Consider the following 133,836-nt stretch of genomic DNA (forward strand, 5'->3'; position numbering starts at 1 on the left):
AATTTGGAAATATCGCTGAATAAAATTAAGGTATTTATTTATACAGCCAATCACAGGTGTAGTTTTCAATTTGGACGAGGCTGACAATGGATTTTTTTGAGATTGATAGAATAAAATTATGAAATTTCAAAGTAATGGAACAAGTCCATCTTCAAAATGAAAATTATGATATAAAAATCATTTCGCCAAACTCGTTTACATGTCTTTAAGAGATAAATGAACACTTCCTGAAAAAACAAGCCACTATAAATTCATATTCTTAAAATCACTGATTTCGGTCATCATTTGTACCCTTAAGACTGAGGGATTCCCCCAAAGTAAAAACAGAATTAACTGATCATTCAGTAAATGTGTTTCATTTTTGTTGCTTTGTCATAATTATTTTGCAATAATCTTCAACTAAAGCATTGATCATGATGATTTGATGTGCAGTACATAAAGTGTATCACTAATTTGTATTTTATGAGGTTTATAGAAGCATTTGTGCTTGGTTGCCTTTAATATGGGAAATAAAGAAAATCAAGAACACCCCAGGTGGTTGCAAATGTTCAACTTGCAAATGTTCAACTTAGTTGGTCAAGTTGAGTAACTTAACCATTATTATAACTTCATTGCTTTAACAAGCCAATTGCATCAAAATATCTTTTTTGAATATTGGATTATTTGACTGAGTCACTTTATTTATTCAGCAATCAATACAAATAATGATCTACCGTAAATGTACTATTAAACGCAGCAGGCGCCTATCTTTTTGAGAATGCTGTGTAACAAATGTTGAAAAGTTCTAGACAAAAGCATTAACTTGATTCAATAATAATGCAGAAAATTGTGAAGAACATTTGAGTTCGAACATATTATCTGTTTTAATTTTAAAACTGACTCAAATTTATTCCTTAGGCCACACCAAATGGATGTTTCATCCGCGGATTTACCGCTCCTATTTTTTTGAAAATATAAAAAAAATATTTTAGTTTTTTTTGTGCGCCCGCTCCTATATTTTAACCGCCAACCATATTTTTTATTGTAATATTTTTTGTAAAGACTGAAGAATTAATCATTTATATTTATATTATTACCAATACCTGGTGTTTTATACTGTGAATCGATCATTTTAGTATTGTTTTCAATTAATTCAATAAAAATGGCGGCTTCGGGTATAAAAACTGTGGATCAAATTTTGGAAATTTAATGTTATTTTTTACAATAAATGTGTTATGACCATGCTGGAAGTCATTGTTCATCGTCTCATGCACTATAAAAGGATCATGAATTGAATCAATAATTATGCAATAAAACATGTGTATCTGATACTGGTAGCTATAATATTGCGTCATTAATGGTTCTTTTTGGATGGAATTAGGAATGATGATGTCGATGCTGAAGAAGACAGCTTCACTAAACAGGAACATGGTTCACAGTTGTGGATCCAGGAATCTCTAAATGGCGGGGCACAACTAATTATAAACATATCAAACTTTTTTTAATGCATTATTTTAATAATATAATGACATGGAATTAATTTTTGTCTCCTATGACTGTCAATGATGTTTGGAAGATCAACTGAATTAAAAAGATAGCATTTATTGATCTAAGATAAACCTTTCAAAAACAACAAGTATATCTTGCCGGTTTGGGGAATGGAACCAAGGTTGACAGATTAACAGGCTAAGTCGTTAACCACTTGTCCACTTGAGACACAAATATATATGCTGTAGAATAAATGCTATATAAACCCACAGTATATTGATTGCACTCAACGATACTGAAGGTACTTCGGATGTCAATGTCATTTAAGTTAACTGAAGTTAAAACAACTTTGCAACAAATTCCAAAAATGGTTTCAAATAAATAACTATGCATTAACACGGACCTATAAACCGGTCCATGGCATTAATTTACAAAGGCTCTAGCATAATTCCGAGCACTAGACGATAATAAAGGCCGAAATGGAAAATTTCAAGGCGGCAACGTTTTGAATTTAAACTTGTTAAATGCACGTCATGCACACACACATATCTTATTGACACACGATGACATTATTAAAAGCAATGATGAACATATAATGTGCACATGTTAACAGTTTAAAACAACTTATATTTCTGGTATATGATATATTCTGAAAACAGTAAACTTAAGCATATATAACTGCAGCCATATTTGTCTACTTTTGATCAGCTGTCTGTGTAAAATGCGGCGCCAATTTTTCATTATCAAATGTTCAGGCCCCGAGGTCATTTTCAAGAGTCTTCTTTGTGTCGTATACTATATTATACTCGATAATCAGGTTCAACTGTTTATTTGCTCAAATGCTTATATAAAACTTAAATTGTAACAAAACAACTTATTAGTACAGTTAAATGAATGAAGATGTTCCCAAAAACATTACTTGCCGGCCTTCTAGGGGGGGGGGGGGGGGGGCATGGGCCCTCTGTGCCCCCCCCCCCCTCCCCCGGTACATCCGCCACTGGTTCATTGTTTGGTCCAATTTGATGTATCAAAGTCACTTTTGAGCAAATTCTGACAAAACAACAGTTTCGAACAAATATCTTCACAAATTTCCATAATAACACTGGTCAGGATAGACCAAAAAATAGGTAAGCCTCGCCTAAGTTTATCAACTTAATTTCTATTTTCTTTTACAACATAATCCAGGATTTTAAAAACATCTCACTGACCTTAAAAGTACTCTGAACATACCCTTGTACTTTTCATTTCGATAAGCACATGCTATTGCATTTACTGTGAAAATCGAAACAAAATTAAGTCAAGAAATTTAAATAAATGATGCCAGTGTAAAACACCTTTTTTTAAACATCCGAAATCAATCCTAATGAATATTTAAAGACAGTTGCAAATGATATTAAAGTGATTCAGGTGGATTTATATAGGTTGTTTCAAACTTTTTCCTGAAAGCAGCATTTTTTTATAATGAATGATCATGATACTTAAAATATGTTTTAATCATATTAAAAATTTGGTTTATCCATATTATGTGTGTATACGGATGAATAAATACTCGGTTTTATGTGCCATCCATAAGTCCACACCAAATTAATGTTTTGTTCCTCAGATTTTTGCCAAAATTGGAGCGAGCGAACGTAAAATGTCCGAATACATACTATTTATTTATGGATGGCACATAAAACCGATACAACTATGAATATTTGTCACCTTTTATTATGCCTGACAACAATCACAGGACCTATTCATATATCAAGTGACTTTTATCGCACCTTGCATTATATACAATAGGTATGGTTTTACCGGTTTTACCGTATAATACTATATGCATGACGGCAGCATCCTTAGCAGGGGCTCGTAAATTGGCTGCTGATGGAAAGCTTTTTATCGGAACAAATTGAATTTTTTTGGAGTTCAAAGTTAAGGTTATCAGTGTTCATGTTGCTTTATCAAAAATAGACCTACGAAAAGACTCCTGGTGTGTTGATTAGGGCATTCATATTTAATATGACATTTACAAGACTCACCTGAGTTCCAATGATCAACTATAAATCAGCTGTAGTTCATGACTGTATAACAATTAAACATTTTCCTACAGTTGCTGACCCTCCCTTGAGCAATATTTCTGTTTAATTTTTAATACATGAACTACAACCTATATACAATCAAGACTTATGAACCCTGCTACTTTTAATTAATCCCCGCCATGGAGCCTGAAGGGGATTATAGGAATGCACAATGTCCGTCTGTCAGTCCGCCCATCTGTCTTTCTTTCTGTCTGTCTGTCCGTAACATTTTGGTAACATTTTGTATCCGGGCTATAACTTAATTATGCATTATTGGATTACCATGTAATTTAGTACAGATGTTGTCCTCATTGAGACGATGTGCTGTGACCTTGATCCAGGTCTATACCTCAAAGGTCAAGGTCACACAAAACATTTAAAGGTCAGAATAAACATGCTCGTGTCCTTGCTATAACTACTTATGCATTGATGGATTACCATATAACTTTGTATAAATGTTGTCCTCATTGAGACATTTGCAGTGACCTTGACCCAGGTCCATACCTCAAAGGTCAAGGTCACACAAGAAATTTAAATGTCAGAGTACACATGCTCGTGTCCACACTATTACTTACTTATGCATTGATATATTACCATATAAAGATGTACAAATGTTGTCCTCATTGAGACAATGTGCAGTGACCTTGACATGGGTCCATACCTCAAAGGTCAAGGTCACACAAGACATTTAAAGGTTAGAGTACACATGCTTGTGTCGGCACTATTACTTACTTATGCATTGATGGATTACCATATAACTTGGTACAAATGTTGTCTTCAATGCGACGATGTGCAGTGACCTTGACCTTGGTCCATATCTCAAAGGTCAAGGTCACACAAGACATTTAAAGGTCAGAGTACACATGCTCATTTAGGTGATGGGCAGTGACCTTGACCCGGGTCAATACCTCAAAGTTCAAGATAACATGAGGCATTTAAAGGTCAAGTAAACATGCTCGTGTCGGCGCTATAACTAACTTATGCATGGATTGATTAACTTATAACTAGGTACAAATGCTGTCCTCATTGAGTGACCTACTTATTTGTTGGGGGTTATAGCCATCCTTTGGTCTTCCTTGTTATGCATAATGTCAGAACTGGAGTGTTCCCAAGTGTTCTACACAGAAGGTTACACAACACCATAATTCGTTTTTTTACATTACGAATCAGAAAAAGTTATGATTTATATGAGATGTAGTTCATTATCTTTAATATTTTAGGATCTTTAAATGACATGCAATTATTGCATCAATTTGGACATTGTTATATTCAGGACACTTTGTATGTACTGAAAAATAGGGAAAAATAAGACAGAAATCTGCATAACTATCCTTATGTCACATAATGAAAAGCTGTTGCTGCCTTAAAGTAAACTTTTTGTAAATTACAATTACATGTTTATAGCTGTGAATTATCATATTGATAAATAGAAATAATACCATAATATAATGATATGATAACTGCCAAGAGATCTTGGACAAACTGTGAAACAGTTCATTTTAATAAGGTGATCATTATTCCAATTTGGACAAGAGACTATTAAACTGATTTATTTCAGCAAGAGTTGTAGAACTTGTTCTACTTGTTTATAGTTGATCAAAATATGTGTGACATGGCTCATTCGATTATCTGTAATCATGATTAAAATTGTGTAAGTATTTTTGTTCAGTATACCTATTTTAACCATAACTGTCTCCCACAAATTCATAAGGAATGACTGATACTGAACACCTATAAAACTATACAAGATCACACAGAATACCAATGGTGACGTATTTCTACAGCACTTAAGCATTACTTGTCCACATTCTATTCAACTTTAAAGTACTTAAAATTGGGCGTTATTTTTCATTTTACAGTGTTTACAATTGTTGATCATTTACTCAACCAAGTTACAACTGATAGTAGCAGATAACCCCAACTTGACATAAAGCATTTTAGTTTTAACAAAACGCTTTTTAGCATGCATTGATCATGAATGGATTTTACACACACACTCACGCAACTTGGTAAAGAAGGTATGCAATACCTTTTGAATTGATTTCTTCACTACAATAGAAAATACAAGATCAGTTAGGCCCAAAGACCAGCTTCATATATCTTTTAATAGTTCATTTTTCAATGGCTTGCTCCATTGATGTACATTTTCTTTAGGTCACACAAATCTAAAAACTAAAGTTATCACTGTAAATAATAAATATCTCCATGACTTTCACACAAACAATATTTTGTTTCACAAATGAAAAATGACTCTTTCCGCTATATTTAAAGAGTTGATCAATAATATGCTCTGCATGCAGCAGGGCTTTCATACTTCAAATGTGACATACCCAAACACTCTAAAATCTGTACCTCCCTTACCTGAAATTTGGCATTAAAACATATTCTTCAGAATATGGTTTATTCAGTTTTGGTAAATTGTAAGAACTAAGAGGTCTTTTCACTTTTGGCACACACCTGTAATCCCCCCTCTACCATCCTAGAAATGTCGGTAAAGTTATGTCACACATTTTTTATGTGTATTCTGACATTTTTTTTCGAGATTTGGCAATTCATAACGGTGCTTTAGAGCCATCATTGTCAATTTGGATAGTACAACGGGGATGAACAAAAAAATGTCACGTGACCACAAATGCAAACGCAAGTAGTATTTTGGCTTGATTGATCGTGAATCCAGGTAAGTTTCTTATCGATATTTTTGTTATACGCGAGAGTTTGTTAAAGTGACATAGCGCAAAAAAGAATGCATTAGTTTGTCTTTCGATCTGTGTATACTGGTCACCATTCATGTTTGCATAGTTTCAATGAAAACTTCGATACAAATAGTGTCCAGGAATGCAAACGCACGTAGCTAGTGTTTAAATGTCATAGCTTTAGACAAAAAGCCACATTGTTTTCAAATGTATTCCTTTTAATTGCTTACTTTGGTTTTTATTTGTTTTTATGAATAATTTGTGTGATGCAATTTGTACCAAAATGCATTTTCTGAAGTATTTCATATTTGGCAAACGCACGTTGGCATTTTATGAGGCAAACATACGTGGTCTACCTAAAATGGCAAACGCACGTTGGCATCTTATAATGACATTTTAACACTCGCTATAATAAGTATGTTACTTTTCTTAAAGGAAGAGGGAATTTTTCACACCTGTACACATTGAGAACAGCACTGACAGTGCATAATGATGCTACTTCACAGTATGCATGTTTATTTTATTATCTTAATACAGAATAATTTTACATCAATACTAATGGTACAATATAGAAAAAATAAATTGATATAACTAATGTTTTCTTTACTCATCATACACTGCCAAATTCGGCCAGAAATTGTCAAAAGCCTAATTCTATATAGATAAGATGCATGGATTTTTTTCTTAGGAATTCAAGGGGAAAAAAGTGTGTCCTATAATACACAGTTATTTATGCCCCCCCCCCCCCCACCCTCGGGGGTATACTGGGGATAGCCGAAGAATGGGCCGTGTTTTTACCGTCCAGGTGGCCCCACAGTGCCGAGTGAATGTGGTGGTTTTGTCTTCACGCCAAATACAGCAGGAAATTGGCCTTATCTAGGGTCCCTGGGGTGCGGGGGTAATTTGGCAGAGGTTTTACCAGCAGTTTGTCCTCGGAGGGCGGAGATTTTGCCCGGGCTTGGATGGACCGAAAGTCAAAGTCTCTGCTATTCCCCGGACCTGGGGGGGGGGGGGGGGGTGGGGGGGGCTGTGGTTACAATTTACTGGTGTATAAACACTACATAGACCACGTGTAAAAAGGACAGACACAACACAAATGTGTAATAAAAATTTGGGACAGTCAACAAATCAGATGTTTTGAGGGTTTTTACCTTGTTTATGGATATCCAACTCTCAATATTTGTCAATAATTGCAAACTGAATCAAAGTACTGTAGGTTTTGCAGGGGACTGTTTGCAAGATGACACGGACCTTTGTCACTGTTTCCTTGTGCGGCAGGTTGAAATATTGTCATATTATGGAAAATGTTTTCAGAGCAAATAATATGTTCCATTATATATACTGATGCATGAATCCCAGCATACATTACTGACACACATACTCAAAATAAAACTCCAGACACTTATGAATGTTATATAGGGTGTGTTCAATTTGGGTACAAACTGACATCTGAACCTTTGTATAGCAGCAATCATTGGAGCCATAACATTCTGTTATAGGTTGAAAATGTGTCTTCAGTTCTGCTAGTGCCAATAAGTGGAAAAGGACTTAAAAAGTGAATATGATTTTTATTGACAAAAGGTTGCATCTTTTCCAAATTTATACCTTTATTGCTTTACTTCAGATACACTAGACTCGAGTTGGTGAACATTGTGTTGCAAATGAATAAGTTGTGGTGCTCATGATCTGGAAATAAATAGAGAAAAAAAATGAAATAATTCCATAAAACAAAAGTTAATAATTAACTTAATTAATCATATTGTCAATATCTTTTTAAAGTATGTCAAACTACCACACTGCCTGGCAAACTTTAAGGCTCACTTGGTGCTTAATAAATTAATACTTAAATAAATTACAAATGATCGTTTTCATTTTAAATTTGTATTTCAAAGCACACATTTTAAGTATGATTTGACTAATGTTCTTAGGCCATCATTTATATTTTTGAATGATTTACGTATTGTTGACCTTTGTGCAAAATGTAAGAAAACTGTTAATATAATTTTTGAACATCCTAATATCTACGTTTTAGCATAAAAACTCACGATTGTGTTTATAAATTATCAGATGTGTGTCTTTAAAGGAAACCTATTCAATAAATACAATAACACTGTGTCACAAATTTGCCAGAAAAAATATTCTAAAAAGTCAACCACATAGATTATTAAGCACTCATTTTAATTCTCATACCAAAAAAATCCTTCTTTGCAGTGTTGGCGAAAATATTTTACTATTCCCCTTTTTCAAAAGAGGAAGGTTTCTGTCGCCTATGATAAATGCTGATATATCCTCTAGAGGTTCCATGCGCCCCCCCCCCCTCCCGCTTAAAGCTGCACTCTCACTGATTGAACATTTTGACAACTTCTTTATTTTTTTGTCTTGGAACAAGCCAATTTTTGCGAAAATGCATGGAAACCAGTTACATGTATATCAGACTGTTGACAAAAAAATAGATCGCAGATTTTTATATTTAAGTTCAAAAATTGATGTTTTATGCATTCTTCTTAAACCGTGAGTAACGGTTTAAGCCATAAAACATTAATTTCGAACGAAATATAAAATCTGATCTGATCTTTTGTCAGCAATCTTTTATCATTGGTTTGCAGATATTTACGCAAAAATTTCCTCTTTCCAAAACAAAAAATAAAAAAGTAACATCGGTATTTCTGTAAGATTTCATTTCTGTACAATTCGTTTCTCAAAAAAAAACAATTCACAAGCACCACAACCTATTCAATGGCACCACATTGTTCACAAACTCAAGCCTCAAGTGCACCTAGTATAGCAAATAAAGTTCTAAAATTTGTAAAAAGGCATCCTTTGTCAATAAATAGCTAGAACTTTGTGAAGCAATTGCTATAACCTAAGGTAGGAGAACACTTTTCATGAAAATCCAGATATTTATGTTGTCAACATGCAAGTGCTAGAAAGTTATGCAAGTTCTAGATGAAGAGATTTTGTTTTTAGCTCGACTATTTGAAGAATAAGGAGGCTTTAATACTCGACCCAGCTTCAATGTCGGCATCTGGTTAAAGTTTTAGGGCAAGTTAGTATTTTGAGTACTATGGAAGTTTTAGGGCAGGTTGGGATATTTATCACTTAATGAGGTTAGATAAATCCATATTATCCTTTATACAAGTTATGGCCCCTGACTGACTTAGAAACTTAGGTTAAAGTTTTAGGGCAGGTTAAAGTTTTGGGACAAGTTTGGGTTTTTTACTTATAACTCCAATACCCTTCATTCAATTCACTTAATACTTCACACAGTTGTTCAGGGCCATCACATAATGAGGTTAGATAACTCAATATTATCCTTTATACAAATTATGGCCCCTTATTGACTATTGAACTTAGGTTAAAGTTTAAGGGCAGATTGGGATATTTATTAATAACTTCTTTATCCTTCATTCAATTGACATAATACTTAACACACACAGTTGTTCAGGACTTAAACAACGAGGTTACATTACTCCATATTAGCCTTGATAAAAGTTACAGCCCCTGATTGACTAAGGAACTAAGGTTAAAGTTTAAGGGCAGGTTAAAGTATTAGGGCAAGTTGGGATTTTAATAAAAAAAACTTCTATACCCTTCATTCAATTGACTTAATACTTTGCAGAATTATTGACGACCATCTTACAACAAGGTTACATAACTCCATTTTAACCCTAAAACAAATTATGGCCCTTGATTGACTTTTTTTTTCATTGATTTTTTAGCTCTACTGGCCAAAGGCCAGAAGAGCTTATGCGATGGTAATGTGTACGTAGTATGTGCATCCGTGCGGTCGTGCGTCTGTAAACATTTGCTTGTGAACACGATACAGTCTTCAGTTTTGATTGTATCGCGATGAAACTTGTACAGTATCTAGATATCCATTAGAGCTCGGTTCCTTTCGAAAACCAGCCAGATCCACCCATAAATGCCTAGATTATGGGCCATGAAAGTTTTAAAGAAATGCTTTCTATTTTTAGCCAGGTCTGCATGAGCGAATTCTATTTTTAGCCAAGTTTACATGTACATGTAAATTCAAGTCTAGAGTTAAGGGAGACAATTTGCAAGTCTAGGATTTTGAGAGACAATTTGCTTTTTGCTTCTGCAGTTGATTTTGTGAATTACTCTGCCTTGTTCTTGTTGAAAGCCCAAAGGCCATTTTTTAGCTTTAAGTTCTGTAGTTTGCGCATTCAGCTTAACAAAATTGGTTGTGAATGTTTAAGTTATGCACCTGGTGTCATTACTGGCCACACCCAGGGTTCACAGGTTTGGTAAACATTAATCTGGAAAGGTTTGAAAATCTTTTTGTGTGTTCGTGCATCCATCTCAGCACAATTGATTGTGAATGTTTGTTCAAATTGATCAATGTTGTCCTAGGATGCCCTTGACTTTGACCTTTTGACCAACTTTTTTTAACTTTTAAAACTACAGAAATTTTTACTATGAGTACAGTTTTGAAAGCATTTTTTTTTGTCAGATGACTTTTACTTGGCACATATTTAAATAGTTCATGCAACTAATCTGCTTACAATACTTTCTGGGCTCAGATGTTGAACATGCTACGTTTTCAGGTAACCCAAACACAAAACATAAAGTCTATGTCTGTTGCCTTTTACCCATACATACATGCTCTGGATTGATATGACCACAAAAGCCATGCCAGTAGAGCATAGGCCCTTTTGGGCCTCTTGTTTTTATTCATTTTGACAGCCACATTTTTTTATATTCTTAACCCGGTTTTCACAAAGGGAAAACTATTTATTAGAATAACTTGTGTCATTGTTCGGGCGGGCTGGTGGGAGAGCAGCAGCAAAGTCACCTTATGTATCAAATAATTTTAGCTAGGTTTAACATCAAGTGACCAGACTTTATATATATAGGAAGAGTTTATGGAGACCTTTCATGGGATTGCGTTTGAGGCCCCTAGGATCAAGGTCAAAGTTACTATTTATAGAAAAATGGTTAGTATTAAATAAATTGATAAAGGGTCAGCATATTGCGACCAAACTTAGTAATATTATATGAAGATTTTTCCAGACACCTTTCATGAGATTATGTTTTGGGCCCCAAGAGTTATGGTCAAGGTCACTGTTGCTAAAAATGGAAATATGGTTTGTACTGAATAACTTATGTAATGGTTGACATAGTGTGACCAAACTTGGTAAATAGGACAAGTTTATGGTGACCTTTCATTGGATTGCCTTTTGGCCACCTAGGGTCAAGGTCACTGTTACTAAAAATAGTAAATACCTTTAGTTATGGTTGACATACTGTGATCAAACTTGATATGTAGGAAGAGTTTATGGAGGACTTCCAAGGATCAAGGTCTCTGTTACAAAAAATAGAAGAAAGCAGTTGAAACTAAATCTCTTCTGCCAATCATTAAAAAACCCGTTTTTGTCACATCAGGGTTCTTGTTTACTTTTTAATTTGATTTTTTTATTGCTTTTGACAGGCACATATTACATCATTGTTTTCACTTCTAAGGCAAAGCGGCTTAGTGAGCGCACTGTCTTATGACAGCTCTTGTTTGTTTAAGATAATTTACATTTCACGCAATCCATAGCGATGTGAGGTCATCCCTTATCCGCCATCAAAGTAACTTCCTTATCAGATTCTGGTCCTTTGTTTTGATCTGAAAATCAGCCAAATCTCTCAGTCCTCGAAAATGGGACCACTACCTTCCTTAGATACTCACGAAGGGGAACAACTATTGAACACTTCCCTGTGGCCCATCTTTCCATAACTTCCTGCACCCATTCTGCTTTTCTCACGAAATTCAATATAGGGTTAATACATCTTATTGAGGGGGTTACCATCTGCAAAAGCCAGCAAAATGGTGTACAGCCCGAGTGCATAGCACAAGGGTTGTAAACTATTTTAAGGTAGATGGTAACAACCGAAAAAAGGTGTATTTTTGCTATTAGTGCATAAAATACACACCATGAGTAAATGTTATGAAAATGCAAAAACAGTTAGTTCAATATAACCTCCATAATAGGTACTTGTGTGACGTCATGAGCGATGTCATGGATTACTTGGATTATTTACATACAATACCTATCAGGTAATCGATTAATTACCGATACATTCCTACTTTAACATTTATATGTTTTGGCAACTAACTTTAACCGGAAAAAAATGTTAAAATGTTCTGGACAAAATGTACAGCATCTTAGCATGACAGAGAAAAGAATATTTGAAAACTCTTTTTTCATTGCATATGACATAATGGAATCATGTCCATATTAGTTGCTTGTTCTGAATAAAATTGACAGATATAACTCAAGTTGGAAGGAGTTGAAGGTTTTAGACTTAAATTAGTGCTTTTAAAGCAAACAAATAATCAAAACAACTGCCGAAAGTACTATCTAGTAAACACATCTCAGCTTGCCAGGGAAAGACAACTCAGAAGAAAATATGTAAGTTAAATGTGGTGTATTTAATTTCGCTAATAGTTGTTAACGGCTACATATGCTGAAATATGTTTTTGTGCAAAAGTTTGCATCGTTGACCCACTTTCAGCTAGAAACCAGGTCGCTCAGCGTCCATTGTTATGATACGGGCCCTAATACCGCTTATGTAAAAGAAAAAGCCTGTTATTAACAGCACGTTAATTTACTGAACAACGCACATTTTCTACCGATAACGCTCAGGGTTTTATGTTTTAACACACCATGATAACAGACCGAAAACACCCATTTTATGCAATAATTTAAGTCAATCTTAACTGTTGCTTTCTAAGATTAATAAATTAGAAAATAATGTTCACAATTCCTTAAAGTACAATAACCTGAAAATTGCTTAACAAATGTTTTATATTGCATCCCACAAACAGGTTTAGTTATGATTCCAATCACCTCTTTATACAATCAGCTTTCTTCTTTTCCAAAATAAAAGGTAACAAATAATATTATGAGCAAACCCTGCTCTTGAAAACAAATTGATCTATTTTTTTCAAACTTCAACTGTCAGGGCATGACAAACAAAGATCAAATAAATTTTAGTGCAGAAATTTTTACTACAAATCTGCTACCAGATAAAACAACCCATCAGAATTTATACAATATTATTATCTACTAGAATTTATCAAATGTTATCTTTGAGGTGAATAATAAGATATTTTAGATTAAAAATAAAACTATTCATAAAAAAAAAAAAATACTCATAAGAAAAATAAAAGATTTTTTAATGTGTCATTTTTTTGCGTTGTCTCATCATTTTTTTTCTGAAACAAAAGACAGCTAAGCCTTTATCAGAAATACCTGTACTGATGAAAATCATTTAGTGTAAGGCCTAAAAAAAAAATACATTTGGTTCGGGTTACCCGACCCTGCCTACGGAATAGGCGCCGACCCTACCGTTTTTATAGTCAGTTTGAAAAAAAAATGAAAAACTAAAAAAAAAAAAAAAAAAAAAAAAAAAAAATCTCGTTTTTTTTTTAATTGCTTTTTAATATTAAGTTTAAACCTTAAATGCTTATACAGAAGATAGCTTTAACACCATTCTCCAATGATGAAAATTATTTTCTTATATAAAACCTAATAAAAAAAATAAATAAAAAAAAATAAAAAGCCTACCTACCCTACCTATTTTTTTTAAGGATGTAACCCTAACCAAACAAATTTTTTTTTTAGGCCTAAGAGGCAAATCTTATTTAGGTACAGTTGGGACAGGGTATGAATGTCACATTGGTAGATATAAGGGAAAATACTGATAGTCAGGGGCGTACCTGAAGCATTTTGAAATGTACGCCCGTACACTTGAGAACGGTGAAAAAAGTAAAGGTATTTCTATATTCTGGTCCCAATATGATTAATGGGGTTGGAGCGGGACCGATATCTCTGATGTGGGACTTTTTACTGGCCATTTCATGGGAACGTTAAGTCATTGTACGCCAGGGCGTACTGGAGTATGCCTAGGTACGCACGCCCCTGATAGTAAATGTTTACAGAGTAAAACAAATGGTTTTGTGGTTTCACAACATTTTTATCATTCAAAATTCACATATTAACAAACATTTGTCAATTGTCAAAATGTGATGTATTTGTTTACTGTGCTTCATGGCAATCATCATGATTTGTGAATACACACTATTGGTCGAAAGGTTTATAGGCTAAAAATATTTTCATACTTTTTCTGTCACCTGGCAATGATTACTTATGAAAACTAAATTCAATATTGTTTTATTCATTTTGACACTTAAAAAAGTTTACAATAATCTCTGCTCTTCCAACAAGGATGCATGAAAAACGAACGCAGCTACTTGTGCAAACTCTTCCTTAAGGTGTGAGAGCCCGCTCGCAGCTATATTTTAGTACAAATTAACTAATTTCCCCAAAATGCTTTAACAAACACTAAAAAAATTAATATCCAAATTAAGCCTTTCTGCAAGCAGGGTACAATTTACAATCTTCTATTTTTACCAACTGTACCTGTTAAAATACTGCATATTGCAGTAAGCACTATCAGGTAAGCCTCAATAAACTGCAGTCGTTTGAACAAGCGGTTGTTCGAGAACCGGCGGTCCCTCGAGGTCGGAGCTTGGTCCCGAACATTTCCCTTCTATTTTCATATAAAATATACCTACGCTGCATCGAAACCTAAATATGTCGAGAAGTCAAGCGATATAGTCGGTCCAAACTACACAAGGCATATTTAAGTTGAAGCTTGTTTTAGTTGTGGCATGTATCGGTTGAGGCATATTTAAGTTGAAGCTTGTTTCAGTTGTGGCATGTATCGGTTGAGGCATATTTCAGTTGAAGCTTGTTTCAGTTGTGGCATGTATCTGTTGAGGCATATATAAGTTGAAGCTTGTTTCAGTTGTGGCATGTATATGTTGAGGCATATTTAAGTTGAAGCTTGTTTCAGTTGTGGCATGTATCTGTTGAGGCATATTTCAGTTGAAGCTTGTTTCAGTTGTGGCATGTATTGGTTGAGGCATATATAAGTTGAAGCTTGTTTCAGTTGTGGCATGTATCGGTTGAGGCATATTTCAGTTGAAGCTTGTTTCAGTTGTGGCATGTATCTGTTGAGGCATATATAAGTTGAAGCTTGTTTCAGTTGTGGCATGTATCTGTTGAGGCATATATAAGTTGAAGCTTGTTTCAGTTGTGGCATGTATCTGTTGAGGCATATTTCAGTTGAAGCTTATTTCGGTTGTGGCATGTATCTGTTAAGGCATATTTAAGTTGAAGCTTGTTTCGGTTGTGGCATGTATCTGTTGAGGCATATTTAAGTTGAAGCTTGTTTCAGTTGTGGCATGTATCGGTTGAGGCATATATAAGTTGAAGCTTATTTCAGTTGTGGCATGTATTGGTCGAGTTGTGTATCAGTTCAAGAAGAGTTGGGGTTTAAAGGCATGTAATGGATAAGGAAGAGTATCAGTTCAGGCATTATCGTTTTTAGCGGGAATTGGTTGAGGCTTGTTTGAGTTGAGCAGGCATGTATTGGTTTAAGTGTGTAGTGGATGAGGCTTGTTTTGGTTGAGGCATTTATCAGTTTAGGCGGATATCAGTTCAGGAAGAGTATCGGTTGATGGGCGTATCAGTTGAGGCATGTATTGGTTGAAGCATCTATCATTTTGGGGCATGTATTAGTTGGGGCATGTAACCAGTTGAGGTGTGTATTGGTTGAGATGAGTGTGTATCTATTGAGGTGTGTATATAATGATTTGGGTGTGAATTGGTCGAGGTGTGTATTGGTTGAGGTGTGTATGGACAGATTTTAAAATAACTTGCCACATGTGTTTGGCATATAAAGGCGATGTGTCGCATACAAGATCTGTGCTCCTACCTTTAAGGTCAAGGTCACACTTAGTGTTTGAATACTGTGGAATGCTGCATATGAGACATAGAGTATAGGTGGCTGTGTCCGGGCTTTAACTTTTTCACGCATGGAGGGATTTAAAAATAACTTGCCACATGTGTTAGACATACCAAGACAACGTGCCGTGTGCAAGACCCGTGTCCCAACCTCTAAAGTCAAGGTCACACTTAATGTTTGAATACTATTGAAAGCAGCATATAGAGGATATAGAGTATAGGTGGTTGTGTCCAGGATGTAACTTTCTCATGTATGGACAGATTTTAAGATAACTTTCCTCATGTTTTCAACATATCAAGATGACATGTCACATGCAAGACCCGTATCCCTACCTCTAAGGTCAAGGTCACACAAAGTGTTTGTTTACTAAGGAATGCTGCATATAAGGACATAAGAGTGTAGGTTGTCAAATATGGGTGGTATTTTTTATGTTCAGAAGCAATTTAAAATAACTTGCCATATGTATTTGACACATAAAAGCAATGTTGCATTTGAAAGACCCACGCTGTATTGTTGTCAGGCATTAAGGAATTTCAATCCTATGGAACAAAAATAATGCCTTGTGGTCATGCAAATGCACCAGCCATGTTGGTTAGAAATAATGCAATGGGGTCTTACAAATACACCAGCTTTATTGGTTAGACATAATGTCATGTGGTCTTGCAACCATATTGGTTAGACATAAGGCCACATGGTATAGCAAATGCACCAGCCATGTTGGTTAGATATCATGCCATAACTGTGGTCTTACAAATGCACCAGCTATATTGGTTAGACATAATGCCATGTAGTCTTGCAAATGCACCAGCCATGTTGGTTAGACATAATGGTATGTGGTCTTGCAAATGCACCAGCCATATTGTTACACATAATGCCATGTAGTCTTGTAAATGCACCAGCCATGTTGGTTAGACATAATGCCATGTGGTCTTGCAAATGCACCAGCCATATTGGTTACATATAATGCCATGTAGTCTTGTAAATGCACCAGCCATGTTGATTACACATAATGACATGTGGTCTTGCAAATGCACCAGCCATGTTGGTTAGACATAATGCCATGTAGTCTTGCAAATGTACCAGCCATGTTGGTTAGACATAATGCCATGTAGTCTTGCAAATGCACCAGCCATGTTGGTTAGACATAATGCCATTTGGTCTTGCAAATGCACCAGCTATATTGGTTAGACATAATGTCATGGGATCTTGCAAATGTACCAGCTATGTTGATTAGACATAATGCAATGGGGTCATGCAAATGCGCCAGCCATATTCGTTAGACATAATGCCATGTGGTCTTGCAAATGTAGCAGCCATGTTGATTAGAAATAATGCCATGTGGTTTTGTAAATGCGCCAGCCATATTGGTTTGACATAATGCAATGGGGTCTTACAAATACACCAGCTTTATTGGTTAGACATAAAGCCATGATTGTGGTCTTGCAAATGCACCAGCCATATTGGTTAGACATAATGGATGTTTCATTGCTATTTTCTTCCCTTTTTTATATACTGACATTGTTGAAAGGTCAATGTCACATTCAGGGGCATTCATCACATACTGTGACAGCTCTTGTTATTTCAACGAGTCGCCTCCACTCTCCTATGATATTCATTTAACCAGCAAAACAAAATGTTTGTTTTTGTTTTTTTGTTATATCATTCTGTGTTCATTGTTACATATTACATAGTGTAAATAATAGTAACATAAATGATATTCTAGTGGAATAAAGTAACTTTATAAAGTAAAGCAGCAGCCATGAAAGATGATATAATTATGACAATTGCCACATGATATGAGGAAGCACTCCTCTGCATCATATTTGCAATGATGTGCTTTAAATGGCATGAACTAACCAAATTTCTTTAGATTTTGGACAAATATTTAAAATATATAAAGGCCACCTGAGCTCTATTATGTAACCACTGTGTTATTTATGTATTTATATGAGATTTAACATTATACATTACATACAGAGCTTGAAAAGACCCAATGGAACAAATATGGCAAGCTCAACTTTTTTCTCATCGACTGCCACCCACTCATACAGACAAATAACCTTTCTCACTGCTAGCTGTATTGATTGCAAGGAGGATTTATTTGCAATATTTTCTTTCTCTGTTTGGTATTGATTGATACTTTTATTGAAGATACTTGGTTGTCAAGGTCTTGATCAGCAGATTTAAAAGTACTCTTTCCCTCCCACGATGTCATGGTGTGGTAAAACTACATTTATAGAAAAAGTGAAACACTCTCTGTTGTTAGCTTGTGACAAACCAAAAACTAAATAGTCACATTTGAATGTATCTGAGGAAATCGTCTAATTAGTTGGCTGGATTTTCAATAAATGGAATTGTCTATTTTGAGAATAACATAAATGAATGAATAAAAACACCTACTTGAGGTGTAATACCCCTCCTCCCTTGCCAACCAAATACTCATTCATTTTCTTCCAAAATCTTGCATAACAAATAATTATTCAATATTAAACTAGATTGCCAGTCTGCTACCAAATAATGCCACATTTGAACATTTGTTTAATGTGTACCAGCTTCTTGAGTCCCAAGTGATTCATAACCCCTGAATACAGTTGACTGAAAGAGAAGGGTTTCAACCTCCTACATCTAACAAAGGTATTTCATAGTTGTTCTTCCTATGTTTACAAAATCTAAATGGAGTAGAACACCATAATGGAGATAAATCTCCATGTATATATAGAAAGAGAAGGGTTTCAACCTCCTACATCTAACAAAGGTATTTCATATATATATATATATACATATATATAATCAGAGCTACAGATAACCTTTTTTACTTAAAGTGTATTGTATGCCCATATGTAAATTTGAAGTGTACGTAATGTACACCTTGGTTTCAATCAATAAAGTGTAATGGAGATTGTTAAAGTCTACTGGCACATTGAAGTGCAAATGTGCATGTATAGGCTTGATCCTAAAAGCGGAACAGCATTGATTAAAAACACCGTAAAGCGCTTACTTCCCTTTGCATAATAAAAAGAAAAATGCCCTTCAATTTAAATCACTGCGTAGGAGTTAAGTGATTCTACACAAGTTTAGTGGCTATCTTCAATTTGGTCAAAACAGTTGTTCCAGAAAAGGTCGTAAATTGATCTTAGTAACAGTACGCCCTTATAACAATTAGTGTTTGTTCCGAATCGAACAGATGTTTGACTTTATATCGAAATTGGCGCATTTTAAAGGTTTTTATGCCATTAACGGACCCTTATCAGTAGCACTGTATAATTATAAAATATTTTTAAAATCAATATTTTGATGTCATTTATAAATTATCATATCTGTTTGGGGGTTTTTACTGGAAATTATGTACCATATTTATTTTTTCCCTTGGTCTCCTGGCTAACATTAATTTTCCAACACAATATAACAAATTCATTAATAATTAATAATTGGCATGTCAACACGTTTGAAACAATTACCATGCATTGTGAATTATCTTCATTTAAAATATAACCTACATTTCCAGCCAATGAAATCCAACTATCAGCCTTTAATTAGTGCAATGCCAAAAAGAAATGCAAGAAGAGGTAAGAATTGAAGTTTAACAAATTAACAGACTAACTAATTCACTGAATTTGACTGTCCTGGTGTTAATGAAATTCCATCTCTACTTCAAGTACTGTAGTGTACAATATTGGTTATTGCGTTGACTCGGTTGACTTCGGTGGGAGAAATGCCAATTAGCGTCTATGGAGTATATAGGCTGTAGTAAACCACATGGCTTATAAATAGGACTGGTATTGAGTAATTGACAGTTGTAAGCCACGGTTTTGTGAGCAGGAATGCAGTTTTCTCTCACAGCCCGACCTGAGGTTTACATTGGTTTGCATATATACACGCAAGATATCATCCATAGCGGATGGGCTGTAGGCACATACAATATAGGCAGTACAGCTTGGATCATGAATGTTTTGGATTAAAAAACACAAAAATAAGGCTTTTGAAAACGTTGTGGTATAGTGTTGGACTACCAAACTTACAATCAGGTTAGTTTGTTCAATCAGGAGGTTAAAACTAATTTCTAAACAGTTGAAAAATAGTGATCATTGTTTTTGTATATTGTCAGATTAACCTCATTTCATTATAAAAGTACACATATGTCTTCGCTGATATATGGGTGCCTATATATGATGAATACTTGCTCAAGAATTAAATAATATCGCACACAACTTGAGAAACCTATCAACCCATAACACAACATTTTTTTTAAAAAGATGAACAAATGGGAAAACTACAAACAGATCCGAAGCAAGTAAATATCGAAGGCCATGTCATTGATAATACTTCATATGTACATAGTTTATGACCAACTTGATTACAAGCACTGAAGTCACTTGGGAGTTGTGGCCCTCAAATTGTCCAAATTTTACCAAACTCACTTAACGTCCTCTCTCAATCTTGAGCAATAAGCCGTTGCTATCATCAAGCATAATGGCACTGCTTAAGGACATAATATATATAAAGTTTATTATTAGCGAGATCGCTTAAGCCAATTGATTAGTTGATATAAGAATTATGGCCCTTGATTTGTCATTGAACAAATTTACCTGAAATATCCACTCTTTTCTACCTTGAGCAATGAAAAGCGCAATCTTGTGGATCTTTTGTTATAAACATGCAACATGTATGTCAACAGAGCACATGTCTTGAGAGGTGTGTAACATATTTCATCTCCTGCTGTTATTATGTCTGCAGTGACAGTTGTCTGCATTGAGTCCTAAGTGAATATAGAAAGAGAAGACCTTTTAAATATTTTTGCTTTTATGCCTAGATTTATTTTAAGTGGTGCTAAATGATATCAAACTCCATGATTATTACTCATATTTTGGCTTGTGCCTTGGGATTGTTAGATTACACAGTTATTGTTTTGTGACATTCCTACCTAGAAACCCTGTACATTTTATAGAAAACAGTTAATTGTGATAATAACCTCCCCTAGCAAGTGAGAAAGATTAGTCACTATATCAAGTGACTGTGAATCAGCCTTCATAGTGACCACTTGTTGTATAATCTAAGATCATTAACTTAATGTATAATCTAAGATCATTAACTTAATGTAACATTTTCTTTAAAGGGACTTGCTCATGTTTTTGTAAAATGCACTTCTTCTGTATCACAATATAAAGTGTGGACCATCATTAAGAGTGTTAAAACTAAGATACTGACGTCTGGAACCCTTCAACAAATGTTTATATATGCTGAAATATTGTCTTTGAAGTCAATGAATTTGAATAGTGTAAGTAACTTGTTTCAACAAAAGACTTGCGTTTGTGTAAGAGTCCTTGGTGGCGTGTAGTTTTGTTGTCATTTTTCTACTTTTTCCTTGACTGTACCGGCGTGGGTTTGGTTCCCACTAAAACCAGAATATCTTTTTATTAGGGATAGCAACGAGTACTCAATCGATCATCCGAGTACCCGTGTACAAATTCACTATTTTGAAAAAAAATCACAAAATACAGGATACACAGACAATTTAACACTACTGGCATGTTGCAAACAAGACAATGAACATGTATGGTTCCTCTAATCCCTGCTATGTACACAATTGACCCTTACTAGTTAAATGACAATGATTTATAAAGTCTCAACTAATTTGCAATTAGCACTGATGTCAATGAGTGAAGTTTTGATAGCGGTACATTTCCTGCACAATTATATTGTTTATCAATGAAAGAGTTTTCACCAAAAAAATTATGTTGAAGAGCGAATGAGGAAGGACTGTTTCGAATGAGGAAGGACTGTTTCGAGCATTGATTCGTTAATTGGCGTATTTTTGCAATGCTCATCACAATTGATTGGTGGATATATTTAATTAGGAATTAGGAATATAAATGAGGTAAACAACAATATTACAGTATAAAGAACTGTCATTCTGAAGTAAAATTTTGAAGAGTAAACAACTAAACATATATCACAATTAATTAGGCTGCCCGCAAAGTCCACAGCGTGGAATTATTTCAAATGAGTAGCCGACAGCAAGTCGCGCAAATGTATACTGTGTCAGGTGTCGAGTTAGCATATAATGGTGGCACTACAAGCAGAAAATAGTGCAATTTTAGTAATGCTAATTAATATTCATATGTGCTTTTTTTTTTTTTTTGATACGTGTACTTTGTAATTTGAAGTTTAATGTATGCTATTAAATTTCGTTCAGTGTAATTTTGATTTTTGTTTATTAACATTTCAAGATTTTATTTAGATCATGGGTTATTATAACCATTTGATCAAAACAAAAACACCTTAACAATCATGTAATTAGACATATATATAAATATATATGAACTCATTGAGCCTAGCTCATTTGCTACTTTTATGACGTGATAATATGTTTTGACCAGGGCTTCTAAAAACCGGCAATTTGCCGGTCTGGACCGATTTTGACCAAGCCAGACCGATTTAAGTTTTAAAAAGTGTCGAAATAATCAGTCTCAAATTTTCTCATTTTTTTTATAATTTCGGTCCAAAACAACTAAGTCAGTTAAAATTGTAGAAATTGTAACACACAAACATTCTTGGGTCATTCACACATTAAAAATTACCCCTAATAAAAGTGTCCTAGTTACCATCAGACCACTCGATATATGTTAAATAGCATATTATGCTTTCAATCGGTCTAATCACGTGTAGTGGTAGGTCGCAGAAGACCCAATTTAACAAATTATGTGTTTATTATGTGCTTGCAGCCACCTATCCTGATCAGGTGTTAAAATTGGTCCATTTTTTCACATAGCAATCTGCTAGCTATGTCGTCGACCATAAGGTTTATGACATGATTCTTGTAAGGAACGCCACAGAACTCGATGAAAATCTCATTTGAAATTAAGTTTGTATCAATTAATATCTAATTCGACTATGATGGTTCTAGAGCCCTATTATGAATTGCCACATCGCGAAAAAAATATTGACATAACACACAATATGTGAATATGAAAATATGTGGCATTATTTAGCAACTAAAAGGAATACTTTCGAAAATAATGTGGCTTTTTGTCTAAAGCTATGACATTTTAACACTAGCTACGTGCGTTTGCATTCCTGGACACTATTTGTATCGAAGTGTTCTTGGAAACTATGCAATTATGAATGGTGACCAATACACAGATCAAAAGACAAAACAATGCATTCTTTTTTTCACTATGTCACTTTAACGGACCCTCCTGTAAAACAAATATATTAATAAGAAACTTACCTGGATTGACGATCAATCGAGCCAAAATACTACTGGCGTTTGCATTTGTGGTCACATGACTTTTTTTGTTCATCCCCCATGCATAATAAACATATCAGTTTGTTGTCTTCATAAGAATAACAGGAAAGGCTTCCTTGCAATGAAAATCTGTTTCTATTGATCTTGGCCTGAAATTCACTTGGAGTTCTGACCTAGATCAGTAACAACAAAAATACAAATAAACCAATGATGGATTTGCATATGGCAAGCACTCTAACTGCAATGCAAAGCAGCTTTATGTGTATAATACATGGAAATAGATCACTAAATGACAGTAACAAAAGTATGTTTTTCATATATTTTATTAAAATGAATGAATTTTGCCTATAGTGATTATATCCTGACATTAGTGTTGGGAATCGGATTGAAAAACTACTATCGATAATCGGTTTATGAAACTGATCAATTATTAATCAATTTAATCTTAATTATATTATCTTTGGTCAAGATATTTAACGCTTACAGATAGAGAACATGCACCAGTTTTAAAGATGCACTCTTACTCCCACATAAGATTTATCATAATTAATACTTTTGTTTTAATATTTCAAAAAGATGGATAAATAACGAAAACATGGTTCTTATGAAGGATACCAAGTCTAATTTGAAAGAAATGATAAAAACACAGTATTTCTACCTTATGAGACTATAGTAGGCCACAATAAATCTTTTAGCATTCGCCAATCATTTAATGTTTTTGCGTTTTCATCTATTAAATACACGATTACAATATTGTTATCTGTTATTAATCTTTTCCATAACCTGAGTCCTCATTATTTAGTAAGTAGTTCAAGGTTTATCCGTCAAAACATACATGTTTTTATACATGTGTATGTATTGATTTTGAAGAAGAGTGTCACTTTAAACACCAATGTTCCCTTACAATATTGTTTGTACATTTCTTTGTATAAATTACATTATTTATTCAGAACGCAACTATCCTTTAGTGTTTACAAGTTACTATTACCGATCATGAGACCACATGCTCTAAGATTTGTCTTACATTAGTATTGTATACAGTTGTAAAATAAACACAAAGAAATACTTAAATTTCGTTTTAATAAGCAGTCAGTAACAAGTACTACAAGCAATTGAATATTTTATGTTTTTCAAGAACATTTTCTCTCAGAAAACTGAGAAAAATAAATTCATACATGGTAAGAATAAACGGTAACCTGTTTTAAAACTAAATCACTTTTAAACCACAAACATGAGAAGTTGAGAACCCTTCCTCTAGCAGTTAAATTACAAAGAAAATGTATAATAAGGTACTATAGTGACTTACTGACTTGATAAGAATATTACTAGATAACTTAACATAGTAGTAACACCTTAGCATTTGAACTAGTATTAACCAGAAACAAAACATATTTTAATGACAAAATTTTTACTGGTAGTCGGTAGCGGTGGTGTCCATTGTTTCTGTAATTGATTGTTCAAATTTCACTATCGATTGTCGCCGACGTAGGCCTTTCCGATCAATTGTCGATTATAATCGATCATCAGCACAACACTATCTGATATTGTTTCTTATAAACTCTTATGTGATGCAGATCAGTTTGTTGTTGTTGGTCAACTGATAATGATTGGGTATGGGCAAAATAATTTGTTCACTATTGCACTAGCAACTTGGTATGTAAAAAAATTGGGGGTTAGTGGAGTTTTAATTTTTTTGGGGGTAAACCTAAGTTTAGATATCCTAGGAGGCCATGCTAATTATTTTTTTTAACCTTACTCCTCTAACTAGGTCACGGGACCCGTCAACATTGGAGAGCAAAAATAACCACTTAGGGTTAAGTACAGTACACTCAACGAGTTAGACCCACTTTCCTCGCTCACTCCGAGGGATAAAGTCGATGATCGCGGATTTCGTCCGAGGGTAAAACTGTTGCCCTCGCTAAAATCCTACCCGAGTTCCTCCAAGTGGCTGGCTTACCGCCGAGTTTAATATGAACGATAGCGTTGGAAGTTGTCTGATTTTATGACTCTGTGTCTAATCAGATAAGCAAGAAATCATTCTTGTTCAGAAGTTATTTGTATTAATGCTTAAATGCACATTGTTAATTGTAAAAGATTCTTACCAACGTTTAATTTGTATTTGTGTCCATAAACGCCAATTGAATATTGTCTTGAATAATAAACATTGAATCATTAAAGTAGTGCCACTAATTGTATTGCATCATAAAACAGCCGACATTTTACACGATTCTGAACCATGACCTGTGACGTCAAGCGCGTGATCAATACAATGTAGAATATGCTATGATGCTTTAGGGAAATTTCCACAGAAAACAAGGCAAGAAGGCCTTCAACCATGTGTTGTGAACTTGTGAACACGTGTTTGACCTCCTGGTTTTCCGAAAATGTGTAACCTAGCCTTTCTCGGGTGAAATGTTTATCAATGTATTCAGTCATTAGCAAAAGCATGTTTATAAGATGCATGTGCAACTTGTGAAATATGACTGCTTTCTTGTGGTAAGCTAACTTCATGCAAAATGGGCAGAGGAAAAAGAATAATGGCAATTTACTGGAGCCGTCATAATCGCTTGAAAATTTTAATAAAAAAATTACTTTAGCATAGATTCTTATAAAGTGTCCGCAGAGTTTCACGGAGTTAAGCCCTCTGAGGAATGCCGCGTTCGTTATTCTTCGGTCGACTGATAACCCTCCGAGGGCCTTAAATTCAAACTCAGAGGATTGTTGGCTGTGATAGCCAAAATCCGCGGAGAGAAACGAATAGTAGGTCTAACTCGTTGAGTGTACTGTAGGTCTCTTCTGGGCTTAGAAAAATATGCCATTTGTTTGGTCTCAATCCAACTAAACCTTTTTTACAGGTTCCAGCTGAAAAATGTTGGTACTGGGGGTATACCTCGCCAACAAAGCGATGTCGATTCTATCTAGGTGGTGGGTTTCTATCTTAACCCCCTCTAACCTCGGTTTTTGGACTAGGGCACTTGTGGCCTAGTTCATAGCCATAACTGCGATGTCTGCATTTTCAAGCCGCATCTGGGGGTTCACTGACGTAATGTATTCATACGCTGTATTTTGATTGGATTGCTGTTAGCGAATTTGAATAATCAAAGTAGTACCAGAACTGATAACAATGAAAACATCCAATAAAAATAGTGCTCCTAACAAGACAAGCTAATTGTATGTTCTTTTAATGAAGCACAAGAAATGGGTACGTAGCGAGTGAGTTAATCGGGTTAACTACATGAATGTTCTTGCATACTGTCAGATTAAATGCAATAAGAATATGAACATATTGGAAAAGTACGCATCGACATTTTCCGTTCAAAGCTCTTTATTGATAGACTGGTAGCCGCTTTCTCTTTTATCCGAAAAGAGACCAATATCAGCTAACCACGGTGCCCGTCGCGCATTCGAAATGTTTTGTGGGTACGTAAACCGAATCAAGCGTGCGGTCTAAGTAGTAAACAACCAGGATATTTGTTGGGTTTTTTAAAAGTATTGTTATCCTTTGTATAGAATGTTGGTATTAATTTATTAACAGGGCTGTTCTTTTTTTCGACATAATTTGCATGTTTCCGTGACATTTTCTCTTTAAATACAAAGTTTATTTTTTAACTAATCATTGCATGGCACTCAGCACTTTTTTAAATACAGCATGATTTTTGGTATTGATTGTTTAAATACTATTAATGTAGAATAAAAACCATATGCCGCGTACCTGTATAACGTTATAAATTGTGTTTTTGAGGAAAAGTAAATTCGGGTACCAGTCTACTGTATTGACTCATTCACTCTGATCAAAGCGGCCGAATGATTCACACATGTACATGTTATCACTACTTCCGGATGCTGATGGTGTGAATTTTATACGTGTTATATTGAAGAAATTTATCAATAAAGTCGCCATTGAATGATTACCACCATCAAACGGATTTATTGTCATCTTGGATAGCATGTTTAATTTGTCACGTAGAATTTCAAGCAATACAAGTTCGTTTGATAAAATCATGTGATTTCAATTTTGCAAAATGGAGATAAAGAAATATCAAATATGCGCATACTTATTTATGAAGTTTCATTCTAAATGAAGGTTTCATTCTAAATGAAGCCAAATGTATGAATATGTGCACAGCATCTGGCTTATGAATATGATGAGTGTTTACCTATGTGCATAGAAAAGTCTTGGAGCCATTGTCAGTGTAAGTACATTTTGTTCAATGACATTGTGTGATAAACCATCGCCATTTGCCTACTCACTTTTGATTTCTACTCTTATTATGCACCAGTCAATTGTTACCACCCCCTCGGGGTATACTAGGGAAAAGGGCAGTGTTTTCACCTTTCATGTGTCCTTGCAGTGCCTGATGATTGCGATGGTTTTATCTTCCGGCAAAATATATCGGGGAATTACCCTTACCTAAGAACCTTGGGGTGTGAGGTTATTTAGCAGGGATTTTACCACCAGTTCGTTCCCGCAGGGTAGGGCATGGATTTTATAGGGGATTGGTTGGACTGAAAGTCAAAGTATTCCCCAGACCTGGAAGGGGGGGGGGGGCGTGGTTACATTTGACTGGTGCATGAAGTTCTTTTTCTGAAGACGCTTTGAGCTCACTTTTTGTTTCCTAGCCAAGAATGAAAATCAGTAATCAATGTTGTGGCATAGTGAAGTAATAAAGATATAACCTCACAATAGCCTTTCTAAAATGCTGTCCAGGTTTTTTTTATGCTTAAGAATAACTTACCGTATTTTCTCGACTATAAGGCGATTCGCTTATAAGACGGCCCCCTAACTTTGCCTATGAAATCTGGTGCTTTTTGTTTCGACTCGCTTATAAGACGGGGTCAATTTTTAAGCAAATCTAAAATGCTAAAATTCTTCCTAATGTGTAAAAATGTTCAAGCTCAACGGACAATTATCGACTTTCGCGGTAACTGTTTTTGTTTTACTCAAAGAAAATGGCGGGCAACTGTGAGCTCTCTATTTGGAGGTAGGTTAAAAATGAGTACATAAGTTTGCAGGACAGGTCGTTACTTATCGAAATTGTAATAATTAATTAATAACAACATATGTTTGTTTTAGTTTATTTTTTTATTGAAGACACCAATGAAGTTCTTCGGCAAAATAAATGGCTTCAATAACATAACTGCGAAAAGCCGAGGCATGAATAGGTGTTTGTTTAGCAATAATGCTTTAGGCAATATTGTCCCTTGATTGGCGACGAACATAAAGGATTCATATTCGCATTGTCATTTTTTTGCTTAATCAAATTGACAGTTAGGTACCTACATCATATTAACATTCCAATTTATTGATTTGATATATCTGTCATACTAATTATACTGACACGCGCCATGAGAAAAAATGCAGATATAACGGTACACTGTGTGACGTCAGAGCACGCGCGGTGAAGAGATTTCGTGTTGTTGTTTACTTAATTGCCCCATACTTATATCAGCAGACGATAGACTGGATAGACGAATACCCTATGTAAAATTTAACTGATTTTGACTTGAATCTTTTTTTAATATTTTATCGACTCGCTTTTAAGACGGGTCCCCTACTTTGGGGGTAAAAATCGGGACCCAATTTCCCCGTCTTATAGTCGAGAAAATACGGTACCTGGCAATGTCAGACCAGAAATCGTCTTGGCATGAGATTGGATTACTATGGATCAGTATGCACCAGTCAATTGTAACCAGGACCCCCACATCCGGGGGTATACCGGGGAAATGGGTCGTGTTTTTACCTTTCAGGTGGCCCCGCAGTACCAGGTCTTCGTGGAAAATACAGTGCGGATGTGGATTAACCTAATGTCCCTTGGGTGCTGGGGGGGATTTGGTGGGAACTTTGCCATCAGATCATCCCTGCAGGGCGGGGATTTTAGCTTGGGTTGGCTGGACCGAAAGTAAAAGTCCCCGCTATTCCCTGGACGGGGGGGGGGGGGGGTGCATGGTTACAATTGACTGATGCATAAGCTTGCGTATACATTCAGATTCAATGTTTTGGTGCGCAGTTGACAAATTAACTAATTACTTATTCGAAGTTAAGAATATATATTTATTTATATAAGTTATACTTTGCAATCTAAATCATAGATTTGAAAAAGGTAACCTGTATCAATAAATGCAATTATACATAAATAACTGTGCAAATCTTTATGAATCATCCCTTACCTTGCAGGGTCTATGTTATTTTTAAAAAAATTATACTAAGGGAGCTTTCAAGATTAGCTTTCCAATCACATACACAATGCAGTTTGAAACCTTGATAATTCAAACAAATCTTGGTTGCAGACCATTACTATTACATATTTGATAAGTCACAGACATTATAAGGTACATTTTAAATGGGCTGTACTCAATTAATTAATAATGAAAAAGAAAAAAAACTTTCTTTTTTATAGAAACCTGACATTAACTTGGTATCGATGTGTACAATTAATGCATTGAAACTTACTAACTGATGATGCACATAGCAGTTATTTCGTGTTTTTCCATTAAAAAAAAAAATCGGTACATTGTATGTCTTCCGAGTATAATTCATTCCTTATGCGTAATCTGCTGTTGATGTTATTACATGATTTAAACGAGTTAGGTATATATCTGGAAATTCCACCCAGTAAGAATAAGTCTGAATAGCATAGTGGATTCGACACTGCACTGCATTTTTTTTACATTTTGGTATTTTATTTACAATAACGATATCAAAGAGTAAAATAGTTTATTAAAAAATGTCCTATGATTCGTTAAAGAAAAAAAAACTTTTTTGGTGCCAATCTGGTGTACAGTCCCTTTAATAAACAACAAGTGAAGCCAATGCTGTATTAAATTTGAGACAAACAAAAAGAAGACAGTACAACGTTCAACAAGTGTGACCAATTTGAGAATACCCGGTACCTTACGTAATTGATAAATTTTCATGCGATTCAGACAATTTTAATGCTAGAAATCACAAAAAAAACATTCCCTTGAATTATTCCCGTCATAGTTTAAACTCATAATCAAATTTCAATGCACAGCATTTGAAATAATTTTAAACAGATGAAAAACTGTTATTTTTAAAAAGCACAATACATTGTTTATCTTTTATGTGACCTAACATTGATATAAAAATTTATTCAGATCATAATTTAGAGACTTGTCTTGCACTTAAATGTGAACAAGTATGCTTGGGATTGAACACTAAGAAAAACAAATTTCAAAGAATGAAAACAAATTTCAAAGAATGAAATTAAATGAAGCACAAAATATACAAAAATTGAAACTTTTTAGACTTTCAAAACTTTAACATTTATACTAAATACGGTTACATAAAATGATGAATACATTTGTAGGATTTGATATCCCACTAAATGTAACCGTCGGCTTCGTTCATTCTAAACTTTTTCTCAGTGATAAGGAATAAATTTTATTCACTGCACTTGTTTTCTAACTTTATGAAAATAAGAACAATGAAAACAATGCATTTACTACTGTTTATCAGTGCAGATTGTGGGAGGTCATGGTTGATTTCACTGAACCACCAATAAGCCCTACCGAAATTTGATTCTAATTGGTCAGTCAGCTGTTTTTGGTAGGCATGATTAGTATGAATCTTAATTTTAACCATCATTTATGAATGTTTACAAAATCATTGAATATTGAAATAACAAGCGAAATGTTAGTTTGAATGATGAAAGCCATGAACTATGTGAAGTATTCAAAAAAAGACCATTTTCCAGCTTGTGTAAGTATCGAGAAAATTATTAAGTAAAATTATTTATTGTTTATCTGTAAAATGTTGAAATCTCATGTTTAGGCTTATAGTGATCATACTTGATTGCTATGTTATTGCAATATGTTTTATTCATTGCAATATTAATGTAAAACATTTTTATGTTGACTTAAGTTTGTAGATAAAAACTAATGGTATAGGTGATATGAGAATGATCTCATAAGTCTTTAAAATCCCTTTTGGTATTGTGAGTTCTTTGCTCCAGTCTTGATCAGTTTAGCTTTTGAAGATTTTCAAAGTAACTGCAAAACAAGTCCAGCTGTCTAGAAAGACTATGTCAAACCCTTACGAGATAAAATTTATAGTGTTTTCAAATTATCAACTTGGCATTGGTTTTATCATAACATAGGATATTAATGCTAGTGATTTTAAAGAAAATTCTAGTGTTTTTGCATGTGGAATGATATATCATAAGTGGCACTAAATTGAACATAATTTATAGTTCTCATTGATAAAACACATAGCCCCAAGTACATGTTGATCTTAGATTTAAGGCTTGGATGGAGTCATGTCAAAAAATTGCATGTAACATTGTTAATACATTGTGCTTTCCAACAAGAACTGTTGGTTTATTCAAGTTAATAAAGCAATCCCCACACCAAGGAAATGCAGTATTGCTTAACCAGCTCAATTGACATCATGAGTTGGACATTAAATTGCTGCAATTAAAAGGCACATCTAGATATCAGAATTATTCAAACTCTGGTTTAGCAACCTTATTATAGTTTAATATATGAACTACTTTTGCGAAATGAAAGCTTTTTTAGATTTACAAGGGCGGGTAAAAGTATTTGTAGTAAAGTAAATGTACTGCAACACCTGAAACATGTTGCCTAGGAATCCTATAAATTCTAGGCACTCCAAATGGTACAGTTCTATTCAATTCGGAGTGCCTGAAATGAAAGCTTCTTGATTCTACATTCAACAACTTTCTGTATGACCAGGAGAATCATGAACCTACAACCATTTGCAACTATTGAGATAGGGAGCTATCAGGACAGAGACAGAGGACAATACAAGAATGGCCAACTGTTGCATTTATTGATGTCTTTTACCAATAGTATCCAAAGTATGGCCCTGTGGTTTAAAGCTCCCCTGAAAAAGAGTTGACAGGTTTTCTATATAGGATATAATTACATCATTGAAAATCTTCTCTGAAACTGCAAATAACAGACCTTTGATATACAATGATTTAATCAAATTAAAGAAGTATGTGTACTTTGGTTAACATACGCCAACCACGTAAATTAATTTGTTTAGGTCTGATTTAACGACATTGAGATTTTCAAAAGAACTACTTTATCTGACTAAACATTTTAGCCCCCCCCCCCTCCCTCTACCCACACTTTTAAAATTTCCTTTGCAGCTTGCAAGCAGTTTTAGTCTAAAGTTTAAGCTAGCCCATTAAACAGTGACCCCTTGTGATGTGAGCCGATTTGTTTAATGCTTAGAACATGGTTATCAACTTTCCCCTAAATGAAGCCATAGTCCATCAGTGCTTTCAGCACTTTGATTATTGTTCAGGACACCTTAAGCAAAAATCCTACAGGAAAGTTCTTATGAATTATCGCCCTTTTCTATCCCCTAGCGCAAAACTAACCAATTAAGGTTGGCGTCCATCAAATACACAGGAGCACAATGTCACACCGGGGACCTGCCTTAACCTTTGCAGAACACCCCTCGGCCCAGGTAATGGCGGCTAAAAAGCTTGCTTACGGAATCCTGCGGTCAACTAGTCCAAAAAGGTGTTTTGTTTTATTCAAATCTCAAATTCATTTCTCTTGGTTACATTGAAACACTAGGAGGGCTGGAAGTACACTAAAACCCTGGTAAACTAAAAATTTAGTAAGTAGAAAACCAGAATTCTTCTGGTCACCGGTGGCCAGAAATACACTAGGCATACCCTATCGAGGGTGGGTTATGGGGTGCGGCATGCGGGTTGTTTCTAACTTTTTCTTTTTATGCCCCCCTTCGAAGAAGAGGGGTATATTGCTTTGCACAGGCATGTCGGTATGTCCGTCGGTAGACCAAAGCTTGTCCGAGTGATAACTCAACAATTCCTAGACGTATGGTCATCAAACTTCACATGAAGGTTGGGCCTGACCAGTAGATGACCCCTATTGATTTTGGGGGTCATCGGGTCAAAGGTCAAGGTCACAGTGACCTTTAATGGTAAAATAATTTTAAAGCTTGTCCGAGTGATAACTCAACAATGCCTGCACCCATGGCCCTCAAACTTGACATGGAGGTTGGGCCTGACCAGGAGATGACCCCTATTGTTTTTGGGGGTCATCAGACCAAAGGTCAAGGTCACAGTGACCTTGAATGGTAAAAGGTTGTCCGAGTGATAACGTGACAATGCCTGCACCCATGGCCCTCAAACTTGACTTGGAGGTTGGGCCTGACCAGTAGATGACCCCTATTGTTTTTGGGGGTCATTGGGCCAAAGGTCAAGGTCACAGTGACCTTGAATGGTAAAAGTTTGTCCGATTGATTACTCAACAATGCCTGCACCCATGGCCCTCAAACTTGACTTGGAGAATTGGCCTGACCAGGAGATGACCCCTATGGTTTTTGGGGGTCATCTGGCCAAAGGTCAAGGTCACAGTGACCTGGAATGGTAAAAGGTTGTCTGAGTGATAACTCGACAATGCCTGCACCCATGGCCCTCAAACTTGACTTGGAGATTGGGCCTGGCCAGAAGATGGTCCCTATTGATTTAAGGGGTCATTGGGCCAAAGGTCAAGGTCACAGTGACCTGGAATGGTAAAAGGTTATCCGAGTGATAACTTGACAATGGCTGCACCCATGGCCCTCTAACTTGATTTGGAGGTTGAGCCCGGCCAGAAGATTGTCCATATTAATTTTAGGGGTCATTGGGCCAAAAGTCAAGGTCACAGTGACCTTGAATGATAAAAGGTTGTCCAAGTGATAACTCAACAATGCCTGCACCCATGGCCCTCAAACTTGACATGGATGTTGGGCCTGACCAGTAGATGGCCCCTATTGATTTTAGGGGTCAAAGGTCAAGGTCACAGTGACCTTGAAAGCAAACTCGACAATTCTTGGACGTATGGTCATCAAACTTGACATGAAGGTTGGGCCTGCCCAGTAGATGACCCCAATCGACTTTGGGGGTCATCAGGCCAAGGTCAATGTCACAGTAACCTTTAACGCAAAAGATTTAACAAATCTTCCCCCACTGATTATATCAACAATGCCTGAACCTATGATCATTAAACTTGACATGGATGTTAAGCCTGACCAGTAGATCACCCTTATTGATTTAGGATTCATAGAGCCAAAGGTCAAGGTCACAGTGATCTTGAATGGTAAAAGGTTGTCCGAGTGATAACTCAATAATGCCTGAACCCATGGCCTTCAAACTTAATTTGGAGTTGCATCTGACTTGTAGATGACCCCTTATGATTTAAGTGGTCATCGGGTCAAAGGTCAAAGTCACAGTGACCTTGAACGAAAAAAACTTGTCTTGTGATAACTTGACAATGCCTGCACCCATGGCCCTCAAACTTGACATTTAGGTTTCTGGTGACCAGCTGATGACTCTGGATTTTGAGTTCATAGAGTCAAAGGTCATGACGGTCATAACACACTTTATCCTCACACTTTAATGGTCATAATCTTAAAACAGCAACAAATCAGCTGTCATTTCGGTCCATGCATATTTCATTCAATTGTCCATATAATCCTGACTACATGGCGCTCAGGGGGGGCATAATGTTTGACAAACATCTCTTGTTTAAATCTTAATTTTGCATTAATAAGTATTTCAATGCACTTCCAACAAGTTATGTTGCCGTATGGGTCACCAGAAGTAAAAAAAAATGGTTGAACGCAAAAATGACCAAAGCCAAGGCCCACCCCCAAAAACACAGAATGGGTTTAGAAATCGCGAAACAGATTCCGGATTTGTGTTCAGCGTCAAAAACAACTAAAAACAACTTTTCAACCAATGTCATTTTTTTTGGCTAACCCAAGAAATTTCACTGTATACCTGGCTGATATATTGGGGTTAAATTTTTGGACTTTAATATCAAATAATACTTTGATATAATGGACAAATAGGTGCCCTGAACACGAATCTGAAGTCTGTTTTGTCATATCTCCAATACTTAAAAAGTGATAAAGGTTGAGAGCAAAAATTACCAATATTTCTAACAGCCCGAACCCCACAAGTTCAGGTGGAACAGATAGAGATATCAAAAAACGATTAAACTAGGGTTGTTTTACCTGTGCATATTATATATTATTGTACAAAAATTACCGGAGTATATTCATTTATGTTAGGTATATCTATTCCCTAGACGTACATGTCAAAATGCATGCAATAAAAGAATGTTTATTCGGCGTCTGAGCGCAAAAGTGTTAGCAGTGCTATTTTATATGTAATTATAGAAGTGTCCATGTTTTTTGAATTTGTCGTCAATACAAATATGGCAGCAGCTGATTTTGACAAATAATTGGCTGCTGCCTATTTTGACATTTTTTCAATGGGTCCTATATATACTATTAGTGGTATTAAGTTGTTTTTTTTTTCTTGATTTTTCTCGTTTTTTGGGGTGTGGGGGTGCGTCCTTTATACGTCCTTTACACTATGATTTATAGAATGTGATCTAAATTATTTATATATGATATTTATTAACAAACGAAAAAAGCTGTGAACATTGGATGGAATTTCAATTTTATTACACTATAATTGATCAAACTTAACAAAAATCTTAAAATAAACAACATGCTATACCATATATTTTAATAAAATGTAAATAGAAACAGAAATGGAAAAAAAAAAAAATGTTAAAAATTTTCCCAGTCGACCAACCAAAAAAAGTAAGAATAAAACTTTTTTTACAAACGTATAAAATTATTGTCTTTTTTGCACCTTGATAATACTTTTGAACTGAAATGACACTGTAACATGCGAGCCAAACAAACACCAGATAGCCGAGCTTTCTGGTGTAATGAAACAAACACCAACAGATCCCTTCAGGGAAAAGCATGCACGACCCTGAAGGGGTCCACTGTCTGGTCTTTATATACACTTTAACTTCTCTATTCTCACAAGCCCGGGCTTTGCTAATTTGCATATTACCATTTTTATTTTATACGGAATATTATTATGAACGCACCTTCGGCCGCTTACAGTGGATCGTTACAACACTATTCTGAACTGAAAATAAGTTGATTAAAGTAATTTTATGCTCTTTTTAAATACTCAAATATGTAATTAAATGTGTCTACATTTTATTTTTTTCATTAATGAAAAGAAGTTGTTGTATAAGTCTGTTGTTTTTATATCATGTGTTCTGTTTTACATGTCTCTTTGTAGTACACTATAACTATAGTGAAAATCGCAAACAGTTTGCGCTTGAAAGATCTATGTTCTAAATGTTGAATGTATCTATTCTAATTGTTTCCAACTATAACATTCTAGTTCAAACTCACCCACACCAAAAAAAAATAAGTACAGTATGTCTGTTTCACTTGTGCTTGTGTCGCATGCTCAGAGCTTCAAGCAAAAATACTACTACAAGAACCAAACAAATACACCTTTAAACACATCAGTTTTCATTGTCTCTATTAAGTCTTCAAAATATCTCTTTGTGGTGGAAGAACTGCCATTTTTTGCACTCTTTTTTTAGCACACCAGTGCACGAAGTGCTCAAGGTGAGCTATTGCGATCGGTCTTTGTTCGTCGTCCGTTAAAAAAGATCTCCTCTGAAACAACTAGTCCAAGTTCAATGACACTTTACAGGAAGCTTCCTTGGGTGACCCTCTACAAAAATACAACAAGGGGTCACAATTGATCAACAACAACAACAAAAGCAACAACAACAAAATGGCTGACTTCCTGTTTTGCTTTAAAAACATCTCTGAAACTACCACTCCAAATTTAATGAAACTTTACAGGAAGCTGCCTTGGGTGACCGTCTACAAAAATACAACAAGGGGTCACGATCGATCAACAACAACAGCAACAACAACAAAATGGCTGACTTCCTGGTTTGCTTTAAAAAAACACCTCATCTGAAACTACCACCGCAAATTCAATGAAACTTTACAGGAAGCTTCCTTGGGTGACCCTCTACAATAATACAACAAGGGGTCATGATTGATCAGCAACAACAACAACAAAATGGCTAACTTCTTGTTTTGATTTAAAAAACATCTCCTCTTAAACTACCAGTCCCAATTCAATGAAACTTTACAAGAAGCTTCCTTGGGTAATCTTCTACAAAAATACAAAAAGGGGTCGCGATTGATGAACAACAACAACAATCTGGCCAACTTCCTGTTTTGCTTTAAAAAACATCCACTGTCCACTGAAACTGTACAGGAAGATTCATTGCATGACCCTCTACATGAATACAACAAGGCATTGAGATTGATCAACAACAACAACAACAAAATGGCTGACTTACTGTTTTGCTTTAAAAAAAATCTCTGTAACTACCAAGTCAAATTCAATGAAACTTTACAGGTAGCTTCATTGCATGACCCTTTACAAATATAAAACATTTTTTTTAATGCCTTATCACCGAGTTGAGGCCCTTTGCTTAGGTTAGCGTTTTAGGGCCATCATGGCCCTCTTGTTTGTTTCCTTAACACCTCTGGTCTTGATAGGTTTTGTTTCCCTGCATGTTGGGCATGTTGGCCAAATGATGCCAAAGCGTTCCTTTGAATCTCACACTTCATCAGTGTCAAGAAATTCATTACCAGCATAATGTTCAATGAATGATAAACATAGCAACTGTTGTATTCATTCCAAAAGCGTTAACTTTTTATATTACTTCAAGCGCAAAACATACTCGATAGCGCCACCACTAGGGCAACAGTGCCACCACTTTTATAAATATGTGCATTTTTCCTTTTTAAGAAGTGCTTATCAGTTTTGTTGTGTTCTGGCATAGGTACTATACATAACAGTTATGTTTGCATGCGTGAGAATGTTCTTACGGGGTGTGTAAGCCCCGAAACGTACTTGCTATGGTAATCAGATCTCAAAATATGCACAAGTCCGATTCGGGAGAAAAGCTCCTGGCACCACAGTTTGCGCAATATTGAAACGAAATAGTAACCAGCCTACAGTAGAAGTGTTCTTACATAGTACCACATTCTCCGATTTTCGAAATATGTCCGTTAAATGAAATTATCAAATAAAATATAAATCATACTCACGTTTGTTCATGTAAACATAGGGCACAGCTCCACCACGGAAGTGTCGACAGCTCTTTTTCTTTGCACCACCGTAAAGTGGTGGAGCTGGCGTTTAGAGGCCGTGTAGTAGAAAAGGAGATAAAAGTTCGGGAAAACCGCATAAAACACTTAAGTTTTGTTTAAATATAACAGGTACGGGTATTTGTGAACAAATATATTAATTATTTTAAAAGATATGAAAACGAAAAGAAAATGATAGGTTGCAGCTCCGATTTTTACAAAGATAGGTTGCAGTTGCATATATAGGCTTCCGTCTTGACTGTGAATTCTTTGACTTATTTTTAGTGTCCAAACCAAAAATATAACCTTTAACTTTTTTACTTACGTTTGAACAAGATCAACGAATTACACTCGACTGGTTTTTAATGTCAACATGCCATAACCTTATTTTCCGCTAAATCTGAGCCAAAATGATAAATGGCACTGTAACCTACCAGTCGGATTGTGTATTGAGCCGTGGGTTCAGTGAAAGTGCGCCGTTACAATGGGTTTTCACACTTTTATGATTGCCAATTAAAGGTTGTCAGTATAATGTTTGTTTCTTTTGTTATATACCGCCGATAATTACGGGTACAATTATAACTAATAAACACTAATTAAGGCAACAGAAATTGCCAGTTTTAAACATCAGTTTGCAAGAATTGCAACAAACACACATCGTTTATTTAATATATGCTCGATTTAGTTTGGTAAATAAACTGTTTTGGAAAATATTTCTGCTCGATTTATTTTGGGAAATAAACTGTTTTGGAAAATGTTTCTTCTGTTGCTTTTAACTGATTTAACTGACGATCTTTCAAATTTCGTTCATTATTGTTCACATAATTGTTATAAATGCATAGGTCTTTAACACCTTTTGGAATTTCACAAGATTTTATATTGAGATCTATTCGAACTTCACGGAATTTTTCACAGTTTTATGGAAGATATAACGTCATACTGAGCACTAATATTCAAGCATTTATTAACAAATTATAAACTAATGAAAGATTAATTTAAAAAAAAAATGTTTAAATCATGGTCCTTAAGATTCCGAAGATAGTCCGTAATGTCCCTAAATCTGGTCCGTAGTGTCCCTAAATCTGGTCCGGAATGTCTGGTCCGTAATGTCCATGGTCCGTAGTGTCCGTAATTCATTCAGTGATGTTCCTTTAAAGCACAGGTATATTGTTTTGAAAACTTTTTTTGTTATTTTTTGTCTTGGAATGAGCCATTTTTGGCATAAATATCTGCATACAAGTGATATAAGACTGCTGACAACAGATCAGATTGCAGATTTTCATATTTCCATTCGAAAACCAATGTTTTATGGCTAAGTTTGTTACTAACAGTTTAAGAAAAATGCATAACACATCATTATTTGAGCCTAAATAGGAAAATCTGTGATCTGATTTTATATCAGTCTTATATCACTGGTTTCCATGCATTTTCGCATAGATTCACAGCAGATGAACGCAGTGATACGTGAACCACCGCATGGCTACAGTGGAATATATCGCCACAATTAACCGCGATGACGCAATCTCTCCCGCGATGGCAACATGTTTTTTTTCATGGTCTGAATGGTTTTAAAATAAATTGGCATATTTGTTCAGTACTTAAAGGCAAAGCGTTGCGTGCAGGAACCAATATTGGCATATTTGTTCAGTACTTAAAGGCAAAGCGTTGCGTGCAGGAACCAATACCCTACTGCTAAGTTCAAGGTCAAACTTGAATTCAGTCATTATGGGATGCTGCATCTATGCACATAGAGTATTGATGTAAGAGCTTTAACTTTTTCATGCATGGAGGGATTTCAAAATGAGTTTAATCATTAAGGAATGCTTCATAGATGCATATAGATAGAATATATAGTTGGTCATGTGACAGGTAGTGACTTTGTCATGCAAGAAAATATTTTTTACACAAGTTCAGTACATACAAATGACATTGTCAGGTGCAAACCCTCCACAAGCGATGTCAGTCATCATTGGAGCTGGCATAAATAAAGTTAATGATATAGCCTTTACTGAATGAAGGCATATTAGTTATTGCACAAGGCCACAACAAATTGATCATTTGTTCTACGGATTTTGCCAAAAAAAGTAGGAGCGAGTGAGCGAAAAAAAAAAAAAAAAAAAATAATTTAAGGCAAATCAGAGGTGAGTCAGCAAAGCGAAAATTAAAAAAAAAAATGTATATTTCTTACCAAATTTATCAAACAATTGTGTCAAGAAATGCGTTTTTTAATTGCAAACGAAGGTTCTCAGTTATAAATGAAAAGGTTTCAATTGTATCACATAAAATTCTGTCTCAATATTTAACAAATGGCAATAATATCCAGCGCTTTACTATTAACTTTCATTGCATCAGCAATTTAAACGTGGATATATTGTAAAGTCAGCATTTCTCACAGTAACATGCAATTATTCGAAGACCAAAAACAAAACTATTGTATTAATTCCTTACTTATCTAACTTACTATCGCAAAAAACATTTTAGAATAGTAAGAGTAATATATCATTTGAGCATTTCCAAATATTGGGTCAGGTCTAACCTTTTGAAGCACATGATAAAATTGTAGTGACTTTGGCATGGCAGCAGATCGAAAATGTAAATAACAGAACATTTCTAAAATAAGAAACTGTGGATTGAATTGCGGGACAATATAATTGAAGCAGTATCAAACAAATCTGCAAATGTGGCACTGGTTATTAGCTCTACTGGCCAAAGGCCAGAAGGGCTTATGCGATGGTAATGTGTACGTAGTATGTGCATCCGTGCGTCTGTGCATTCGTGCATCCGTGCGTCTGTAAACAATTGGTTGTGAACACGGTACAGTCTTCATTTTTGATTGTATCTCGATGAAACTTGTACAGTGTTTAGATATCCATTGGAGCTCGGTTCCTTTCGAAAACCAGCCAGATCCGCCCATGCATGCCTAGATTATGGCCCTTGATAGTATTAAAAAAATGCTATTGTGTAAACACTAGCTTGTGAACATGATACAGTCTTCAGTTTTGATTGTATCTCGATGAAACTTGTCCAGTATTTAGATATCTATTAGAGCTCGATTCCTTTCGAATACCAGCCAGATCCGACCATGCATGCCTAGATTATAGACCTTGAAAGTATTAAAAAATCAGTTCGTCTGTAAACAATTGCTTGTGAACATGATACAGTCTTCAGTTTTGATTGTATCTCGATGAAACTTGTACAGTATTTAATATCCATTAGAGCTCGGTTCCTTTTGAAAACCAGCCAGATCTGCCCATGCATGCCTAGATTATGGGCCTTGAAAGTATTAAAAAATCAGTTTGTCTGTAAACAATTGCTTGTGAACATGATACAGTCTTCAGTTTTGATTGTATCTCGATGAAACTTGTACAGTATTTAATATCCATTAGAGCTCGGTTCCTTTTGAAAACCAGCCAGATCTGCCCATGCATGCCTGGATTATTGGTCTTTAAAGTATAAAAAATGCTATTTTAAGCCAAGTCTATTTTTAGCCAAGTCTTCATGAGCGAAGTCTATTTTTAGCCAAGTTTACATGTAAAGTCACAATTGCTTGTGAAGTTTTGTTCAAATTATGCCCCTGGGGTCATTACTGCCCCCCCACCCCCCCACGGAGATTGTCCCGCAAGGGACCAGTGCGGCAAATGCAAACGACCTCGGATGTTGGCGGAGGCCCAGGAAAGAGTTCTCTTTTCCTTGTAAGGGACGGACTCCCCCCCCCACCTTAAATTCGGAAATGTTAAAAACCTTTTTGTCTGAAACCACTATGCAAATCCTTGCTATTTTGAACAAGGCTTTATTTATTGGTCCACTACCATGGTTGTTCAAATTATGCCCCTTGGGTCAAAACTGACACTGCCCTGGGTGTCACTATTTTCCTAGAGACTTATTTAAGAAATATTTTCAAACTCTTCTTGTTTCAAACCACAAGGCCCATACCTTTGATATTTGTTGTGGAGCATCATATGATGCAATTGAAACATTTGAAATAATGCCCCTTGGGCAAAAGCTGGCCCCATCCCTTTTGACTTACTCATTAATTTTTAAAGCTACAGTAATGAAATTTTGACCATGTGAACAGTTTTGCAAACAACCATTAATGTTGTCCTTGACTTTGACCTTTGACCGACTTGTTATTTTTAAAACTACAGAAATGAAATTTTGACGATGAGTACAGTTTTGAAAGCAAATATTTTTTACCCTCAGATTACCTTTACTTGGCACATATTAAAATAGTTCATGCAACTAATCTGCTTACAACACTTCCTGTCCTCAGATGTTGAACGTGCAGCGTTTTCAGCTAACCCAAAAACTAAAAGTGAACTATATATTTGTTGCCTATTACTCAAACGTACAATGCTCTGCATTGAAAATGACCACAAGAGCCATGCCAGTAGAGCATAGGCCCTTTTGGGCCTCTTGTTAAATTAAGTGCAGGTGGTGGATTATAGATGTTTTGGTTTCAAGACCTCACCTTGACCACAGACCTATGGTTTATAGGTCCGTGCCTTGAAAAAGAATAATATGACTGCCTCAATAGCTTCAATGCCCGTAAGAAACAGGCCACTTTAATAACAGGCCACTTTATTACTAATCTATCAAAGAAAATAAGTGGATAAGAACAAAGAATTGAGAAAATTAAAACAGTCATTTTACTTATAAAAGGTTTTATTTTTTTATTTTACTGATGTTATTTTTATACTGTATGTGTAAATACAGACTGTTTCTAAAACATTTTAATACAAGTCCTACTTTTTTAACTGTTTCAAACAATTGAGTATATGAATACTGAGAAATGCATTTTAGAATTTAAAAAAAAAAATCGCGAAAACATGTTCAGTGGTTGTAAGTCGTGTGTCCCGTGTATTTTGATATACGTTTTGAGCTCAAAATCTGATTTAGTTATTATATAGCACTAAATTTTGAGTAAAAAACAATGAATGACTTAAAACACACATAAATATATATAATTATTGCCTTCGATGCTGTGAAACTGTTGTTGTTTACTGAAGACTATAATCCATTGACTATGACACTGATTTTTACTTAAAACGTGTATTTTACATTATGAAAACTGAAAGTAACCTGAAAATTAATACCGTAAATGAATAACAACGGTGCGTCCTGCAAAATATTCGCGACAAAAAAGAAGGTCAACAAATATCAGTTGTTTTGTGGTTACCCATTTTGTGGTTACCCAGACCTGATTTGTCCTGACAGGAGGAAAGTTTGCTCGCAAATAATGTAAAGCATGGAAATACCTTCAAAAAAAGGAGAGGTCGACGTTACAGGTTTAATTTCTAAGTAATAGAAAATAGAGGAAACTGAGAAGTAAACAAAAAAATAATATTGGTGGCCAAATAGTATGTGCAGGTGAAAAAATAAAATTTATATTTTTTTTTGCCTTTTTTCGAATTTTAGGTGAGGCAAATCCGATGAACTAATGATCAATTTGGTGTGGCCTAGTGTATTGAACTGGATTGCATTTTAGGGGCATTTATCACTTAATGTGACAGCTCTTGATTTGTTATGTTACTACTTATGACAACTAGCAGATCAAAATAAAGATTCACTTGAACTTGTTGAAAAGAAAGGTTTGTTTTATAGGCATTTTTATGGTAGTGTCAGTAGCCTGCTCTGCCAGGTTCCTCATTATTGATTTGTGAATGGAATCCATTCATGTCCATTCTTGTAACCAATTTTTGTAACCAAAACCTATGTCCATATATGTCTATGATCTGTTTCCTGAATAGTTTTAGAATTGTTTTTTCCATTTCGTTTATCTGTAAAAACATTTTAGATGAACTTCCAAGTATCCAATTAATACAATGCATGTGTTATTTAATTCGCCTGATAATTCCGTAATTAACAGCCTTTAGATTTCTTACTAGAAACTACATATTTTTACCTTTGGTGTGAGAACAAGGTATCTTTCATTTGTATGTCCATTCCAGGTAATTTGTTCCTGTGTGCATTGAAACTGATGTAAGCAGGTTTACTGGGTAATCTACCCAGCTTGCTTTAATTTGGTTTTTCAGATACCAAAGAGATAAATCATTGATAAAAACTATCTTTGAAAAGGGGAAAAAGGCCTGTTGGCAACCTTTGACACCATAGTAAATATTATCTTTAGAAAAACCTGATAATTGTGCAATAATGATGTCATCAATAATGAATAATTTTAAAATTGTGAGTGGTTTAAATAGCACTTTGTTTGGCACAAGATTTCATGAAAGAACGTGAAGATATCAATGATAGAACACCTAAAATTACCTGGCTTTTTACACACCTGTGAACTATCCAGTAATTGTGATTATTAAAATGGAAAGTGCCAAAAAAGACTTGCAATAACCTGACAAAAAATATTGCATTAAGGCATGCACATAAAACATTGTAATGCTAGAAATTTTCATTTAAATTAATTGACATATTTTTCATAAATCTTTCTTGTTATGTCTGGCATCCATTTTAGTTCTACTGGCCAAAGGCCACAGAAATGCTTATGCAAGGTGCAGTGTCCATCATCTGTGCACCCTTAAACAATTGCTTGTGAATGCGATAAATTCTTCAGTTTTGATTGTATCTCAAACAAACTTATACAGTAGTTTGATAGCCATAAGGTTTTGGTTCCTTTCGTAAACCAGCCAGATCTGCTAATGCATGAATTGATTATAGCCCTTGAATCATTCCAATTTGCTTATACAGTAGTTAGATATTGACTTAATCACTGTTCCTCAGCAAGAGCCGTTCATTCATGACTGAGTTATTGCACATTGAAAATAACATTATTGCAGTATTTGAGCTTGGAGCCTCCAGTTTTTATTTTAACTTCACCGAACATGGACAGTTGTTAGATATATATGTATTTCTTTAGACCTTGCGATCAAGGATAACCCGTGAAAGTGCAAGCACTTATTTCCAACGGGGTCCTTTGTTTTTGCTGAAGGGACAGCACGCTGAAGAGACAGTGGTGGGATACAAGGAAGTCCGGGTGCGAGACCCTAGCTCTTTTTCGAAGAGACCCCTTGGTTCTTTTTCGTGCTCGGTGTAAAGCACCGATACACGGGGTACAACTTTCCTGGGTTAAACCAGTACTGAGTACACCACTTTTCCAAGCACTACCCTTTAAATGCCAAGCGCCAGACAAGGGAGCTACTTGTACCAACTTTTAACGTCTTTTGGTATGACGCGGCCAGGGATCGAACCCACAACCTCCAGCTCCGTAGGCGGACGCTTATCCACTAGGCCACGGAGACGGTCAAATCCTTGAGTACAAGGTTCCTTATGAACAGGGATCAAATTTAACGGTCGCTAACTTGCAAAACGCGAGTAAAAATTGAAAAGCGTAGCACATATAAAATTCATGAATTTGCTCAAACTGTCCTTTGGGCTTTAAAATCTCCTTTCCGGAAGTTTATAATAGATAATCACGTGACCATTTATGGATCCTTGTCGCTGTATACAAAATTAATGATTTTATCAGATATATCTAAGAAAGCGCCTCGAAAACAAAAATGTTTCTAATGATAATCATGTGACCATGGATGGACGCTTGTCGCTGTTCTCAAATGATGTTATCGGATATGTAAGTAAGTGCGTAGAAGATAACTTTATCTGTCTGGTTTGTGAATCGCAACTGCCAAAAATGGAGAGGAAAAATCCCAGTTTCTTCAAGTGAAGAAGGCCTGCAAAAGGTGAAAAGGCTTATGGCAATGAGGGGATTGACCCAAAGGCCCCCAAGACGCCCAAATCTAGCAGAAAAGCATCCATCATGGGTACTTCGTCACAAACCAAAAGGTCCCAGTCCGTTTCTACAGCATCTGTAGGAACCGTTAAAAAATAGGAAATGGAGCTGAACATCAAGAATGATGGCGATATCGTTTTAAAAAATGCGGTGTGATGTTTAAATGCGGTGTGATGTTTGTAAAGATTTTGCCAGCATTTTTTAAAAAGTTAGAAACTAAAATACTATAGTGCCTACAGTTGATATTTTAGTTTTTATTTAGTAATCACCAGCGCGCACCCTGCCCATAATACTTGCTAGAACCTCTATATTTTGGCCAGTTTTGCAAATTACATTACCATCGAGAAATGTCAATGTACATTTAATTTTCAAGAGAAAAACATCTACTCTGTGTAGGATTTGAACCTAAATAATGAGCCCCTGCTTGCAAGTCTGGTCCTCTACCCAACTGGACTAACTAAGCACCTGTTTACTCAGAAGCCTAGGGAAAAAAAGGCTAATAGTGATGTAAAACTCCTCTCCAATTTATTTTTGAAAGTACTTTTTGAAAGTATAATCTTAGGTGGGGAGGAGTGTAGTCACTTATTACTAGTGTTTCAAGCCTTTTGAGTAACTAGAAGCTTAGTTAGGCCAGCTGGATATGTGACTGTCTATGTACTAATTAAACACAAATGGTAAAGGTTTATAGTTTATTCTTATCTCAGTGCATTTGGTAAACAGTTGTACATAATGCAACAACAAAACAACTTATTAATTTGGCAACTTACAGCAAGCAAAACAGCCTTTAAATAACTGCTAGTGGAACCCACCAATTTGCTAATTGAAAAAAATGGCAGTAGCAAAATGCATGACTGGATTATGACATTTGAAACTGGCACAGTTTCTGTTATGAATAGAGCCATGGAGTCCATAGTCACATTGCAAATTATATGTTACAAGATTGTAATGGAGGCATCCATGAACTAACCCGAAATGTTCCAAGTGAACTATCAGTATGTTAAATAAAATCCAATTTTGAGCATTCTCTGAAGCATTTTACCAGCTTGATTAATGCTTAATTGGCTCAAAGATAGAAGAAAGCTGCTTATTACTCCAACATTGTAATTGGTTGCCAATTTGTTTTCATTGCACCTGCGGAAATCAGTTATAAAACCCACTACCCTAGAAAACAGCAAATGGTTATTTAACACCTTAATTGTTAAAAAAACACACAATTAAATGTGTATAATGCATGGCATGTCCTGCACCTGGTAAAAGAACAAATATGGTAAATCATATTCACTTATATTATCTCAAATAGTAAATGTGCAGATTTCCATGATCCAGTGAGCTGAATGTATTTTATTTTGTCACATTTTGGTGTAAAAATGTAAGTCCCTTTTTATTCCATTCTTTTGTGAATTAAAGCCAGATTTTCCTCTCTATATAGTTTCAACATGTTCTGCACTATAGTTTGGACATACCAGATGTGTGCCATTTGGATATAGTTGTATTTGGCAGCATGCCTTGAGGGGATTTAATTCCTATTATGTAGTAATTACTTTGTAAATGTACACTTCAAATTTCTGAATTTGACTGAAATTAAAACCTATTCTTACAAATTTGTAATTGAACAACAAGATTTATTTGTATGAAATGCATCTGGGCTAACATTGAAAAGACAAATGTGTGGTCCTGCGCCATGAAAAGCTAAGTAAGTTACCAATTACCGTACTACTGTGTGGCATTCTTTTCATGGGCATTTAAGTATAGTCCATAGTTACGTTTTTTTAATTTAAGTAAAAAGACAGAAACTTAATGTACTGTAGCTATAAGTCAATTAAGATTTCAGCTATTGTATGACAATGAGCTTTTTATGTTGTGATTATCTTTATTGTAAAGCAAAATATTAACATATTCAGCTTTTTGGGCCAATATTTTTCATTAATTTATATGGTAAATATTAAGTTATGAATTTTATGTACTTTTCACATAATTTTTGTGCAAAAAAATGATTTAATATATTTATTAAATTTTCTCTGTCATAATATTTTATGCTTGACGAAACTCAATGAATTTTATTACACAAAAATAGTTGAATGCGTAGGTAGACAATTGATTGAACCACATAATGGATGATTTAAGCAAGTTTAACAAGTTGAATTCATACTTGAATGTTTATTGACAGATCGCCAACTCGTATATGAAAGGTTATCAGTAAATTTATATGTAATAACAATTCAACCAGTAGTAATTTAGTGCATATTGATAAATCGTCTTGCTTATTGTAAGAACTGTTAGCTACTCGTTTTATTTGGTGAGAAACTATGGTCTAGTTTGTTATGAAAAAGGAATTCATGATATTAACTTAGTAAAACCAGTGTAAATGATAATATAAGGGTAATCAAATTGTGAAAAGTTACATCTTTTATGTTGGATAGAAACCGGATAGTAAAAATATTACATCTTTTATGTTGGATAGAAACCGGATAGTAAAAATATTACATCTTTTATGTTGGATAGAAACCGGATAGTAAAAATATTACATCTTTTATGTTGGATAGAAACCGGATAGTAAAAATATTACATCTTTTATGTTGGATAGAAACCGGATAGTAAAAATATTACATCTTTTATGTTGGATAGAAACCGGATAGTAAAAATATTACATCTTTTATGTTGGATAGAAACCGGATAGTAAAAATATTACATCTTTTATGTTGGATAGAAACCGGATAGTAAAAATATTACATCTTTTATGTTGGATAGAAACCGGATAGTAAAAATATTACATCTTTTATGTTGGATAGAAACCGGATAGTAAAAATATTACATCTTTTATGTTGGATAGAAACCGGATAGTAAAAATATTACATCTTTTATGTTGGATAGAAACCGGATAGTAAAAATAAACATACTTAGGCTTAGATTTCCAGTGGACAGCAGTTCATCTCAGATATGTACATAATTTACTATCAAAAATAGGCTTTGATGGAGACATAATTAAGCTGTTTACTCTCATTGATAAACTGTTTCTATATAAAACCAACAGATCCTATTTCTGTTGAGAAATTAACAAATAATTAAGTAACAAAAAGTAGTTATTGGTTCTGTATTCAGGTATAGGCACTTTAAGATATTCAGAGAATTAATAGTTATTTTTTATGTGAAGATTCAGTTGTTGGTAAAATTTATGGTAATTTTTTAATATTTTTTTAATGAAAAATTTTGCGTACAGGTAGTCATGTTCACCGCATCTGATGTCCCTGTTCATCATCTGCATCCACATTAAAAAGGAAACCATACTCCATGTTAGTTTTTTAACAATTATTATGTGTTACAGTTTGTGTCTTAATTATACTTATATTAACCACGCTTATTCTAATTCTGCAGCGAACAAAAACTGCGTAAAAGTTCCACGGCAGACATAAAACATGTTTAAATATAACATTAATAGTTACCATGTTTAGTGCACAAAACATCGTAAAGAAATAGAAGCAAAAACTCGATAAAATTTAACTAATATTGGTCCTTGAACAGTATATTTTGACTAAGAACACAGTTTATAGTATATATTCTCTTTTATTCCACTTTTCAGTTATTTAACATATGGGCTGTTACAAAAAAAATGGTACCATTAAGTTTTTCTATTGTATAATTATTTCTTGATAAGCAATATGCACAATTCACTGTATTTCAGTTATGTACCAACTTTTTGCACTACTTTGCAAAGTTTGATTAGAATATGTCAGACCAAAAAAAAGTTATTTGAAAAAAACATAACAAAAATGTCAGGAGTGCAACAGATATTTGGGACATTTACAATTACATGGATAATTTGAATGGCTCTCGTTAAGAAAATACTTCATTTATCAGTTAAAATCCAACTTTGTTCATTAGTTCAATACCTTAACTTAAGCTGGTTTTCCTCAGAATGCTTGTAATTGTAGTTATCTTTTAAAACCATGGCAATGAACAAACATACTATGAAAAAATAATTGGACAAATAATTAGGGAAACTTTTCAAAAGAAAGTCTTAAACTTCTAGTGCAAGTATTTTTCTTTAGATTTAAAATGTTAATTGTGAAGCAATACATGTAATCTTTGAGTTCAGGCCAAAAAATGTACATTGTGGACCAGGGCTTCTAAAAACCGGCAATTTGCCGGTCTGGACCGATTTTGACCCGGCCAGACCAATTTCAGTTTCAAAAAGTGAAGAAAAAAATTGGTTCGAATTTTGTTTTATAATTTCGGTCCAAAACGACTAGGCCAGTAAAAGTTGCAGAAATTGTAATACACAAATATTCATGGGTCATTCACACATTCAAAACTACCCCCAATAGGCCATAAAAGTGTCTTAGTTACCATGTTACTAATGCGACCAGCTGCTTTTTCCGCAACACTGATCACTCTATAGCCTATTTGTTATTTAGCAGACGCTTGCAATCGGTCCAATCACGTGTATTGGTAGGTCGAGGAAGACACAATCAAACAAACTATGTGTAAATTGTGTGCTTGCAGCTATCCTGATTAAGTGTTAAAATCGGTCCATATTTTCACATGGCAATATGAATATGCTATGTCGTCGTCAATCATTACATGATATATCCGTTTGTTGATTACCAAACTGTTAAATTTAAATTGTTCTTTTAAATGTGCATATATATGTCATTGTTAATCCGAACCTAGTCATAGATATCAACAGCGACACGCTTGATTAACTACATAGTCTGGCAGCTGAGTGTGCCGCTTACGTCATTTTAATTCGGAGTAATGAAAAAATCGTTGTCGATATCACACTTATCAGCTTGAAGCCACGATTATAAATCTAGATATATATTATTATTCAAGAGTATCAGGTGAATGTTGACCCACTGTAGATGCATTAAGTAAATAAATCTTAGTACTGTTTCACTTTTTGTCGTCTGACCACTTTTCGACAGCCACAGTCATTTATGATCACAGTCGTTCTTACTAGAAACGCCGCAGAACTCGATGAGAATCTCATTTGAATTAAGCTTGTATCAATGACTATCTGAATCGGCTATGCGGCTCTAGAACCCTCTTAGGAATTGCGACATCGCGAAAAAATATTTACAGAAAAGACGTCGTGAAAATGTGTGACATTTCTAAGTAATCAGACTTTTGAACAGGTCTTTCTTTTTTTCGAGGGGGGGGGGGGGGGGTGTCGCTGGGTCAAGACCGATTGTCGCTAGTTCTGGACCGATTGAGGTTCCAAAGTTTTAGAAGCCCTGTTGTGGACTACTATTCCTCCAATATCTGACACTATGTGATGACAACCAGAGTTTGTCAGGAGTGCAACATTTCTACTTAGTGGTGTGTAAATTTTAATGGTTCAGTTAAAAACAGGTGAAGTTGCATTTCCAGGAAGTATTTGACCAATACTTTCAGATTTCAGCACTAATAACTGTACTTGATGCACTCACTATCAGCATTAGGCTTATAACTGCATGTCAGGAGTGCAACGCTTTTCGAAGCATTTATGTGACATGCTGTTTTGACCGATAGGAAAATGTAAATTTATTACTAGGATTACCTGTTGTTGTTTTTTTCAAAGTAGACATATAAAAGATGTATTAGAAATGAAAAACTGGTATTGAAATGAGTTTTAAATGATAAAATTGGTTTACGTATTAAATCCATATTTCAAATTTTATTGAAACTGAAACATGAAAAATATAACTATTGACATTTAAAAATAAGACCTTACTAATGAATGACATTAACCCTTTACTTCATAGATACGCAATTTTACTTATCTATCCATAGCTTCATAGATACGGATCTTAACGTTTTATCCATAGCTTCATAGATACGTAATCCTACGTATTCGTAATGTAGGGGCATTTATATTCATACCTGATGCTTGTTTATGCGCTATAAATTCATATTCATGAAGTATAAACATCGATAAATACAATGCACTAAAAAAAACACTATGTTACTATTTAAAGAATTTCGGAAAATCGCAAAATAAGGTCACTGGTATCAAAGATGCGTAAAACGTTGACTGCGCAGGTTTGTGGGCATTCCTGTCTCGTTTTCCTCGTGGAAATTTACACAATACTGCAAGTTATAATTAACTACCAATAATACAACTATATTTTATTGATCACGCGCCTGACGTCACAGGTCATGGTTCGAAAACGTGTCAAAATGTCGGCCATGTTGGATAAACAAAAAATCATCTGGCTTGTATAAACAAAGGCCATAAATCATTATATGGGACATATGTGTCACTTCTGTTTCGCTAATCCGGTCATAAAAATGCGCATCTGCTTCTACAAATTGAAAGTAAGTACAAATGTGTTATAAAATAATGACTATCCCTATTGTTAAACTTTGACATGACCCAATTTAACATCGATCAGCTGTTGAAACACGTGTTTTCGAATACACAAGAATGCAATGTAGAGCTAATTTCTGCCCTTGTTAACTTCAGTTTAAAACAACATTCCTGAATAATGTCATTTATATTTCAGTGTTTGTCTGACGAATCGGAACATTCTGGCTTCAATTAAAATGAGTTTGAGACATTGAGTACGACGTCGAGAATTCAGACCTCGGCGTCACGCACACAAGGATACGAGCAATGAGGATTTTTAAAATCAAACCCAAATGACAATACATGGACATGCAATAAACGATATAAATTTAGTAAACAATAGCATGCAAGCCTCATTTAGTAGTTGAATAATAACTTTATTTGTTCATTGTAGTGTTAAATAACCGAAAGTTATACGTACTGTGACTGTTGATCAACTTTTTTTTCTTCTCTATCATATATATAAATATACCGTGCTTCTTTGTTGTGAACTATTTTTTAATTCTGTCCATCTTTGTTTCAATTCAGGTTGCATTAAATGAATTATAAAGATATGTTGTTTATATAATATTTCGTGTTATGTTTGATAAATAAAAGTGTAATAAAAATTAATTTTCATCAAATTTGACATATTTTTCTGTTTGTTTATGAATATCATGCGGAAATAATTTAGATAACAAAATAAAATTTATATGACTGGATTGGAAATTTAATTCTCTATAAACTTTACATTGATGACTTATTGATTAAACCAAAAGAAATACTAAGAAAATAGGTTTGTAATACATTAGGGTTAAAATTCCAATAATATCAATAATCTCCTATGAAGTAGGGGTACTGATATGAACTGATAAGCCATGAACTGGCAGCCTGAAATGGCTTAGGTTTACATGAAGTAAAGGGTTAAAGTAAATGTAATAAGTTTAGAACAAACATTTAAGTTGAATTTTAAAGAAAGATTCATTCCCATTTTTTTGAAAATTAACACAGCTTAACTTGTTGCACTCCTGACAAAATTTTATAGAATGAAACCAAAAGTTTGATTAAAAAAGACACAGTAATTATATTTTGCAGTGACTCTAGTGTTATTTGAAGAACTATTTTGACTGTAAATAATGGAGAGACTTATTGTTGATTTACCTGTCATAAGAAGATCACAAATAAAACTCAAATACACATTCCACAATACAAATAAATGCCTCGACAGAGAGATCCAAGAGATCCGAGATAAACTACGAGGCAACAGTGAAAACCTTAAGAAAATGAGACAGAAAGGAAGAGGAAAACCAAAGTATAAAGAAGAAATAAAACAAAAAAGACTATTGAATCCTACTTATGATGCAAAAGCATTGTCAGATATCAGATGATGGCAGTAAGTAAGCCGCAAAAGGAAAGCTAAAACAGAAGAGAAGACTAAAAAGCTCACACCAATACACACCTGTAAGACTTCCAATGAAAACCAAAAGTCTAGTCTTTAAAGCAGCAGATAGATTTAGTATAAGAAAGAGAGCTGAGCATGTAGGCAAATACCCAAGTCAAAGAGCTTGGGCAAAACTATTGGACACCTGCCTGATAAAAGCCACCTGAAGAAGAAGGTCCAAGCTGCTAGGAGAAAGTAGTGATTTATAAAGGAAAGGAGAACTGCCCCTGCGAGGAATTCTAGAATTATTCTAGAACAGATTCTAGAAGATAGTTCTAGAATAGTACCTGAACTCTAAATGGCAGTTCTAGAACTAAATGTTCAAGAACTTTCTCTAGAACTTCTTGAACCAAATTCTAGAACTTATGAAAATTTGTTCTAGAACCCAGTTCTAGAATAGTAATTGAACTCTTAATAGATGAGTTCAAGAACTTGTTCTAGAAGTTCTGAAGAAAGTTCTTTAATATCTAAGAGGCCATTTGTTGTTCAAGAACTAGTTCTAGAACTAGTTCTTGAACATTTGTCCTCAAGCACTCCAAGTTCTAGAACTGTTCTGGAACTGTTCTATTAGTTCTTGAAGAACTCCCAAGTTCTAGAACAGTTCCAGAACAACAAATTGCCTGAAATAGTCCCAGTAAAAATGTCAGTGGAATACCAGCTGTATGCTGGTGGTATACCAATGGTATTTCAGTGGTATACCAGCGGTAAACTTTTAGTGGAATACCACTAGAATCTGTGACATTAATTAGAAACAATATCCATCAGGGTTCTCAATAAGTTTCAGTTGAACCGTCTCAAAGAGTAAAGTAACCGACCTGCTTCTACTTATTCTATTTAAAATTAATTTATTTTTCAAAATTTTAACCGGCCCAGTTCCCATTTGAACCATCCATTTTGGCCGGCAGCCGGTTCTTATTGAGAACACTGTCCATATTACATGTTACAACATATTTACTTCCAGGCTTAATCAACAGCATTACAGAACAAAATCTTAAAGAACAAAAACATTTGAAATTAAAAAAACTAAGTAATGCAATTGAACACATATTAATTTATAAAACTAATTCATTAAATTTTAATAATGGTTTAAGAAGTTATAATGAAACAAGACTAATCATTAGAAAATATGACAGTTCTATGGTTTTGTCAGGGAGTCGTCCATTTATAACACTTCCACTTTTTATAACACATAACACTGTTGTGAGTATATACACATTGCAAAATGATTACATCATTGTAGATGATGATGTTTCTTCTTTAGGGTTGATGTGTAAGTTTGTAATTTATTTAATCACAGCAACTTGCAAGAAAATTTTTAGCATCTAGTTAGTGTAAACAAGTCCTTCACTATACAGAAACGGTTTTTACTTCTGCATTAGTTAAGATAGAGTAACTCTTATTTTTGAACAGTTTCCAAAATTGCATCTGTATCAATGTTGATGCCCACAGCAACTAACATGGAGTTGGTAGATGATTTGATTCTATACTGTGCACAGTGCAGTAATATGTATCGCCCATGTACTCCTTTTCTTTCTCAAATGGCAGTTGTCTTCCTCTATTTTAAGTCCGTTTTTCCTGAAAAATATATGACATTGAATTTAGATTTTAACAAGAAGCAAGTTTAAAATAAAGTCTTCTTTCTTTAAATAAGGCCAATTGTAAATTATTTGAACTCAAGATTATAGAATTGATGAGATTTTAAGTTGTTCACATTGAAGTTTTACTTTGCAGTTGAAACAAAATTCACTAGTATTAATTGTAGGTACAGGGCGATTTACATAAGCCTCAAAGTAAAAGTAAACTATTTGCAATCTACTGTCAAGTCATATGACAGTTAACAGGCATTGTTCTCGTAGTAGAATGGCTATGTTTGAGAGAAATGGGTCCTCCCAGAAAAAACCCATAAATGTACGACTTTGTATTTACAGCTACACTCACTTTGTCAAATATATATTTGGTTCCATTAAAATCCACTATGACGCTTTCATGACAAGAAAAAACTTCATAAATTTTAAAATTATCTTAACTCAAATCCTTACCAATAACTCTGGTGTCATAAACAAGTGAACACCTGCAGAAATTGTACAGGACATGTTGGTGGGTTGGGGGTCTGTACGGTGTCCAAGTGATCAGGCGTACCGGAAACAGGGAAAATTAACATCCTCACTTGAACGGTCTGGTTGTGTATTACTCGTCTCCATTGAGTCTAAAATGGACAAATATTTCAGTGAATATCATAAACAATTATGAGTAACACATGGTTTCCTTACCCAATCACCCAAGAACATTAAATGAATGCAGTCACAAATCATGAAGTCTAAACTGTCACATATTTTCGCGACTTCTTTAAATTGTCTCTTTTCCGATCAAATGAAAGTATTACACAAGTAAAACCATTTCAAAGCGATGAAACGAAATTGCATTAAGTGCTTATGATTTTTTTTGTAAAAAAAATTAAATATTTAATTATAAGAATTTAAATTAATTAAAAGAAAATTCAAACTGACGATTGACATTCTCTTTCCAGAAATTACAGTCACTTTATATTGTCATGGAATAATTTTATACATTAAGTAAGGAGTCAAAACCAATTTAGTTCGAAATAGTCTACAAGTGATAGGTAAAAACTCACCAGTTTGCCATCGTGGTCAAATAAACGACACAAAAATTGAAAGCTTCATCCATTATCGTCTGCAAAAGTGTACTTCCGGTTCAATTCAAAATGGCGGCTTATTGTTGTTATTCAGTTGTTTGTACACATTTTGTCAGTGATTAAGACAACTAATGGACTTTGAATTGCTCTAGAGGATAGAAATCACATAGATTAATGATCTTACCAGCTATCAGCCAATGTGTTACATTTTCACGCTGTCTAATAGTGGAGATGAAAAACTACTGTTTGATATATTGACGTCATGGCAAACCAAAGACTCCAGACATTTGCTTAAACAAAACGTAAGTCCATTGTGAAGTTTAAAAGTCACATCAACGACTATAAATGCCTATCAGTTATATATGTACAGCATGGTCACTAAAACAGAAGTTGTATGAGAAAACTATTTCTTAACCGATTCAAAAAATATTTTAGAACCAGTTGTTTGCGTTCATGAAAAAATCTTCTGTAAACGAAGTTGATAAACAAGAAAGGTAAAAACATCCCCTCTCAATCCCTGGTGTACCGGGTGGGGGAGGGGGGGGCGTGGTTACAATTGTCTGACTGGTACATTAACAACTAGAAAAGCTATGTTTAAATGTAATCTTGGAACCTTAAAATGCATATTTCCCACAAGCTTCAAATGGGCCAGCCGCCCTTTGCCTACTAACAGAGTACAAAAGGGCCTGTCCCCCATCGACCCACAGAATAGCATGTATGAATAATGTAACCAGCATCCAAACTAACCCTTATATCTTATCTTACATTTAGCACAACCTGATTTAATTTCATTTATTATTTTAATATTAATCCAGTCCACTGGGTGACTGGCTCTGCTTGGGTTTCAGGACTCCTTCTAGCTTAGACATTCTCTCTTCTAGATTGCAGTATTAATGTGCCTCAGAGATCTATAGTCATCTTCTAACCTGTTAAGTCTCTCGCTTAAAAAAGGAAATACAAAATCACTTAACTGTTACGTTACAAAATAAATAATTTGTTTTTTCTTTGAGTTACAGTTCTTGAAGAAGATTGAATAACTTTTTAGTTCTAGAACTGATGTTCTAGAACATGAAAGGCTCTTGAACAAGATTGAAGAACTTTGAGTTCTTGAACCCGAGTTCTAGAACCATTTGTGTACTAGAACGCCAGTTCAAGAACTAAAAACAGTAGTTCTAGAACAGTTCTTAAGGTTCTAGAACAGTTCTTGAACGTTCAAGAACTTGATGCTAGTTCTAGAACTTTTCTCGCAGGGGCGGGAGTCAGTATTGAACTTGGAAGTTGGAAGACCAAGAAAAGAAGTGTCAGATGTTAAGTAGAAGCTGGCATTTTCCACCATGGATTTACAACTTGATAGAAAAGAGCTTAACAGTTACATGAAAAGAAAAAAGAACGGTAAAACAAGTTAAGGACAAAGGCTAAAGCTTACAAGAAATATAGACTGATATTCTCCAAGTTTCAAGAAGCAATAGTTGTTGAGTGTAATGTTTCTGGATTTTTTTTTATTATGCATACCATCATTACAGAATGATATGATGGCACTTTTGTTTGTTTAATTCAAAACTTAAATTAACGATGAATAAATACTTTTTCACGTAATTCCAATAAAATTTATTCGCTTTCAGAATACAAAGCGAAGACAATAATATGTATTGTTTTTACACTATTTAAACAAATATGATTGATTTTTAAGGAAGATCATCATAACTGATGCACATACTTTTAATGAAGAAAATGTTATAGTGCAGTTTCTTACATATGATTTTTTTGTCAGGAGTGCAACGTTTCTCGCAATTTAGATATGTAAATAAATTGTGGCATCAAAAATTTAAACAGTGATTAACTCTTTTGAAACTTTCAGAAAGTTCAAGATTGTCTTTCAAATAAACATTTTGGATATTAATGTTTTAATCTGGCTATAAACTTTTGTGTGCACACATTGCGAAAAAACACAATATTGTAATAAAAAACATATTTCTAGTTCAAAATTGGACATATAGTTGTTTTGAAGGTGTTAAATTGTGTAAAACTTCTTTGCCATTGAAACTCAAAACCGTCTATGTTTACTTTGTTGAGTAGTTTTCAAAATTTTGATATGTTAGCTGATCTAGTAATTCATATGTTTCTCCTTTATCAAGTTCATTAAAAGTTCCACTTACAATTTATATTGGTTGTTTTCACTGAACCATTTGCATTTTTGTAAACTTTGATAATTGTACATCATATGGTATGTTAAATGAAGTGATGTAAACACTTTACAAAATGAGTATATTTTTTGCCTCTGGTACCATTTTTTTTGAAACAGCCCATATGATATAAGTGACATGGCATACAATGTAGTTAATAATATAAATAATACATGTTCAAAAAGTACATTACTTAATATACAGATTATATAGTTTTATGATTATATACAAATGATTGGTTATAATGATTGAACCAATCTTTCAAATTTTGCTTTCAATATGTACACGCATGCATACTACATATTATATAGTTGTATGATTATTTACAATGATTGGTTATAATGATTGAACCAATCTTTCAAATTTTGCTTTCAATATGTACACGCATGCATACTGTATATTTACCCGTCATATAACTAAGAGCTTATCGAAAACGAAAACTAAGCATTTAGTGGCAGGTTTAAGATGTGTATGTTAGGGTACTTATGCAACAAAATGCAAGCAATATTTTATCACACTTACACACTATTATTTTTATTGTACAGACTGATTTTATATTTTCACTTTGTAAATAAACCGTTTAGCATATACATTCGATAAAGTTTTTTTGTTAAGGCCTCTAGAAATTCTAATTAAAGCGCTTAAAGCGTTGAAAGGCTTTCGGCCTGCTATGTTTTGTGAGTATAGTCATGTAATTGTAAAACAAATTATCATAAACGTATAAAGATAGTATATACATGCTCATGAATTCCTTTGAAAATACTTATAGATTTGTTTAACGATACTCAATTAAATCAAAACCATGGAGTAACAGTCACTTGACATACTCATTTAGATGTGGAATACCCAAATAATTACTGAAGAATGGAGTAATACTCAATTGCATATCAAACCTTATCTTGAACTTGGTTTCATAGACAATGCAATGCTTCGAGTACAACATTTAGGCTTTTCTCAATGTGAGCTATTGTGATCGCCCTGTGTCCGTCGTCTGTCATAGTCGTCGGTCTTCGTCGTCGTCCGTCGTCAACAATTTGACTGTTAACACTCTAGAGGTCACAATTGGGGTATAATCTTAATGAAACATGGTCAGAATTTTACCCTCAATAAAATCTTGGAAGAGTTCGATATTGGGTCAGCTGGGATTAAAAACTAAGTCACCAGGTCAAATTAAAGAAAAAGCTTGTTAACACTATAGAGGTCACATTTATGACTGTATCTTCAGGAAACTTGGCCAGAATGTTAATATTAATAATCTCTAGGTCAAGTTCGAACCTGGGTCAAGTGCGTTCAAAAACTAGGTCACCAGGTCAAATTTAAAGGAAATTCTTGTTAACACTCTAGAGGTGAGAGAGGCTCAAGTGAATGAAATCTACCATCGGCAGATTGACAAAACATTTTTAACATTTGAAAATTAATGCATGCACAGGCGTAAAAGTCTGCAAGCCTAGTGGCCTCACAGCCTAAAAATCAAGAGGAGCCTACGCATCATGCCTCCTGGTAGGCGTATTTATATTGTGATTAAAGTGATATAAACTTACCATGTCAAAATATCTTTTGAACACACCAATTTACTCAAGGAATCCGCCATTTTAAGCTCTACTGGCTAAAGGCCAGAAGTGCTTATGCGATGGTAATGTGTACGTCGTATGTGCGTCCCTGCGTCAGTGCATGTGTCAGTGTGTCTGTAAACAATTGCTTGTGAACACAATACAGTCTTCAGTTTTGATTGTATCTCGATGAAACTTGTACAGTATTTAGATATCCATCAGAGCTCGGTTCCTTTTGAAAACCAGCCAGATCCGCCCATGCATGCCTAGATAATGGGCCTTGAAAGTATACAAAAAGTGCTATTTTTAGCTAAATCTATTTTTAGCCAAGTCTACATGAGCGAAGTCTATTTTTAGCCAAGTTTACATGTAAAGTCAAGTCTAGGATTATTCGGAGACAACTTACTATTTGGTTGTGCAGTTGGTTTTGTGTACTACTCTCCCTTGTTCTTGTTGAAAGGCCAAAGGCCATTTTTAGCTCTATTGGCCCAAGTGTCTGTAGTTCTCGCATTCATCTAAATACAATTGCTTGTGAATGTTTGTTGAAATTATGCCCCTGGGGTCATTACTGGCTATCCCCCGGGGTTCACAGGTTTGGTATACTTATTTGAAAATCTTTTCAACTGTAAAAGGATAAAATCAGACCATCGTTCAGCACTTGCAGGCGGTGCTCTTGTTCCATAGTATGATTATTTTACTGTTCAACACCAATAACTATAAAAACATTCTGTAGGTAAAATATTAGCTATTATGAAAATAACCTTAGGTTAAGTACCACTAATGTTATTTTGTACTGGAGTAAGACGGAAGGGAAAAAAAATACTAAAAATACTTACAAATTTGAAATTCATTTTTAGCTCGACTATTCGAAGGAGAGCTATAATTACTACTCATCCTAGCATCAGCACACATAGGTTAATATCTCAGCAACTACTTGATGTATTGCATTGAGACTTTATACAAGGGTACTCAACTATCCAACCTACTTAATTAACCAAGTTATATAACTCTAGTTTGAATATAATGCAAAATAATTGCCCTTTATTATTCGACTTAAAAATTCTGGTTTTTGCCTGTTACCACATTTAAGTCAATATCTCAGCAAAAACATCATGTATTGCATTGAAACTTTAGATAAGTATTCCCAACTATCTAACCTACTAAACTAATGATGTTAGATAACTCTTTTTTGAATATAATGAAAATTATGGGCCTTTATTAATTGACTTAGAAATTCTGGTTAAGGTTTTGCATTTAAGCACATATAGGTTAATATCTCACCAACTACTTGATTTTTTGAATTGAGACTTAATACAATGGTACTCAACGATCAAGCGTACCATCAAGTCTGTATTTCATTAAAGGCTGAATGTTTTTTAATTTTACACAAATCTTGGCAGGCATCATTATAATCTCATTTTACAGTGATCCATGCATGTTTCGCCGAATTTTTTTCAATCTTTACATTAAAAAGCGGCGAAATAGTCAAGTGCGCTGTCTCTGTGGTTTTACAATATAAAGGTTTGCGCTCCTTTATAACAAAAAATAATAAAATCTAGCCTAATTATTGAATATGCGCTTTTTCAACTGAAAAAGAAACAACAATAATGAGCATTGGCATCCACTTGCGTTGGCTTTGTTTTAGTCATTGAGTTAACAGCAAATATTTATTTCACTTAAATAGATATCATTATGAATACTTTTATAGGAAGTAAAATATAAACAATAATAATTTTGGAACCCATCATTAACCAACATCAGGCCACTTGTACACATTTCATTTCTGAAGTACAAGGAAATTAGTTGTTAATTTGTTCTTACTCATATTTGTCGGTTTGACTAATATGGTAGTTGTACATTTCGCTGAAGCAATGCATAGTTTTGATTCGCTATACAACTATCTATAAAAATTTTACTTTCACTTAAACCTAAATACATACCAATTACAAATACAAATGGCAAAAAATATTTTATATATTCTAAATATGGTGTTGAAATGTTTTTTTGATGTTTCTGTGAAAAGCAATTTATTTCTCAGAAACACTTTACAAGAACAAGCTCTGCACAGTTCAGGCTCAGTTCTATTCCAATCCATCTCTCAAACAGTAAAGGGAGAATATAATATTTTGTTATTTTTTGCTCATCTATTTTCAGAAGAAGAGTCCCAGTCGCTGCTGTGTTCCGAAATCTTTATTTCCCCGACCCTGACGAGCGATGATTGTGGCCCTACCCCCGCGGCAGCATCCATCACATGGCAACCTAGCAACCTTGCTCATAAACCCTCCTCTGCTATAGCCCTCACACAGGAAAACCTTCACCAGCATAACATTAACTGTAATGGTACTGTGACTGAGGCGACATCACAATCTGGGGTTAAGCCTGAATCTGGATATCTACTAAAAGCAGCATCACTGGGAGATAACAATCACAAATCTGAGCATGAGGAAAGGGATATTAATTCAAATTTTAATTCTAAATGCTTTATCAACAACCGTTTGAAATTTCGCGGAAATGATGTTGACAGTGGTTGGCGGATGTCGGGTTCTAATGGGTATGACAGGAATAGAATGACTGGAAGCTCTACTGGGAGTGGCAATTCAAATTTAAGTCATATAACAGATGGTTCAGGTGCCCAGGGGCACACACAGCCCCTTATAGCAAGCAGTGAGGGCATGTTATTAGGGCGTGTGGGAGGGGCTGGTGGTGCAGGTTTGAACGATCATCTCAACACTCGCAGTATTGTGGCAGGAACCGCTGGGGCAGGTCCCCCGACACAGATCACTAACGTGTTTCGCTCTCCACATTCCGTCACAGACCCACAGCGCTACGGACAGGCGTATACAACTGCTGCAGCTGGTTCCTCAGCAGTTGGATCATTTTCTCCACTGTATTCAGCCACCCATGGCTCAAATCTGGGCCCATTCAGTGCTTTCTATGGTCAATATCCAGCTAGCTATAGCTCAAGCTCAGTGCACGGAAATCTGGACCCACAACTCGGTACATATTCAGCAGTTTTACAAAGTATAGGGAATGCTGCACAGTCCCAGGTGCCGCGTTCACCATATTCCCAAGGTGCAGGCATAATTGGTCAGTTTTCATTGCCGTCGACAGCACCAGTCGCAAAGGGCTACTCGAGTGGTATTTCATTGTCCACACATGAAGGGGAGGAGATGCGCTACAAAAGGGAACAAGTGACGGACATACATAGACGTTATAGCACAAGTGTTATAACAGATGACAAATCCCATCAGTTCTCTGTGCCACCTATTTTTGCTGAGCCCTCACGGGCATCTGTGTCCTCACTAAGAGAATCACCCATCAATAAGCGGGAGCTTTCTTCTTCAGGTGACTTTTATAAGACTCCCATTGGGAGAGGTAGCCTCAAACACAGAATATTACGCCCATCAGAATCTTCTAGTTCCTATCCATCTGAAAACTCACATTGTGCTTTCAAAACAGACGAACCCTTACCAAAAAGGACTAAAACTATCGACCAATCAGAAATAGAAAAAGAACCTGATCAGCAAATGTCTGAATCAGGACTTAAATACCCGAACCATTTTATGAAAGGTTCGATAATTCAGCTAGGGAATGGTGAGCTGAAGAGAGTTGAAGATCTGGAGACAGATGATTTCATACATAGTGCGGACATAAGCAGTGATCTCAGGATAGACTCGAGCACCGTCGTGCAGATTAGTGAGAATGAGGCTCAGGGTACATGTATACTTGGCTTCGTGGTTGGAGAACACAAAGTGCAGGTTATTATTATGCTTTCTTACAATTCCCTTTTACAGTGATGGAAATTTGCACTAGTGGCAAGCCCAAAATCAAGCTAAGGCTTGTAAATGAATCTGGTGTTTTTTAGCTCTACTGGCCAAAGGCCAGAAGAGCTTATGCGATGGTAATGTGTACGTAGTATGTGCATCCGTGCGTTCGTGCGTTTGTAAACAATTGCTTGTGAACACGATACAGTCTTCAGTTTTGATTGTATCTCGATGAAACTTGTACAGTATCTAGATATCCATTAGAGCTCGGTTCCTTTCGAAAACCAGCCAGATCCGCCCATAAATGCCTAGATTATGGGCCATGAAAGTTTTAAAGAAATGCTTTCTATTTTTAGCCAGGTTTGCATGAGCGAATTCTATTTTTAGCCAAGTTTACATGTACATGTAAATTCAAGTCTAGAGTTAAGGGAGACAATTTGCAAGTCTAGGATTTTGGGAGACAATTTGCTTTTTGCTTCTGCAGTTGATTTTGTGAATTACTTTGCCTTGTTCTTGTTGAAAGCCCAAAGGCCATTTTTTAGCTTTAAGTTCTGTAGTTTGCGCATTCATCTTACTAAAATTGGTTGTGAATGTTTAAGTTATGCACCTGGTGTCATTTCTGGCCACACCCAGGATTCACAGGTTTGGTAAACATAAATCTGGAAAGGTTCGAAAATCTTTTTGTGTGTTCGTGCATCCATCTCAGCACAATTGATTGTGAATGTTTGTTCAAATTGATCAATGTTGTCCTAGGATGCCCTTGACTTTGACCTTTTGACCAACTTTTTTTAACTTTTAAAACTACAGAATATTTTTACTATGAGTACAGTTTTGAAAGCATTTTTTTTTGTCAGATGACTTTTACTTGGCACATATTAAAATAGTTCAGCAACTAATCTGCTTACAATACTTTCTGGGCTCAGATGTTGAACCTGCTACGTTTTCAGGTAACCCAAACACAAAACATAAAGTATATGTCTGTTGCCTTTTACCCATACATACATGCTCTGGATTGATATGACCACAAAAGCCATGCCAGTAGAGCATAGGCCCTTTTGGGCCTCTTGTTTAATATACTTATAATTATGTTCAGGCTTGTAGTCTATAATCTTATTATCATATGTATGTATAGTATTCAAGTGTTTTCTTGAAACTCTTAAATTTAATGAATTTCCTTTGAATGACGTGCAATTACTTCAAGCTTTCCTGTAAGTACCTCCTTTCCTTTTCTGTAAATGATGATATCACCACGTGGGTTCAATTAATAATTTAAGTTTATGAAGTCCTGTGTTTCAGGGAAGTTTGTTATTATTTGAAAAAGTTTCCCTTGGCTTCATTTATGTTGTGTGTTTTTTCTATAGAGTTATATAGATATACAAGTTCTAAGTCTCATTAATTCATTTCTAATTTTAGCATTTTGATATTGAAGCTTTTTTTCAATAAACCTTCAAGTCAGCATTAATAGGTGTGAAAGGCATTTGTTCAATATCAACAAAATTATGATGACAAGGCAAAATATTGTTATGTGACTTCTTTGAAATTTATAAATACTTCAACAAGCGTTTTTATGGGACTTTTAATGACAAAACTGAATATTTGTTAACTCAGTCATACAGGTTAAAGAATGTTTTACAAATGTAGAGTCCATATTGGGTTTACACTCTTGTAAATATCAGTAAACTTAATGAAATATATTCATTCACAATTATACCACACCTTGTATAGGAATAGTAATCAAAGCGCTGATAGCGCTGCATGAACAGGGTTTTATCGTGTTTTCACCATTATGATTCACGATCCTGTGTGTATTAATAAGGTGCTGATATGTTGCACAGTGAATCTAAGAGTCCCCGTGTAAAACAACCACATGGGCCGCCCAAGGTTTATTCAAGCATGATGGTAAATGAAAAATTAATATTTTAATGACAATAAAATTAATGTGTAAGAAGGCAAACAAGGATGGAGAATGTAACCAATCCAAGCAGAACTCCATCATATGGTGTTACATATGAGTATATTTATATATATATATATATATACCAATCAAACTTTACTCATTAGAAAGAGTTTGCATATGTTTGCCTTGTTATTCACAAAACAACTTTGAAAATACAACAGATTAAAGAGAAATAGGTTCTTAATTAAAATGATGAAAATTTAAATAATTGATTTCAAACAATTATAGATGAAACACCTAAAAAAGTTATTAAATCCTCGATATTTTCTCATATTTACACCAAACCAGCAAAAATAGAAATCGATTCATTTCAATAAAATTCCATTTTCAAAAATAAATGCACAAACATCCGTCTATACGTACACTATAAGAGGTATATAAATATAAAATAAAGTTAGCATAAAATCTTTAATTTCACATTTTTTTTTTCCTTCATAGTCTATATGGTCAGAAACTCTCTTCTATTTCTATATATTCAGGTAACTTGTCAGCACTTTAGTACGTGCCTGTCATGCGTGCGTTTGTTATTCCCACGTGGGCTATTGCGTGATGTTTTTAGCAGGGAAACTTTGCGATCATTGAGATCAATGAAAGCATTGTTGCTTTCTAGGTCATTCCAGGTTTTAAGATGAGAATACATTTGCAATTTCTAAGCGAGGGTGGGTATATATGTCCAGGTTACCATATGTAGCAGTTTGATTGTTCAAACAACAAACACAGTGTTTTTCAATATCTCAATATTCAACATTATCGAATGTAGATATAATATCGAAGCGACCTGAAAATATAGATATAACAATCATAAGATAATGAATAATAACATGTTTATAAGTTAACATCGTAAACAGTCTAATATCTTATATGATTTAATCGTGTGCAGTGGCAGATTAAATTAAATGGCTCAAGCATATAAAACACACATATAATACAAGCGATTACAACAACAACAACACAGTACATCATAAAACAAAACATTGACATGGAACTTACTGATTTATGGAATCAAACACTTCTACTCTCTCATACTCCCATGTTGACTTCTGTTATCCATGCATGTTATCATTTGTATATATATTAGTATATGGAAAGAGGCTAAAAGAATATCACGGAACTGCCATTCTCGTTTTAAATACAAAATCTGCTGATGTCGTGAAAATACATGACCAGGGTTTCCGCCAGCCCTTCATGGCTTGTCGGGCCCGACGTGCCTTCCGCTGGCAATTAAGGCTAATTACCGACACGCGTTAATTATGCCGACATGCTTTAATCCACGTAGCGACAATCCTTATCAAAACAATCATCAGTTTTGACAGTTTAGTTGCGGTTGCAACGGTTGACTTGACAGCCAGAAGGCGTGTCAGGACTATTAGGGCATTTGTATCAGCCATTCAGGATCGACGACAGCATGAAGGCGTGTCGGTGAGGTTCAACAGTGCAATTAACCAAACTCCTCCTATTTTATTAAAATGGGAATGTGTGAAAAACATCACTGTCGTAATTGCGACCTCCATCCCTATAATCATCTATGAACGCAAAGTAAACAATAAGTGTTAATTGATTTCGGAAACATAAATCATGTGTTGTTATATTTTGTTTCTTAATCCCGAGTCCGTTTGTTAACCAAATATTAAATTGTAATTGAGAACCGTGTTAAGATATCTGTGTTATTATAAACAAGGGTTATGCTATGTCGTCGTATTTAATTGAGTCTGTTTCCCGTCTTTAGTTTAGTGTAAAGTTATATTTTGTGTTGCTTATTATTAAACTTCGATAATTTTATCATTCTTTTAATTTATTTAGAAAAAGATAAATAAATCTGAAAATACTGAAATTACATTCCCTTTAAGTTATTATTTAGCCGTCCCGGCTTTAAAAATATAAGCTGTTGCAACTTTAAATACGAATACACCCACTGCAGTCGCTTTGCTCCGGGGCTCTTTTGTGTTCCAGCATGCAGCGTGCTTTACACGTTTTGCTGTGACGTCAACGGTGTCAATATAAATAATACCCTCACTAAACGAAACAAGAGTCGATCAATATCATCGATATTGTATAGTCAGAAAACTTGAGAAATACCAATAATTAATGAGGAGAAACCAAAATATTTTTAATGTTAATCAGACTTGAGTTGGTAATTGTAAGTCATAGGAACATAACTGTAAACTTGTTTAAAATGCAGGAAATTGCACCATTTTGGATACAAAAATAAAAAAAAAATTGACTGTATGTTCGTGAAACACCCCTCCCAAACCCTCCCCTTCCGACATGCCTTATGAAATTCCTGGCGGAAACCCTGATGACAAAACTAAATAAATGCAGCTGAATGAAATAATGATCATTCCTATCCATTGCTAGCCCAAGACAAACACAAAAGACTACAAACGCAAATCAATACTAACTATCAGATTCCAAGTAAAACAATCAAGTTTTCTAAAACGACATCTCTCAAGCTTGAGATTTCCCGCTTCTTCTTTACAAAGGCAAGGGAGACAAATCTGATTAACTTACTGCATTATCTCATTACAGGATTATCTCTCTTCGACTGTAAATTCACTTGGCTTCATCATTGTGTCACGTGATTGAATGATGCGCTTTGACTGGATAGTAATTCTTTGTTTACGTTTCGATGTTCATTCATATTTTGGCGCAGGGATACTACTTTAATGTTATCTTTATCTAGTTCAACAGATTAAATAATTTAAATAGATATTGCGTTATGATTGCTTCTTGCTTTGTCAAATCTACCTTGGTTATTGGAAACATAGCTTGCAATTTAAATAGTCCGCACTTTCTCAAACTATATTTTTGGTGGTAAATCGGCAGGCGACATTTGTTACTATTAATAGGAATTTTATGTTGTGAGTGTCGAATTTGTGGCTACACTTAACAGGGTTGAAAACAACCCTGTTCAAAAACTGCTCTGTGAACAAGTCTGGGACTTCAATGTCTTAATTTTTTGAAAAAAAGAAACCTTGATCTTTTTTGCCTTTGAAAGTTTTAACCGGTAAAAGCCAAACCTTGACACATTCTTTAAAATGAATGAGCCAAACACTCTCACTCTTAAAATTATACTTAAAGATGAACAAGCCAGAATTCTTACACTAATTCTTAACAAGCCCTGCTTTAGAAATTTCAGAGTTTGCACTAGTGGATTTGGAGAGAAAAAAACAATACAAATGAGCCATTTCAGGACCCCCCCCACACACACACACACACACTTACAACCACTCTGTTTTTAAGTTGGATATAGTCCATTCAACCTTGACTCTAACCTCCAACACTCTCTCCACACAAACTGAACCTCACTTCCTCCCTCCCTTCCTCTCTCCCTTCCACTCTCTCTGTACAAACTGAACCTCACTTCCTCCCTCCCTTCCTCTCTCCCTTCCACTCTCTCCACACAAACTGAACCTCACTTCCTCCCTCCCTTCCTCTCTCCCTTCCACTCTCTCTATACAAACTGAACCTCACTCCCTCCCTCCCTTCCTCTCTCCCTTCCCACTCTCTCTGTACAAACTGAACCTCACTCCCTCCCTCCCTTCCTCTCTCCCTTCCCACTCTCTCTATACAAACTGAACCTCACTCCCTCCCTCCCTTCCTCTCTCCCTTCCACTCTCTCTATACAAACTGAACCTCACTTCCTCCCTCCCTTCCTCTCTCCCTTCCACTCTCTCTGTACAAACTGAACCTCACTTCCTCCCTCCCTTCCTTCCCACTCTCTCTATACAAACTGAACCTCACTCCCTCCCTCCCTTCCTCTCTCCCTTCCACTCTCTCTGTACAAACTGAACCTCACTCCCTCCCTCCCTTCCTCTCTCCCTTCCCACTCTCTCTATACAAACTGAACCTCACTCCCTCCCTCCCTTCCTCTCTCCCTTCCACTCTCTCTATACAAACTGAACCTCACTTCCTCCCTCCCTTCCTCTCTCCCTTCCACTCTCTCCACACAAACTGAACCTCACTTCCTCCCTCCCTTCCTCTCTCCCTTCCCACTCTCTCTATACAAACTGAACCTCACTCCCTCCCTCCCTTCCTCTCTCCCTTCCACTCTCTCTGTACAAACTGAACCTCACTCCCTCCCTCCCTTCCTCTCTCCCTTCCCACTCTCTCTGTACAAACTGAACCTCACTTCCTCCCTCCCTTCCTCTCTCCCTTCCACTCTCTCCACACAAACTGAACCTCACTTCCTCCCTCCCTTCCTCTCTCCCTTCCACTCTCTCTGTACAAACTGAACCTCACTCCCTCCCTCCCTTCCTCTCTCCCTCCCTTCCTCTCTCCCTTCCCACTCTCTCTGTACAAACTGAACCTCACTTTCTCACTACCTCCCTTCCTCTCTCTCTGTACAAACCTCACTTCCTCTCTCCCTCCCTTCCTCTCTCCCTTCCACTCACTCTGTACAAACTGAACCTCACTTCCTCCCTACCTTCCTTCCTCTCTTCCTTCCACTCTCTCTGTACAAACCTCAATTCCTCCCTCCCTTCCTCTATCCCTTCCACTCTCTACTGAACATCCCTCTCACTCTCTGCCCAAACTGAAACGAAACTGTTTTATTTTCATCTGATCATACATGCCATATTTCTGAGGGGATTTCGGTCTGAATTCCAGGGGATTGTGATAAAAGACCAGGGTTTTTTTACACAGAGAAATTTAGCCCAATATTGACATTTATAATAACAGATAATGAGTATATACTTACATTTAATTATTGCTCTTATATACATACAAGATAAGAATAAATAACATGTTATAAATTATCATTATCATGTCAATTTATCAGCATTATATAAAGAAAAACAAGACATTGTGAATTTACAGCACTAGAATGTTTAAACTTTAGTAAGCAAATTCGCTTTTAAAAGTTAATTCTTATAGCACTGAGAAAGATAATTAAATATTTCCACAATTAATTTTATCATTTATGTCATAATTCCAGTAATATGCTCTAATTACAACAATTTTAAAGCTGTAGGCCGCTAGACTTCTATACCTGTAAATCGAAATCTACCATCAGCAGATCCACATTACATTTTAAACATTTGACAATGCGCATATGGGCATATCAACCCCAGCACTGTTAGAACTGCTGTGGTCAAAGACCTAATTTACATTAAGACCTAATTTACATTACCAATCTGCTCTAATTAGGTAGTTAATAAGCTGTGTTATTTATGCAATTAAAAGCATAGAAAACGCATTTTTTTTAATATTGACAAGTCACAAAAAGCAATATAAAAAGAAGAATAAGCAAATAGTTTTAAAATGAAAGTGTACTGAATTATAACAAATACATGTATATATCTGTGTTTACGTTTGGGCCTCGGCGGGAAATTATAGAGGTCACATTTATGACTGTATCTTCAGGAAACTTGGTCAGAATGTTAATATTAATACTCTCTAGGTCAAGTTCGATTCTGGGTCGTGTGCGGTCAAAAACTAGGTCACCAGGTCAAATTGAAGGAAAATCTTGTTAACACGCTAGAGGTCTCATTTATGACTGTATCTTCATGAAAGTTGGTCAGAATGTTTATATTAATAATCTTTAAGTCAAGTTTAAATCTTGGTCATGTGCGGTCAAAAACTAGGTCACCAGGTCAAATCATTGGAAAAGCTTTTTAGCACTCTAGAGGTCACATTTATGACTGTATATTCATGAAACTTAGTCAGAATGTTTATATTAATTAGCTCTAGGCCAAGTTTGTATCTGGGTCATGTGCGGTCAAAAACTAAGTCACCAGGTCAAATTAAAGGAAAAGCTTGTTAACACTCCAAAGGTCACATTTACAAAGGTTTCTTCGTGAAAGTTGGTCAGAATGTTTACATTAATTATCTCTAAGTCAAGTTTAAAACTGGGTCATGTGCGGTCAAAAACTAGGTCATAAGGTCAAATCATAGGAAAAGCTTGTTAGCACTCGTAGAGGTCACATTTATGACTGTATCATCGGTATCATCAGGAATCTTGGTCAGAATGTTTATATTGATTACCTCTAGGCCAAGTTTGAATCTGGGTCATGTGCGGTCAAAAACTAGGTCACTAGGTCAAATTTAAGAAAAAAGCTTGTTAACACTCTAGTGGTCACATTTATAACTATATCTTAATGACAGTTGGTCAGAATGTTAATATAAGTAATCTCTAAGCCAAGTTAAAATCTGGGTCATGTGCGGTAAAAATATAGGTCATTCGGTCAAATCATAGGAAAAGCTTGTTAGCACTAGAGGTGACATTTATGACTGTATGTTCATGAAACTTAGTCAGAATGTTTATATTGATTAGCTCTAGGCCAAGTTTGAATCACCAGGTCAAATAATAGGAAAAGTATTTTAACACTCCAGAGGCCACATTTATGACCATATGTTCATGAAACTTGATCAAAATGTTATTGTTGATGATCTTTATTGGATCAGGTGAGCGATTCAGGGCCTTCAGGGCCCTCTTGTTTTTATTAAGATTGTTCGTATGTACTATCGCAAAATAAAAGGTTATGAGCCTGTGTGGGATCAAACCATTTTTTTTGTAAGTACATACAACCTTTAATAAATACTAAATGCATATTATACACTTTAAAGCTGCACTCTCACAGATTGAACGTTTTGACAACTTTTTTATTTTTGTCTTGGAACGAGACAATTTTTGCGAATATCCATGGATACCAGTTATATAAGACTGCTGACAAAAAATCAGATCACAGAATTTTATATTTAAGTTAAAAAATTGATGTTTTATGCATTTTTCTTAAACTGTTAATAACGGTTTAAGCCATAAATCATTAATTTTCGAACTGAAATATGAAAATCTGCGATCTAATCTTTTGTCAGCAATCTTGTATCATTGGTTTGCAGATATTTATGCAAAAATTTACTCTTTCCAAGACAAAAAATAAAAAAGTTGTTTAAATGGCCAATCTGTGAGAGTGCAGCTTTAACAATTCAAATCAAAGCACTTCAAGTATTGACAGACTTTCGGCCTGCTACAATTTGTGAGTAATAGTCATGTAATGCCAAATGGAAAGGAAAGTGTGTGAAGATTACTCAGTTTGTCTCAGTAATTTCAGCCCAGAGTCTTGAGCATGTTGCATATGCATATTTATAAACCACTGATATAAATCTGTCATTTTGTCCAAGAGTGACATAGATTAAGGGCAATATTAAGATCAATACATGCAGGGAATAAATTAAGTATGTGGGTGATTAGATCCAGAGGAATTTTGCACAGGATCCTGTCATTGTAGAAAGAAACCTTAAATATGAACTTTATTAAGATAACCCTTGACCCCATAATTGTGCGATGATGCTCTGATATCTATTTCCACATAATTACTCCAAGTGGCCCCTTTACCCATTACTGAATGATTGCACCAAAATGCGCCTCGATCAATTCCCGCATGATTGAGCCAAAATGCACCGTTACGTTGTTAAGGGTCATTTATTTACATATCTGTTGCTTATATTTTCAGAACAAATCCATCTTATGAATTGTAAACATCGATAAATATATATTTTTAAAAATTAAAGATTTTCAGAAAAGGCGACTTGAAAGTGACTGGGGTCAAAATATTCGTTCACAATTCACCACGCATGTTTGAGGGCGTTTTTGCCTCGTTTTTCCATGGAAAATTCCCAAATACATCATTAGCTATTTTAAACTACCAATAATAAGTATCATATAAATACATACATGTGAACTCTACCAGCAGTAGGTAAAATATACCACTTTTGAGACCCTTCTAACGCCATTCCGCTTTCCCGTCGAAATCAACCGTTATTGAAAGCCCTTAAAAAAAATAGTATTTGTATCAAATTGGCCTTAAATTTTCTATTATAAACCTCAAAATTCTATCCACCATGCTAAAATACCATATTAATCTGTCACTTTAAGGAACATGGTGCAATAAACAACTTGTCAAATCACTTCACACTTGAGATCATTGCTAAATTACCAGTACGGTACAAAAGACCACTAATCAGCATTCTTTGTTAATTGGCATCCTACTAATCAGCATTTTTGTAAATATCAAAGACATTATAAAACTGTCAAAACATCAAAGAAAACAACATTTCCAAGGTGTTATTAATTATCTAGTGTATAAAATTTTACGACAATTTGGCGGGAAATTTGACATACAGTTCTGCAGTCGTCTGCACTAATACACTCCGACCTGTTTTGGTTGATTTGATTTTTTTAGCAGCTCTTCTGAATAAAATCTTGTTTTTACAAGTCAGAGGTATTATTCCTTCTGTTTCTCAATCAAAAACACTGACACTTGACAAGTCTCAACCACAACATATTTTTTGCGTATTTTCCGAAAATCTAAACATAGTAACAAATATCATGTTTTTGTTTACATGGTTTCCATCATTGTTTTTGACTGAAAATTAAAGGAATTAGAAATTCTACCGCTTTTGAGGCCTAAATCTACCTCTCTATCATTGTTAAAGGTTCCCATGTCTTTAAATATATTTTAGTGATCACTTGCGAATGACATCACAGGTCATGGTTCAGAACCGTGTCAAAAACCGGTGCCAGAAGCAGCCCAGCATTTATTTATTTTAAATTTTAGAATCTAGATTTAAATCCAAATTTTAATTAACATTTTTGGACTAGGGCACTTGTGGCCTAGTTCATAGCCGCGCTATCTGCATTCTCAAGCCGCATTTGATGTAATGTATTCATACGCTGTTTTTTTGATTGGATTGCCGCTAGCAAATTTGAATAAGCAAAGTAGTACCAGAACTGATTACAATGAAAACATCCAATAAAAATAGTTCTCAATTCAAGCTAACTGTATGTTCTTTTAATGAAGCACAAGAAATGCATACGTAGCGAGTGAGTTAATCGGGTTAACTACATGAATGTTCTTGCATACGGTCAGATTATATGCAATAAGAATATGAACATATTGGAAAAGTATGCATCGAAATTTTTTCTGTATTGATAGACTGGTACTCTCTTTCTCTTTTATCCGAAAAGAAACCAGAATCAGCTAACCGCGGTGCCCATCGCGCATTCGAAATGTCCAGACAATGCGAATGTCCGTCGGACAGTCGGACATGTCCGGTATATTTCCATTTTGACCGACGAAACTTTTGTTTTGGTTGGTCACAATGTCCGGTGAAAAATTACAGTCAGCACCGTTTAATTTTCGGAAAATTGACTTTCAGTTTCTAAATAAATGTTCAGAGTTATTTTTAACTATTATATCATGATTATTCAGCGTGTTAATCTGTGTATCACTATTTGTAAACCCCGTTTCGACATGTTTCCGTAAAAGCCGATAAAACGCGTAAGGTTCCGATCTCAGCTCGTACTATCATACTTTTATTTTACGGAAATATTCGGAAATTACAAAGATCCGTACATATTTATTTTCGGCGAAGTAGTTCCCGGCAATCGTGTTAATTTAAATATGATGATTAATATACCAAGCTGACTTTCTTTCCGCTCTGTTTAACATTGCCAATAACAAGAAATCTACTTTCGTTTTTGCATAAATGTTGTGCCTGAGTTTGACTTGTAGTACAATTCGTTACATTTTATAACTGTACTGTATCTTTGATTTAAAGATGAATTGAAAGAGTAAGATCTAGCTGTTCCATGGGTAGGCGAACAGATATGAGTTTTTTTGGGGAGGCAAGGGAAGAAAAAAATTATGACATAAGATTCGAATATTCATTTTTTTTTTACATGATGTTTAGCTTTTTTTTGTAATTTATTATAGTACTGTAGGACAAATCTAACCAAAAAGATCTAAACCTGTTATAATGGGGAATTACAAAACTTATTTAAAAAAAAGAGGCTTAAAATCAAGGTTTAGGCTGATGTAACCGAAAACTGTTTGTAACATTGCGACAGGTAAAAATTTGTTGCGACAGGTAAACTTTAAGTGTTTACCTGTCGCAATGTCCTGTGAAGGAGAAAAAGTTTTCGCGTTGTCTGAATGTCTTGTGAATTCATACGTATTAAAAGCGAATAAAGCGTGCGGTCTAAGTAGAAAACAACCAGGAAAGTTGGTTTAAAAAAAGTATTGTTATCCTTTGTATACAATGTTGGTATTCCGAAGTCTTTTTTTCGACATAATTTGCATGTTTCCGTGATATTTTCTTATCGATACAAAGTTTTTTTTAACTAATCATCGCATGGCACTTAGCACTTTTTTAAATACAACATGATTTTTGGTATTAATTGTTCAAATACTATTAATGTTAACTAAAAACCATATGCCGCGTACCTGTATAACTTAATATTTTTTAGGAAAAGTAAATCAGGGTACCAAACTACTTATTGACCTCAAAATTTACTCTGATCAGAGTAGCCGAATGATTCAGACATGTATGTTATCACTACTTCAGGATGCTGATGATGTGAATTTCATAGTGTTTTATTGAGGAAATTTATTAATAAAGCCGCCATTGAATGATTACCACCATCAAACGGATTTATTTTCATCTTACCGTGGGTAGCATTTTTAATTTGACACATTAATTTTCAAACAAAACAAGTTTGTTTGAAAAAATCATGTGATTTCAATTTTGCAAAATGAAGATAAAAAAATATCAAATTTGCGTATACTTATTTTTGAAGTTTCATTCTAAATGAAGCCAAATGAATGAATATGTGCACAGCATCTGTGAATAAGATGATTGTTTACCTATGTGCATAGAAAAATCTTGGAGCCACTCTCAGTGTAAGAACATGGCATTGTGATAAACCATCGCCATTGATAAAACAATCTTGCATGCTCAATTTTGATTTCCTCTCTTATATAATCACCAGTCAATTGTTACCACGGCCCCCTCGGGGATATACCAGGGAAAAGGGCTGTGTTTTTACCTTTCAGGTGTCCTCGTAGCTAAAGAACTTCAGCGAACACATTATATATTACCTTTTTGGAAGTGTTGTAAACATCAAAAAAATAAATATCAACATTACATGTATGGAAGCCTGAACTAGTGTCCTCGCAATGCAGGGTGATTGCGGTGGTTTTGTCTTCCCTCAAAATATATCAGGAAGTTGCTCTTACCTTAGGTTCAGTCTTTCTCAAATGCTGTCAAGGTTTTTTTATGCTTAAGAATATCTAACCTCGTGATGTCAGACCAGAAATCATCTTGGCATGAGATTGGATCACTATGTATCATTATGCACCAGTCAATTGTAACCACGGCTCCCACATCCGGGGGTATACCGGGGAAAGCCGGCGAAATGGGCCATGTTTTTACCTTTCAGGTGGCCTCGCAGTGCCAGGTCTTCCCGGAAAACACAGTGTGGAAGGGGCTTAACCTAATGTCCCTTGGATGCGGGGCATTTGGTGGGGACTTTACCATCAGATTATCTCCGCAGGTCGGGGATTTTAGCTGGGGTTGGCTGGATCGAAAGTGAAAGTCCCCGCTATTCCGGAACCGGGGGCCGGGGGGCATGGTTACAATTGACTGATGCATTAGCTTGTGTATTCAGATAAAGTTAAGAATATATATTTATTTATATAAGTTAAACTCATAATAAAATGTCAGTGCACTTCATTTGACATAATTTTAAACAGATGAAAAAATGTTATTTTTAAAAAGCACAATATATCCTTCATGTGACCTTACATTATAATGAATTTATTCAGATTGATCAGTGACTTTTCTTGCACTTAAGGCCTAAAATAAAAAAATTCTTGTTTGGAGTAACGCGACCGACCCATAAAAATCGTTGCCGACTCAATTTTTTTTTTTTCATTTTGATCCGCGAATTTTTTTTTCAACGCCTTTCCGCTACTATTTTCTGTTTCTGCTCTTTTCTTCTGTTTCGGTTCTTTTCGATTTGTAGACACACTCGTAGAGCTTCGGTTTTTATCGCTGATCGCAATGAGCGTTTCGAAAACATGGCTGACTGCAAGTTTGTCGAACGTGAACCGAACGAATTTACGTTTTGTGTGACAATAAATTACTTAAATAAAAAAATTAAAAACAACTTTGTAAGAAAATTCAATGTCGACTACACATGGTACGATGTATTTAATATTTTAATGGAGAATGAAAATTCCGATATAATTGATTTTATTTGGTAAAACATAATGAAACATTTTACAATGTAAAATCAAGTGAACTACAAGTACACAAAGCCATTGTATGATTGTATGTAAACCAATTTGTTTCACATTTTCGTTTGCTTATCTTGAGTGTCATAAGTTTGTTTTGTTGAGTTCATCTCTGTGTCTTAAGTAGATTGAAATTCTTTGAAATTAAAAAAATAAAGGATCAGAAGTTAAGATGTTTGTTGTTCAAAAGTTTATTACAATGCCTTGAATAACTAGTGTTATGTAGTGAATGTACTGTACACAAGACCCAGTTGTCATTGGAGAAAAAAAAAAAAACCTACCTACCTACCCACCTTAAAAAATCTGGGTAGGGTTACTCCAAACAAGAATTTTTTTAAGGTTGGCCTAAACGTGAACAAGAAAGCTTGGGATTGAACACTAAATGAAACAAGAATGAAATTAAATGAATCACAAAATATCATCAAAATTATACACACAAATGTTCTTTGATATACCAAAAAATGAAACTTTTTAGACTTTCAAAAAATTAACATTTACTAAATACGGTTATATAAAATGATAAATACATTTGTAGGATATGATATCCTACTAGATGTAACTCAGCTTCGTTCATTTTTTTTAAAACTTTCTCTCAGTGATGAGGAATAAATTTTATTCACTGCAGTTGTGTTTTCTAAGTTTATGAAAATAAGAACAATTGAAACAATTCATTAACTACTGTTGATCAGTGCATATTGTGGGAGGTCATGGTTGATTTCAATGAACCACCAATAAGCCCTGCCAAAATTGGATACTGATTGGTCAGTCAGGTGCTTTTGGTAGGCATGATTAGCATGAATGTTAATTTTAACTATCATTTATGAATGTTTACACAATCATTGAATATTGAAATAACAAGCGAAATGTTAGTTTGAATGATGAAAGCCATGAAATATGTGAAGTATTCAAAAAGAGACCATTTTTTCAGCTTGTGTAAAAAATGAGAAAATTGTTAAGTAAAATTATTTATTGTTTATCAGGAAAATGTTGAAATCTCATGTTTAGGCCTATAGTGATCATACTTGATTGCTTTATATGTTATTGGCACTTATTGCAATATGTTTTATTCATTGCAATATTTATGTAAAACATTAATTATTATGTTGACTTAAGTTTGTAGATAAGAACTAATGGTATAGGTGATGTGAGAATGATCTCATAAGTATTTAAAACCCCTTTTGGTATTGTGAGTTTTTTGCTCAAGTCTTGTTCAGTTTAGCTTTTGACCAGATATACTTTCTTGTCTTTTCAAATTACCAACTTGGCAATGGTTTTATCATAACATAGGATATTGGTTTGAACATGTAAGTGTTTTTGTATGTGGAATGAAATATCATAAGTGGCACTAAATTGAACATAATTTATAGTTCTCATTAATATTACACATAGCCCCAAGTACATGTTGATCTAAGATTTAAGGCTTGGATGGAGTCAGGGCAAGAAAAATGCATGTTAATACATTGTACTTTCCAACACAAGAACTGTTTGTTTATTCAAGTAAATAAAGCAATCCCAACACCAAGGAACTGCAGTATTGCATAACCAGCTTAATTGACATTATCAGTTGGAGTTCAAATTGCTGCAATTAAAGGCACATCTAGTTTTCAGAATTATTCAAACTCTGATTTAGCAACCTTAATTTAGTTATATGAACTACTTTTGCGAAATGAAAGCTTTTTTAGATTTACAAGGACGGGTGAAAAGTATTTGCCAAAGTATTTGTACTGCAACACCTGATACCTGTTGCCTAGGAATCCAACAAATTCTTAGCACTCCAAATGTTACAGTACTTTTCAATTTGGAGTGCCTGAAAAGAAAGCTTCTTGATTCTACATTCAACATCTTTTTTCTGTATGACATATTGGACCATGAGAATCATGAACCAAAACCTTTTGCATCTATTGAGATAGGGAGCTATCACTTTTTAAATAAAAACTACTTCCTAATAGCATTGTGTATGCAGTCTGACATAGGTGTACAATGTAGATGACTTTTACAAAGATTGTTCAAAGTATGGCCCTGTGGTTTAAAGCTCCCCTGAAAAAGAGGTGACAGGTTTTGTATATAGTATATAATTACATCATTGAAAATCGTCTCTGAAACTGCAAATAACAGTCCTTTGATATAAAAGGAATTGATCAAATTAAAGAAGTATGTGTGCCAACCATGTAAATTAAATTGTACAAGTCTGATTTAACGACTTTGAGAAATTCAAAAGAACTATGACTTTATCTGATTTAAAGCTTTAGCCCCCCCCCCCCCCCCACACACACACACACACACACATCCCCCTCACTCTACACACACTTAACTAGATTTTTCAAATTTCCTTTGCAGCCTGCAAGCAGTTTTAGTCTAAAGTTTAAGCTAGCCCATTAAACAGTGACCCCTTGTGATGTGAGCCGATTTTTTCAATGCTTAGAACATGGTTGTCAACATTCCCCTGAATGAAGCCCTAGTCCATCAGTGCTTTCAACACTTTGATTAAAATATTTGTGTGCATGAAATCTTAGACAATAGTGTGTCTTCGGGTTCAAAATCTAGGTTTCTGGGACCTATATTTTATGTTAATTTTTCCTCACAGAAATGGAATAGTTTCTGTTGATCTTCATAAAATTTTATAATATTATTTGTATGAACATATCTCCGATAAGTTTAGATATGGGTCTTCTTGGTTAAAAAACTAGTTCACTAGCTCAAATCATTTTCAAATAAAAAATCTGGCTTTAATGTTTTTAATTCCAGGGGATATTGATTACCCAGGAGGGGACTGGGGGATGGGTCTAAATGTTGCACTCATTATCTCATAAATCCCCCCCCCCCATTTGCTTATGTTCAATGTCTGAAAGACTTATTTTAATCCAACAGAATAGAATAACTTGATTCAGTTAAAGAAACCCCACCAGTTCCAGTGTCAGAGTATATCCGACAATTGATATGTGGCACATTGCCATCACAAGTTAAGGATAGGCTTCTTCATGACTTTACTTGAAAACTTTGACCCGATTAGAGTACAGAAGTTTTTTATTCTTGTTTAGATGGGAGATGATAAGCATTTCATGTCTGTATTCCTAGAAAGAATAGGCAGCATGTTTATTTATGGGTGAACCGCTTTTAATACTGACAAGAAAATACTCTGTGTTTAGAAGATACAATCGCTAGATTCCGCCTTGTTCCTGACCTTATTTGTTGGTCCCAATGATTAATCTCGTAAACAGCCAAACCTGTTATGTTGAAGTCGTTGGGACCTCATTAACTAATTATAGAATAATACATGATTGACCATGACTTTTGGTTGATAATTGGTCCAGTGGAAGAAATAATTGCCCGAGGGCAATTATTTTCACTTGGGCAATCAACCAAAAGCCATGGTCAACTATAAAGTTCATACTTTGATCTTGTGGTGCACACTATTCTCAAATAAAAAAAATGCAAAAAATACTGGAAAATTGAGATGTTTGTCCCAGTAATTACTCAGACAAGTTCAAATATGGGTCATCTGGGGTCAAAAACTAGGTCACAGAGCCCAAATATGGAAAAACCTTGTTAACACTCTAGAGGTAACATTTTCAGCCCAAATATCCTGGAAATTGTCAGAAAGGTTGTTTTAATGATTTCTAGCTCAAGTTCAAATATGGGTCTTCTGGGGTCAAAAACCAGGTCACAGAGCCCAAATATGGAAATACCTTGTTAACACTCTCGAGGTAACATTTTTAGCCCAAATATCCTGGAAAGTTGTCAGAAAGGTTGTTTTGATGATTTCTAGCTCAAGTTCAAATATGGGTCATCTGGAGTCAAAAACTAGGTCACAGAGCCCAAATATGAAAATACCTTGTTAACACTCTAGAGGTAACATTTTCAGCCCAAATATCCTGGAAATTTGTCAGAAAAGTTGTTTGATGATTTCTAGCTCAAGTTCGAATATGGGTCATCTGGGGTCAAAAACTAAGTCACAGAGCCCATATATGGTAATACCTTGTTAACACTCTAGAGGTAACATTTTCAGCCCAAATATCCCGAAAATTTGTTTGAAAGGCTGTTTTGATGATTTCTAGCTCAAGTTTGAATATGGGTCATCTGGGGCTAAAAACTAGGTCACAGAGCCCAAATATGAAAATACCTTGTTAACACTCTAGAGGTAACATTTTCAGCCCAACTATCCTAGAAATTTGTCAGAAAAGTTGTTTGATGATTTCTAGCTCAAGTTCGAATATGGGTCATCTGGGGTCAAAAACTAGATTACAGAGCCCAAATATGGAAATACCTTGTTAACACTCTAGAGGTAACATTTTCAGCCAAAATATCCTGGGAAGTTGTCAGGAAGGTTGTTTTGATAATTTTTAAGTCAACTTCGAATATGGGTCATCCGTTGCTGTTTTTATTGTTATTGTATTGTTTTAAAATCAATGAAGGTACCAACTTTAAACTTTATGAACTTATTCACAGTAAATTGTGACCAAAATATTGTTATTGCCCTTTGTATCTTTTTAAACAAATACATATTTGTCATGTGTTTGAAAAACTGGACATATAATAGCTACACCTATGGCGTATGGAAGGGCAGACAGGTACCATCCAGTATGTAGTCCTATCAATTACTTGACCAATCATGACCAAATTTGGTCTGAATGTGTATGAACATGTTTGATAATTAGCAAAATTGCTGTAGTAACCCGAGAGTAATTGCCCTCTAATCATAGAAATTACCTCTTTACTGAATGGAAGTTTACCATTGTAATCTACCTATTGGATTTTTGGTTGACAGAGCTCTTCTAGATGATTAATTGTAAATCTGTGATCCAAGTGTCGGAAGCATGAGCCTAAACACTAAGTACATATAATTTACAGAGGACTGAGAGGTTCCTAGATATGCTGAAATTCTAACCTACAACAAAATGTCTGTTCTTAGCTATTTGTCCGCATCAATCCTAACTAAGCTATCGAAGATTATGTCAATTATTATTGAAGGTTTGATTGATGTCTATCTGACATCATTGACTGTTGTGACACAGAAGTTTGAATAAAAATCAATACTCATTGGTCAACAGATAATTGCATCCTCTTTATGAAATATTTAAGGCTGAGCTTTGTGCTCTTCTATTTTCCTTTGAACGTTAATAATATTCCCTTTTAAATTCAAAGAGATATTAAGTATCTTCCATGGCCGACAGTGTAAGATAGGTTCATCCCGACCCAAGCGTAGGGTGTTTAGCGGAAACGAGGTTTACCGAGTTTCTGCAAAAACCCCTCAGTAGGGTCGTGATGAATCTATCTTACACGAGCGGCTATGGTAGATGCTTTTTTTCCCACCTCAGTTAAACAAAATTAAGTAAAAATGTATTGTTTGCTTTTGTGCTTAGTGAAAATAATTGCATATGGATATGCGATAATTCGTGGTTGTCATGGATATGTGTGCAGTCAGATTCAGATTAAGTTAATAGTAAAATCGGTCTTTAAATAGTTCTAAGGAGAGTGAAGCATTATTTCTTGAAAGGCGCGTGAACACTGTTTTATTGTGACATTTGAAGCGAGAAATAATTAATTAGCGTTCCAAATTTTGCCACAAGATAAGGTTTCCATGATGCTAGAAGGGAGGTTATTACAATGTGTTGACCATTAAAAAGGAGTTTCATACGGGCATTTTATCTTCACCCGTGGGCAAGATAAGAATTTCTAGCATGGTTAAATTATTGTATCTACTTATCTGAGGAGGGAGAAATCTTTGTTTCCCCAAGGTTTTACACACATTATTGCTTGTTTTCAAAGGTAGATGGTTTCATTTTGATCTTGACAGTTGCATGATAGATTTACATATTATCAGACAAACTATTGGAGATTAAATTATTCCTTTAATTTATATTATCGTTAACAAAATAATAATTCAAATATTTAATTCTGGTATTATTTATTTTCAGGTAAAAATTGAAGCCCCGCCAGAGCATCCATTCTTTGTCTTTGGGCGAGGCTGGTCGTCATGCCAACCAGGATGGACCATGAAACGGTATGGGCTTGAGTGTCACACACTGACTGTGGGTGATGTGTGTATATCTCTCACTCATAAAGAAGTAGATGTCCACGCAGCAGAAATCTCCAAGCAGCAAAACAAAATTGAGGGCAGTTCTGTGTATGAAAAGGATATTATTCAGAAATCTGCCACCTCCCCTAAGAGCAAGGAGAGCCGATACCAATTCATGGGGCAGCTCTCACTCAACCCTGGTTCGTCTCAGCCCCAAGGTCAAGGTTATAGATCTGATTCTGGACACAATGAATTGAGCAGTGCTCCGGTGAAGACGGAGTGTTCGTTTAGTTCCCCTGGCTCTTCACAGATTCCCAGTTCAACGTCAGCTCAGGAACATCTACCCTCCCCCACGCCTTAAGCCAAGTGCATGGCTGTGTAAAAGAACTTTAGCTCATGTTTGCCCGCTCTTTTTGAAATATGAAAACAAATGTTAGAAGCAAAGGTTTTCTAGCTTGTTTGTTATCATTCATCAATTATTACACTGCATTAAAATTGGAATTGATACATTATCATTCATAACACTGCATAAACATGGGATGTGATACTGTGAAATCATTAATGTTCGTGGGGCATTAATGTTCGTGGTTTTCGTGGGTTAGGTGATCCACGAATTCAAGATCCCACGAAATATAAACCCTTTATTCACTTTTTCAATTGCCTTGTTACGTACATACTCTAGTATATTATTTACAGAGGTCGCAGTATAGTGTGTTAAAACCTGTCTCACTGTATAACTTACGATCATTATTCTGTTAATATATTATAACTACCTTTAACAAATAATGAACCAAATCAATTAAATGTGTTTTATGCAGCAAATGACAGTTATAAGCACGTGTGCTGTTAATGAAAATCTCCAAGTTTACAAGATGTGCGTGATGAGTGTCTGTACTCGATTTTTTTATTTAATGAAATAATTAATCGATTACTAGTACATTGAAGGTTACTAAGCACCGAACGTGACAATATACGCACCTTTTCGGTGTTTTCACAGTTTGCAAAATTCTTAATTAGAATTAAATGGCTTCCCCTATCTGTATTTATGATCAGGGTACATCTTCTTTTATTACCTTTATTCCCAATTAAATCAATAAGTGACATGGGTATATGCACTAATTGGCATGTCGTACCACATTAGCGAGTGTCATAAACCGAGTGACGTAGAAGACGGAAATCACGGGCCAGCGCGTGGATATTATGCAGACGATCTAGGACGATCGCATCTTCGATTTTTTTTTCAAAAATGAAAATCCACGAATTTAAGTACCCACGAAATTGTTTTTTTTCGGCAAACCACGAAATTTCATGCCCACGAACATTAATGATTTCACAGTACTTGATTTTTTATAATTAAATAATCATGCAATGATGAGCACATTGACATGTTACTTAAAAATTAGTAACAAAATTCTGTAAAAATTGTTTTGAAATTTGATAATCAAAAGGATATAAGTTTTTTAAATATTTCTCTCTTCTTTTTCTTTGTGACATTAATTGGAGCAGCATTTGAGCTCAGAATTTCCTTTGAAAATGAAAGGGATGCATGTTTTTTAAGGCAAACCCAAGGTGAATGAATTGTCTTTCCTCCAAGTACATTTAAACATGACTGTGATAGACTGATTTCTCACAAACTAGCCAAACTGTGAAGGTTTTATCCCAGTTTGGGTTGTTAAGTAGCATTGGAGCTTATTTTTATGACATACATGATACTGCATACATGTTTTTGCAATTGATGTTTTTTTTCCATTCGTTTTTTTAAAAAGATCTTTGTCATTAAAGATATAAGTTCACAAATGCATATAACTTCGGCTATATAAATGTAGGCCCCTAAAACATTAATATGACTGCATCTACTACACTGCTTTGTGCTAATCAAAAGGGACAAGAACAACTGATATGTGGAACAGATACTTGTATTCAAGGACTTAACCTTATATGATTTAGTCTTTAAAAATCCTCAAATCAATTAGATTTCTTTTATTGCAAGATTAAAACTTGAGTAGGTTGGCTTTGTTTATTTAGAAAGAAATTTTGTACTTGGAAATGTAACTGTTTTCTTTCATGGGAAATATGAACAATTAAAACAATTCCAGGAGGAAACTCCTTTCTATTACGTACATATTCTAACAATACATTTCGAGATGTTATGAGGGCAAAGTGTACAGATATTTATACTAAAATACCAATGTGTTGTTGATGTTTGTTACATCAGCACATTGAGGCTATGTTATATATATATAATGTTTTCCTATTCATTTAAGCTGTGTTGACATTTATCATAATTACTTGTACATCAGAAGTTTTAAATGTTAATATATCATTGACTAACTGCAGCTTTATGAAAATATACTATATGCTGTAAGCTCCTATATTATATATAGCATTTCATGTCGTATAGTCGCGATATTTTTTCAGTGAATTAAGATTTTTTTTTCAATGAATTAAGAAATCTAATGAAGAAATAGAATGTATTACCATTACTATTTTTTATGCCCCCACAAAGTGGCGGCATATAGGGTTGCCCTTGTCCGTACGTACGTCTGTCTGTCTGTACGTACGTACGTCCCGAAGATTGTTTCCGATCTAATTCTTGAAAACCGTTTGTCCAATCCTCACCAAACTTTAAACACATGTTTGTGACCATAATATCTTGATCAAGTTCGATAGTCATGGAAATCGCTTTAGTCATTTAGGAGTTACGGCCCTTTTTTGCCAAAAATACTTCAAAAATATATGTTTCCAATCTAATTCTTGAAAAGTATGTGTCCAATCCTCACCAAACTTTACATACATGATTGTGACCATAATATCTTGATCAAGTTCGATAGCCATGGAAATCGCTTTTGTCATTTAGGAGTTACGGCCCTTTATTTGCAAAAAAAGACTTGAAAAATACGTCCCGAAGATTGTTTCCGATCTAATTCTTGAAAACTGTTTGTCCAATCCTCAACAAACTTTTAACACATGTTTGTGACCATAATACCTTGATCAAGTTCGATAGCCATGGAAATCGCTTTAATCATTTAGGAGTTAGGGCCCTTTATTTCCCAACAATACTTAAAAAATATCTTATCCGATCTAATTTTTGAAAAGGATTTGCCCTTGTGCAGATTATTTACTATTAATGTTTGAAAGATTAATTTTGCAAAAAAATATTTTTAATAATTTTTCAGCATTATTATAATTATGAAAAAAAACCAACACATTTTTGATAAATTATTAAATATGTTATTTTGAAGTAAATAAGTCATAAAATCAGCAAATTTTTAAATCTTTAAATTTCACAATTTAATTCATTGAATGAGTTCAGAAAATGTGTTAGCCTTTGACAAAATATACACTAAAATTTAGATCATTTGAACAGGTGGTCATTCGAGAACTGTTGATCGGTCAAGGCTAAGTCCCGATCATTATTCCTTCTATTTTCATGGCGATGAATCCAAACCTAAATTAGTCGCGGACTCGAGCACCATTTCTGGTCCCAAATGCACAAGAATTGTTTAAAAAATACTTCATATCATTTGAGAAAACCTTACAGTTATTTGTTCTCACCCATTCTGTAAAAAGACTGACCAAATTGTAACCAGAAACAGTTTATCAAATTACGACACAATAACTTGGGAAATATCACTTTTAAACATAAAATTGAAACACTAATGACAACAATACATTTATCATATCATAAATTAACTTTCATAAGTGTTGATTTATTTTTTGGGGGGCCTGCTGACACAATACAAACAATAACAAGATAAACAATTTTCAATGTTCATGTACATTGTTATGCGATATGATTCCCGATCTGAACATATGCAAAGATGTTTTGTTCTTCAGAATATATTTGCCATTGCATGAAAGGCAGTTCATTTAAGGATGGAAGTTGAGGTTTAAATATTTCATAATGGACTAGATGGAAACTTGGGTTGTTGGAAACATCAGATCACTCGAGGTTTTAGCTTATAGGCCCCAGTGTCCTCGAGCGATCTCAGTTTTACTGTATATTTAAAGCAAAATGTATATCGGATCATTTTAATTCTGTTAATAAGTAAAATGAATACTGAGATAATATCCAGTTAGAATCACAACATACGGTAAATTAAAAATTTGCTTTCTTATAAATGGAGACATCACACATGATGTCATAATTTTGTTGTATGCTCATGACATCATTTTGAATTTAATACAAAAAGAGACAAATGTTTTAAAAATCCGTTTTATGAAATCAAGAGGAAAAAAGAAAGTTTTCCTCCAATAATTTAAATGTAATATGAACTACTTGATTCAAATAAATCTTTATCTTAAAAAACAAATTTAGAAACAAAGGTATGACTTCTTGGAATATTACCAATTGAGCAATTATAGTTTCCAATGAAATAGTTTCCAAACAAGCAGAGTGATATTGTTATATTACATGTGTGTAATACAAAAGAATAAGTGATAGTTATATTAAACCTGAAACTAGGTATATGACGTTCTAAATATACACACATTTAATAAAACTGAAATCATCATAGTATATAATTATAAGTGTTGAGGTATCAATTTGAGTATATATTTAAGTATCATATTACCCACACAATTCCAACACAATTTTCTTAGTGTAAAAGCTGACCAGCGATATAGCGAGATGTGTCAAATACTGTGGGGTCAATGAAAAGTTTTGAACCGCAGGGGAGAGAACTTCGCAAATAACTTGATAACAATTCCATGTTATTACGTTACCTCAAGGAGCATAAAACATCTTAGGTTAGATTTTAAACTTTTTGATGAAAAGTAGGGTATTTAATAATGTCATTGTCAAAATAAGTACACAATTTTCACTTGGAGTCTATATGAATATGGTCCCAAGGTGAAATGGTGAATATTTTTATTTAACTGTTTGCAATTGTATTAAATGGTTTATCATACATATGACAATTTCTTGGGTCGATTCCGGGACAGTCGGACACTAGGGGGGTTTCCCCCGGAATATTTTTTTAATGGGAAACATCTGTGGTGCATTCTAGAGCATATCTGGGACTATTTTAGTCGTTTTTAACATCGGGAAAATGTACCTATTTTGACTGCCAAGACGTATTTTTGACTTGACATGGGTTGTTTTTTTCTGCATTTTTTTGAAAAAATAAAACCACCAGATATTTTCCCAGGCTTTAAATGAAGTGCTAACCAGGAAGATATGCAGTCTACTTTCGGTTTCATCAAAACAGGAAATAAACAACTATACGGGCACCTGTTTTCCCGCGCTTTTGAGAACATGCGTTACAAAATATTTATTTTTTCATCACATTTAAAATGTTTGCAATTTATGCCACACAATATTTTCCAGACGATCAAGAAGATTATCCAGTCGATGAGCTTTTTTCGTTTGAAGATGCATATAACTTTGATAGAGACGTGTCAACAATCGGCTGTATAAAGCGATCACGTGACTTACCATGGTCTCGTGATTAAAGCACTCTATATAACCACCTGAAAACCCCATATCGTCAGTTTTATTTCGGCGTAAAAATACACAACGATAGTTCGAAAAAAAGTTCCAAACACTAAAATTCCTTATGGACGCGTAAGTTGTTTGAAGTATAACTACGTATCGACTTTGAAATTTGAATGGAATATGGGATGTTTTCCGTGTTTTAATTTTGTTTTTTACTCATTTTGTCACTTTCTTCGAACTTACCTTCATGCTCGTTTGTTGGTAAAATGTGTGAAAAATATCAATTCATCAATTAAAAGCTATCATTCATAAGACCAAACAAATCCATATGAAAACAATGAATTTGTATACAAGAACCCTCCCCGACTAGTTAAGCACAACAAAAGGCCAATAGATCAATTATCGGGTGATTATCGATGACCTCTATGACACACGTAGCAATTTACGGATTAGTGTCAACATGTCCTGTGTTTTACTACCAGTGTCCGGGACAGGCAAATAAAATGACTTACATTGGTAAAATTAAGGTAATCGATTCCGAGATTATTTTTTTCGTTTTTTTTTTATGACTTTCCGGGACAAACATGCACCCTCTGTGACAGAGATACGATTTCCGGGACAATCCCGGACGTCCGGGACGTTATCACATGTATGGGTTTATGTTTAATTTGTTTAAAAAAACAACCCTGTTTTTCTCAAGTGCTGATAGTTGCCATGTTGGTGCAGTATGTTTGTTTTGTTTTGTTTACATTGTTGTAGTTTGAATATTAAGCATTCTGATCAAAGTCACTTCATAATCTCTTGGGATGCAGTCTGTCTGTATTTCAGTCAGAAAATATTACATCTTTAAAGGAAAAATGTAAAGGAATTTAATACTGAATGAAAAACAGTGTATTTGTACAAGTTGAGATGTACAGTGATAAAATCATTAAAATTCTATTTGCTGCTATTATACATACGAATCTGGAGATATTGATGTCTACAGACAAATTACTTTTATAATGCTTTTTAGTTTGCTTTACATGTTTTACTCCACTCTAACCCATGCTGTTACTTTGTTATTTTATCAAAAACTTTGTGTATTTTAGTTTATTTTAAATGCAATCTTCAATGTTTAAGTAAAAAATTCCCTTATCAATATTTTATGATTTTAATTGCAGCACAAAGTGTTGCTTGGTTACATGCATCATCTTAGAACTTTCATGAAATGCAAATAATATTTCTTGAATGCCTCCTTTGAAACACTGACAAGTTCCAGTCAAAACATGGGGACATGGCACTGAATTTAAAAGTACTCACATGAACTCCATTTAACCGCTATTTATAATTGAAAGCAATGTTGCTCCTTTATACTAAATCATGTCTCCCTGTTTGGACTTGTTTTCATTTTGTTAAGTTGTTATATTCATGCTTTTAGATGTAACATGATTAAGTTTGTTAAGATTAACATGTTAAGATTAACATGATCAAGTTTGTTAAAGATATTAATTATGTTAACAGATGTTGTAGGTAGCTGATTGGTGTACATTCTGTGAAGTATTTGATCAGTTTATTGTGAAGTATCATCTTGTTACAGATAAATATTCTATATATTGTATAGATTGTTAAGTATCATCAAGTTGAACTGTGACATTTATCATAGCCATTCTGGTTTAATAGATAATGAACCAGACTGTGCCTTTTACTGTATGCCAAACAAAACCAAGACTGATATGTAACTAGTAAATGCAGATGCCCATGGATAATCCAGTGGTTAGGTAAAATCAATGTACATTAGTACTTGTCCACCATAGATTGGGCTTAAAATGTTGAGGGTTTTTTTAAATAGTTTTGCCCCTATAGTTTGTTCTAATCTTACCATGTAGTCAGCGAAAGCAGATGTAAATGCATATGAAAAATTCTAAGTCTATCTTTCACTGAGCCTGCAGTGAACATTTTTGAAAGCCTAGATATCAAGGTAGGTTTGAATATCCAAATAGTGTTATACTATAAAATTAAGAATTATTTACACAAATAGTTTTGCTTTTTTTGTTTTGTTTTGTTTTTGCTAGAAAGGGCACAGTCTAGTTTTCTCTAAATCAAGGTGTTTATGACATGATGTTAGGTAGATATTTTCTTGTGCAATCATTATAACTGACTACAAGCAAATTAAATCAACACAGTTTTAAACATGGTGTCTTTTACATTTTTCTTCTCCACCAACATTTAGTAACATCAAATGGAACTTGAGATTTTTAGTCTCAAGTATAGCCATTGACCCTTTTCATGGTATTTTAAATATACAAATGACAATAAACTTAGTATCCAATATTCGAAGAACAGCAACTTTAAAACTATCTTTTGAATGTACCATGTATATATTGCTACCTGGTGACTGCTCACAAAGCCAAAAAGATTAATGTATGGATGTTCACCAGCGCTAAAAAGCCAAAAACATGTATGTGTGGAAGTTAACCAGTGCCAACAAAGCGAAATACATGACTGTGTATATTTTCATTAGTGCTAACAAAGCCAAATGCATGACTGTGTATATTCACCAGCGCTAACAAAAGCCAAATGCATGACTGTGTATATTTTCATCAGTGCTAACCAAGCCAAATGCATGACTGTGTATATTTTCATCAGTGCTAACAAAGCCAAATACATGACCGTGTAAATGTTCACCAGCGCTAACAAAGCCAAATACATGACCGTGTAAATGTTCACCAGCGCTAACAAAAGCCAAATGCATGACTTTGTATAATTATGTTCACCAGCGCTAACAAAGCCATAAACATGAATGTGTACAATTTCACCAGCGCTAACAAAGCCAAATGCATGACCGTGTAAATGTTCACTAGCGCTCACAAAGCCAAATACATGACTGTGTATATGTTCACCAGCCCTAACAAAACCAAAAACATGAATGTGTGCAATTTCACCAGCACTAACAAAGCCAAATACATGACTGTGTGTATGTTCAACAGCGCTAACAAAGCCAAATACATGACTGTGTAAATATTAACCAGCACAAACAAAGCCAAATACATGACTGTGTAAATATTCACCAGTACAAACAAAGCCAAATACATGACTGTAAAGATTAACCAGTACAAACAAAGCCAAATACATGACTGTGTAAATATTAACCAGTACAAACAAAGCCAAATATATGACTGTGCATATGTTCACCAGGAATAACAAAGCCAAATATATAAATGTGTGCAATTTCACCAGCGCAAACAAAGCCAAATACATGACTGTGTAAATGTTCACCACCTTTCACAAAGCCAAATACATGACTGTGTATATGTTCTGCTGTGTGAACAAAGCCAAATATAAGAATATGTGCAATTTCACCAGCGCTAACAAAGCCAAATACATGTCTGTGTAAATGTTCACCAGAGCTAACAAAGCCAAATATTTGACTGTGTATATGTTCTCCAGTGCTAACAAAGCCAAATACATGACTGTGTAAATGTTCACCAGTGCTAATAAAGCCAAAAACATGAATGTGTGCAATTTCACAAGCACCAATAAAGCCAAATACTTGACTGTGTATATGTTCTCCAGTGCTAACAAAGCCAAATACATGACTGTGTAAATGTTCACCAGCGCTAACAAAGACAAAAACATGACTGTGTGTATGTTCACCAGCCCTAACAAAGCCAAAAAGAGAACGTGTGCAATTTCACCAGCGCGAATAACGCCAAATACATGACTGTGTATGTTCACCAGCGCTAACAAAGCTGAATACTTGACTGTGTATATGTTCACCAGTGCTAACAAAAGGCAAAAACATGTATGTGTGCAATTTCACTAGCGCTCACAAAAGTCAAAAACATGCATGCAATTTTACCAGCGCTAACAAAGCGGAATACTTGACTGTGTATATGTTCACCAGTGCTAACAAAACAAAAAACATGTATGTGTGCAATTTCACCAGCGCTTACAAAAGTCAAAAACATGTGTGCAATTTCACCAGTCCTAACAAAAGCCAAAAACATGTGTGCAATTTTACCAGCGCTAACAAAGCCGAATACTTGTATGTGTGGAGTTTCACCAGTATAACAAAAGGCAAAAACATCATGTCCGCAATTTCACCAGTAACAACAAAAGCCAAATACATGACTGTGTATATATCCACCAGTGCTAACATCCAAATGCATGACTGTGTATATATCCACCAGTGCTAACAGACAAATGCATGACTGTGTTTATATTCACCAGTGCTAACAAAGCCATATACATAAATGTGTGCAATTTCACCAGTGCTTACAAAAGCCAAAAACATAAATGCATGCAATTTCACCAGTGCTAACAAAGCCAAATACATGTGTGCAATTTCTAACAAAAGCCGAAAACATGTATATATGCAATTTCACCAGTGCAAACAAAAGCCAAAAACTTGTGTGTAATTTCACCAGTGCTAAGAAAGGCAAAAAAATTGTGTGTGTGTGTGTGTGTGCGTGCGTGCGTGTGTGCGTGCGTGCGTGTGTGTGTGTGTAATTTTACCAGTTCAAACAAAAGCTAAAAACAAGTGTGTAATTTCACCAGTGCTAACAAAAGCCAAAACTTTGTGTGCAATTTCTCCAGTTCTTACACAAGCGAAATGCATGTATGTGTAAATGTTCAACAGCGCTAACAAAACCAAAAACATGACTTTGTATATGTTCACTTGCGCTAACAAAACCAAAAACATGTATGTGTGCAATTTTACCAGCGCTAAAAAGCCAAAAACATGTATGTGTGCTATTTTACCAGCGCTAACAAAGCCAAATATATGACTGTGTATATGTTCTTCAGTGCTAACAAAGCAAAAAACATTACTGTAAATGTCCACCAGTGCTAACAAAGCCAAATACATAACTGTGTATATGTTCACCAGCGCTAACAAAGCCAAATACATGACTGTGTGTATGCTCACCAGCGCTAGCAAAGCCAAAAACATGAATGAATGAAATTTCACAAGCGCTAACAAAGCCAAGTACATGACTGTGTATATGTTCACCAGCGCTAACAAAACCAAAAGTACGTATGTGTGAAATTTCACCAGCGCTATTAAAGCCAAACACATGAATGTGTGCAAATTAACTAGTGCTTACAAAGCCTAATACAGGACTGTGTAAATGATCACCAGTGCTAACAAAAGCCAAATGCATGACTTTGTATATGTTCAACAGCGCTAATAAAGCCAAACATTGTGTGTGCAATTTCACCAGCGCTAACAAAGCCAAATGCATGACTGTGTATATATATATATGTTCACCAGCGCTTACGAAACCAAAGACATGTATGTGTGCAATTTCAACAGTGCTAACAAATCCAAAAACATGTAATTGTGCAATTTCCCCAGCACTTACAAAATTCAAAAACATGTATGCAATTTCACCAGCGCTAACAAAGCCAAAAACATGAATGTATGAAATTTTCACAAGCACTAACAAAGCCAAAAACATGACTGTGTTAATGCTCACCAGTGCTAGCAAAATCCAAATGCATGACTTTGTACATGTTCACTAGCGCTAACAAAACCAAAATCGTGTATGTGTGCAATTTCACCAGTGCTAACAAAGCCAAAAACATGTAATTATGCATTTTACAAGCGCTAACAAAAGTCAAAACCATGTGTGCAATTTCGCCAGTGCTAACAAACGTCAAAAACATGTATGTGTGCAATTTCACCAGCGCTAACAAAAGTAAAAAAACATGTATGTGTGCTATTTCACCAGCGCTTACAAAAGTCAAAAACATGTATGCAATTTCACCAGTGCTAACAAAGCCAAATACATGTATGTGTGCAATTTCACCAGCGCTTACAAAAGTCAAAAACATGTATGCAATTTCACCAGTGCTAACAAAGCCAAATACATGTATGTGTGCAATTTCACCAGCGCTCACAAAAGTCAAAAACATGTGTGTGTGCAATTTCACCAGCGCTTACAAAAGTCAAAAACATGTATTTGTGCAATTTCACCAGCGCTTTCAAAAGTCAAAAACGTGTGTGTGCAATTTCACCAGCGCTCACAAAAGTCAAAAACATGGGTGTGTGCAATTTCACCAGCGCTTACAAAAGTCAAAAACATGTATGTGTGCAATTTCACCAGCGCTTACAAAAGTCAAAAACATGTATGGAATTTCACCAGTCCTAACAAAGCCAAATACATGTATGTGTGCAATTTCACCAGCGCTAACAAAAGTAAAAAACATGTAGGTATGCAATTTCACCAGCGCTTACAAAAGTCAAAAACATGTGTGGAATTTCACCAGTCCTAACAAAGCCAAATACATGTATGTGTGGAGTTTCACCAGTATTAACAAAAGTCAAAAACACGTATGTGCGCAATTTCAATACTAACAAAAGCTTAATACATGACTGTGTATACAGGCTTTCAAGCAGGCCCTTCTTTTCCTACTTTTCCCTTCTTTTTCTTGAAAAAGCCCTACTAGCTCTACTTTTTTTACAAAAATAGTTTGAGAAATAATAAAAAGTTTAAACTAAATTCATTGTTTGAAATTATCTAAATCTTGAAGCAATTTCTAGTATTTTTGGAGCATAAGTTTGTCACCAGTGCTGCAAGAGGGGTTCTATGATGAGAATGAGTGGTGCATGTTGACAAGTCAAGACAACTATTCCAGGCGCATCTCCTCATCCTGTGGCTAAATTCCTCTTGAAGCACTGGTTTCTAATCAAAGATAACTACATGTATATTACAATTGATGAATAGGTTTAGTTGTCATTTATTTGCATCCAAAAAGGTAAGTGAAGAGCCCTACTATCCGTACTTTCCCTACTTTTTAAAAAAAATCCTCCTACTTTTATTCCCACTTTTTTGTTACGGTTACTTGAAAGCCTGTGTATATTTTCACCAGTGCTAACAAAGCCACATACATGACTGTAAATATTCACCAAGGCTAACAAAGCCAAATACATGAATGTGTCCAATTTCAACAGCGCTAACAAGGCAAATACATGAATGTGTCCAATTTCACCAGCGCTAACAAAGCCAAATACATGACTGTATGTATGTTCACCAGTGCTAACAAACCCAATACATGACTGTGTAAATGTTCACCAGCGCTAACAAACCCAATACATGACTGTGTAAATGTTCACCAGCGCTAACAAAGCCAAATACAAATGACTGAATATATTCACCAGTGGAAACAAAGCCAGATACATGTATTATGATGTCAAAAACTTGTATGTGAGCAATTTCACCAGTTCTAACAAAAGCCAACTACATGACTGTGTATATATTCACCAGTACTAACAGCCAAATACATGACTTTTCATATATTAACCAGTACTAACAAAGCCAAATACATAAATGTGTGCAATTTCACCAATGCTAACAAAAGCCAAACAAATAAATGTGTACAATTTAACTAGTGCTAACAAAGCCAAATACTTATGTGTAACTTCACCAGTTCTAATAAAAGCTGAAAACATGTATATGTGAAATTTCACCATTTCTAACAAAAGCCAAAAACATGTGTGCAATTTATCCAGTGGTAACAAACGCCAAAAGCATGTGTGCAATTTCACCAGTACTAACAAAAGCCAAATACATGTATAAGTAAATGTTCACCAGAGCTAACAAAGCCAAATTCATGACTGTGTATATATGTTCACCAGCAAACAAAACAAAAGACATGTATGTGTGCAATTCACCAGTGCTTACGAAGCCAAAAACTTAATGTATGTGGGCAATTTCACCAGTTCTAACAAAAGCCAATTACATGACTGTGTATATATTCACCAGTGCTTACAGCCAAATACATGACTGTGTATATATTCACCCGTGCTAACAAAGCCAAATACATGAATGTGTGCAATTTCACTAATGCTAACAAAAGCCAAAAACTTGTGTGCAATTTCACCAGTGCTAACAAAGCCAAAAACATATGTGCACTTTGACCAGTGCTAACAAAGCCAAATATATGTATGTGTGCAATTTCACCAATACTAACAAAAGCCAAAAACTTGTATGCAATTTCACCAGTGCTTACAAAGCCAAAAACATGTGTGCGATTTGACCAGTGCTAACAAAGCCAAATATATGTATGTGTGCAATATCACCAGTGCTAATAAAGCCAAATACATTTATGTGTGTAATTTCACCAGTGCTAAGAAATTAAAAAACAATTTTGCAATTTCACCACAGTTAATAAAAGCCAAATACATGAGTGCAATTTACCAGTGCTTACAAAGCCAAATAAATGTTTTTATGCAATTTCACCTGTTCTAACAAAAGCCAAAAACATGTTTATGCGCAATTTTAAACGTGCTAACAAAAGCCAGATACATGTAAATGTTCACCAGCGCTGACAAAGCCAAATACATGACTGTTCTTCAGTGCAAACAAAGCCAAATACATGACTCTGTAAATGGTTACCAGTGCTAAAAAAGCCAAAAACATGTCTGTGTATATGTTCACCAGCGCTAACAAAGCCAAAAACATGAATGTATGAAATTTCACAAGCGCTAACAAAGCCAGGGGCATAAGTGCTATTCACCAGTGCTAACAAAGCCAAAAACATGGGTGCAATTCACCAGTGCTAACAAAAGCCAAGAACATAAGTGCAATTCACCAGTGCAAATAAAGCTAAAAACATGTGTGCAATTCTAGTGCTAACAAAAGCCAAAAACATGTGTGCAATTACACCAGTGCTTACAAGGCCAAATACCTGTTTGTGTAAAATTTCAACAGTGCTAACAAAGCCAAATACATATTTTTGTGCAATTTCATCAGTGCTTACAAAGCCAAAAACATGATATTGTGCAATTTCACCAGCGCTAACAAAAACCAAAAACATGTATATTTGCAATTTCACCAGTGCTAACAAAAGCCAAAAATATGTAGGAGTGCAATTTCATCAGAGCTAACAAACGCCAAAAAAACTGTTTATGCGCAATTTTAAACGTGCTTACAAAAGTCGTATACATGTATGTGTGCAATTTCACCAGTGCTAATAAAGCCAAAAAATGTGTATGTGTGTTATTTCACCAGCGCTAAGAAAAGCCAAAAACATGTATGTGTGCAATTTCACCAGTGCTAACAAAGCCAAAAACGTGTATGTGTGTTATTTCACCAGCGCTAAGAAAAGCCAAAAACATGTATGTTTGCAATTTCACCAGTGCTAACAAAAGCCAAAAACATGTGTGCAATTCACCAGTTCTTACAAAAGCCAAAAGCATGAATGTGTTCAATTTCAGCAGTGCTTACAAAGCCAAAAACAAATGTGTGCATTTTTTCCAGTTCTTACAAAAGCCAAGCACATGTTAGTGAGCAATTTCACCAGTTCTAACAAAAGCTAAGTAAATGATAGTGTGGAAGTTCACCCGTGCTTGCAAAGCCAAATAAATGTGTGCATGTTCCCAAGCAGTAACAAAGCTAAATAATGTATGTGTACATGTAAATTGTGGTAAAGTATAAACAAAGAAATATAGCATTTTGCTACCATTTATTGTGGTCATTTTTCTCCTGTTACAACTAAAAACAAGCATGTTAACAATTCATCTATTCAACATGTGCATTGAATACCTTAAAGGGGAGCTATAAAGATGTACATATATAATACTTTGAACATGTTACAAATTCATGTACTGTACAATATACATAATTCGATTTTGTAAGTTAGTATTGTTTCAAGAATACACATACATTTGTACATCAAATACCACTCAAAATTTGTCTACCAAAATGTCCTCGGGAGAATTCCATTTTATTAGCTATAAAATAGGTCTAGGTATTGTCATAGCCTTAGCATTGTTGTCCTGGGTGTGCACAAATAAGTCTAGGTATTGTCATAGCCTTAGCATTGTTGTCCTGGGTGTGCACAAATAAGTCTAGGTATTGTCATAGCCTTAGCATTGTTGTCCTGGGTGTGCACAAATAAGTCTAGGTATTGTCATAGCCTTAGCATTGTTGTCCTGGGTGTGCACAAATAAGTCTAGGTATTGTCATAGCCTTAGCATTGTTGTCCTGGGTGTGCACAAATAAGTCTAGGTATTGTCATAGCCTTAGCATTGTTGTCCTGGGTGTGCACAAATAAGTCTTGGTATTGTCATAGCCTTAGCATTGTTGTCCTGGGTGTGCACAAATAAGTCTAGGTATTGTCATATCCTTAGCATTGTTGTCCTGGGTGTGCACAAATAAGTCTAGGTATTGCCATAGCCTTAGCATTGTTGTCCTGGGTGTGCACAAATAAGTCTAGGTATTGTCATAGCCTTAGCATTGTTGTCCTGGGTGTGCACAAATAAGTCTAGGTATTGTCATATCCTTAGCATTGTTGTCCTGGGTGTGCACAAATAAGTCTAGGTATTGTCATAGCCTTAGCATTGTTGTCCTGGCTGTGCACAAATAAGTCTAGGTATTGTCATATCCTTAGCATTGTTGTCCTGGGTGTGCACAAATAAGTCTAGGTATTGTCATAGCCTTAGCATTGTTGTCCTGGGTGTGCACAAATAAGTCTAGGTATTGTCATAGCCTTAGCATTGTTGTCCTGGGTGTGCACAAATAAGTCTAGGTATTGTCATAGCCTTAGCATTGTTGTCATGGGTGTGCACAAATAAGTCTAGGTACTGTCATAGCCTTAGCATTGTTGTCCTGGGTGTGCACAAACTTAACCTTGGCCATAACTAAAACAGTTGTAAAGTTATGTTCCCTTTTCAATGAAAAACAACATATGAGCATAATAAAATACAAAAATGTGTCCATTTATAAAGAAATCTATTAGTACCAAATTACAGTAATTTACCAGAATGTTTGCTGATTTGGATCGTTTGATTATTCCAGGGGACACTACTGAAGAATGACAGATGTTAACCTTTCATTTTCAAAAACTATAAACTAAATGTGCTATATAAATATTCAAAAAAGGTAACAAATTGTTTCTTTTTATATATCCACTTGCAAGCTCCCAATACTTTTTCTTCAAGTTAATTTCTCTGCTTAACCTGACATGGATTCAAGATTGACAAAATACAAAACAAATCAAGTGCCACAATGTGGTGAGCAGTAAGCACTTAGTATCAGTCATTGCTAACACATTACGGGAATTTTCTAGTTCAGTTCCCTAGCTTTTTCCCACGCAGACTTACATCACTAGAAAACGATTGTTGGAATTTGTTGAAATTATATTTAGCACTATTACTACAAGTGAATCACAAGCAAATAAATGATTATCCAATAGTTTGGCATTCTGTACCAAATTCAGCTGCAAGTGGAATTGTCATAACTGAGTCACTGAGGTTCCACAAGTCAGAAATAACAACCTGTTACATGCTCAGTCATTCCTTGTACTGGGAGAGGAAATGCCAATTGTATAAGTTTATAATATTTTTTAATAATAACAGCTGTTGTTTCCAACATCTCCAGCATTAATACCGATATATCATTATTTATTGTTCTCCTGTACTCGGTTACTTCAAAGTCCCTTGGCGCCGCAATCTAAATAATATAGATAAACATATATTTTAGAGGTTAGTCTATTCGTGTTGCAGCTTCATTATAAAATGAAATAATATCAGTTGAAGGAGTAATTTAAGCCCGCACCTCCTCCCCATAGTACACAATTCTGTGTATTGATCTTTATAATGATCTTTATCTTTATTGCCTCCTGCTGTCTATAAGTCTCAGATCTGTCAGCGTTAGATATGCAGTATTGAAGGTATTTTTTAAGAAATCAACAGAACATCGTATTGTGTCATTTTGTTAACTTATCATAATAATCATATTAAAATCATTAATACAATGCTAAAGAGTAAGAATAAGAGTAATGTTAGATGTAATATATATAATAACGGTTATAATATATATATAATCTCACATTACTCTTATTCTTATAAATATGGGTTATTAACCCATTAATATGATTTATATTATACAACATAAAAGGAATGAAACACCTTTTCCTTTATTTGTTTATTATTATGTACTTTCCATCAGTCAAAATAATAATAATAATAATAATAATAATAATAATAATAATAATAATATTACACAGTATTTTTAAATACATATTGTTACTGGAAAATATTGCCATTGTCTTATTATCGTTTTTCAATTAGTATGCTCTTTATGGTCCAAGACACAGAAAACCATTTTTTTATCTAAATTTGAAAAAAAACAAGGCTCACTAAATATTTACAAATTTAATAAATTCGTATTATTCAAATTATTTATTTGTTAGTTGAAATATATACATAGAAGAAAACACATTAAGATAATTTATTTCCCCTTTCCCTCATGTCAAATCAAGCCATATTAGGCATGGCTTATCAGTACATTGATTACCAGTACCCAATAGATAATAAGCCTCTTTTAGTACCCCTACTGCATAGAAGATTAATTGAGACCTTTATATCACAAACTTATTTTTGTAGTATTTCTTTTGATTTGATAAATGTCAATAGTGCATTGAATCTCGAATCCAATGATATAAGTTTAATCATAACGGAAAATTTGACAATAAACTTATATTCAAATCGCAGAAATCATGTACGTACTGTTCAAAGAAAAAACTCAATATTATTGGGCAAACAAACAAAAAACTATTTCAGATTAAGTTTAAATATAAATCGAATGTCTACGTTCGTTGTTTTTTAAATGAATTAAATAAAATATTTGTAAATATTAAAATAAAATGCTGAGTCAGCTACTGGCAACGGTTTTAACATCATTGGGAATGGATTTAATTAACTCGATGTCGTACTGGATATTGCCCTCAACAAAGCCATATAGTACAACTCAAAATTTTAAACGTAAAAATCGCTTTCTGAAAAAATACAGTAATTTCGTAGTAATATAATCATACTTTGTCAACAAGGCAATAAATCAGGGTCTGAAATGCATCATTACGACAGCATTCTTGTGTATTTATCGAGATCGCGAGAACACGTGTTTTAACAGCTGTGAATCTGGGTCATATCACATATAATATTAATATAATTCGTGTATTCATAACAAAATACTATCTTTGATAAACAGACGTACGGGGACATTTTTATTCCCGGATAAACATTCCATTTTTGGAAACAGAAGTGACAAATGGCATGTGATTATTAAAGCCAGACTCTTGTTTACTACATCGTAAAACAGCCATTTTGACACATTTCTGGTCCATGACCTGTGAAGTCATTCGTGTGTGATCAATATTAAATACATACATATTTATTTTTTAGGAAAGATTGTAGAGTGGGGATGGAAATGCAAACAGGACTGTCACCAGGGGGAGTATTTCAAAGCTGATTTTGAAGGGTTTTGCTTCTCGTTGTCCATGGCAATACAGTTTGCTGGAAAACATGGAAGTGAGTGGGCTGCTTCATTGATACGGGCACTTGGAGAGCAATACGATAGATAGAAAACAGCAAGAACATAAAAAACAATGATGCAAAAATAAATTTATTTGTTTAACCTGTAATTATGTATAATAGTATTTATTTTTTAAATCGTGCATACGCTACGATGAATAAATATTAACATGATCTGTTTTGCTTGTATTCCGAACACTTAAGCGTAAGAAAAGCGCTTCCCACACTTATATCATGACATTTCACACTTTTGAAGTTGCGTTCGTTGGATAAACCAGAAGCAGCAGGTCCTTCTTCCAAGAAATGCAAAAAGTAAACATGGAATCCCTCAGATTAAAGAACGTACTGTTAAAACGGTAACAATCGGCCTGTAGATATTTAAATAGAAATCAAATTATGTAATAATGATTTAGATAGTGAAAATACCCAGAATAGGAAGTTTATTAAATTCGTAAAATCTTGTTTTGTTTTGCTATAACAGGTATTTTGATTTTTCAAGTAAGATCTGCCAATTGCATTCGTCCTCTGAGTTTTAATGCACAATTAAATGTTTGTTAACTGATATTACAGAATTTCCTTTATTCATTATTCTGCTTTAAAGCTGCAATCTCACAGATTTATCATTTTTACAACTTTGTTTTTATTTTTTGTCTTCAAAAGAGCACAAAAGTGATTTTGCGTAAATATCTGCAAACCAATGATAAAAGATTACTCACATAAGATCAGATTATTCATATTTCGAAAATTAATGTTTTTCATTTTTTGATCTCAAATATATAAACCTGCGATCTATTCTTTGTCAGCAGTCTTATATAACTGGTTTCCATGCATTTTCGCAAATTTGGCTCGTTCCATGACAAAAAATAAAAAAAAGATCAATCTGTGAGAGCGCAGCTTTAAAGAAAGAAAATATGGTTTGGACAAAGTAAGAAAAATTCCAGTGTCCTACGTGCCCTTCTGGGTGAGCGATTCATATGTTTTCTTATATTTTAATTAAAATCATTCTGTAAAGAGAATGATTTTACTTGAAATGCACTTGATTGTACTGCTACGAAGCATCCATGCATGGCTAGAAGAATCCTGGGCGTCTTTGGCTTTATTTGCATGGTTGTTCGTTGTAGTCGAGTGAAGTTTACAATCTGATATTGACTTTTTATGTTTAATGAAACATAGTAATGTAGTGATGATAAAGTCAAGATTTGAATAAGGTTAATAAATGTATCGTTGAAGTGAAAAAATGCTCTAATAATGTTACCATCGGTCTTTGTCAGTGTTTGAATAATCGAAACAATATCGTCTTTGCGCAATTAGTCAAACCAAACATATAAAACATTTTAATACTGTATGGTTATATGTAATCAAAATTTAGTGAAAGGTTTTCATCACAATATCTCTTATTTTGTTCAATGATTATAGTTTGGGACGAAACTGAGTTTGTGCCGTTGATAAGAGTGATGTATTTATCAATGAGAACGGTGTAATGGAATGTGAAAATGGATATCACTCGGGTTTGGTATTTAGTCAACATTATCTATTATAAGGATGTCACGTTTGTGTAAATGTGAAAATGTATGAACTTAAAGCTTTAGAGTACATACTTATAATAAAAATCATTACTTAGGACATCAGCTATTTCTTTAAGCTTTTTAATGCGGTTATCCCGTCATATACACAAACGATATTTTAGTATTTGTGTAACAAGTTTAACTATATCGTGTTGTTTAATGTTTATTGGTTCTTTCTTGAATTACCTTACGACATGTCATTCTTAAAGTGGATCATTTGTCTTGATCCTTATGTCGATATATAGGTCCTTTGTTAAATGTTGCACGATTGGGTTTATATCTGTAGTATTCATTGTTCAAACAAATCATTTGCTGCAATATTAATGTCAAATTTAGTCTTATTTGCTGCTTTTAAACCATAACAGTTTCAGGGAATGTGTGTAACTGGGGATGGAACTGTGACAGTGAATACCACAAAGGTCGCATCTACAAAGCTGACTACGAGGGGTTCGTGTTTGACATTTCGCAGGCCCTACAGCTTATGGACAAAATTGCGACCCAGTGGGTTGCAGACCTTGTTAGAGAACTTGGCAGACAGTATGGCAAGTGGTGATACATATTCGCATCAGAGTTAAAGCGGGGCTCGATTGTCCGCAGTATGCTATATGACTGGTTTGATACGTCAGTACTTATTTACAACTACCAATTATAAATATCATATATATATATATGATATTTATAATTGGTAGTTGTAAATAAGTACTGACGTATTTGGGGATTTTTCCATGGAATAAACGAGGCACGCACGCCATCAAACATGAAAATATTTTATAGTATCATCTTTTAGGTTAGGTTAGAAAGAGTATCGTTTCTTCCACCATATAATAATATTTCTGTAGCAGTATCAGTAGCCTATGTCTTACATCCCCTTCACTGCCGGTAGCAGTTCGGAGCGTGCACAATATTTCGTCCGATTCAATTTGATTGTGTTATGCCATATGCGAAATGCTTTTTGGGAAATGATTTTTGTGCAAAATGCGAGATGCTAAATGCTTTTAAAATGCTTCATGCGAGATGCGAAGGAAATCCGTTATTCAGGAGGTATTACTATATTTAGATTTCACATAGCACGAGCTTCCGTAATTCCGTACCCGGCCATTCGATTGGTCGAAAATGAAACTATTGTTTTATATATAGCATTTGCATAACGCATTTCGCAAGAAGCATTGAGCCCCGGCGTTCCATAGTAAACACATGCAATTGTTTAAGAGCTTGAGGCCGTCGCGAAGGCCTCCGACCCCCTGAATTACCATGAAAACACATGGGGCCCTTAGCGGCCAACAGAAGTCAATTTCAGAAGTTACGCCCCCCCCCCAACTGAGAAACCTGGATCCGCCACTGATTTACTTGAATAAACAAACAGTTCTTGTGATGGAAAGTACAATATATTAACATGCATTTTTCTTGCCCTGACTCCATCCAAGCCTTAAATCTTCATCAACATGTACTTGGGGCTATGTGTAATATCAATGAGAACTATAAATTATGTTCAATTTAGTGCCACTTATGATATTTCATTCCACATTCAAAAACACTAACATGTTCAAACCAATATCCTATGTTATGATAAAACCATTGCCAAATTGGTAATTTGAAAAGACAAGAAATTATATCTGGTCAGGGTTTGACTTAGTCTTTCTAGACAGCTGGACTTGTTTTGCAGTTACTTTGAAAATCTTCAAAAGCTAAACTGAACAAGACTTGAGCAAAAAACTCACAATACCAAAAGGGGTTTTAAATACTTATGAGATCATTATCACATCACCTATACCATTAGTTCTTATCTACAAACTTAAGTCAACATAAAAATTAATGTTTTACATAAATATTGCAATGAATAAAACATAGCAATCAAGTATGATCACTATAGGCCTAAACATGAGATTTCAACATTTTCCTGATAAACAATGAATAATTTTACTTAACAATTTTCTCATTTTTTACACAAGCTGAAAAATTGGTCTCTTTTTGAATACTTCACATATTTCATGGCTTTCATCATTCAAACTAACATTTCGCTTGTTATTTCAATATTCAATGATTGTGTAAACATTCATAAATGATGGTTAAAATTAACATTCATGCTAATCATGCCTACCAAAAGCACCTGACTGACCAATCAGTATGCAATTTTGGCAGAGCTTATTGGTGGTTCATTGAAATCAACCATGACCTCCCACAATCTGCACTGATCAACAGTAGTTAATGAATTGTTTCAATTGTTCTTATTTTCATAAACTTAGAAAACACAACTGAAGTGAATAAAATTTATTCCTCATCACTGAGAGAAAGTTTAGAAAAATGAACGAAGCCGAGTTACATCTAGTAGGATATCAAATCCTACAAATGTATTCATCATTTTATATAACCGTATTTAGTAAATGTTAAATTTTTGAAAGTCTAAAAAGTTTCATTTTTTGGTATATCAAAGAACATTTGTGTGTATAGTTTTGATGATATTTTGTGATTCATTTATTTTCATTCTTGTTTCATTTAGTGTTCAATCCCAAGCTTTCTTGTTCACGTTTAAGTGCAAGAAAAGTCACTGATCTGAATAAATGCATTATAATGTAAGGTCACATGAAGGATATATTGTGCTTTTTAAAAATAACATTTTTTCATCTGTTTAAAATTATGTCAAATGAAGTGCATTGACATTTTATTATGAGTTTAAAGCTGCAATCTCATTTTGACAACTTTTTAAATTTTTGTCTTGGAACGACAATACCTAGTAATCTTTTTTAATGGAAAAACACGAAATAGCTGCTATTAATTAAACATTTGTAAACTATGGGGATCATCAGTTAGTAAGTTTCAATGCATTAATTGTACACATCGATGCCAAGTTTATGTCAATTTTCTACAGTTTTCTTTAAATTTTTGCTTTTTCATCATTTACTGAGTACAGCCCCTTTAAACAGTACCTTATAATGTCTGTGACTTATCAAATATTTTATAGTAATGGTCTACAACCAAGATTTGTTTTAATTATTCAGGTTTCAAACTGCATTGTGTATGCGATTAGAAAGGTAATCTTGACAGCTCACTTAGTATAATTTTTACAAATATCATTCACCCTGCAAGGTACTCATATTTGGATGATACATGTATAAAGATTTACACAGTCATTTATGTATACTTGTATTTATTGATAAAGGATACCTTTTTCAAATCTTTGATTTAGATTACAAAGTATAACTTATATAAATAAATATATATTCTTAACTTTATCTGAATACACAAGCTAATGCATCAGTCAATTGTAACCATGCCCCCCCCCCCCGGCCCCCGGTCCCGGAATAGCGGGGACTTTTACTTTCGGTCCAGCCAACCCCAGCTAAAATCCCCGACCTGCGGAGATACTCTGATGGTAAAGTCCCCACCAAATGCCCCGCTCCCAAGGGACATTAGGTTAAGCCCCATCCACACTGTATTTTCCGGGAAGACCTGGCACTGCGGGGCCACCTGAAAGGTAAAAACATGGCCCATTTCGCCGGCTATCCCCGGTATACCCCCATATGTGGGAGCCGTGGTTACAATTGACTGGTGCATAATGAAACATAGTGATCCAATCTCATGCCAAGATGATTTCTGGTCTGACATCGCGGGGTTAGATATTCTAAAGCATAAAAAAGCCTTGACAGCATTTGAGAAAGACTGTTGTGAGATTAAATCTTCATTACTTTACTATTCCACAACATTGGGTGATTAGGGATCTTTATTGAATATTTTGATTTTGTTCCCTAAACGCCACAAGTCAACTGATTATTCTATCTCCTCAATATTCGGCACTGCATTGTTAAATAAAACTCAAAAGTTACACTTGTAAATTATTTAACCAAATACCTTTCCCTCAAATATTTCACAAATTTATATTGATCTATCAACAACAATACATCACCATACTGTATCTCTGACTGATTTTTGATTTTCATTCTTGGCTAGAAAACAAAAAGTGAGCACAAAGCGTCTTCAGAAAAAGAACTTGTAAAGTATGCACCAGTCAATTGTAACCACGCCCCCCTCCCCGCCCCCGGATTTCCATCCAGCGAGTCCCCGGTAAAATCCCTGCCCTGCGAGAATGAACTGGTGGTAAAATCCCGTGAATAGCCCCACACCCTGGGGATCTAAGGTAAGAGCAATTTCCTGATATATTTTGAGGGAAGACAAAACCACCGCAATCACCCGGCATTGCGAGGACACTAGTTCTAGCTTCCATAACTGTAATGTTGATATTTTTTTTTGATGTTTACAACACGTCCAAAAAGGTAATATATAATGTGTTCGCTGAAGTTCTTTAGCTACGAGGACACCTGAAACGTAAAAACACAGCCCTTTTCCCTGGTATATCCCCGAGGGGGCCGTGGTAACAATTCACTGGTACATTATATAAGAGAGGAAATCAAAATTGAGCATGCAAGATTGTTTTATCAATGGCAATGGTTTATCACAATGCAATGTACTTACACTGAGAGTGGCTCCAATATTTTTCTATGCACATAGGTAAGCAATCATCTTATTCACAGATGCTGTGCACATATTCATACATTTGGCTTCATTTAGAATGAAACTTCATAAATAAGTATGCGCATATTTGATATTTTTTATCTCCATTTTGCAAAATTGAAATCACATGATTTTTTTCAAACGAACTTGTATTGCTTGAAAATTAACGTGTCAAATTAAAAATGCTACCCACGGTAAGATGAAAATAAATCCGTTTGATGGTGGTAATCATTCAATGTCTGTCTACCTTCCTACAAGAGGCATCTCCGGCAATACAAATGACTTCTTGACACTATAGACCAAATCAGAGAAATCTGTTTAAAACATATAGATAACTCATATATTCTTATAGGAGGAGACCTGAATGAAGCGCTAGACCACAGCGTAGGCGGTAAAAGGCGTGACTATTTGTGTGATTTCCTAGAAGAATTGGACCTGAAGTGGCAAACGACAGGGAAGACATACATCTCTCCTAGTGGTAAAGACTGCTCAGGAATAGACTATTTTCTAATGAACATTACTGATTCCCTTTTAGTGCAAAGAAAAAACATTCTACAAGATATCTGTAACAACACGTCAGATCATTATCCAATCAGTTGCGAGATACAGTGGACCAAGCCTGCTCATAGGAAAGAAACAGTAAAAAAACCTGAGTGTCCAGAATTAATTGGAACCGTGTAGATACAGACCTGTATGCAGCCTTTATAGACTCGGGATTAGACCATGTAAACTTAACACCCGTTGAGGATCTTGGCGTAGACAATACCCTGAAGACACTATGCCATCTGATGGAAGACTCAGCTACCAAGTCCAGTAAACCAATAAGACCGGTGAAAGCAAAGCCAAAACTACGTATCTGGAACTCTGAAATAAAGCTATCATTAGAATCGATGAAACTCCACTATAAAAACTGGAAAAAAGTAGGAAAACCTACTGAAGAAGACAATCCTCTGTTGATAAAACGACAAGAGAGCAAAAAGAAATTCAGAAGTGTATACAGACAGAATCTAGCAAACAAGGACAGGATGGAGAAACAGAAAATACTAGAAGCAAGACAGTCCGACTCCAAACTCTTCCATAGATTGGTCAGCGCACAGCGAAAGAAAGGGAGTGTCTTCATTAATGACCTGCATGTGGGAGAAAGAAGATTCCCAGAAGAAAATATCCTAGAAGGCTTCAAGCAGCACTTTGAGAGCCTCGCCCAAGAGAGCAGTAATGACCTGTACGACGACCAGTACCACTCTCTGGTTAAAGAGGATGCATTAGCCATGTCCGAACTTGCGTCTAGCAAAGAAGTTATTTCGGTGACACGTGAAGAGGTGCTACAAGCAATTGGCAGTATCAACACTGGGAAGTCGCCAGATATCTACAACATCACTAAAGAACATATCCTAAAAAGTGGTAACGCTGAAACCTCAAAGCTGATTAATGTGATATTATATATTGTGAACTGTATAATTAGAACAGGAAAGTACCCTAATACACTAAAATCGGGTCTTCTCACACCTATCTTCAAGAATAAGGGTTTGGCAAACATCTCGTCGAATTATAGAGGAATAACTGTACTACCAGTGCTTGGAAAAGTTGTTGAAGCTGTCCTCCGGGCCCGTATAGCGCCACGTATAGAGGCAAGACAGAACATTGTCCAAAGAAGTTTCACGAGAAATGCTTCTCCTTTGAACTCGGCATTCATCGTCGAAGAGCTGTATAGAGAAACCAAAGACAACAAGGAAACCCTGCACTTGATCCTGCTAGACGCAAAGGTGGCATTCGATGTAGTAGACCACAAACACCTGCTGAGAAGACTATACCAGATGGGGATTGACGACAAGCATTGGTCACTGATAGAAAGTTTTCACCAGAATGGCTCCGCGGTGGTGAAGTGGAAGGACCAGTTCTCCGAGAAGTTCCAAATCAACCAAGGTGTACGCCAGGGTGGCATCCTGAGTACAGACCTGTATAAAGCGTATGTGAACCCCCTCTTGGATAGACTGCAGGGCACACACCATGGACACAGTATTGGCAATATCAGATGTGCGGCAAGTGCATGTGCCGATGATGTGTGCTTGGCAGCCAGAACACCTGACAGAGCTCAGCTCCTGCTGGATATATCCACAGACTTCGCCAATATGGAGAGATACATACTGCAACCTACGAAAAGTGTGCACATTCCAGTAACCAATGGAAAGAAATCTGATGAACAAAAATACACAATTAACAACAGAGATATTCCTACTGTTAAAAAGGCTACTCATTTAGGAATCATCAGAACAGAATCCTTGGCCAGTAATCAGAACGAGAATATCGAAGAAAACCTACGGAAGACTAGACGGGCATCATACAGTTTGTTTGGAAGTGGTCTTAGGGGCCATGATGGTCTTAACATTAGGACGCTAGTGTTCTATTATACGGACTAGAACTGATCCAGCCGAGTGCCGGTCAAACTGACAAACTTGAAGTGTTCCAGAAGAAATTCCTGAAACAACTACTGCAGTTACCAAACAACACAGCAAATCCGGCGGTGTACCTGATCACAGGATTATTACCAGTAGAAGCTCAAATCCATATCCGAACATTAACTTTTCTTTATAACTTGGCTGCACAGGATCCATGCAGTATTGAAAGACAGCTATTGGAAAGACAATATGCTATGAAAACAGTCGACAGCAGCAGCTGGGTTATATGTGTGCAAAAAATACTGTGGAAATATGACCTTCCATCTCTGGGTGAGTTCCTAGAACAACATACTACTAAAGCCAGTTGGAAAACACAAGTATATACAGTAATAAACAAATACTGGGGAGAGAAGATATCCCATAGTTTGAAACTTTACAAGTCATTACAATACCTGGCAGATGACAGTTACATCCCAGGAAATGTACATCCACTCTTCAGAATCGACTACACCGCACGGGAAAGCGAAAGGTTAAAACCAAAGCTGAAGCTGGCAACAGGAACCTACATTTTACAGACTAACAGAAAGAGTTTCAACCAGCATGGAGTCCCAGATACCTGCACGCTGTGCAACTCCGAAGCCGAAACAGCTGAGCACTTTGTGTTAACCTGTCCAGTGTTAGAGGGTGTCCGCAGGCTAATTCTCAGTGACATCATCTCGGAACTGGACCAGACGTTTAACATCGATTTTGCAGCGCAGAGCAACGCCCTCAAGATACAGTACATACTCAACTGTTGGCCGCTGGTTGGTACAAGAAGACTTAATCCAGAGGAACTACGACCTTATGAAACACAGTGCTGCAGGCTCCTGTATAACCTGGACCTGGTCCGAATCCGAACAATTGGCGCATCCCAACCCAGGAGAAGAAAACCCAAAGCAACACTGCGCCAAGGTCTGCCAGCCCCCCACAAACCAGTCAGTTGACACTATTATGTTACGAGAATTTGGCTGACTATGAACTATGAACTATTTTTATGCCAGTGTGACAATATCTATTATATAGTGCGTACATACATAAACCTACGCGATAGCATTTTAAATCCTGTGAACTTTTAACATAATATGTGCGTACATAAACTGTGATTCGTAAATATAATTGACATTTTACGGGCGAAGGTGAATTTTTACTACGCACACCGTGCTGTTCTCCTAAGAAGGAGGGACAAGATATACAACAACAACAACAACAACAATGGCGGCTTTATTGATAAATTTCCTCAATAAAACACTATGAAATTCACATCATCAGCATCCGGAAGTAGTGATAACATACATGTCTGAATCATTCGGCCGCTCTGATTAGAGTAAAGTTTGAGGTCAATAAGTAGACTGGTACCCTGATTTACTTTTCCTCAAAAATATAAAGTTATATAGGTACGCGGCATATGGTTTTTAGTTAATATTAATAGTATTTGAACAATAAATACCAAAAATCATGTTGTATTTAAAAAAAAAAGTGCTAAGTGCCATGCGTTGATTAGTTAAAAAAACTTTGTATCGAAAAGAAAATATCACGGAAACATGCAAATTATGCCGAAAAAAGATCAGGGACCGACTCATTGCCAACTTTGGAGCTTATCAGGGTAACGACGGTCTCTATCGATTTCTCTTCTCAGAGCAATAGTAGCGTTAAGATACGCTAGTTTAGCACTTATTTGTCTACTGGACGCAGTGTAAGATTAAGACAGATAGGAAATACAGATTTTATGAGGGTCATAAAGTTGACCCGTTCTTTTATTATAAGTTGCGATAGAAAATTTCAGTTTTGGGCGGTTTTAGATCGAGCCATAATTAGGAAGAGCTGTTCTATAGGGGAAACGTTAGTTGATAAAGTACTGAAATATCAAATAATCTCTGAGTAACTTACTTCTTTTACATATTATATTCCGTGTCTTTTTGTAAAAGTCTATGATTGATCGTTTATCAAGACATTTAATTGGGACCATTTCCACACCTTTAACAGTTTGGTAATTTTTCTAATAGCAGTGTAACACAAAATTGGGTGTGAAATTTCGGAAAGGAACAGCTAAAATGAAATAAGTAATTATATTTACGCTAAGTTTATGAACATGTTTGGTTGAGTGCAAAATGGTAGACCAAAATGTTTACCATTAAGAATTAGGACTTAAGCATTACTAATGAACAATAGCCTTTCATAGCCCATATGTATTTCCAAAATTGCCAACTAAACTTGAAACTTTAATATTTTATAAGAAAAAGTGTTACGTTTTAACTGTCTGTAATAGTGATTGCGATTAAAAATGGGAATAATTTTTGCTTAATATATTTCTTTTTTTTCTTTTTTTTTACACAAAAACAATATATGACATTTCTTAACAACTAATGTAAATGAATAATCGAGTATCATATATAATTTCAATTATATAATAATGATAAAAGGAAAAAAAATGGAATAATTTCATTGCTATAAATGACAAACTTCGCTGCACATGTCATACCCAGTGTCATAACCTTGCCGATGGATTATTTCTATCCTGCTGTGAATACGCCGCGGGGTGGGCCATAAAACCATTATCGTACAGTTGAATACACAATTTATGGGCATCGATTTTCTACAAATTTTACATAAATGTTCAAAAAGGACCAAAAGATATTTAAAAAATCATTATTTCGGAAAGTGCATTTGAAAGAGAAAAAAATTCTGCATCGTAATCCGTTGGAAGCTAAGCGATCGGATGTCTATAACAACTTTAAACAGCAAAACATTTTTTAGCTCCTTCTTATTTCAGTGTAAATTTTAATGACCAACAAAACCCTTAAAAAGGACCAAAATGTAAAAATCATACAATTGATACAAAACCATCATCTTCAAGTGCAAGAATTATCCTAATATATATGTAGGAAGTAAGTTCATCTGTTGAAAGACTAAGTCGTGAACACTGTTTAACCATATTTTCCCTATATAACTGTATAGGCACTTTCGCTTCAGCGGATTTCTCCAAAGTTGGCAATGTCGGAATACCAACATTGTATACAAAGGATAACAATAGTTTTTTTAAACCAACTTTTCTGGTTGTTTTCTACTTAGACCGCACGCTTTATTCGCTTTTAATACGTATGAATTCACAAGACATTTCGAATGCGCGACGAGCAACGCGGTTAGCTGATACTGGTTTCTTTTCGGATAAAAGAGAAAGAGGGTACGGTACCAGTCGATCAATACAGAGCATTTAACGTAAAAAATTCGATGCGTACTTTTCCAATATGTTCATGTTCTTATTGCATATCTGACCGTATGCAAGAACATTCATGTAGTTAACCCGATTAACTCACTCGCTACGTATGCATTTCTTGTGCTTCATTAAAAGAACATACAGTTAGCTTGAATTGTTAGGAGAACTATTTTTATTGGATGTTTTCATTGTAATCAGTTCTGGTATTACTTTGATTATTCAAATTCGCTAACGGCAATCCAATCAAAATACAGCGTATGAATACATTACGTCAGTGAACCCTCAGATGCGGCTTGAGAATGCAGATAGCGCCCACAAGTGACCTAGTCCAAAAATGAAAGATTCTGAAATAACATTTGACAATACTGACAACACCAAGGTGACATTTTTACAGGTATATATATATATATCCCGTGATTTATTCTTGTGGATGTATATCGAGGGGTGAAAGCGAAAAGGTTCTATCTGCTTCTTTATTTAATGTCACTTAGAACCTTTTCGCATTCACCCCTCGATATACTCAGATAGAACCCCATGTACTCTTACTCCCAAATAAGATTTACCACAATTTATATAAAAATTTTAATATACAAAAAAGATAAATACATGTCGAAAACAATGGTTCTTATGAAGGATACCGAGATGAATTTGAAAGAAAGGTGCAGAAAACACGATATTTCTATCTTATTAAACGAAAGTAGATCGCAGTGAATATTTTAGCGCTCACCAATCATTTAATATTTTTGCGTTTTCAGATATTAAATACACGGTTACAATCTTGTTATCAATTATTAATATTTTCCATAAATGCATCATTAAGTAAGTAAATAAAGGTTTATCACTCAAAATGTATGTTTGTTATACATGTGTATGTATTTATTTTGAATCAGACGGTCACTTTAAAAAAAGACTAGCAAGACTTTCACTCAAAGACCATATCTTGATTGTGTTAATGAACAATAGATTAGGTCTTTCAAACTAATATATCATATAGATTAACACTTTCCACTTTCGTGGCGGGGGGGGGCGGGGGGCAGCCTCCGGCACTGTACTAAGGATTCCTTCATTCACCGGGCAAAACAAAACAAGTTTCTGGCAATGAAACGTCCAGAAAATTAGCACAATGTGAGATTACATGTTGAGCGTGTCATAGGGAGAATGAGGAAGTCTCTTATACTGGACTCGAGTAGTTGTGTTACTCAACTTACTTTATTGAATGACATTGTAGTTGTAATGGCTGCATTACACAATTTGATGCCGATCTATCGATGTTTATTCTACATTAAAATGCATTTTTTTTGCGACCCCCCCCCCATCAGATATATAAATAAATGACCGTAAATAAGGATGGCGCATTTTGGCGCAATTACGCGGGAACCCAAAGAGGTGCAATACGGCGCAATCATGTGGGAATCGATAAATTTGGCAATTATTAGGGAATGGATAAAAGAGCATTATCGCGCAATTATGAGGGAAATTAAGTTAGTTCCTTATTCCTTATTCCTTTTTCAAATAAGGAAAAGGGAACTGGTTCCTTATTCCTTATTCAAAATAAATAATTGTTGATATGCATAAAATCACTTCTTTGTGATATTTTCATCACAATTAAACAACTTTGTGAATAAAATAATGCACGATAATATAAAAAAGATTGAATAAGGAATAAGGAACTAGTTCCCTATTCCTTATTCAAACTCAAATAAGGAATAAAAACTTTTTAAGTAATACATTTTTTTCCAATAACTATGCAGAAGTGGTCTACATAAAAAGTTTACAGAAATGCATTGTCTATTCAAGAAGGTTTAAGTGCTTCAAGTGCTTTAAAAACGTTCCAAAAACCGAATAAGTAACAGAATTTACGAAAAAACTCAATTTCAAAGTGCTTAATTTGCTTGTTTTTTTGAAGAAATATAAAAAAATAATTTTTTTTAAACAACTTGAATAAATGCATTTACTTATTTAAAGGGATGGAGCGTTTCAATTTCTTTATAACGCACACTAAGTCGAGTTCCCTATTCCTTATTCAACTCGAATAAGGAACAGAAATGAAGTGAATTTTCAACTTTTTAATTAAGACATATTTTGATCAAATTACTATGCAGAAGTGGTCTACATAAAAAGTTTACAAAAATGCATTGTCTATTCAAGAGAGTTTTAGTACTTAAAGTGCTTTAAAAAGGTACCAAACTCCGAATAAGGAACAGATATCTGGAAAACTTCAAAATGTTAACTTACTCGTTTTATCACTTTTCGACAAAATAACTGTGCAGAAGTGGTCTATATAAAAAGTTTAAAGAATTGCATTGTCTATTCAAGAGAGTTTTAGTACTTAAAGTGCTTTAAAAACGTACCAAACCCTGAATAAGGAACAGAAATCTGGAAAACGTCATAAAAATTAACTTACTCGTTTTATCACTTTTCGACAATATAACTATGCAGAAGTGGTCTATTTAAAAAGTTTAATGGAATGTATTGTCTATTTTAGAGAGTTTTAGTGCTGAAAGTGCTTTAGAAACGCTCCAAATTCCGAATAAGGAACATTTATCGATTAACCGATCAATATCTTTGTAAGCTTTTGGGAAATCATCACGAAATTAGGTCAGAATTGTGATTCTGGTACCTAGTTAGTAGATAATTCAATAGAGATAACCAGGAACAGGGACCTCTGGAGAGCTGAGAAGAAACCGAGGCTTCAGGCCAGAAGCAAGCTTTCTATAGTTTAAGGTAAAACGACACTTTCTTGAACGAATATACGGGTTATGAAGATAATTTAATGGAAGGTTATTGTCCCAAATAACCTTTGTAATTTGGTATATTAAAGCTGCACTCTCACAGATTTACAGTTTTTACAACTTTTTATTTTTTGTCTTGAAAAGAGCAAATTTTTGCGAAGGTATCTGCAAACCAATGATATAAGATTGCAGACAAAAATCAGATTGTAGATTTTCATATTTCCGTTCGAAAATTAATGTTTTATGGCTTAAACCGTTACTAATGGTTTAAGAAAAATGCAAAAAAAATAATCATTTTTTGAACTTAATATAAAAATCTGCGATATAATTTTTTGTCAGCAGTCTTATATAACTGGTTTCCATGGATTTTCGCAGAAATTGGCTTGTTCCAGGACAAATTATAAAAAAGTTGTCAAAACGTTCAATCTGTGAGAGTGCAGCTTTAAAGTAATGGGTGGAAACAGTCATGCCGTTTTCGCCAATTAAGAGTTATGAACATTGAATTGCAAAAAACTGTTTAAACGTATCCTCTCCCTAACTTGTGCATTATGCACTAAGCACCAAACTCCTCGTACTTATCACCAAACATTGTGCCATTAGAAGGGCATATTTTGCGAAGATTGGCGCTGTTGTAATTAAATTAATTTGCAATGATATAGTAAACTGTCCTGTGTTACACTAGAGGCAATCTCTAGTGTAACACAGGACAGTTTACTATATCATGTTTCGATGCTCTCCTATAATTCCTAACTGGGAAATTATATGAACGCAAATCTACAAGTCTTTCGATGAAATATCTGGTGAAATGTGATTTTGAATAGGAAAACAGCTGAATTGAGCAAATTCTAATTTATACATGCGTTCTTTTACATGATATAATTCGTCACTATATCTCATTGAAATATGTAAAGCAATTATTGCTCAAACAGGCAGCGAAATTACCAAAAAGTAATAGTTGAAGAATAGTCTCGTGTTCTTTCCAAACTAGAAGTACATTTATTGGTCTTAAGTTTAGTTTTACCGTATCCCTTTTCGAAATTAGAATATTTAAGATTTAATTGCCATTTTCATATGCCTTGCCATTTTAATTAATGAACTGAAGGAATGTAAAAAGTTGAAGCAAAATAACTTATCACTATATTTATTATATTAGTTCAGACAAAAGTTTGATGTCTTAATAATACCACATACATGTCATATATGAAACATTTCAAAACACTGAAAGAAGGCATATTAGAAATATCATTAATGTTGTGATAACTCTGCTGATCTAATTATAATGGTGTAAAGTAAACTAATTATAGTGCATCTAATAACTCAAATACGGGATATAAACACGAGAACGATGTTTTCGATACCTTTAATGTTATATACAAGAAGAAAAATATAAATCAGCTAAGAAGATCCAATCCAAAAATTATACAACAAAGTGTGTTGATGTTTTAGATATAATTCACCTGGGATGGGGTGATGGTTTCTAACGTATTGAATGGAACGAAATGAATTATGCATTGTTTCTATCAAATGTCAAACAGGGTACCTTATTTTTGTATGAATTTCAATAACTCGGAGCTTGCCTTATTTTATTTTACATATGATGTTTGATATTTTACTTTCCCGAAAATATCTAGCACACTGATAATGAAATAATTTAAGGTTTTCATTCAGTACAAAATGTGTAAGGATTAAAACAATTGGCAAGTTATTTAACACAAACGTTGTAATACTTTGAGAAGAGAAAACACAAATGTAATCAGAAAATATATAACAAAAATAACATAGTAAGAAGTATATCAAAATAAACTAGAATACACGGCTGAATTGTTTAATACATCATTCAACAATTCTAAATATCAAAGTCTAAGTCAAAAGAAAAAAAAAACAACAATAAACATTAACATCGCTTTAGCAAATCACGATGAAATTGATCTTTTTTATGCTTAAACACTCAAAATAGCATCATGGTAGTATCTTATTCACCTGAGCCACTGTCATTTATAGAGTTAACTTTGTATATAGATATATTTTAAAAGTAGTAAGATGGAATGCTTTAACAGAATACTCATTCCTTTTAATGGTAAATGCAAATCACAATGACCTTAAAATACAGGTTAAAACTAAATATCAGTTATAACCTATAATAGTGGAATCAAACAACATAAAAAAATGATATAGTATATTTTTAGTCATGCTCCTTTGTTAGACTTTAATACATTCTCCTACGGCGTATTTCCGTACTTTCTGGCAATGGCAAATAATTACCAAGACGTTAAAAGTTGATACAAGTAGCTCCCTTGCCTGGCGCTCGGCATTTAAAGGGTAGTGTTTGGAAAAGAGATGTACTCAGTACTGGTTTAGCCCAGGAAAGTTGTATCACGTGTATCGGTGCTATACACCGAGCACGTAAAAGAACCATGGGGTCTCTTCAAAAAGAGCTAGGGTATAGCACCCGGACTTCCTTGTATCCCACCAATGTCTCTTAAGCGTGCTTTGCCTTCAGCAAAAAAACAAAGGACGTTGAAAATAAGTGCTTGCACTTTTACAGGTTATCCGTGACAGTAAAGTCTAAAGAAATACATTCATACTTACATACATAAATACATACATACACACATACACCCACGCATACATAAACACATACACAAATACACACATACATAACTTTGTGTTTAACTTTTCATTACTTTTTTTTTGTATCACGGTCAAGCTTAGAGAGCATTTTTTTTCTTCTTTTATTTGACCCTAAACGATAATAAACAGACTTCTTCTATAGTGGCTCTAACCAACAGACATTGGCAACGTATTGTTTTATAAAGTTCCATCACGTTTGTGGTATAAAGGTTCAACTTAGAGGAAATGAACTTACCTTAGAGTCGATCACTGGTAGAGTATGTGGACACTAATAAGACAACTGTTATCCGAAAATTTATAAAAATGTCATTGAGGCAGTTAAAATAAGGTCCTCAAGAATCATTCCACGTTCAACAACCTGTGCAATGTTGATATGCTTCTCAACCAACTTCTTTTGCACAATCTATCCGAACGTAGACGAATGTACCGTAAAACTGAAAATCAAAATCACTTTACCCCTTCTTATCTTTCGGATCACAACACGAATATGGCCAACTGACGAAGATCATGGCCTGATGACGCTCTTTTACATTAACACGATGACACAACAATCCAAACGAGTTCCATAAATTAGTGTTACTCATTTTTGACAAGAATGGAACAAACATCATTCTGAAAGTCAATCAACATAACTATCTTTCAACAGCGGTCAACATTTGTATATTAACCTTCTATATAACATCGGTGGTCGGTTTGGTGCAGATTTCCTAATAGAGATTGACCTGTATAATGTAATTGTTGTTTGAAACAGTTATACACGACTAATGTCTTTCTTCTCTTTGGCAAGGAATCAATCGAGCGTAATATGTAAAACACTTTTGCAAAGTAACTTTTTCAAAAAGGGATAAACCGATATACTGATAAGGTTTTTTTAATTTTAAAGATTTTCCATTTTCAATTCCTTATTCGACTAAGCGTGCGTTCTAAAGAACCTTAACTTCTCCATCCGTTTGAATTAGACAACGCATTTATTGAAATTATTTGATAAGATCAATGTTAAATTGACATTTCGTCAAAAAATAAGCATATGAAGCACTTTGATTTTTTTTTTTTTTCGTAAATTCTGTTCCTTATTCGGATTTTGGAGCGTTTTTAAAGCACTTTAAGCACTATTACTCTCTTGATTAGACGATTCATTTCTGTAAACTTTTCATATAGACAACATCTGCACAGCTATTTTGTCGAAAAGTGATAAAACGAGTAAGTTAACATTTTGAAGTTTTCCAGATTTCTGTTCCTTATAAAGCACTTTAAGTACTAAAACTCTCTTGAATAGACAATGCATTTCTGTAAACTTTTTATGTAGACCACTTCTGCATAGTAATTTGATCAAAATATGTCTTAATTAAAAAGTTGAAAATTCACCGTTTCTGTTCCTTATTCGAGTTTAAATAAGGAATAGGGAACTAGTTCCTTATTCCTTATTCGACTTACTGTGCGTTATAAAGTACTTGGAACACTCCATCCTGCTCAATAAGACAACGCATTTATTCAAACCATTTGATAAGATCAATGCGCAATTGATATTTCGTGAAAAACACAGCATAGGAAGCACTTTGAAATTCAGTATTTTTTCGTAAATTCTGTTCCTTATTCGGATTTTGGAGCGTTTCAAAGCACTTTAAGCACTAAAACTCTCTTGAATAGACAATGCATTTCTTTAATCTTTTTATATAGACCCCCTCTGCACAGATATTTTGTCGAAAAGTGATAAAACGAGTAAGTGAACATTTTGAAGTTTTCCAGATTTCTGTTCCTTATTCGGAGTTTGGTACGTTTTTAAAGCACTTTACGTACTAAAACTCTCTTGATTAGACATTTCTGTGAACTTTTTATGTAGACCACTTCTGCATAGTAATTTGATCAAAATATGTCTTAATTAAAAAGTTGAAAATTCACCGTTTCTGTTCCTTATTCGAAGTTGAAAAAGGAATAGGGAACTAGTTCCTTATTCCTTATTCGACTTAGTGTGCGTTATAAAGTAATTGGAACACTCCATCCTGCTCAATAAGACTATTTGATAAGATCAATGTGCAATTGATATTTTGTGAAAAACATAGCATATGAAGCACTTTGAAATTCAGTATTTTTTCGTAAATTCTGTTCCTTATTCGGATTTTGGAGCGTTTTTAAAGCACTTTAAATACTAAAACTCTCTTATATAGACAATGCATTTCTGTAAACTTTTTATGTAGACAACTTCTGCATAGTTATCTGATCAAAATAGGTCTTACTTCAAAAGTTGATAATTCACCGTTTCTGTTCCTTATTCGAGTTTGAATAAGGAATAGGGAACTAGTTCCTTATTCCTTATTCAACTAAGTGTGCGTTATAAAGTACTTGGAACACTCCATCCTGCTCAATAAGACAACGCATTTATTCAAACTATTTGATAAGATCAATGTGCAATTGATATTTCGTGAAAAACATAGCACATGATGCAGTTTGAAATTCAGTATTTTTTCGTAAATTCTGTTTCATATTCGGATTTTGGAGCGTTTTTAAAGCACTTTAAGCACTAAAACTCTCTTGAATAGACAATGCATTTCTGTAAACTTTTTATGTAGACCACTTCTGCATAAGTATTGAAAAAAAAATGTACTACTTAAAACGTTTTTATTCCTTATTCGAGTTTGAATAAGGAATAGGGAACTAGTTCCTTATTCCTTATTCGATTTTTTCTATTATCGTGCATTCTTTTATTCACAAAGTTGTTTAATTGTGATGAAAATATCACCAAGACGTGATTTTATCCATATCTATAAAATAATCGACTGGAAATGGTCGAATATCCGACTGGCAAATATACGAGAAAAGGTAATTTTATACAGTGTTTGTCGCAAAGATACATATGTGTAGATGAATAAAGAAACATTTTGCGATTAATTTTCCCACATGTGACCTTTAAAACCATACATATAGACATAATCTAATTCCCCAACTACTGACTGGTTTGCAGTTGAACATTCGCGAATAATCGACTGGAAATGGACGAATATCCGACTGGCGAATATACGAATAAAAGTAAATTAAAACAGTGTTTGTCGCAAAGAAACATATGTGTACATGCATACATAAACATTTGGCGATTAATTTTCCCATATATGACCTTTAAAACCATACATAAAGACATAAACTGAATCCCCAACTACTGACTGGTTTGCAGTTGAACATTCGCGAATAATTGACTGGAAATGGTCGAATATCCGACTGGCGAATAAACGAATAAAAGTAAATAAAAACAGTGTTAACATGTGTTCATGCATAAAGAAACATTAAATTGGGGATTAATTTTCCCATATGTGACCTTTAAAACCATACATATAGACATAAACTGAATCCCCAACTACTGACTGGTTTGCAGTTGAACATTCGCGAATAATCGACTGGAAATGGTCGAATATCCGACTGGCGAATATACGAATAAAAGTGAATTAAAACAGAGTTTGTCGAATCCCCAACTGGCAACTAGCAGGTAATTGAATATTTGAATACCCAACTGGCAACTGGTAAGTAGTTGATTATTCGAATCCCCAACTACCAACTACCAACTACCTTCCAACTTTACCGTCATAAATAAACATAAAAATACAATTTTGTATTTTGTCAGTTTTCTTAAAAACCGAAGCGAGCGAAGAGCGAAAAATATATTTTTCTTATAATCAATATAAATAAGAAAGATCGTTCAATAAAATTGCCTTTAAACCCATTTGAATGCCATCTTGAACTGCACCTCTTATGGACATTGGGTTAATATCCGAATACATAATATTAATTTTTATTCATCCGTTTTTAGTACACACATTATATGGATGAACCAAATTTCTAATATAATTAAAACATATTTTAAGTATGACGATCATTCATAATAAAAAAGAACACTGCTTTTAAAATGACTTTCATACATCAATTTGGATTAAACGATGTTCCTGTTAAGTTAAGCTGTCTTTTTCAGCATCATCATCATAAGGTAAAATTCTGGTCACTTGTATTTTGACATGAAACAAATAATACTTAATCGAGTCATTATTCATCATTCCGCGGAACGAAACATCAGTTTGGTGTGGCCTATGTATTTAATGTATTGCTTCATTATTTCATATCTAGCGTGTTTTAGCTCACCTGAGCACACCTACTTTCTCATTTTTGAAATCTCTGTTATGAAATGTCGAGCATGTGTACAGTTTTGAAAACAAATATCAATATTGACATTGTCATGTGACCTTTTGACCTACTTTCTTATTTTTGAAGCTACAGTTTTGAAATTTGGACCATATGTCAGCTTTGAGAACAATTATCAAGCTATATTGATAAATATACTTTTACTCAGGTGAGCGATTTAGGGCCATCATGTTTTTTAAGCATTTTTTTTTATTACATTGTAAAACCGAATGATACCAAATAACATAAAAAGGTCCGGCCACAGCATTCCCGGCTTTTCTCAATAAGCCATAGAAGTTAAAAGTCCCAGCTTATTCATAGATGTCCCGGGACATTTAATTTACTAGTGTCTTAAACAGTAGAATTACAGAACATGTAGAAAACAATAATATCATCATCAGTTGTATAACAAGTACTGCAATTATTGGAAGCTAAAGATAAATATAACAAAAAGCTTAAGTTGTAGAATAGAAACCTGAGATAATCAACTGTAAGTAATGCTAAATGGCTTAAACTGGAGAAATTGTTTAATACGAATAATAAAATGGAATCTAGTAAAATGGCAGACGCTATTATCAGTCAGAATCATTGAAAATTAACTTTTCTGTTATTCATGCTGGGAATTGTACTAGTTGATTATAAATATTCAATTATTAGATGTATTTGTTCCTGACTGACTATGAAGTTATTTGAAACAGTGTTGTTATTTGTTCATTATGTGCCAATTAAGACTGTATTAACGAGTTGTTTCATGTCTCAATCTATGCATTAAAGTCTCTATCACAGCAGTCCCGGTTTTTCTCTTTTCTCTGAATAAGCAATCCGGACAGGTACTTAGGTAAGGTCCTGGCAGCAGCGGTTGTGGCTTTCCTCAATAAGCGATCCCTGCGGATACTAGAACGGTCCCAGGTTATCTCAGTAAACAATCCCAGCAGGTACTAGCTAAGGTCCCGACCACAGTGGTCCCAGGTTATCTCAATAAGCGATAAGCGATTCCAGCAATTACTAGCTTAGGTTGAGACCTCGGCAATCCTAACAGTTACTAGCTAAGGTTCCGGCCAGAGCATTCCCGGCTTTTTAGCTCACCAGAGCATGAAGTGCTCAAGGTGAGCTATTGTGATCGGTTTTAGTCCGGCGTCCGTCCGTCTGTCAGTCCTTCCGTCCGTCAGTCGACAATTGCTTAAAAAACATCTTCTTTGAAACTACCTGGCCAAATTAAATGAAACTTCGCAGGAAGCTTCCTTGGATGATCCTCTACAAAAATACAACAACTTTTACAAGGGGTCACGATTGATCACCAACAACAACAACAGCAACTACAACAAAATGGCTGACTTCCTGTTTTGCTTTAAAAAACATCTCCTCTTAAACTACCACTCCAGCTTCAATGAAACATTACAGGAAGCTTCCTTGGGTGACCCTCTACAAAATACAAGGGGTCACATTTGATCAACTACAACAACAAAATGGCCGACTTCCTGTTTTGCTTTAAAAAAACCCATTTCCTCTGAAACTACTAGTCCAAATTCAATGAAACTTTACAGGAAGCTTCCTTGGGTGATCCTTTACAAAAATCCAACAAGGGATCACTATTGATCACCACCAACAACAACAGCAACAATATCAAAATGGCTGACTTCCTGTTTTGCTTTAAAAAAACATCTCCTCTGAAACTACCACTCCAGCTTCAATGAAACTTTAAAGGAAGCTTTCTTGGGTGACCCTCTACAAAAATACAACAAGGGGTCACGATTGATCAACAACAACAACAACAACAAAATGGCCGACTTCCTGTTTTGCTTTAAAAAACATCTCCTCTGAAACTACCAGTCCTAATTCAATGAAACTTTACAGGAAGCTTCCTTGGGTGATCCTCTACAAAAATACAACAAGGGGTCACGATTGACCAACAATAACAACAACAGCAATAACAACAAAATGGCTGACTTCCTGTTTTGCTTTAAAAAAACATCTCCTCTGAAACTACCACTTCAGCTTCAATGAAACTTTACAGGAGGCTTCCTTGGGTGTTCCCCTATAAAAATAGAACAAGGAGTCAGGGTTAATCAACAACAACAACAAAATGGCCAACTTCCTGATTTGCTTTAAAAAACATCTCTAAAACTACCAGTTCAAACTCAATGAAACTTTACAGGAAGCTTCCTTAGGTAACCTTCTACAAAAATACAACAAGAGGTCACGATTGAACAACAACAACAACAATCTGGCCACACTTTTATTAATGCTTTATCACAAGAGTTGTGGCCCTCTGCTTAGGTAAGCGTTTTAGGGTCATCATGGCCCTCTCGTTTCAATAAGCAATCCCGGCAGTTATCAGAACAATTCCCGGGTTATTCATAGGGCTAAAAAAACATGATTTGGTTAGGGTTACATCCTTTTAAAAAACAAGTGGGGTAGGTAGTTTTTTTTTATCTATTTATTATTATGTCCCCCTTCATAGAAGAAGGGGTATATTACATTGCACATGTCAGTCGGTCGGTAGACCAAATCTTGTCCGAGTGATAACTCAACAATTCCTGGACCTTTTGTCATGAAACTTGAAATGAAGGTTGGGCCTGACAAGTAGATGACCCATATTGATTTAAGGGGTCATCAGATAAAAGGTCAAGTTAACAGTGACCTTGAATGCTAGAAGGTTGTCGAACTGATAACTGGACAATGCCTGCACCCATGGCCCTCAAACTTGACCTCAACTTGGCCTGACCGGGAGATGACACATTTATTTTAGGACTCAAAGGTCAAGATGATAGTTACCTTGACGGAAAATTAACAATTCCTGGACCTATGATCATCAAACTTGACATGAAGGTGGGCCTGACCAGTAGATGACCCCTTTTGATTTTAGGGGTCAAAGGTCAAGGTCACAGTGACCTTTAAAAGGTTGACAAAGCTTCTCCAGGTGATAACACAACAATGTCTGGACCTATGGTCATCAAACCTTACATGGAGGCTGGGCCTGAGCAGTAGATGACCCTTAATGATTTAAGGGGTCAAATGTCAAGGTCACAGTGACTTGAATGTGAAAAGGTTGGTAACTCGACAATGCCTGCACCCATGGCCCTCAAACTTTACTTGGAGGTTGGGCCTGACCAGTAGATGATCCCTATTGATATTAGGGGCATTGGGTTAAAGGTCAATGTCACAGAGACCTTGAACGCAAAAGCTTATCTGTGTGATAACTCTACAATGCCTGCACCCATGGTCTTCAAACTTGACATTTAGGTTCATTAGATGACCCCTATGGATTTTGAGTTCATAGAGACAAAGGTCAAGGTCACAACTCATATTGGTCATTCAAATTACGTCATATTTACTTATTCCCTACTGCTAAGAGGATAAATGTCTATCTGCAAATATCAGTCAACATCTGAACATGTTTAAAAACTACCAACTATCCTCACACTTTGAATGGTCATAATCTTAAAACTGCCTCAAAGGCATCTTATGTCAATGACAAAAAATAACTGTCATTGGGGGGGGGGGGGGGGCACTATGTTTGATAAACATCTATTGTTTGTTTTATTAGGCTTTATTTATTCTTTAAATTTTTCCTTTTTTTAACAACTTGGTAGTATTTCGAAGGTAAGGTTGAATAACCCGAACCAAGTGGGTTTTTTTAGGCCTAGATGTCCCTGGACATTTAATTTAATGCAGACACTGTCACATTTTCAGGCCGAATAAAATACAATATTATTTTATTTTCTAAAATTACCTGTCCAAATATACTCAATATCAAAGCGCTGATAGTGCTGCATGAACAGGATTTTATACGGGTTTTCACCATTATGATTCACGATCATGTGTGTATTAATAAGGTGCTGATATGTAGCACAGCGAATCTAAGAGTCTCCGTGTAAAACCACCACAGGGGCTGCCCCAGGTTTATTGAAGCATGGTGGTAAATGAGAAATTAATATTTTATTGACAATAAACTTAATGTCGCTGTGTAAGCAGGCAAACCAGGATGGAGAATGTAACCAATCCCAGCATAACTCCATCATATGGTGTTACAATATGAGTTAGGCTTGCCAAGGATTTATTAAGGCCACACCAAATTGATATTTCGTTCCTCGGATTTACCGCTCCTATTTTTTTGAAAATGTAAAAAAAATATTTTTATTTTTTTTGTGCGCCCGCACCTCCATTTTGATCGCCAAACATATTTTTTTTCAAGTAATAATTTATTAAAAGGCTAAAACTAATCAGGTATAATTTTTCTACGCTAGTTTTCGTGTTTTTTAAAGGGAAGTTACCGATGCGTAATGTTTTTATACTGTATCTCGATCGGTTTAGCATGTGTTTCAATAAATTCAATCAAAATGGCGGCTTCCGGTATAAACAATATGGCTTGAAGTTTGGAAATTAAATCTTATTTTTGACAATAAATATGTTATGCGCATGCTTGAAATCATTGTTGATTGTCTCATGCACTAAAGGATCATTATTTAAAGCAATCATTATGCATTAAAGCATGTGTATCTGAGACTCGTAGCGATTATATTGCGTAATTAGTGACTCGTTTTGAATGGAAATCGGAATGATCAACTTAGTACTATTTTATTCAAGTCATAATACAAGGGACCAAAATTTTACCTCGTTACGACGATGCTGAAGAAGAAAGATCATCTTAACTGGAAGATGAGTCATTGTTTGGTCCAAATTGATGTATGAAGATCATTTTTGATCAAGATCTGACAAAACAACAGTTTTGAACAAATATCTTTTCACAAATAGCGATATAAACACTGGTCTGGATATACCTCAACATAAGTAAGCCTAAGTTTATCACCTTATATTTTGTTTTTATTTGAAGCATAATCCGGGATTGTAATGCACTTGTCAATTGTAACCACTGCCCCGCCCACCCCTCGCCCTTGCTCCAGGGGTATACCGGGGACAGCAGAGGCAATGGGCTGTGTTTTTTTCCTTTCAGATGGCCCCGCAGTGCCTAGTGAATGTGGTTTTGTCTTCATATTGAAAATAGTCGGGAATGGGCCTTACATAGGTATTCGGGGTTGCGGGGCCATTTGGCAGGGTTTACCAGCAGTGTGTCCCTGCAGGTCGGGTATTTTACCCGGGTTTTTAGAGACCGGAAGTCAAAGTCCCCGCTTTTCCGGACTTAGGGGGGGGGGGGGGGGGCATATACAATTGGCTGGTGCATAAAAACATCTAAATAACCCAAAAAAGTACTCTGAAAAATACCCTTGTTCTTTTTGGTTTTAATAAGCACATGCCATTGCATTTCCTATGATAATAAAAACAAAATTTAGTCTATGTTTTATGGAGTCTGATGTTTGATGATGCCTGTGTAAGTGATCATTTTTTACAAATCCAAAAAAGTTTTGTCTAAATACAGTTGCATATGATGTTAAACTGATTCAGGTAGATTTATTTAAGTCGTTTCAAATTTTTTACTAAAAGCAGGGTTATTTATTATTATGAATGATCGTCATATTAAAGTACGTTTTAATTATATAAGAAATTAGATTTATCCATATAATGTTTGTACTAAACACGGATGAATAAATAATATGTATTCCGACATTTTCCCAATGTCCATTAGAGGTTCAGTTCAAGATGGCATTAAAATGGGTTTAAGGGCAAATATTTTGAACAATCTTTCTTAATTATATTGAATATAAGGAAAAATATATTTTTCGCTCTTCGCTCGCTTCGGTTTTTATGAAAACTGACCAAAAATTTTTTTTATTTTTTTATCGCTCGCTCGCTCCAATTTTTTTTGGCAAAAATCCGAGGAACTAAACATTAATTTGGTGTGGCCTAACCAAAGAAATAAAATAGAAATTGGTTGATCATCCAGGGTGAATTTAAAATATTACACTAAAACCGTTTCCGGTTGGTAATTAGATGTTGGCTTTAACACGGACTATACTAATTATGAAATTGAAAACGATCCTTTTCAGGGTCATTGTTAACATTTTAAGTAGTATTTTAAAATGATATATACATTATTTACATAAAAAATGGATTCTCAGCCGGAAGACGATAAAAAGATAATATGCAACAGCTGGTGAATTATTGAAACAGCATAAAAACTCCACGAAGCCTTCCTACCTGTAAATGTGTGGGGTTTAATAATAGAAAATGAAAATATAAAAAAGGGTGTTTGCCTTGTTATTCACAAAACAACTTCGAAAATACAACAGATTAAAGAGAAATAGTTTCTTAATTAAAATGATCAAAATTAAAAATATTGATTTCAAACAATTGTAGATGAAACACCTAAAAAGGTTATTAAATCCGTGATATTTGCTCATATTTACAACAAAGCAGCAAAAAATATAACTCAATTCATTTCAATGAAATGCCATTTTCAAAAATAAATACACAAACATCCGTCTATACAAACACTAAAAAGTATATAAAATAAAGTTTTAATGTTTTAAATGTAACATTTTTTCCTTCGTTGTCTTTATGCTCAGTAACTCTCTTCTATTTCTATATCACTAACTCTTCAGCACTTTAGTACGTGCCTGTCAAAATGGTGTGCGTTTGTTATTCCCATGTGGGCTATCATATGATGTTTTAAGAGGGGAAACTGTGCGATCATTGTGATCATTGTGTCACGTAATGGAAAGATGCGCTTTGAGTGGATAGTAATTCTTTGTTTACGTTTAGATGTTCTATCATTTTTGGGCCCAGGGATACTACTTTAACATTATCTTTATTTAAGTTCAACAAATTAAATGATATAGATATTGTGTTATGATTGCTTCTTGCTTTGTCAAATCTAGCTCGGTTATTGGAAACATAGCTTGCAATTTATATAGTCCGCACTTTCTCAAACTATATTTTTGGTGGTAAAGAGGCAGACGACACTTGTTACTATTAATAGGCATTTTATGTTGTGAGTGTCGAGTTTGTGGCTGCACTGAACAGGGTTGAAAACAACCCTGTTCAATAAGAGGTCCAGAGTCGTTTTCTTGTATTCACACTTTAAGTTTAAGTAACTTTTAATCACACACTCTACAGCTCTTTTAATGTTTAAATCTCACCTTCTACTATGTTAATTTGAGCTTTAGTTTATCATCAAAAGTAACATCGAGAACCATATGGCTAGAGACTTGTTCAAGCGTTGTCTATTCATTACCAACAATAATGTAGTGATTTGTTTCGATTTTTTTAACAACTAGAAATCACCATGCATTTAGATTTACCAGGATGGATTAACATATTGTTGTTTAAGCACCAAGAAGCAACTGTATCCAAATATTTCTGCAAATATTGTTGAATTGCGGTCACAATATGTCCAGATGCATTCAAAGTGGAATCATCAGCAAAGAGGTCAATGCAGGATTTGCCCAGAGAAATATTCATGTCATTGATATGTATCCAAAAGAGACCTAGAATGGATCCTTGCAGAACACAACCTAACATTTTGAAATGTAGATTTCTTACCATTAAATTTTACGCATTGTTTTAGATGAAGTAAATATGAAGTAATTAAATTTGAAATTCTACTGTTGCATTTCCAGGTTTTTAGTTTCAAGACATTATTTTCGCTTTTAGTCGCCAAACCATCGATAAAATCAAGGCATTGCCGCATTCAGCGCTGCTTTGATTTATATTGCCTAGGTAAATGTCGTCTGTTAAATGGAATTATTTAATTTTACATGATTATTGTTTATTGACACTGGTATTTAAATATTAACTAGCATATTTCTGGCATATTGTTACTGTTAGTAATCATTGACACTCAGTTATTATGTTTCTATTTTGACTACATTTATTTATTGTTCATAAATGTACTGACCGTCAATTATTATTTTGTCTTGTTTCCAATATTAATTATGCTTATTGTCGGAACAAAACATCATTTGGTAAATATCTGAGTATATCTCATTTATGTATTTTACTACTGCGTTCATTGTTGATCTAAATAAAGACATACAAAAAGACCATATTCTTAATATTTAATAAGTTTTCTGAAATTAACAAAAGCTGTCACAGTATGTGACGAATGCCCCCGAATGTGACATTGACCTATGAACAAGGTCAGTACATGAAAAGTTGATCTTGCCGTTACGTGTCAAATACATATGGCAAGTTATTTTAAATTGCCTCTGAACATAAAAAATACCACCCATACTTGACAACATACACTGATATGTCCTTTAATTCAGAATTCCCTTGTGAATAAAAACTTATAGTATCTTTCACCTTAGAGGTAGGGACATGGGTCTTGCACACGACACGTCGTCTTGGTATGTGGAACACATGTAGCAAGTGATCTGTCCATACAAGAGAAAGTAACAACCCGGACATAACAACCTATACTCTATGTCCTTATATGCAGCACTCCATTGTGAATAAACACTAAGTGTGACTTTGACCTTTGAGGTAGGGACACGGGTTTTGCACGCGACACGTCGTCTTGGTATGTGGAACACATCGAGGGGTGAAAGCGAAAAGGTTCTATCTGCTTCTTTATTTTATGTCAGTTAGAACCTTTTCGCACTACCCCTCGACATGTGGCAAGTTATTTTAAAATCTGTCCATACAAGGGAAAGTTACAGCCCGGACACAACCTATACTCTATGTCCTTATATGCAGCACTCCATTGTAAATAAACACTAAGTGTGACCTTGCCATTTGAGGTTGGGACACGGGTCTTGCACGCGACACGTCGTCTTGGTATGTGGAACACATGTGGCAAGTTATTTTAAAATCTGTCCATGCAAGGGAAAGTTACAGCCCGGACACGACAACCTATATTCTATGTCCTTATATGCAGCACTCCATTGTGAATAAACACAAAGTGTGACCTTGACCTTTGAGGTAGGGACACGGGTCTTGCACGCGACACGTCGTCTTGGTATGTGGAACACATGTGGCAGGTTGTTTTAAAATCTGTCCATACAAGAGAAAGTTACAGCCCGGACACGACAACCTATACTTTATGTCCTTATATGCAGCACTCCATTGTGAATAAACACTAAGTGTGACCTTGACCTTTAAGGTAGGGACACGGGTCTTGCACGCGACACGTCGTCTTGGTATGTGTAACACATGTGGCAAGTTATTTTAAAATCTGTCCATACAAGAGAAAGTTACAGCCCGGACACGACAACCTATACTCTATGTCCTTATATGCAGCACTCAATTGTGAATAAACACTAAATGTGACCTTGACCTTTGAGGTAGGGACACGAGTCTTGCACGCGACACATCGTCTTGGTATGTGGAACACATTGGCAAGTTATTTTAAAATCTGTCCATACAAGGGAAAGTTACAGAGCCGGACGGACGGTGCGATTTTAATATGCCCACCTTTGGGGGCATAAAAAGTAGTCGAGTCTACAATGGATATTAGGTTTTATGTTCCAGTGCCATGTAAATTGTAATTTATTGGGGTGTTTTAATCTCTACGCGTCACTTAAGTTTGAAGAGTTTAACTATTCAATTATATTTTCTCTGGTTTTCTTATGTTTTCCAGTGTTGTCATTTTTCTTTACTTGGTTTTCAATAAAATCTGTGTTAAAGCCCGAGATCTGTAAAACTTATGCACTAGCAATAATATACATAATTTAAAATGCTCATTGTTTGGACATATACTGCCTGTACTTAGGATAGTAGACATTGGACATGTAAAATAATTAGTATACGTATGATTTTATGACGTTAAGAAATTCAAAATAACCATAAAGATGCTACCCACAACCCCTCTTTTCTACTAGGCTGTTTCCACTTTCCATGCACCGCACGCATTTTCAGAATTTCTGCCATTTACGGTTCTCCTGTTCAAACTAGCCACTTCAACAGTGCTTCCTTGTGGTGTAAGCCCTTTATGGGTTTTTTTCAATGCTTATCACACAGTTGTCAAATTTCCCCTATAAGTCCATCAGAT

The 133,836-nt window shown here is 34.9% G+C and overlaps 1 protein-coding gene across 1 annotated transcript; it reads left to right on the forward strand.

Moving 5' to 3' along the window:
* The first annotated feature begins 19,853 nt into the window (after nucleotides 1–19,853).
* LOC128242850 (uncharacterized) lies at nucleotides 19,854–91,575 on the forward strand. Its single transcript, XM_052960228.1, has 3 exons — nucleotides 19,854–20,064; nucleotides 62,313–63,916; nucleotides 83,869–91,575. Exons 1-3 carry the CDS (start codon nucleotides 19,938–19,940, stop codon nucleotides 84,328–84,330), a joined length of 2,193 nt encoding a protein of 730 aa, XP_052816188.1. The 5' UTR covers nucleotides 19,854–19,937; the 3' UTR covers nucleotides 84,331–91,575.
* The last annotated feature ends 42,261 nt before the right edge of the window (nucleotides 91,576–133,836 follow it).

The sequence above is a fragment of the Mya arenaria genome, chromosome 8 (assembly GCF_026914265.1).
Source record: "Mya arenaria isolate MELC-2E11 chromosome 8, ASM2691426v1".
In the NCBI taxonomy this organism is placed as follows: domain Eukaryota; kingdom Metazoa; phylum Mollusca; class Bivalvia; order Myida; family Myidae; genus Mya; species Mya arenaria.

Excerpts from the sequence above, each read along its gene's own strand:
- LOC128242850 (XM_052960228.1), top strand. The coding sequence starts at position 19,938 with ATGGGCTGTAGGCACATACAATATAGGCAGTACAGCTTGGATCATGAA. Across the intron at positions 20,065-62,312 it reads ACTACCAAACTTACAATCAG|AAGAAGAGTCCCAGTCGCTG; the intron begins GTTAGTTTGTTC and ends ATCTATTTTCAG. Across the intron at positions 63,917-83,868 it reads TTGGAGAACACAAAGTGCAG|GTAAAAATTGAAGCCCCGCC; the intron begins GTTATTATTATG and ends ATTTATTTTCAG.